Source organism: Chrysemys picta, unplaced genomic scaffold, assembly GCF_011386835.1.
Source record: "Chrysemys picta bellii isolate R12L10 unplaced genomic scaffold, ASM1138683v2 scaf171, whole genome shotgun sequence".
NCBI classification, from domain to species: Eukaryota; Metazoa; Chordata; order Testudines; family Emydidae; genus Chrysemys; species Chrysemys picta.
Window position 1 is genome coordinate 1 of NW_027052878.1, and position 114599 is coordinate 114599.

The 114599-nt window shown below is 50.4% G+C and overlaps 4 long non-coding RNA genes across 33 annotated transcripts; 2 read left to right on the top strand and 2 right to left on the bottom strand.

The window, feature by feature from the left end:
• Nucleotides 1–462: 462 nt before the first annotated feature.
• Nucleotides 463–82915, bottom strand: LOC135978203 (uncharacterized). Of its 30 annotated transcripts, XR_010595638.1 has the most exons (9): nt 82760–82896; nt 72247–74229; nt 68242–68391; nt 68027–68164; nt 67777–67862; nt 67104–67171; nt 60968–61136; nt 54837–54893; nt 47453–49552 (listed from the first exon to the last, which is right to left on the bottom strand). It is a non-coding gene; the product is annotated as an uncharacterized LOC135978203 (long non-coding RNA). The 30 variants fall into 30 exon arrangements; XR_010595621.1 differs by lacking the exons at nt 47453–49552; nt 54837–54893; nt 60968–61136; nt 67104–67171; nt 68027–68164 and adding exons at nt 467–481; nt 1087–1172; nt 1337–1474; nt 1552–1701; XR_010595620.1 differs by lacking the exon at nt 68027–68164.
• Nucleotides 10681–20626, top strand: LOC135978204 (uncharacterized). Its single transcript, XR_010595645.1, has 3 exons — nt 10681–10878; nt 14664–14766; nt 20509–20626. It is a non-coding gene; the product is annotated as an uncharacterized LOC135978204 (long non-coding RNA).
• Nucleotides 82916–82923: 8 nt separating the features above from the next.
• LOC135978205 (uncharacterized) lies at nt 82924–92940 on the top strand. The gene is made up of 3 exons (XR_010595646.1): nt 82924–83126; nt 86916–87018; nt 92744–92940. It is a non-coding gene; the product is annotated as an uncharacterized LOC135978205 (long non-coding RNA).
• A 7215-nt stretch (nt 92941–100155) lies between these two features.
• Nucleotides 100156–106969, bottom strand: LOC135978201 (uncharacterized). Its single transcript, XR_010595613.1, has 3 exons — nt 104691–106969; nt 101979–104269; nt 100156–101557 (listed from the first exon to the last, which is right to left on the bottom strand). It is a non-coding gene; the product is annotated as an uncharacterized LOC135978201 (long non-coding RNA).
• Nucleotides 106970–114599: the final 7630 nt, after the last annotated feature.

Genomic DNA, 114599 nt, shown 5'->3' on the forward strand with positions numbered 1-114599 from the left:
ATATAAAGTACTAGAGCGATGGCTGTTTTACTGTTGGCTAGTGTAGATACATACCCAGCAGCACTTGGCCATGGCACCAGCTGCACTATTACCTAGTGCTTCTATTTTGTGAATTACACTGGGGGGGAGGGAGGGGGAGGGGGATGTGATCCTTTATGTAGGTTTATTTTCTTGTTTGGGGAATCACGGCTTGCTATGCCAGTGAACAAATGAGTCAGGGGATCTCAGGTCTCTTTGCACGTATGGAATAGGCACATGTATGTATGTATGTATGTATACAAATGAACTGATGTCTGCATGAAGGAGTATTTAAGAAAGCATATAATTACAGGAAAATTTAAATGCCACAGTTTTTGGCAAGAGTAGTTAAATCGGGGCTAAGGAAACTGAGGCATTTAGACATACATGCATACCTGGTTGGATGGTCTCTACACTATGCTGTTTAAGACCCTTTATCAAGACTTTCCATTGGCATTTATACCTGGGAAGAGGAAGAGTTCTGATCTTAGGTTGAAATAATCCTGGGAAATGTAGTTCAGCAAGGGACTACAATCATTTGCATTCGCTGAATTGCAGCATCAAGTCTGTTCTATTATTCTGAGCTACAATGGCTCAGAACTACTCTACCACAAAAGACCCCACATTCCTTCTGCCTTTGAAGAACATAATTAGGGCACTGACAAACATTTAGCATCAGATTTTCAAAAGGTAGAATGGTGGGAGCTGGCAGGTATGGAGCACTTTTGAAAGTCTGGCCGCTTCACTAAAGCGCCCAAATGGGAACCGAGCTCTTGAAAATGTGGCAACAAGGGATCAATTCTGCTACAGCACATACGTCCGCTGTCTTAGTAGTAAAGTTTCTCACTGGATTCAGGGGATGACTCATGGAATGAAAGTAAAGGAGAGAGGAAGCCAGCCCTTAATGCACAGAATGGGCCTTTTCTAGTGTGGAGTTTATTTATTGTTCCAAGGCAGCACAATTTATGTAGAATTAAAACAAACAAAGACAACCTACAACCAAATTTGGGCTAGGCCAGGAGCTAAGTAAATTCAAAGGTTAGCAGCACAATTATTTATATGACTTACCAGCAATACTTATCCCATCCAAAAAAGAAGAAGTTCCAAGTAGGCAATCTTTGAGTTCATTTTGTATGACATTTCTTCCAAAGGACCTACGGAATAGGGAAGTAAACATTTCAAAAGCACGTGCAACCTGGAGTTGTTCCCCCACCCCCTGAACCGTGTATCCAATATGGACAAAGTAAATCACTTCATGTTAACTTGCTGTTGAAAGAATCCCTTCTGCAGAGAGGGGTCTAGCAGCACATGTACTCACGCAATATAGAAGTGGCCAAGGTCAGTCAGTCAGTCATTTACTGTTCACCAAAGGTGCTGTCATCAGCTGGATGTAGACTAGGGCTGAGATACAGTGCTTGCCGTGAGGGGTAGGAAAAGAGAGAGCAGACAAGGAAAACTACAAAAGTGTAGTTGTTTCAGACACGCTGCAATTAAAGGAATTTAAGAAAAAGCATTGTAACAGGGTTTACTCACCACCCTGCACTGCCTCATGGCCAGGCATGGCATCACGGTATCCTTGTGGGGTAGCAGCCCTTGTCAACAGTCACTCTGGGGCTGTGGTGGTTTCTTTTAGATAACTCACCCCTCCAGCCAGGGCACAGTCTTTAGTGTGGATGGCTGACCCTGGAAGGAACAGACTAAAGTTCTAAACTCTCTTCATAGAAATCAAAAGCTTCCAGCCTCTCCACAGCTCTTCTTCAGCAAGGTCACATTCAGACTGCAGCCCCCTTACTGGGCTCAGCTACCCTTGTACACCACTTGCTGAGGGCTGGTAGGGGAATCCAGTCCCAATCTCAGTCTCAATTCTGGGTTACAGCCCAGGGCCCTGGACTGCACAACCAAGTCAAATCCTCTACCCATAGTGCAGTTTTCCATGCACCATTTCCTTCCTCACCTCTTTCCTTCCCTTCTCGGTCTCCCAATCTGTCCCCTGGGTGCTCACTCAAGCCCCTGCAGGCACCTTTTGACTCTCTGCATTCTCTTTCCTCCAGCCCTTCCTCAGCTGGGCCCACTCAGTAGTTAAACCTGGGATCACCTAATTTCTCTCAGGTGGGGCCCATTCTGTAATCAGGGCTGGCTTAGTCAGAGGCTCTCTATTATTATCTCAGAGCTCTGGATGAGCTCTGAGAGTTGATCTCTCTCTTTCCATATATATATATAAAAAAATTATTGTCAGGCTTTGGCTCTGATCCTCTTACACCAATCACTGTAACTGACTTCTACTCTGGGTTATCTGTTTTCTTTTCATGCTATTGGGCCAGCCAATGGTGCCATGCTGCATTCCATGAGCTGAGGATCTGCCCATTGGTCTCATGTTGGGCCAGATTCTCTCCCCCTTATGTTGACTAGTACAATACCCCACAAGCAAGCCCCATTGAAATCAGTAGTTAGTAGAGTGAGGTATTACTCAGTGTGAGTAGGGGTGACAGAATCTTGCCTATTATGTCTAACTAGTCTTTCTACACGTAGCAATATCAATTAAAGGCTGTTTTCTAAAGATTACACTTTTAAAAGTAGATTTTTCTCCCTGCCTAATGCAGCTGCCATCTTGTCCTTAAGATGCAGCATGTTACAGTCACTCTGTTTTCTCGGTCATGGAAAATTTCTCTTTGTTCAGTCTTTGGGCCCAATTCTGAGAAGTGCTCAGCACCCACTAGTTCAGTGGGAGTTCAGGGTGATCAGGACCTTGCAGGAAGTGGTTAGTGTCTCTTAGGGTTAAGCCCTTTCTTTGATGTTTTTCCTTGACCTGAAATGAAAACAAATCTAGACCGAAGAGTATGTTTTACTCTGTGAGTATGAGCATGAAAAACATCCTTCCTGAGACGTGGAATCACCTTTCCCATAGCTTGGCGGTTCTTCACCTTGTGTAAGATTTTGTGTTTAGGTAACAACTATAGCACCTCGGTCTTGTCTATTTATGTCCTTCTGCTTGTACGTCAGTCTGTGTTGTGATTAGGGTGACCAGCTGTCCCGATTTTATAGGGACAGTCCCGAATTTGGGGTCTTTTTCTTATATAGGTTCCTATTACCCCCCCACTCCCTGTCCCGATTTTTCACATTTGCCGTCTGGTCACCCTAGTTGTGATCCTGTGTGTCATATCAGTGCACTTGCATTTCCTCATACATTATACAAAGAAGTATCAGACAGATGTTCAAGGAGCAGATTTATACCACACAGATTTATACCTGGGGAGAACTGATGCATTCTGACTTGCATATTTAGTCTATGTTTTTGAAAGTCAGAAAATGTCAACATAAAAGCTAGTTGAACATTTGATTATTTTCCAAATGTCAGTTGCATTGATGCTGCAATTATCTGCGCATTTGACCATCACCAGCGTGAACCCACAGTCAAGTAACCGAAAACAATCACCCCACTAAATATGAAATTGGTCTTTTGTGAAAGGAGTTGTGCGGAAGGGTTGCCACGTTGTCAGAAGTTCAGACGAATATAGGCCGAGATGAGCTTTTCTTTTAGCCAAAAAGTTCCCCGAGGTTGGAAAGCCCCTCAAGAGAAATTAGGATTAAAGGGGTTTAGTTGATGGCCCTTACTGGTTATCTAACACAGTTTTGGTCTAACAGGGAGATGAAGCTATCCATAAAAGGAAAAGTACAGGCAAGCTTGACAGAGACCGAGAGAGAGAGGAAAAGGAGGAGAAATGATGTGGGAAATAGGCCATGACATTTGTTACGGTGCCATAATTGTTAGATGAACAGTAGGAGTAAGGGAAATATAGAAGATAATTATTTAGACCTAGTGGGAAGATCTGTTATTTTCTAAAAGGTATTTCTAGACTGGACAGCCCAACAGCGTTTGGCATTTTATAAAACCTCTAGCTTGGTGAAACAGTTTTTATATTGGTGTCAGGACAATAAAGAGAACAGTGTCTAGTAGAATGGAGAAAACATCCTCCCCAAAACAGAAATGGTGGAACAGTAAACTGGGTGCCTTGTATAAATATACAGGGATGAACGCGAAGAAAAAAGACACTAAAAATTGTGAAAAGAAACCACCACAGGAAAAATCCGTCTCTCGCTTAGCAAGAAAATGAGGCGAGAAACACAGAACACATGGGACCAAATGGGGCCACCTCTCATCAAAGCTCAACAATCTGGCTTTGGGTGGACTGTTTTGCCCCTCAGCCTGCTGGGTTGCCAAGGAATAGCTGCAGTGGTGCTCTAGTGGTAGAGACAAATGGGGTTCCTATACACCTCATCCATTGGTTGTCACCTACTACAGCACAGAGCCGTCTAGTGGCTACACCCGCAGCCCTCCATTCTGTTGCAAAGAAAGGCACGACAAGAGTTCAAGGGCATAGAGACTTCCCAGCACACACCCTGCTCTCAGCACAGTACCGCTATTCTGCTTGTATTCTGGTCTGGTATATAAACAGAGGATAGGGCAGCATGTGTGACTTAATATAGTGGTTGACTAGTTTCTAAAATGTTTGGCAAAAAAATGTTTGGGAGGTTTCCTACTCTAGGAGGTGCCGGCTTTCATTCTTTTCCACAGCAAAACTGAGCAAAACGGAAGGATGGGTAATCTGATTTCATGAGGTCTTGCCCAAGAAAAGCAAGTATGTCTTAGACCACTTCACCTTTTTACATTGTAGAGACAGTCTCCCTTTGTACAGCTTATAGCCGGTCTACAGTATCTTCTATCCTGAGATGCAGGACTGAAGGAGATAGGCCTGGGAAATACTTGAGTAACCGCAACACATTTTCAGTGTGTATATTTTCCTCTCATAATGCGCTTGAACTGTTTTAAGCATTTTGCTCAATTTTACATAAGGTGGTTACATCTTTACAAAAGGAAATATGATTGTATGTATAATGTACACGTACAATGTAGCATGTGCAATATAAAGTGATGCTCCCTGGCCAATGCAATGTTATAACAAATATATACATGTGGGACTCAGTTATGGCTCTAAGAGTGGGACGGGGGAGCTGCACTGCCTGAGTGGTGGAGGTACAGAACATCACACCATGAAAATGTTACATTTCTTCTGGGAGGATTAGACCCTCAATAGCTGAACACATCTTTATGAAACTTGCGGCCACCGTCGATACCGCCTCTGGCCTTGCAGCCAAGCAAGTCGGTTTGTACAGCTTTCCTCTGGGTGTCTTCTTAGGGAAACGACCCAGACTATCTACACCTACATGCTGAAATGGAACCTCAATTATGGGGAGTGGCTGGAGAGGGGCCTTGACCTGGTCCTATTGCACCTGGGAGCCATACAAACTCTTCCTCAAAGTCTAACGTCTTCATTACGCCTATAGTGCAGAGGAGAACCTCCTGACAATCATTCCATCACACTGTTTTTAAGCTGTGCTATGTGGAAGAATCTTTTCATCTACTTAAGAGCCATTTGAGGTTATCCATCATCTATGACTTTAGGTCTTCCTGTGGGAAAGCCAGCCACAGGTAGATAAAAGGGGAGGAAAACACCACCAATACATCCCCACTTAAGCTCACCTTTATCATCCCACTAGCAGGCTTTCATCATAGAAATAGATGACCCGATGACTTCTGCACGGAACACAAAATCTTTCCACACAAAGCGCCTGAGTGTCCGCATCACTTCTAGGGCTTTGTGAGACCTGCCTTCTGGTCCCGATCAGCGTGGTTCCATTACAGCCACCCTGCCAGGGCTGCCCCAGGCTGGAACAATGGGTGCTGGGGGTGTGAAGCTTTAAGTAATAAGAGCCACCGAAACATGGTCTCATCGTATACTGGGTTTGCAGTTTTGTTCATTTGCTTTCAGTACCCCGCAACATCTTCCCCTGGGATTTCACCCTGGTGTGGAATACAGATGCCCAACACCGCTGGAAAATCATGGGAGAATGGGGAGCATAGCCCAGGACAGTCTGGGGGCTCTGCTAAGTCTGTTTTCTCTGCTTTGCAGTGTGTCTTTCAAAAATTTGAAGCAAAAATCTCAAATTTCTTATAAAAGTGCAGGAAAACTTGGGAGACTCTAACCAAATTAATGTGCAGAAAAATGTTTTCATGGTTTCTTCGTGTGATTTTTCTTTTCTTGTTGAATTAAAACACATTTCTCTGCAATGATGGAAACTCCAGCACAACAGTCTGCGCTAGGGCTTGAGATCCAGAAAATGAAACGTGACCACAGGAAGGGAAGAGAATTAAACAAACCAGAAGAATTCCCCTGCCCAAGCAAAGGGGAAGGCAAATGTTAAAAGAGAAGGAACCAGCAAAAGTGGTGAACACTGAATTTCAATTTTTAAAAAAATATTTGAATTCTTTCATCCCAGGGACACACTTGGTAAAAAAATACCTAATGTGACTTCTCTGCATAACCTCCTTCTGACCACATTGGAAATCATAGTCATCCATGTGGGTACCTCTCTAGCATGTTTTATTATCCTAATTGCTCATCCTGTTTTATGATTTATTCTCAATTTTTCACTACTGTCAGCTACTTGGAGTGATCAACAGGACATGATATTCACACCTTTCAACTACATCTATTCCTCAGCTCCGGTAGGAATATTAAGATCGGGAAATAACAATTAGTTAAGGTTTCATTTTCTCAGAGCACACTCTCTCCTATAGTTTCACAGAAGGAAGAGACCGACGGTTTGTGCTGTCTACATTTTAAATGTGCCGTCTAAATTGGAGGAAATGGTTAAAGTTGAGATTTGCCAATATTTTTGAGGGGCCTAAACCTTTCCTCCAGAGACCCCCCTGTCCCTAATCACCCCTAGGACTCCCACGGCCTATCCAACGCCCCCATTCCCCATCCCCCGACTGCCCCGCCCCCCAGAGCCTCTGAACCATCCAAACCCCCCACTCCCTGTCCCCTGACCCTCTGCCCCTTATCCAACCCCTCGGCCCCGGCCCAGCACCTTTAACACACCGCTCAGAGCAGCGTGTCGAAGCCAGACACGCTGATGCGCCGATCCGCCGGAGCGCGCAGCCCCGCCCCCCAGAGCGCTGCTTTACCGTGTTATATCCGAATTCCTGTTATAACGGGTCGCCTTATATCGGGGTAGAGGTGTACTTCCCCTCCACCCCTAAAGTACTCTGACTTCTACATATGTAGTGTGTTTCTATTATGATCAGGGTTGCTATTCATTCATCTGTCCTCATGAGAACTATTTCTAGTATTTCAAGGTTTGAGAAGCTTCCTAGAGACTTTAAAAAAAAAAAATGAACATACTAAATGACTTGCGAGCTTATGTGTGGAAGAGATATTTTCATTTAATTTATTGAGATCAATTCAATGAAAATTATATTTTTTCCCTTTGTATTTCAACCATTCCCTATTTCATTTCAGCTCCGGCTGCTGCAACTACTGAGGTTAAAACAGAAGGATGCAGTGGAATCCCTCCTCTCTGCTGATTCTTCCCACGGTGACTTCTAACACTCCAGAACGCTTGACGTGTTATGCGATACATTCACTCTGTCCTCATCATATAGCGGAGCTTGAGAAGTTTCCTAGAGACATTTATAAAATATGTGAACTGAGCATAAGACTTGTAAGATGATGAGGTGTAGAAAGATATTTTCATTTCATGTATTGCCGTTAATAAAGGGAAACATTTATTTTTCCCTTTGTGTTTCAACCAACTCTCATTTCATTCCAGCTGAGGATGCAGTGACTACAGAGCTTAAAACAGTTGGAGGAAATTGTATCGTGCAGTGGATTCCCTCCTCTCTACTGATTTTTCCCACAGTGATTTCTAAGGCTCCAAAATGCTTGACCTTGTATTATGCAATACACTCACTCCACAATGGCAGGTTTCAGAGTAGCAGCCGTGTTAGTCTGTATCTGCAAAAAGAACAGGAGTACTTGTGGCACCTTAGAGACTAACAAATTTATTAGAGCATTCTTAGTCTCTAAGGTGCCACAAGTACTCCTGTTCTTTTCACTCCATAATGAAATTCCAACTGTCCATATTACAATTTATGTGATAATACTCTGTTGATTTACTCAAAGTTTAAATTGCAAAATGAAGGATATTGATGCAAAAAAGTTACAAGAAAATTAAGAAAGGGTTAAACCTTAAACATTGTTGACATAATGTGTTTGCTATATATTTCTGTGGTTCAACTCTTCTCTGATCAAAATCTCATGTCTGAATTGTAACAGGCAGCTTAAGCACAGTATAACAGCATAACAAATATGAACTGGAAAAAACTTTGCAAGAAAAAAGATGTGCATAATTTTCCTCTAATGTCAGAACGAAGGGAGAGATTTCAGGTGGCCCCAAGGGGTTTTCAAGCCTCGAGTGTCTCTGAAGGGGAACGGCAAGGTGGCAATCTGGGAAATCTTCCTGCTGCTTTTGCAAAAATCTCTCTGAAACGACCTGAGGTGAGAGTTCCATTCAGATATTCCAACACAGACTCATCAGCAAGTTGGGCATGCGGAGACATGTTTGGTTGCAGTGATGGAAAATGGGACTCTCTGACCAGGAGGTAAGGACCATAGGCGTGCGCAGCACATTGCATTAGGGTGTGCACCCAGGGAATTTTTTTTTTTTTTGAAAGGCGAACATCATAAACGGCTGGGTGTGGGAGGGGGTGCTGTGTGCGGGAAGGGGCTCAGGGCAAGGGATTGGGGGGCAGAGGAGGGGGTGTGGGATGTATGAGGGGGCTCAGGGAAGGGGGTTGAGGTGCAAGAGGGGGCGGAGTGCGGCAGGGGGCTCAGGGCAGGGGTTCAGGAGGGGTGCAGTGTGCAGGAAGGGGCTCAGGGCAAGGGATTGGGACAGAGGAGGGTGTGGGATGTATGAGGGGGCTCAGGGAAGGGGGTTGAGGTGCAAGAGGGGGCGGAGTGCGGCAGGGGGCTCAGGGCAGGGGTTCAGGAGGGGTGCAGTGTGCAGGAAGGGGCTCAGGGCAAGGGATTGGGACAGAGGAGGGTGTGGGATGTATGAGGGGGCTCAGGGAAGGGGCTTGGGGTACAGGAGGGGTGCGGAGTGCAGGAGGGGGCTCAGGGCAAGGGATTGGGGGCCAGGGTGTGGCAGGGGGTTTAGGACAGGGAGTTGGGATGCAGGAGAGGTGCGGCAGGGGGCTCAGGACAGGGAGTTGGGGTGCAGGAGGGGTACAGGGTGCAGGCAGGGGGCTCACGGCAGGGGGTTGGGGGCAGGAGGGGGCTCAGGGCAGGGGGTTGGGGGGCAAGGTGCAGGCAGGGGGCTCAGGGCAGGGAGTTGTGGGGCAGGGGTTGGGGGGCAAGGTGCAGGAAGGGGGCTCTGGACAGGGGGTTGGGAGCTCAGGGCAGGGGGTTGGGGTGAGAGGTGCAGTCAGGGGACTCAGGGCAGGGAGTTGGGATGCAGGAGGGGTACAGGGTGCAGGCAGGGGGTTCAGGGCAGCGGGTTGGGGGCAGGAGGGGGCTCAGGGCAGGGGGTTGCGGGGCAAGGTGCAGGCCGGGGGCTCAGGGCAGGGAGTTGTGGGGCAGGGGTTGGGGGGCAAGGTGCAGGAAGGGGGCTCAGGACAGGGGGTTGGGGAGAGAGATGCAGGCAGGGGGCTCAGGGCAGGGAGTTGGGATGCAGGAGGGGTACAGGGTGCAGGCAGGGGGTTCAGGGCAGGGGGTTGGGGTGAGAGGTGCAGGCAGGGGGCTCAGGGCAGGGGGTTGGGAGCTCAGGGCAGGGGGTTGGGGTGAGAGGTGCAGGCAGGGGGCTCAGGACAAGGGGTTGGGAGCTCAGGGCAGGGGGGTTGGGTGAGAGGTGCAGGCAGGGGGCTCAGGACAGGGAGTTGGGATGCAGGAGGGGTACAGGGTGCAGGCAGGGGGTTCAGGGCAGGGAGTTGGGGTGAGAGGTGCAGGCAGGGGGCTCAGGAGAGGGAGTTGGGGTGCAGGAGGGTAGGCTGTTTGCAGGCAGGCCCGGGGCTGGGGATCTGGGCTCCCCCGCCCTGGCAGGCAGGCTCGAGGGCCGGGCAGAGGGGGCCGGGCTGGGCGCTTGGGGCCAGGCCGGGCAGAGGCAGCCAGGGTGGATCGCAGGGCGCCGGGCTGCTCCCAGGGCTGGACTCAAGCCCGAGGGTGCCGGGCCGGAGTCCCCGAACAGCGCCGGGGAGCGGAGCTCGCAGCCGGGCTGCGGGAGGGGGCCTGTGGGCCGGGCTCGCCCCCTGCCCCGGGCCTGCTGGCTCCCAGGCCCCACTTAAGGTGGGCTGGGCTCAGGGGCGGCCTGACCCCCCGGGTGGTGCCCGGGCCCCTGGCCAGCGCGGGGAGCCGCAGGCGGGTTTGGGACCCTGGGCGCTGGAGGGGGGCAGCTGCCTTGGGGCGGGGAGCTGGGGCAGCACCCCCGCGGGCCACCTTAAGCGGCTGTGTTGGTGCTGCCGGGTGGGAGGCTGCCAGGGAGCACATGGGGCTGTTAAAGCAGCCAGCCCAGCCCTGGGGAGGGGGAGCCCGGCTCAACGGGGTGCAGGCCGGGGGCTCAGGGCAGGGAGAGGGGGTGCAGGAGAGGTTCGGGCTTACCCGCAGCGGCGCGCTCCCTGCCTGCCAGGGCCCCATGCCGGGCCGCTCCCGGGGGAGGGGAGGGGCGGGGCAGCACAGGGCTCTGCACGCTGCCCTTGCCACGCCTCCAGGTACCTCCCCTGAAGCTCCCATTGGCCGCAGTTCCCCGTTCCCGGCCAATGGGAGCTTCGGGAGGCGGTGCCTAGAGCAACCCCTTACCCTCAGAGACATGCTGCCCTGATGGCTGCTTCGGAAAGCAGCGCGGGGCCTGCGGCACCACGGGGGGCAAATCCCGCGGGCCGGATGCAAAGCCCCGAGGGGCCAGATCCGGATCCGGCCCATGGGCATTAGGGTGTGTGCCCGGGCCCACCCCGTGCGCACGCCCATGGTAAGGACCTATAGTTTCCCAGGCTGAAAGTGAAGAGAGACCAATTTCTTTCATAAGAGACAAGCACTTCAGCCTCAGTGCTAGCAGGAGAATCCATGTGGAATGATGGGGTTTTCAAATCTAGGACAAACTCACAAAGAAGTTTAGAAATTTAAATACCAACATTTTTAGAAGTACTCATCAAAATCAAGTAATATTTTATACAGGATTTAAAATGAGATGCGGTGGAATTTTAAAAGCTGTTACTATTTATTCTATCTGTGCACTGTGACAATCGTTTCAGATCATTTTACGCCATTTGTAACAGGATCTTTAGGTCAGTCATTTATTTATTGTTCCTATTTATGTAATTACTGTAGGCATTTGTTTCTGATCAATAAATAATTATTTTATATAAAATGGCAACCTATAGCAATAATGAGTTGAATTAAATACCTATTGAACCAAAAAGAAAAAAGGAGAAGAGAAAAGCCCTGTAATTGTTCAGCCTTAAAACCCCAATTCCAGAGAGTACTTATGCACGTGACTAACTTAAAGTATGTGAGCCATCCCACTGCTGTTAGTGCTCCAATCAGGAACATGCTTAAATACATTGATGAATCAGTGTCCCAGTTCACAATAATTCCATATTAAAAATCATAGTTACTGAATGATAATTAGCCTTTCCATTCAAACAGACCCCACGCCACACCTGAACTCTGCCACCTTTTCCTATTCTACTTTTTACCAGGTTATTTTTCCCCAGAAAACCTTGGCCATTTGGATGTTTGGTGTAGTAGACGGTTGTATTGGAAGAGGCTAGATTGGTGCCCTTTCCCCCACTAAGCAAGAGTGCATGCATCCCTTAATACATATCAATTGTTAGTTTGTAATTAGCCTGTCCATACCCCATCCATCAGGTTTATGTGCATTCACATACCCTCTCCCCCCACCCAAATCAAATCAGGTTTGTATGTATCCAACACCTACGCACAATACACTTACTAGCACTGCCCCCACTATTAAGTTTGTGCTCGCATGCACTCTTATCAGCTTTGTGCCCCCACCGCCTGATCCCATTACCTTTGTGTGCACCCAGATCCAATTCATTCTTGGGCATACACCACAAACAAAATTACATGTGAATAATGAGAGCAGGAAGAGGCCATTTTGTATTAGGATTATCAAAGTTTCTCTTTGTCACCTCTAAAATGCAGCTCCCCATTTGGTGGAATACATCAATCAGTTACTACTGGAATGGGGATAGGAGAGGCGGAGCAGGGGTGGAGTCGGGCCAGGGCTGGGGGTAGAGGGGGCTTGAGCACCCACCAGCGCCACTAGAGTCTGCGCCTATGGGGGCTACCCCTTTTGCCCTCCCCCTACCGGCCTAAAATCAAGCTTGTGTGCTCATGGACTGCATGTTCCACCAACAGCCAGTTTTATGAGCACAGTGCGTCAAAATTGCAGTTGTAATGTGAATAATGACTAAAAGTTACCCTAAACCCAATAATTTAAAACGATTTGAAAAACAAAACAAAACTAGCCCTTAGACCAGACCTAGTGAGGATCTACCTCTCTACCAAATCTGGGTACGTAGACAGTATTCTGAAGAGTTGCTAGCACTGCCTAGGACAAATTTAAGCCAGACACTAAAACTGGAGATTTCTTATTTAAAAGTTTTTAAAAGAAGTCAAACAGCCACTACGTTAAATGTTCCAATAGTATAAAAACAAATTGGGTGTGAGTTCTCACAATGATTGTCAATCTCCCTTTAGAGAAAAAACAGGAACATATTCCCCACTGGCAATCCCTTTCATAATGCAACCGAAAATACGGAGTTGCTAATAGGAGCCTCTGTACATTCAAAGTCAACAGATGGCGCCACTGCAGAAGCCTTTGCTTGTCTTTCCTCTGGGGTTCTAAAACAGTTCTGATGTGGGCCTAATCTTACAAAAATTGTTCTATGGACCATTTCCTCACCTCTTCGAGATCAGGTAACACCTTCGTGGCAGGTACAGCAAATGCTTCCAAAGAAAAGTAGTACTAGGAACATATTGACAGTAATTTCAGTACTAGGAACGTGAGATCTGCCTGCTCACTGAAGACCACCATCAGGTCCTCCATGTGCCACCACCGATACATAAACCTCAACTTGGGACCTGCTGGTTTAGAGGCACGTACAAGGAGTTAACTCTTACAACAAATGCCTATCCTTTCTTATGGTGCAGGTTTTTTTCACTAGCTGTGCCTATCGGTAGTAGGAGTTCTTTCCTGCTCAAGTCTCTCTGCCTTCTTTCATTCCTTGGTGGAGTGGAAACCTACAGGTTATATTGACAAAACACAATTACATTAAAATGAGAGCAAAAAACAACAACCAAAAACAATAGACTGTATAAACAAGTCAAGGATTATAAACAGATTGGTTCACAACCTCCAAGATGTATCCCCCTCTCTGGTGGTACATGGCAGTAACAGAGCATGTGGGAGCCATACACGTTCTTCTTCAAAGTCTAACTAAATCATTACCCCTATGGTGCAGAGGGGAACCTCCCGCCAATCATTCCATCACACTGTTTTTAAGCTGGGCTACATATAACAAATGAATTCATTTCCTTAAGAAGCCATTGGGCGATTTCTATCATCTAGGATTTTAGGCCTTCCTGTGGGAAAGCCAACCTTAGGGGAATAAAAAGGGAGGAATACGCTACTACTAGATCCCCACTTAAGCTTGCCTTTATCCTACCATTGGTAGGCAGGAGGAAATAGTGACAGGTTTGTCTCCAGCTTTCATCCTAGAAAGAGATGAGGCTCTGGTTTCTGTACAGAACACAAGGTGTTTCCACACAACGTAATTTTTGTGCCACTGATATTGCAAGCTACGCCCACTAGAGCTGTACTAGCACTGTCCCAGCCCAATGTGTGCATGCTCGCTAAAGGCCCCCCACGTGGATCATAACTGTACGAAGAACAACCCAAGAGAAGTATGTGCAAAAGCATCTTACTCCAGGCACCTCATCTCACTTCCATGTGGCACAAGTAAGAGTCCCGTGCAGATGGCTCTATCCCTGCACGAATCCTCTGCAGCAGGCTCTGAGCAATTTGTAACTAACTTTCCTCAAGCAAGAGACTAGCCGTTTTCATATATGCTGCAGGGGAGCTGGAACTAGGGGCACTGGGGTGCCCAGCATGAAGTGATATTAGCAAGCGAATGCACGGTTTCCATCATACATGGGGTTTACAGTGTTGTTCAATGGCTTTCAGCATCCCCACTATAAAAATTGTTCCAGACCCCTGAATTGCTGTTACCATAGGTGCCAACCCCTTGGGGGCTCCAGGGCTGGAGCGCCAACTGAAAAAAATTAGTGGGTGCTTAGCACCCACCGGCAGCCAGCTCCCTCCCTCCCTCCCAGTGCCTCCCACCCGCCACAATCAGCTGTTCCACGGCGTGCAGGAGGCGCTGGGAGGCAGAAAGAGGAGCAGGGATGAGGCACACTTGGAGGAGGGGACAGAAGGGGGTCAGACGAGGTGAGGAGGGGGTGGGGTGGGAAAAGGCAGGGCGGGGGTTGGGGAAGGGGTGAGGGCAGGACCTGGGGAGCAGCGGGGGCGGCAAGAGGCGGGGCGGGGGTGGGAGCTTAGGGGATGGGGGCGGGTGGGGCCGTGGGCAGAGTGGGGGGGGGTTGAGTAGCTGTTACTGTACAGGTTTCCTGAAAAAGGTGATTTGGCTCCCCTCCCATTACCCTGTGTTTATTTTGTCACCTTAGCCTGTCCTAGTATTCACACTACTTATTTCCCTCTCTCCTCAACAGCTTCCCCTGAACTTCACCCTGGTGGGGAATACACATCTCCAACACCCACAGAAAGTAACCGGAGAATGGGAAACATTGCAGCCATGGCTATCTGGGGGGTCTGGTAAGTCGGCCAGAGTGGTGGAGGTACAGAACGTCACAGCATGAAAATGTTATGTTTCTTCGGGCAGAATTAGACCCTCACTAGCTGAGCACCATCTTTCGGAAACCGGCCATCGGCGGGCACCCCCCTCTGGCCTGGCGGCCATCGGCGGGCGCCCCCCTCTGGCCTGGCGGAAAGCCGCCCAAAGCGATATGGCTGCAGCTTTTTAAGGCCCAGCCGCCCTGGCCAGGCATTCCTTTTCTATGGCTGGAGAGTTCTGCTTCTGGGGCAGCAGCTTTCTGCTCACATACCCGATGGGATGTCTCTCCCCCTTTCCGTCAATCTGCATTGGCACCACCCCCAGCCCTCTTCTGAAGCGTCAGTGAACACCAGAAAGAGCTTGTCAAAGTCCTGCTTTACCAGCACCGAGCCCTTGACCAGAGCCTCTTTCAGAGCACAGAGACCCCTCTGCCACTGCTTGGTCCAGACCACCTTATCTGGATTACCCTTCTTACATACATATCTCATCGCGGCGCTCCAGCCTCTGCTTTGCCCCTCCTGCCAACTCACAACCGGCCACCCGCTCCTCTTTCTCAGGCAGTGCCTGTCGCTGCTTCCCATCCGCCCTCCTCACGGTGCCTGCACCGCTTTTAGCCTCAGCCGCAGTCCCTCTCATGCCGCCATGTGGAAGCCTGGACCGAGCCCCCCGCCTCTGAGGTGCTTGCTTCATCTGGTCCCAACCATTCTGATGTTCCCGGGGTAGCGGGGTTCTACTGGCTGTGGGCAGCTCCTAGTGCCGCTTCTCCCCATTGAGCCCCCCTTTCCCTGAGGGCCTGGAGTAGTGTCAGAATTTCAAAGACCAGGGCCCCCGCCTGGGCATGTGGCCCTCTGCTCCTAAGCCCCGCCCCCGGATCATGCCACCTCAGAGGTTCTCTCGGGCCCACCTCACAGTCGGCGCTCGCCGTCCTCTAACCTGAAGTCTCGCCTCAGTCTTGAGCTGACTCAGCCTCTCTCTCACACCGAACGCCCTCCCTCTTGAACCAATTACCGCCCAGTCTGAGCCCCACCCCCTGGTGGAGCCCCCTGTGGGCTCCGTCCAGCCCTTGTGTCTGCGACTAAGTTTTGGAGTCCTGGTGCCATGGCGGCAGGGCAGCGATGCACAGAGCTGCCTCCAGAGGTGCGAGGGGCGGATCTCACCTGTCAGGCTTCCCATGGCAGCCCCCGCACTGAGCCTGCCCTGGCCTCTTCCTACGGGGCAGGGGGAACCAAACCATCCCCTGCTGTCCCTCAGCAGTGCACAGAGCCTGCCTGCCCCTGCTTCCCCACTGTGCCAAGCTTGGCCCCATCCCTGCTGCTCAGGCTTTAGCACCAAGCCCACCATGGCTTCCCTCGTCCCCAGCAGCGCGGAGCCATCCCAGACTCTTTGGCAGAGCCCACCACCAGCCCAGGGAGGAGTTGGGCCACTCCCAGCCTTAGGCAGTGACTTCCCATTTGCACAGCCCGACTCCATTGACAGGAAAGAGAAACCAGGAGATAGCGACCCACATCCTCAAAGATGTTTGGGCCCTTCACTCCCATAATGGCTATGTACCTTGGAGGAGCTGGGCCAATATAGCCAAAAGATACAGCAAAAGCTTCTAGTGTAAAGAGACATCCCCTGCACAGGCATCAGAAAGGAAATGACCCGCACACTGAAATGTGCTGAGGTGCTATCTACACATCAGTATATTGAGTCCTGGAGGTTCTTCTTTTTATTCATAGAGGTTTAAATTAATCTTCTAGGCAAAGCACTTTCAACCTTGATTTAATTATAGGGATGTGTTTTATAGTACACAAAAATAAAGAGCTTGTAATTTTACAATTCTATCTACAAGAGACCAAAGGTCATAACCCAGTACCTTAAACTTTAAAGCATTCTAGAGTTACATGGAAATTCTGTTCTTTATTCCCCCTGAAGAAACAGAATATATAGGGTTTGTATGTGTGTTTGAATCTTTAGCGATAATAATCCCAGTAGACAGGCACCTCTGACCAAGAAAAGGGCCGCTCAGGAATGCAGCAGGGAAAGATCCTTTTACCCCTGGGGCAACTGTTCCAAACCCCCCAGAGTGAACACACACACACACACACACACACACACACACACACCCCGGAAGAATATAGGAAAGGGAAATATTTCTTTCCACGGAGATGAAAGGAGAAAGATAACAGGGGGAAAGATGGGGGAAGCGGTAAAACAGGGTTGCATTCATTACAAGGCCCCACTAGTACCACGGTCGGAAAGAGCTGGGGGGAGAACGGTAATTCTATTTTATAGAGGATTTTGCTATTTCAAAATCAGATTTCATTCTGATTTGGAATCATATTCAAAAATTTTGAAATTCTGTGTGAAATGGCATTGCTGATCTCCACTGAGCTCTAAAGCAGCCTTGTAGGCTGCCCCAAAGCTGGAGATCCTTGGAGCCTTACAAGACCTAGCTCCACGGTAGCACACCTGGTGGGCTGTCCTGGAGCCATGGACCCTAAGAGCCCTACCTGGCGAGGAGTCACGAGCCTGGCAGCTGGGGCTCCCGCAACTTTCAGGCTCCCAGCTTCCCATCAGCCCACCAGGCAGGCAGCTGAGGAGCTGGGAGCCTGGAAACCCAGGTTCCCCAGCAGCGTGCCACATGGTCTATCAAGGAGCCCGGCAGCTGAGCTGTCAGGAAGCCAAGCAAGTTTCTGATGAAATTCTGCCTGGCCAGCAAAGTTCCATTGGAAACATGCTTGGTTTCTGGTGGATTCTGTCAGAATTGACACAGTCCTGCAGTGTGTTTCAATTTCAACAAAAGAGCAAACTCTGGCAATTGTTTTTTTCTAACAAGCTCCGCTAATTAGCAATGGAGAGCAACACGACACAATAGTTTTAAACAATAAGACCATCATAGAAAAATCAAACAGCAGGGAAGATAATTTTTAAATAGGCAGAAGGTATGGTAATTATTCAGTGGAAATGCAACCTGCACCAACGCAGTCTTTGAGAGGTTTAGCCAACTTTACACCAGGTTAACTAGCAGCAATCTATTCTATTGAATAGTCAGTCCTGACAGATCTTTTGTTTAGCTGTGGAAGCCCTTTCTTTTTCCAGGTACGCATGATGACTCTGGCTGAGGTATGCTAGAATGGTACTTTGCTGAATTAAAGCCCTCATCATCATACCATCGGGTTTCAGGTCTCTCATAGCGTGCCATTCATCCTCTAAGAAGGAAGAAGCCACTGCACCTGCGACTCATCAGCTGCCTCTGAATTGGGTTTAAGTGAAGGGGGAAAGGGGCATGTCAGAGTACCTGTAAACAGAGAAAAGACGACTATTGAATCTATTGAAGTCATGGAGTTCCCCTAGTGTAACTGCAGCTGCTGCACACTTCTTCACGGGCTTTTTCTACAGCAGGCGAACAATCACCTAATATTGAGTATTTGCTTTCCAAGTTGCCCACTTTTGAATAATAAATCATAGGGCAAGGGTAATAAATAAAAAGCACATCCCCATGCATATTTCAATGGAACAAAAAGCACCTGGTATAGGAGAAATGAATTAACACATGCAAAGAGAGAGAGGCTCTTTCAATTCATTATGCACAAGAGAGTTTTCTTCACAGCATTAGCAAAATTAATGCCTCCATAGTGAATTATATCTTCATGCACCCTACCAAAGTTAATCTCTAGTTCTTTCCCACCCCTATAGAATCTCATTTTTAGTAAAAATTCTGTTTAGTGCTTGTAGATCTCAAAACACTTTACAAATGAGGTCAGTACAATCATCTCCCCTCCCCCACTTTTTTTTTTAAATGGAGGGGGACACTGGCACAGGGAGGCAAAGTGACCACCAAGTGACCCAGCAGCAGAGGCAGGAATAGAAACCAGGTCGCCTGAATCCCTGGCCAGTGCTCTAAACCACTAGACCACACTATCTCACATGTATTAGCATATTGAAAATTTAGTGCACCGTAAAAGTCAATTTCTGAGAAACTTGAGATTGAATTGAATATAAAAATATTACATTAATCTACTTTTTAAAAAATGTCTGAATGGGAAAGGTGCAGAAACCAGGGGACCTTGCTAGTTTTAGTCCAATCTTATCATAGCCACAATCATATATTGTGCTCAGGAAGTGAGCTTTAGGGCCTGCAGATCTCAAGCAATCTATAAGCCTGGGAACAGTGAAGGAACCAAACAAAGGCCTATTCTTGTGCACCTTAGAAGCTTTAGGAGGGCAACCTTATGCACCTAAGTGGCAGTGCGATCTCCATCCTCAAGATCACACTGCAGTCTGCCCAAAACGTGTGATCCAAGAGAAAAATCAAACTTGCACCACTAAAGGGTAGTTACTTCCAACGGCCGCATTTAAAGGGTAAAAAGATGTTAATTAAATTAAACGTAACAATACCAAAATTCTTCACAAGTTTATCAGATTCCTTTTTGTTTAGCCAAAGAAAGAACTGAGACTATACTTGAATGTATACATTTTATTAATTGAATTACATAAATAGTAACAAATACATTCATAAATAAGGAGTTACAGCAAAGCAATGTGATATGACAATCAAAGTTCAATCCATGCATTTAACATGGGGTCGTTATCACACTTTTATCAAATAGGTATAATCAGAGCTAGATAATTCATTTCACACATCAGAAAGCGGCGATTTTAGCAAAATCATCTTAATACAGAACAGAATTAACTACCCAGTGTAAGTCCTTTAATACAGGTCATTGTTCAACACGGAATTGGCAGAAGTAGAAGTTTCCCACAATTATTACACTTTGAAAAGCTCAATAAGGTTTAAGGGATCCCCTAAAGCTGCAGAAATGCTACCCTCTTGAAAGTCTCTGGAGATATCTTTATTCTGCCTGGTCATCTTCATCCAAGATTTTGGAATTAGGAATGACAGTAAGAACTGAGGTAGCCAGGTGGGTCCTGCATCCTTGTTGAGCTAAAAATTCAAACCTCAGTGCTTTCAAACACCTACCCGAAATTAACTTTCACACCAATTAAATTGCACCAAACAGGCAACCTCAGCTTTGCCCTCTAAATACATCTACTAATGTACGGATACAAAAACATCTAGAATTGCCAACAATTCACACTAAACCAATACCAGAAAAACAGTCATAATCACAAAATACTGCACCTCTACCCAAATACCAAGACTTAACAGAAAAATACCTACCTAAAACATCCACATCATCATCCTTTGAATTCAATAAGCGTAAAGGACTACTAAAACACCACTACTGCCACTTCCACCAATGGACACAACTACTAAAAACACTCTCACTTCTGACACAATAGGTGCAAAGTTAATTTTGAATGTGTGGTACACTTTGGTTGGTGTGACCGTTTAAGTAGAGCAGGTGTTTGAAAGTTGTGAAGTGCGGAGAGTAACTGCCAGTTGCCAAAACATTTAGTTGTGTTTGCTTCCTTTTAGAAATGTGTGAGAAATACACAAGTTAGGCGTTACCTGGAGTAAATGTTAATTTTCTGAACCTTAACTTTATTGGAAGAGTTTTGGGGGGAGAATTGGAGGGGAGTGGAGGATTCAAATGTATACCTTCCCTTAAGTCACATCTTTGCACTTCCAGTAGGAAATGATGATTTCTTAATAATAGGAAGTTATAATTCTATACAACTTGAGTGTTTAAGGTCCATGCATTTCAGATTCACAGTTATGCCATGGTACTGACACATCCTTCTTTTCCACTTCTGCTTCATGATGCCTGAATCAGAGAGAGGGAGCAAAAGGCGTGTGTAAATGAGAACCGCTTTCGACAACGGTCCAAAACCGCCCCGGACACTCCCTTTCGGATCTTACCACCAGTAGCATGTCAGATCTCCAAGAGTCCAATAAGTGAGTAGAAAGCAGGAGACTTGGTTGCAGAATTCCAGGCAAGTTGGAAGCGCTGTTTGAAGAGCCGGAACTCTGGACACAGTGTCATGGGGGTGCCATAAATAGTAGCAGATGAGACCTGTACCCTGTTTACAGGGCGCTCATTCAGGGCAGTGGCTGCATTTGGCCAAGTGCCAAGAGACTAGAGGGCAAAGACCAGATCCCTGATTACAGGGCGGTCGTTGGCAGCAGGCTGTGAAGACAGCACGAGGCCAAGAGACCCAGAGGGCCTCGGAGACGCACACCCTAGTTACAGGGAGGTCAAGCTGCCCATGTTATGGACATGATTCTAATCCCCCAGATTTCAAAAGCGAGATGCAACCTGTACCCTGATTACAGGGTGGTCGCTGGCATTAGCCAAATAGGGGAGACCATAACCTGATTTACAGGAAGGTCAAGCTGTCAAAGTACCAAAGAGCTCGATATGTCCCATCCTAGAGAGGCTTGTGACATAGACCCTAATTACAGGGTTGTCACGCTGACTAATGGGGCAGAGCACGGCGTAAAGCCAAATGAGCAAGATGGCAGAGACCCGGACCCCAGATACAGGGCGGTCACATTGCTCAGTTTAACAAAGAGCTCAATGCCCCTCCAAAGACAGAGGGAGGTGACTTGCACCCTGATTACAGGGCAGTCACCCTCAATAGCCAGATAACGGAGCAGAATGTCAAAACGACACAATAGCACAGACCGGGACCCAGCTTACAGGGCGGTCACGCTGCTCAAGGTATTAAGAGGCTCGAGATTCCCCTACAGTCTAATTACATGACCTGAGGCCTGATTTGAGGTTGGTTACTGTGCCCAGAGTTCCTTTCCTTTTCCTCCATCTTCTTTTCTCCTCTGTGTGTGGCATTCCTGACACTTCCTTCTTCTCCACTTTTGCTTCATGAGGTCTGAAACAGAGAGAGAGAGCACAAGGCGTGTGTAAGTGAGAACCGACAATGCCATGTCCTGCACGCAAACTCAGTGTAATCTACTGATACACTGTTCCTTTTCGCATCTGCAGACAGTCTGGATATTTAGGTCCAAGACAGTTCTTTGTGGTCCTCAGACATTTCCAGAAGCATTTCCCGCTCCTCCCAAGCTGCACTGGGTGAGAAAACTACTGGGCCCATTCCCCTCTAAAGCCACAATCTCCAGATTTCCCCTTGACAATTATTTCACCAGGCAGCCTCCATACAAAATCAGGAGGAATAAAATGATGAAGGAGGGTAAGGAATTAGTTGACAAGTATTCCTAAATCAATGTGACAAGGTATACTGCCTGGAATGACTTAGTCCAAAACAGCCCCAGACACTCCCTTTCGGATCTTACCACCAGTAGCATGTCAGATCTCCAAGAGTCCAAAAAGTGAGTAGAAAGCAGGAGACTTGGTTGCAGAATTCCAGGCAAGTTGGAAGCGCTGTTTGAAGAGCCGGAACTCTGGACACAGTGTCATGGGGGTGCCATAAATAGTAGCAGATGAGACCTGTACCCTGTTTACAGGGTGCTCATTCAGGGCAGTGGCTGCATTTGGCCAAATGCCAAGAGACTAGAGGGCAAAGACCAGATCCCTGATTACAGGGCGGTCGTTGGCAGCAGGCTGTGAAGACAGCACGAGGCCAAGAGACCCAGAGGGCCTCGGAGACGCACACCCTAGTTACAGGGAGGTCAAGCTGCCCATGTTATGGACATGATTCTAATCCCCCAGATTTCAAAAGCGAGATGCAACCTGTACCCTGATTACAGGGTGGTCGCTGGCATTAGCCAAATAGGGGAGACCATAACCTGAATTACAGGAAGGTCAAGCTGTCAAAGTACCAAAGAGCTCGATATGTCCCATCCTAGAGAGGCTTGTGACATGGACCCTAATTACAGGTTTGTCACGCTGACTAATGGGGCAGAGCACGGCGTAAAGCCAAATGAGCAAGAGGGCAGAGACCCAGACCCCAGTTACAGGGCGGTCACATTGCTCAGTTGAACAAAGAGCTCAATGCCCCTCCAAAGACAGGGGGAGGTGACTTGCACCCTGATTACAGGGCAGTCACATTCACCAACCTGTTAACGGAGACCCAAAGGGCCTCGGAGACGCAAACCCTAGTTACAGGGAGGTCAAGCTGCCCATGTTATGGTCTAGATTCTAATCCCCCAGATTTCAAAAGCGAGATGCAACCTGTACCCTGATTACAGGGTGGTCGCTGGCATTAGCCAAATAGGGGAGACCATAACCTGATTTACAGGAAGGTCAAGCTGTCAAAGTACCAAAGAGCTCGATATGTCCCATCCTAGAGAGGCTTGTGACATAGACCCTAATTACAGGGTTGTCACGCTGACTAATGGGGCAGAGCACGGCGTAAAGCCAAATGAGCAAGATGGCAGAGACCCGGACCCCAGATACAGGGCGGTCACATTGCTCAGTTTAACAAAGAGCTCAATGCCCCTCCAAAGACAGAGGGAGGTGACTTGCACCCTGATTACAGGGCAGTCACCCTCAATAGCCAGATAACGGAGCAGAATGTCAAAACGACACAATAGCACAGACCGGGACCCAGCTTACAGGGCGGTCACGCTGCTCAAGGTATTAAGAGGCTCGAGATTCCCCTACAGTCTAATTACATGACCTGAGGCCTGATTTGAGGTTGGTTACTGTGCCCAGAGTTCCTTTCCTTTTCCTCCATCTTCTTTTCTCCTCTGTGTGTGGCATTCCTGACACTTCCTTCTTCTCCACTTTTGCTTCATGAGGTCTGAAACAGAGAGAGAGAGCACAAGGCGTGTGTAAGTGAGAACCGACAATGCCATGTCCTGCACGCAAACTCAGTGTAATCTACTGATACACTGTTCCTTTTCGCATCTGCAGACAGTCTGGATATTTAGGTCCAAGACAGTTCTTTGTGGTCCTCAGACATTTCCAGAAGCATTTCCCGCTCCTCCCAAGCTGCACTGGGTGAGAAAACTACTGGGCCCATTCCCCTCTAAAGCCACAATCTCCAGATTTCCCCTTGACAATTATTTCACCAGGCAACCTCCATACAAAATCAGGAGGAATAAAATGATGAAGGGGGGTAAGGAATTAATTGACAAGTATTCCTAAATCAATGTGACAAGGTATACTGCCTGGAATGACTTAGTCCAAAACAGCCCCAGACACTCCCTTTCGGATCTTACCACCAGTAGCATGTCAGATCTCCAAGAGTCCAAAAAGTGAGTAGAAAGCAGAAGACTTGGCTGCAGAATTCCAGGCAAGTTGGAAGCGCTGTTTGAAGGGCCGGAACTCTGGACACAGTGTCATGGGCGTGCCATAAATAGTAGCAGATGAGACCTGTACCCTGTTTACAGGGTGCTCATTCAGGGCAGTGGCTGCATTTGGCCAAATGCCAAGAGACTAGAGGGCAAAGACCAGATCCCTGATTACAGGGCGGTCGTTGGCAGCAGGCTGTGAAGACAGCACGAGGCCAAGAGACCCAGAGGGCCTCGGAGACGCAAACCCTAGTTACAGGGAGGTCAAGCTGCCCATGTTATGGTCATGATTCTAATCCCCCAGATTTCAAAAGCGAGATGCAACCTGTACCCTGATTACAAGGTGGTCGCTGGCATTAGCCAAATAGGGGAGACCATAACCTGAATTACAGGAAGGTCAAGCTGTCAAAGTACCAAAGAGCTCGATATGTCCCATCCTAGAGAGGCTTGTGACATGGACCCTAATTACAGGGATGTCACGCTGACTAATGGGGCAGAGCACGGCGTAAAGCCAAATGAGCAAGAGGGCAGAGACCCAGACCCCAGTTACAGGGCGGTCACATTGCTCAGTTGAACAAAGAGCTCAATGCCCCTCCAAAGACAGGGGGAGGTGACTTGCACCCTGATTACAGGGCAGTCACATTCACCAACCTGTTAACGGAGACCCAAAGGGCCTCGGAGACGCAAACCCTAGTTACAGGGAGGTCAAGCTGCCCATGTTATGGTCATGATTCTAATCCCCCAGATTTCAAAAGCGAGATGCAACCTGTACCCTGATTACAGGGTGGTCGCTGGCATTAGCCAAAGAGGAGAGACCATAACCTGAATTACAGGAAGGTCAAGCTGTCAAAGTACCAAAGAGCTCGATATGTCCCATCCTAGAGAGGCTTGTGATATGGACCCTAATTACAGGGATGTCACGCTGACTAATGGGGCAGAGCACGGCGTAAAGCGAAATGAGCAAGAGGGCAGAGACCCAGACCCCAGTTACAGGGCGGTCACATTGCTCAGTTGAACAAAGAGCTCAATGCCCCTCCAAAGACACGGGGAGGTGACTTGCACCCTGATTACAGGGCAGTCACATTCACCAACCTGTTAACGGAGACCCAAAGGGCCTCGGAGACGCAAACCCTAGTTACAGGGAGGTCAAGCTGCCCATGTTATGGTCTAGATTCTAATCCCCCAGATTTCAAAAGCGAGATGCAACCTGTACCCTGATTACAGGGTGGTCGCTGGCATTAGCCAAATAGGGGAGACCATAACCTGATTTACAGGAAGGTCAAGCTGTCAAAGTACCAAAGAGCTCGATATGTCCCATCCTAGAGAGGCTTGTGACATAGACCCTAATTACAGGGTTGTCACGCTGACTAATGGGGCAGAGCACGGCGTAAAGCCAAATGAGCAAGAGAGCAGAGACTCAGACCCCAGTTACAGGGCGGTCACATTGCTCAGTTGAACAAAGAGCTCAATGCCCCTCCAAAGACAGGGGGAGGTGACTTGCACCCGGATTACAGGGCAGTCACCCTCAATAGCCAGATAACGGAGCAGAATGTCAAAACGACACAATAGCACAGACCGGGACCCAGCTTACAGGGCGGTCACGCTGCTCAAGGTATTAAGAGGCTCGAGATTCCCCTACAGTCTAATTACATGACCTGAGGCCTGATTTGAGGTTGGTTACTGTGCCCAGAGTTCCTTTCCTTTTCCTCCATCTTCTTTTCTCCTCTGTGTGTGGCATTCCTGACACTTCCTTCTTCTCCACTTTTGCTTCATGATGTCTGAAACAGAGAGAGAGAGCACAAGGCGTGTGTAAGTGAGAACCGACAATGCCATGTCCTGCACGCAAACTCAGTGTAATCTACTGATACACTGTTCCTTTTCGCATCTGCAGACAGTCTGGATATTTAGGTCCAAGACAGTTCTTTGTGGTCCTCAGACATTTCCAGAAGCATTTCCCGCTCCTCCCAAGCTGCACTGGGTGAGAAAACTACTGGGCCCATTCCCCTCTAAAGCCACAATCTCCAGATTTCCCCTTGACAATTATTTCACCAGGCAGCCTCCATACAAAATCAGGAGGAATAAAATGATGAAGGAGGGTAAGGAATTAGTTGACAAGTATTCCTAAATCAATGTGACAAGGTATACTGCCTGGAATGACTTAGTCCAAAACAGCCCCAGACACTCCCTTTCGGATCTTACCACCAGTAGCATGTCAGATCTCCAAGAGTCCAAAAAGTGAGTAGAAAGCAGGAGACTTGGTTGCAGAATTCCAGGCAAGTTGGAAGCGCTGTTTGAAGAGCCGGAACTCTGGACACAGTGTCATGGGGGTGCCATAAATAGTAGCAGATGAGACCTGTACCCTGTTTACAGGGTGCTCATTCAGGGCAGTGGCTGCATTTGGCCAAATGCCAAGAGACTAGAGGGCAAAGACCAGATCCCTGATTACAGGGCGGTCGTTGGCAGCAGGCTGTGAAGACAGCACGAGGCCAAGAGACCCAGAGGGCCTCGGAGACGCACACCCTAGTTACAGGGAGGTCAAGCTGCCCATGTTATGGACATGATTCTAATCCCCCAGATTTCAAAAGCGAGATGCAACCTGTACCCTGATTACAGGGTGGTCGCTGGCATTAGCCAAATAGGGGAGACCATAACCTGAATTACAGGAAGGTCAAGCTGTCAAAGTACCAAAGAGCTCGATATGTCCCATCCTAGAGAGGCTTGTGACATGGACCCTAATTACAGGGATGTCACGCTGACTAATGGGGCAGAGCACGGCGTAAAGCCAAATGAGCAAGAGGGCAGAGACCCAGACCCCAGTTACAGGGCGGTCACATTGCTCAGTTGAACAAAGAGCTCAATGCCCCTCCAAAGACAGGGGGAGGTGACTTGCACCCTGATTACAGGGCAGTCACATTCACCAACCTGTTAACGGAGACCCAAAGGGCCTCGGAGACGCAAACCCTAGTTACAGGGAGGTCAAGCTGCCCATGTTATGGTCTAGATTCTAATCCCCCAGATTTCAAAAGCGAGATGCAAGCTGTACCCTGATTACAGGGTGGTCGCTGGCATTAGCCAAATAGGGGAGACCATAACCTGATTTACAGGAAGGTCAAGCTGTCAAAGTACCAAAGAGCTTGATATGTCCCATCCTAGAGATGCTTGTGACATAGACCCTAATTACAGGGTTGTCACGCTGACTAATGGGGCAGAGCACGGCGTAAAGCCAAATGAGCAAGATGGCAGAGACCCGGACCCCAGATACAGGGCGGTCACATTGCTCAGTTTAACAAAGAGCTCAATGCCCCTCCAAAGACAGAGGGAGGTGACTTGCACCCTGATTACAGGGCAGTCACCCTCAATAGCCAGATAACGGAGCAGAATGTCAAAACGACACAATAGCACAGACCGGGACCCAGCTTACAGGGCGGTCACGCTGCTCAAGGTATTAAGAGGCTCGAGATTCCCCTACAGTCTAATTACATGACCTGAGGCCTGATTTGAGGTTGGTTACTGTGCCCAGAGTTCCTTTCCTTTTCCTCCATCTTCTTTTCTCCTCTGTGTGTGGCATTCCTGACACTTCCTTCTTCTCCACTTTTGCTTCATGAGGTCTGAAACAGAGAGAGAGAGCACAAGGCGTGTGTAAGTGAGAACCGACAATGCCATGTCCTGCACGCAAACTCAGTGTAATCTACTGATACACTGTTCCTTTTCGCATCTGCAGACAGTCTGGATATTTAGGTCCAAGACAGTTCTTTGTGGTCCTCAGACATTTCCAGAAGCATTTCCCGCTCCTCCCAAGCTGCACTGGGTGAGAAAACTACTGGGCCCATTCCCCTCTAAAGCCACAATCTCCAGATTTCCCCTTGACAATTATTTCACCAGGCAACCTCCATACAAAATCAGGAGGAATAAAATGATGAAGGGGGGTAAGGAATTAATTGACAAGTATTCCTAAATCAATGTGACAAGGTATACTGCCTGGAATGACTTAGTCCAAAACAGCCCCAGACACTCCCTTTCGGATCTTACCACCAGTAGCATGTCAGATCTCCAAGAGTCCAAAAAGTGAGTAGAAAGCAGAAGACTTGGCTGCAGAATTCCAGGCAAGTTGGAAGCGCTGTTTGAAGGGCCGGAACTCTGGACACAGTGTCATGGGCGTGCCATAAATAGTAGCAGATGAGACCTGTACCCTGTTTACAGGGTGCTCATTCAGGGCAGTGGCTGCATTTGGCCAAATGCCAAGAGACTAGAGGGCAAAGACCAGATCCCTGATTACAGGGCGGTCGTTGGCAGCAGGCTGTGAAGACAGCACGAGGCCAAGAGACCCAGAGGGCCTCGGAGACGCAAACCCTAGTTACAGGGAGGTCAAGCTGCCCATGTTATGGTCATGATTCTAATCCCCCAGATTTCAAAAGCGAGATGCAACCTGTACCCTGATTACAAGGTGGTCGCTGGCATTAGCCAAATAGGGGAGACCATAACCTGAATTACAGGAAGGTCAAGCTGTCAAAGTACCAAAGAGCTCGATATGTCCCATCCTAGAGAGGCTTGTGACATGGACCCTAATTACAGGGATGTCACGCTGACTAATGGGGCAGAGCACGGCGTAAAGCCAAATGAGCAAGAGGGCAGAGACCCAGACCCCAGTTACAGGGCGGTCACATTGCTCAGTTGAACAAAGAGCTCAATGCCCCTCCAAAGACAGGGGGAGGTGACTTGCACCCTGATTACAGGGCAGTCACATTCACCAACCTGTTAACGGAGACCCAAAGGGCCTCGGAGACGCAAACCCTAGTTACAGGGAGGTCAAGCTGCCCATGTTATGGTCATGATTCTAATCCCCCAGATTTCAAAAGCGAGATGCAACCTGTACCCTGATTACAGGGTGGTCGCTGGCATTAGCCAAAGAGGAGAGACCATAACCTGAATTACAGGAAGGTCAAGCTGTCAAAGTACCAAAGAGCTCGATATGTCCCATCCTAGAGAGGCTTGTGATATGGACCCTAATTACAGGGATGTCACGCTGACTAATGGGGCAGAGCACGGCGTAAAGCGAAATGAGCAAGAGGGCAGAGACCCAGACCCCAGTTACAGGGCGGTCACATTGCTCAGTTGAACAAAGAGCTCAATGCCCCTCCAAAGACACGGGGAGGTGACTTGCACCCTGATTACAGGGCAGTCACATTCACCAACCTGTTAACGGAGACCCAAAGGGCCTCGGAGACGCAAACCCTAGTTACAGGGAGGTCAAGCTGCCCATGTTATGGTCTAGATTCTAATCCCCCAGATTTCAAAAGCGAGATGCAACCTGTACCCTGATTACAGGGTGGTCGCTGGCATTAGCCAAATAGGGGAGACCATAACCTGATTTACAGGAAGGTCAAGCTGTCAAAGTACCAAAGAGCTCGATATGTCCCATCCTAGAGAGGCTTGTGACATAGACCCTAATTACAGGGTTGTCACGCTGACTAATGGGGCAGAGCACGGCGTAAAGCCAAATGAGCAAGATGGCAGAGACCCGGACCCCAGATACAGGGCGGTCACATTGCTCAGTTTAACAAAGAGCTCAATGCCCCTCCAAAGACAGAGGGAGGTGACTTGCACCCTGATTACAGGGCAGTCACCCTCAATAGCCAGATAACGGAGCAGAATGTCAAAACGACACAATAGCACAGACCGGGACCCAGCTTACAGGGCGGTCACGCTGCTCAAGGTATTAAGAGGCTCGAGATTCCCCTACAGTCTAATTACATGACCTGAGGCCTGATTTGAGGTTGGTTACTGTGCCCAGAGTTCCTTTCCTTTTCCTCCATCTTCTTTTCTCCTCTGTGTGTGGCATTCCTGACACTTCCTTCTTCTCCACTTTTGCTTCATGAGGTCTGAAACAGAGAGAGAGAGCACAAGGCGTGTGTAAGTGAGAACCGACAATGCCATGTCCTGCACGCAAACTCAGTGTAATCTACTGATACACTGTTCCTTTTCGCATCTGCAGACAGTCTGGATATTTAGGTCCAAGACAGTTCTTTGTGGTCCTCAGACATTTCCAGAAGCATTTCCCGCTCCTCCCAAGCTGCACTGGGTGAGAAAACTACTGGGCCCATTCCCCTCTAAAGCCACAATCTCCAGATTTCCCCTTGACAATTATTTCACCAGGCAACCTCCATACAAAATCAGGAGGAATAAAATGATGAAGGGGGGTAAGGAATTAATTGACAAGTATTCCTAAATCAATGTGACAAGGTATACTGCCTGGAATGACTTAGTCCAAAACAGCCCCAGACACTCCCTTTCGGATCTTACCACCAGTAGCATGTCAGATCTCCAAGAGTCCAAAAAGTGAGTAGAAAGCAGAAGACTTGGCTGCAGAATTCCAGGCAAGTTGGAAGCGCTGTTTGAAGGGCCGGAACTCTGGACACAGTGTCATGGGCGTGCCATAAATAGTAGCAGATGAGACCTGTACCCTGTTTACAGGGTGCTCATTCAGGGCAGTGGCTGCATTTGGCCAAATGCCAAGAGACTAGAGGGCAAAGACCAGATCCCTGATTACAGGGCGGTCGTTGGCAGCAGGCTGTGAAGACAGCACGAGGCCAAGAGACCCAGAGGGCCTCGGAGACGCAAACCCTAGTTACAGGGAGGTCAAGCTGCCCATGTTATGGTCATGATTCTAATCCCCCAGATTTCAAAAGCGAGATGCAACCTGTACCCTGATTACAAGGTGGTCGCTGGCATTAGCCAAATAGGGGAGACCATAACCTGAATTACAGGAAGGTCAAGCTGTCAAAGTACCAAAGAGCTCGATATGTCCCATCCTAGAGAGGCTTGTGACATGGACCCTAATTACAGGGATGTCACGCTGACTAATGGGGCAGAGCACGGCGTAAAGCCAAATGAGCAAGAGGGCAGAGACCCAGACCCCAGTTACAGGGCGGTCACATTGCTCAGTTGAACAAAGAGCTCAATGCCCCTCCAAAGACAGGGGGAGGTGACTTGCACCCTGATTACAGGGCAGTCACATTCACCAACCTGTTAACGGAGACCCAAAGGGCCTCGGAGACGCAAACCCTAGTTACAGGGAGGTCAAGCTGCCCATGTTATGGTCATGATTCTAATCCCCCAGATTTCAAAAGCGAGATGCAACCTGTACCCTGATTACAGGGTGGTCGCTGGCATTAGCCAAAGAGGAGAGACCATAACCTGAATTACAGGAAGGTCAAGCTGTCAAAGTACCAAAGAGCTCGATATGTCCCATCCTAGAGAGGCTTGTGATATGGACCCTAATTACAGGGATGTCACGCTGACTAATGGGGCAGAGCACGGCGTAAAGCGAAATGAGCAAGAGGGCAGAGACCCAGACCCCAGTTACAGGGCGGTCACATTGCTCAGTTGAACAAAGAGCTCAATGCCCCTCCAAAGACACGGGGAGGTGACTTGCACCCTGATTACAGGGCAGTCACATTCACCAACCTGTTAACGGAGACCCAAAGGGCCTCGGAGACGCAAACCCTAGTTACAGGGAGGTCAAGCTGCCCATGTTATGGTCTAGATTCTAATCCCCCAGATTTCAAAAGCGAGATGCAACCTGTACCCTGATTACAGGGTGGTCGCTGGCATTAGCCAAATAGGGGAGACCATAACCTGATTTACAGGAAGGTCAAGCTGTCAAAGTACCAAAGAGCTCGATATGTCCCATCCTAGAGAGGCTTGTGACATAGACCCTAATTACAGGGTTGTCACGCTGACTAATGGGGCAGAGCACGGCGTAAAGCCAAATGAGCAAGAGAGCAGAGACTCAGACCCCAGTTACAGGGCGGTCACATTGCTCAGTTGAACAAAGAGCTCAATGCCCCTCCAAAGACAGGGGGAGGTGACTTGCACCCGGATTACAGGGCAGTCACCCTCAATAGCCAGATAACGGAGCAGAATGTCAAAACGACACAATAGCACAGACCGGGACCCAGCTTACAGGGCGGTCACGCTGCTCAAGGTATTAAGAGGCTCGAGATTCCCCTACAGTCTAATTACATGACCTGAGGCCTGATTTGAGGTTGGTTACTGTGCCCAGAGTTCCTTTCCTTTTCCTCCATCTTCTTTTCTCCTCTGTGTGTGGCATTCCTGACACTTCCTTCTTCTCCACTTTTGCTTCATGATGTCTGAAACAGAGAGAGAGAGCACAAGGCGTGTGTAAGTGAGAACCGACAATGCCATGTCCTGCACGCAAACTCAGTGTAATCTACTGATACACTGTTCCTTTTCGCATCTGCAGACAGTCTGGATATTTAGGTCCAAGACAGTTCTTTGTGGTCCTCAGACATTTCCAGAAGCATTTCCCGCTCCTCCCAAGCTGCACTGGGTGAGAAAACTACTGGGCCCATTCCCCTCTAAAGCCACAATCTCCAGATTTCCCCTTGACAATTATTTCACCAGGCAGCCTCCATACAAAATCAGGAGGAATAAAATGATGAAGGAGGGTAAGGAATTAGTTGACAAGTATTCCTAAATCAATGTGACAAGGTATACTGCCTGGAATGACTTAGTCCAAAACAGCCCCAGACACTCCCTTTCGGATCTTACCACCAGTAGCATGTCAGATCTCCAAGAGTCCAAAAAGTGAGTAGAAAGCAGGAGACTTGGTTGCAGAATTCCAGGCAAGTTGGAAGCGCTGTTTGAAGAGCCGGAACTCTGGACACAGTGTCATGGGGGTGCCATAAATAGTAGCAGATGAGACCTGTACCCTGTTTACAGGGTGCTCATTCAGGGCAGTGGCTGCATTTGGCCAAATGCCAAGAGACTAGAGGGCAAAGACCAGATCCCTGATTACAGGGCGGTCGTTGGCAGCAGGCTGTGAAGACAGCACGAGGCCAAGAGACCCAGAGGGCCTCGGAGACGCACACCCTAGTTACAGGGAGGTCAAGCTGCCCATGTTATGGACATGATTCTAATCCCCCAGATTTCAAAAGCGAGATGCAACCTGTACCCTGATTACAGGGTGGTCGCTGGCATTAGCCAAATAGGGGAGACCATAACCTGAATTACAGGAAGGTCAAGCTGTCAAAGTACCAAAGAGCTCGATATGTCCCATCCTAGAGAGGCTTGTGACATGGACCCTAATTACAGGGATGTCACGCTGACTAATGGGGCAGAGCACGGCGTAAAGCCAAATGAGCAAGAGGGCAGAGACCCAGACCCCAGTTACAGGGCGGTCACATTGCTCAGTTGAACAAAGAGCTCAATGCCCCTCCAAAGACAGGGGGAGGTGACTTGCACCCTGATTACAGGGCAGTCACATTCACCAACCTGTTAACGGAGACCCAAAGGGCCTCGGAGACGCAAACCCTAGTTACAGGGAGGTCAAGCTGCCCATGTTATGGTCTAGATTCTAATCCCCCAGATTTCAAAAGCGAGATGCAAGCTGTACCCTGATTACAGGGTGGTCGCTGGCATTAGCCAAATAGGGGAGACCATAACCTGATTTACAGGAAGGTCAAGCTGTCAAAGTACCAAAGAGCTCGATATGTCCCATCCTAGAGAGGCTTGTGACATAGACCCTAATTACAGGGTTGTCACGCTGACTAATGGGGCAGAGCACGGCGTAAAGCCAAATGAGCAAGATGGCAGAGACCCGGACCCCAGATACAGGGCGGTCACATTGCTCAGTTTAACAAAGAGCTCAATGCCCCTCCAAAGACAGAGGGAGGTGACTTGCACCCTGATTACAGGGCAGTCACCCTCAATAGCCAGATAACGGAGCAGAATGTCAAAACGACACAATAGCACAGACCGGGACCCAGCTTACAGGGCGGTCACGCTGCTCAAGGTATTAAGAGGCTCGAGATTCCCCTACAGTCTAATTACATGACCTGAGGCCTGATTTGAGGTTGGTTACTGTGCCCAGAGTTCCTTTCCTTTTCCTCCATCTTCTTTTCTCCTCTGTGTGTGGCATTCCTGACACTTCCTTCTTCTCCACTTTTGCTTCATGAGGTCTGAAACAGAGAGAGAGAGCACAAGGCGTGTGTAAGTGAGAACCGACAATGCCATGTCCTGCACGCAAACTCAGTGTAATCTACTGATACACTGTTCCTTTTCGCATCTGCAGACAGTCTGGATATTTAGGTCCAAGACAGTTCTTTGTGGTCCTCAGACATTTCCAGAAGCATTTCCCGCTCCTCCCAAGCTGCACTGGGTGAGAAAACTACTGGGCCCATTCCCCTCTAAAGCCACAATCTCCAGATTTCCCCTTGACAATTATTTCACCAGGCAACCTCCATACAAAATCAGGAGGAATAAAATGATGAAGGGGGGTAAGGAATTAATTGACAAGTATTCCTAAATCAATGTGACAAGGTATACTGCCTGGAATGACTTAGTCCAAAACAGCCCCAGACACTCCCTTTCGGATCTTACCACCAGTAGCATGTCAGATCTCCAAGAGTCCAAAAAGTGAGTAGAAAGCAGAAGACTTGGCTGCAGAATTCCAGGCAAGTTGGAAGCGCTGTTTGAAGGGCCGGAACTCTGGACACAGTGTCATGGGCGTGCCATAAATAGTAGCAGATGAGACCTGTACCCTGTTTACAGGGTGCTCATTCAGGGCAGTGGCTGCATTTGGCCAAATGCCAAGAGACTAGAGGGCAAAGACCAGATCCCTGATTACAGGGCGGTCGTTGGCAGCAGGCTGTGAAGACAGCACGAGGCCAAGAGACCCAGAGGGCCTCGGAGACGCAAACCCTAGTTACAGGGAGGTCAAGCTGCCCATGTTATGGTCATGATTCTAATCCCCCAGATTTCAAAAGCGAGATGCAACCTGTACCCTGATTACAAGGTGGTCGCTGGCATTAGCCAAATAGGGGAGACCATAACCTGAATTACAGGAAGGTCAAGCTGTCAAAGTACCAAAGAGCTCGATATGTCCCATCCTAGAGAGGCTTGTGACATGGACCCTAATTACAGGGATGTCACGCTGACTAATGGGGCAGAGCACGGCGTAAAGCCAAATGAGCAAGAGGGCAGAGACCCAGACCCCAGTTACAGGGCGGTCACATTGCTCAGTTGAACAAAGAGCTCAATGCCCCTCCAAAGACAGGGGGAGGTGACTTGCACCCTGATTACAGGGCAGTCACATTCACCAACCTGTTAACGGAGACCCAAAGGGCCTCGGAGACGCAAACCCTAGTTACAGGGAGGTCAAGCTGCCCATGTTATGGTCATGATTCTAATCCCCCAGATTTCAAAAGCGAGATGCAACCTGTACCCTGATTACAGGGTGGTCGCTGGCATTAGCCAAAGAGGAGAGACCATAACCTGAATTACAGGAAGGTCAAGCTGTCAAAGTACCAAAGAGCTCGATATGTCCCATCCTAGAGAGGCTTGTGATATGGACCCTAATTACAGGGATGTCACGCTGACTAATGGGGCAGAGCACGGCGTAAAGCGAAATGAGCAAGAGGGCAGAGACCCAGACCCCAGTTACAGGGCGGTCACATTGCTCAGTTGAACAAAGAGCTCAATGCCCCTCCAAAGACACGGGGAGGTGACTTGCACCCTGATTACAGGGCAGTCACATTCACCAACCTGTTAACGGAGACCCAAAGGGCCTCGGAGACGCAAACCCTAGTTACAGGGAGGTCAAGCTGCCCATGTTATGGTCTAGATTCTAATCCCCCAGATTTCAAAAGCGAGATGCAACCTGTACCCTGATTACAGGGTGGTCGCTGGCATTAGCCAAATAGGGGAGACCATAACCTGATTTACAGGAAGGTCAAGCTGTCAAAGTACCAAAGAGCTCGATATGTCCCATCCTAGAGAGGCTTGTGACATAGACCCTAATTACAGGGTTGTCACGCTGACTAATGGGGCAGAGCACGGCGTAAAGCCAAATGAGCAAGAGAGCAGAGACTCAGACCCCAGTTACAGGGCGGTCACATTGCTCAGTTGAACAAAGAGCTCAATGCCCCTCCAAAGACAGGGGGAGGTGACTTGCACCCGGATTACAGGGCAGTCACCCTCAATAGCCAGATAACGGAGCAGAATGTCAAAACGACACAATAGCACAGACCGGGACCCAGCTTACAGGGCGGTCACGCTGCTCAAGGTATTAAGAGGCTCGAGATTCCCCTACAGTCTAATTACATGACCTGAGGCCTGATTTGAGGTTGGTTACTGTGCCCAGAGTTCCTTTCCTTTTCCTCCATCTTCTTTTCTCCTCTGTGTGTGGCATTCCTGACACTTCCTTCTTCTCCACTTTTGCTTCATGATGTCTGAAACAGAGAGAGAGAGCACAAGGCGTGTGTAAGTGAGAACCGACAATGCCATGTCCTGCACGCAAACTCAGTGTAATCTACTGATACACTGTTCCTTTTCGCATCTGCAGACAGTCTGGATATTTAGGTCCAAGACAGTTCTTTGTGGTCCTCAGACATTTCCAGAAGCATTTCCCGCTCCTCCCAAGCTGCACTGGGTGAGAAAACTACTGGGCCCATTCCCCTCTAAAGCCACAATCTCCAGATTTCCCCTTGACAATTATTTCACCAGGCAACCTCCATACAAAATCAGGAGGAATAAAATGATGAAGGGGGGTAAGGAATTAATTGACAAGTATTCCTAAATCAATGTGACAAGGTATACTGCCTGGAATGACTTAGTCCAAAACAGCCCCAGACACTCCCTTTCGGATCTTACCACCAGTAGCATGTCAGATCTCCAAGAGTCCAAAAAGTGAGTAGAAAGCAGAAGACTTGGCTGCAGAATTCCAGGCAAGTTGGAAGCGCTGTTTGAAGGGCCGGAACTCTGGACACAGTGTCATGGGCGTGCCATAAATAGTAGCAGATGAGACCTGTACCCTGTTTACAGGGTGCTCATTCAGGGCAGTGGCTGCATTTGGCCAAATGCCAAGAGACTAGAGGGCAAAGACCAGATCCCTGATTACAGGGCGGTCGTTGGCAGCAGGCTGTGAAGACAGCACGAGGCCAAGAGACCCAGAGGGCCTCGGAGACGCACACCCTAGTTACAGGGAGGTCAAGCTGCCCATGTTATGGACATGATTCTAATCCCCCAGATTTCAAAAGCGAGATGCAACCTGTACCCTGATTACAGGGTGGTCGCTGGCATTAGCCAAATAGGGGAGACCATAACCTGAATTACAGGAAGGTCAAGCTGTCAAAGTACCAAAGAGCTCGATATGTCCCATCCTAGAGAGGCTTGTGACATGGACCCTAATTACAGGGATGTCACGCTGACTAATGGGGCAGAGCACGGCGTAAAGCCAAATCAGCAAGAGGGCAGAGACCCAGACCCCAGTTACAGGGCGGTCACATTGCTCAGTTTAACAAAGAGCTCAATGCCCCTCCAAAGACAGGGGGAGGTGACTTGCACCCTGATTACAGGGCAGTCACATTCACCAACCTGTTAACGGAGACCCAAAGGGCCTCGGAGACGCAAACCCTAGTTACAGGGAGGTCAAGGTGCCCATGTTATGGTCCAGATTCTAATCCCCCAGATTTCAAAAGCGAGATGCAACCTGTACCCTGATTACAGGGAGGTCGCTGGCATTAGCCAAAGAGGAGAGACCGGAACCTGAATTACAGAAAGATCAAGCTGCCAAAGTACCAAAGAGCTCGATATGTCCCATCCTAGAGAGGCTTGTGACATGGACCCTAATTACAGGGATGTCACGCTGACTAATGGGGCAGAGCACGGCGTAAAGCCAGATGAGCAAGAGGGCAGAGACCCGGACCCCAGTTACAGGGCGGTCACATTGCTCAGTTGAACAAAGAGCTCAATGCCCCTCCAAAGACAGGGGGAGGTGACTTGCACCCTGATTACAGGGCAGTCACATTCACCAACCTGTTAACGGAGACCCTAAGGGCCTCTGAGACGCAAACCCTAGTTACAGGGAGGTCAAGCTGCCCATGTTATGGTCATGATTCTAATCCCCCAGATTTCAAAAGCGAGATGCAAGCTGTACCCTGATTACAGGGTGGTCGCTGGCATTAGCCAAAGAGGAGAGACCATCACCTGAATTACAGGAAGGTCAAGCTGTCAAAGTACCAAAGAGCTCGATATGTCCCATCCTAGAGAGGCTTGTGATATGGACCCTAATTACAGGGATGTCACGCTGACTAATGGGGCAGAGCACGGCGTAAAGCCAAATGAGCAAGAGGGCAGAGACCCAGACCCCAGTTACAGGGCGGTCACATTGCTCAGTTGAACAAAGAGCTCAATGCCCCTCCAAAGACAGAGGGAGGTGACTTGCACCCGGATTACAGGGCAGTCACCCTCAATAGCCAGATAACGGAGCAGAATGTCAAAACGACACAATAGCACAGACCGGGACCCAGCTTACAGGGCGGTCACGCTGCTCAAGGTATTAAGAGGCTCGAGATTCCCCTACAGTCTAATTACATGACCTGAGGCCTGATTTGAGGTTGGTTACTGTGCCCAGAGTTCCTTTCCTTTTCCTCCATCTTCTTTTCTCCTCTGTGTGTGGCATTCCTGACACTTCCTTCTTCTCCACTTTTGCTTCATGAGGTCTGAAACAGAGAGAGAGAGCACAAGGCGTGTGTAAGTGAGAACCGACAATGCCATGTCCCGCACGCAAACTCAGTGTAATCTACTGAAATACTGTTCCTTTCCGCATCTGCAGACAGTCTGGATATTTAGGTCCAAGACAGTTCTTTGTGGTCCTCAGACATTTCCACAAGCATTTCCCGCTCCTCCCAAGCTGCACTGGGTGAGAAAACTACTGGGCCCATTCCCCTCCAAGCCACAATCTCCAGATTTCCCCTTGACAATTATTTCACCAGGCAGCCTCCATACAAAATCAGGAGGAATAAAATGATGAAGGGGGGTAAGGAATTAATTGACAAGTATTCCTAAATCAATGTGACAAGGTATACTGCCTGGAATGACTTAGTCCAAAACAGCCCCAGACACTCCCTTTCGGATCTTACCACCAGTAGCATGTCAGATCTCCAAGAGTCCAAAAAGTGAGTAGAAAGCAGGAGACTTGGCTGCAGAATTCCAGGCAAGTTGGAAGCGCTGTTTGAAGGGCCGGAACTCTGGACACAGTGTCATGGGCGTGCCATAAATAGTAGCAGATGAGACCTGTACCCTGTTTACAGGGTGCTCATTCAGGGCAGTGGCTGCATTTGGCCAAATGCCAAGAGACTAGAGGGCAAAGACCAGATCCCTGATTACAGGGCGGTCGTTGGCAGCAGGCTGTGAAGACAGCACGAGGCCAAGAGACCCAGAGGGCCTCGGAGACGCACACCCTAGTTACAGGGAGGTCAAGCTGCCCACGTAACGGAAATGATTCTAATTACCCAGATTTCAAAAGCAACGTCCAACCTGTACCCTGATTACAGGGTGGTCGCTGGCATTAGCCAAAGAGGAGAGACCATAACCTGAATTACAGGAAGGTCAAGCTGTCAAAGTACCAAAGAGCTGGATATGTCCCATCCTAGAGAGGCTTGTGACATGGACCCTAATTACAGGGATGTCACGCTGACTAATGGGGCAGAGCACGGCGTAAAGCCAGAAGAGCAAGAGGGCAGAGACCCGGACCCGAGTTACAGGGCGGTCACATTGCTCAGTTGAACAAAGAGCTCAATGCCCCTCCAAAGACAGGGGGAGGTGACTTGCACCCTGATTACAGGGCAGTCACATTCACCAACCTGTTAACGGAGACCCAAAGGGCCTCGGAGACGCAAACCCTAGTTACAGGGAGGTCAAGCTGCCCATGTTATGGTCTAGATTCTAATCCCCCAGATTTCAAAAGCGAGATGCAACCTGTTCCCTGATTACAGGGTGGTCACTGGCATTAGCCAAATAGGGGAGACCATAACCTGATTTACAGGAAGGTCAAGCTGTCAAAGTACCAAAGAGCTCAATATGTCCCATCCTAGAGAGGCTTGTGACATAGACCCTAATTACAGGGTTGTCACGCTGACTAATGGGGCAGAGCACGGCGTAAAGCCAAATGAGCAAGAGGGCAGAGACCCGGACCCCAGATACAGGGCGGTCACATTGCTCAGTTTAACAAAGAGCTCAATGCCCCTCCAAAGACAGAGGGAGGTGACTGGCATTCTGATTACAGGGCAGTCACTCACACTAGCCAGATAACCCAGCAGAATGTCAGAAGGACACAATGGCACATACCGGGACCCAGCTTACAGGGCGGTCAGTCTTCGTAGGTTTCCACAGAGATCGATACCCCCCAGAAGAGAGAGAGACTCAGTCTCTCCCCTAATTACAAAATGAGGCCTTCCAGCAACCTGCTGATGTGGCATGCTGTCAAAAGAATGAAGGGCAGGTACCAAAATCCTTGATACAGAGTGGTCATGTTGTCCAGGTTCTAGCACATGCTTTACTTCCTTTGACCTAAATCACGCTCATTAAAGGCCATTCATTGCCATCAACCCACTAATAGGAATTCAACCTAAAGAAAGCAGAAGTGGAGAGAGATTCTCCTATGCACTAAAAGATGATATCTGAGCTTTTACTGTTCCCTTTTGTGTGGAGGAGGAGGATAAATATATTAATACACATTCAGCTCTTTTTCCAATTCTGAGGAGAGTAAAGAAAAAGCACTGCAGTGATTTAACTGAAAGAACTCAAAATAAATAAATAAATGCAGATGTTCACACCCATTTGTATCACATGCACTCACATACACATACATACAAAAGAAAGGGGGACTTCCCAGAACAGAAAGAGAGCTCACTGCAGTAGGTCACTTGACCCACAGTGTTAAACTTGACCAATCTTCCTCCCCTCCAAAAAAAAAGGGAAAAGGCATAAGACCTGGATCCTGCTTATTTACAGGGGGGTCATACTATTCAAGGGATTAAAAGGCTTGAGATCCCCATACAGTGTAATAAGATGACTGGAGGCCTGATTACAGGCAGTTTACTGTGCCCAGAGTCCCTTTCCTTTGCCTCCAGCTTCAGTGACTTCTCTTCTTTCTTCCCCTTGGCTTGACATTCCTCAACCTTTCTTCTTGTCCACTTGTGTTTGAAGATGCCTGAAACAGAGAGAGGGAGCACAGAAGCATGTGTTAGTCAGACACCCTTACAACAACTCCACAACTCTCAGATAAGATTTTCCCCTCCTGAGTCAGAAAAGTACCAAATCTTTCGCGCTGAGCTCCTCCTCCTGCATCACCTCAGCCATTCCGGCCCACCCCTTCAGAGACACCTCAGCCTTTCCTGCCCAGGCTCTGACACCCCCCGCAATTCAGAGTCTCCACAGCATTTCCCGCCCAGGCTCCGAACCCTCCCCCCATTAGGGTCACCTCAGTGTTTCCCGCCCAGGCTCTGACCCACCCCATTCAGAGTCACCACAGACTTTCGCGCCCAGGCTCTGACTCCCCTTCCCCAACCACTTCAGATTCACCTCAGTGTTTCCCATCCAGGCTCTCACCCCGCCCCCACCCGCATTTCAGAGTCACCTCAGTGTTTTCTTGCCCAGGCTCTGACACCTCCCACTCTTCAGAATCACCACAACATTTCCCGCCCAGGCTCCAACCTCCCCACCCCCTTAGGGTCACCTCAGCTTTTCCCACCCAAGTGCCGGACTCCTCCTCCCCAGCCACCTCAGACTTTCCTGCCCAGACTCCAGGTTCCTTCTCTGGTGTTACCCAGGCTCCGAACCCACCCCCGTTAAGAGTCACCACAGATTTTCCCATCCAGGCTCTGCAACCCCCCGCAATTCAGAGTCACCACAGCCTTTCCCACCCTGGCTCTGACCCACCCACTTCAGAGTCACCTGAGCCTTTCCCGCCCAGGCTCTGACCCAGCCCGTTCAGAGTCACCTCAGCCTTTCCAGCCCACGCTCTGACACCTCCCCCTCTTCAGAATCACCACAGCATTTCTCGCCCAGACTCCAACCTCTCCACCCTCTTAGGGTCACCTCAGCTTTTCCCACCCAGGCTCTGACCCAGCCCCTTCAGAGTCACCTCAGCCTTTCCAGCCCACGCTCTGACACCTCCCCCTCTTCAGAATCACCACAGCATTTCCCGCCCAGGCTCCCACCTCCCCACCCCCTTAGGGTCACCTCAGCGTTTCCCACCCAAGTGCTGGACTCCTCCTCCTGTGCCACCTCAGACTTTCCTGCCCAGGCTCCGACCCCCGACTCTTTCGGAGTTACCTCAGCCTTTCCCGCCAATGCTCTGACCTCACCCCCTCTTCAGAGTCACCACAGCATTTCCCTCCCAGGCTCCGACCCTCCCCCTCTTAGAGTCACCTCAGCGTTTCCGACCCAGGCTCTGACCCTCACCATTCAGAGTCACCACAGCCTTTCCTGCCCGGCTCCAACCCACCCTTTCAGAGTCACCTGAGCCTTTTCCACCCTGGCTCTGATCCCACCCACTTCAGAGTCACCTCAGCCTTTCCAGCCCATGCTCTGACACCTCTCCCTCTTCAGAATCACCACAGCATTTCCCACCCAGGCTCCCACCTCCCCACCCCATTAGGGTCACCTCAGCTTTTCCCACCCAAGTGCTGGACTCCTACTCCTCTGCCACCTCAGACTTTCCTGCCCAGGCTCCGACCCCAACTCTTTCAGAGTCACCTCAGCTTTTCCCACCCAGGCTCTGACCCAGCCCCTTCAGAGTCACCTCAGCCTTTCCCGCCAATGCTCTGACACAGCCCCTTCAGAGTCACCTCAGCCTTTCCCGCCCAGGCTCTGACCCAGCCCCTTCAGAGTCACCTCAGTGTTTTCTTGCCCAGGCTCTGACACCTCCCACTCTTCAGAATCACCACAGCATTTCCCGCCCAGGCTCCAACCTCTCCACCCTCTTAGGGTCACCTCAGCTTTTCCCACCCAGGCTCTGACCCAGCCCCTTCAGAGTCACCTCAGCCTTTCCAGCCCACGCTCTGACACCTCCCCCTCTTCAGAATCACCACAGCATTTCCCGCCCAGGCTCCCACCTCCCCTCAGCGTTTCCCGCCCAAATGCTGGACTCCTCCTCCTCTGCCACCTCAGACTTTCCTGCCCAGGCTCCGACCTCCGACTCTTTCCGAGTTACCTCAGCCTTTCCCGCCAATGCTCTGACCTCACCCCGCTTCAGAGTCACCACAGACTTTCCCGCCCAGGCTGTGACCCCCACTCCCCAACCACTTCAAATTCACCATAGTGTGCCGGTCTCCTCCTCCTCAGCCACCTCAGACTTTCCTGCCCAGACTCCAGGTTCCTCCTCTGGTGTTACCCAGGCTCTGGCCTCCTCCCTTCAGAGAAACCTCAGACTTTCCCGCCCAGGCTCCGACCCAGCCCCTTCAGAGTCACCTCAGCCTTTCCCGCCCAGGCTCTGACCCAGCCCCTTCAGAGTTACCTCAGCCTTTCCCGCCAATGCTCTGACCTCACCCCCTCTTCAGAGTCACCACAGCATTTCCCTCCCAGGCTCCGACCCTCCCCCTCTTAGAGTCACCTCAGCGTTTCCGACCCAGGCTCTGACCCTCACCATTCAGAGTCACCACAGCCTTTCCTGCCCGGCTCCAACCCACCCTTTCAGAGTCACCTGAGCCTTTTCCACCCTGGCTCTGATCCCACCCACTTCAGAGTCACCTCAGCCTTTCCAGCCCATGCTCTGACACCTCTCCCTCTTCAGAATCACCACAGCATTTCCCACCCAGGCTCCCACCTCCCCACCCCATTAGGGTCACCTCAGCTTTTCCCACCCAAGTGCTGGACTCCTACTCCTCTGCCACCTCAGACTTTCCTGCCCAGGCTCCGACCCCAACTCTTTCAGAGTCACCTCAGCTTTTCCCACCCAGGCTCTGACACAGCCCCTTCAGAGTCACCTCAGCCTTTCCCGCCCAGGCTCTGACCCAGCCCCTTCAGAGTCACCTCAGTGTTTTCTTGCCCAGGCACTGACACCTCCCACTCTTCAGAATCACCACAGCATTTCCCGCCCAGGCTCCAACCTCTCCACCCTCTTAGGGTCACCTCAGCTTTTCCCACCCAGGCTCTGACCCAGCCCCTTCAGAGTCACCTCAGCCTTTCCAGCCCACGCTCTGACACCTCCCCCTCTTCAGAATCACCACAGCATTTCCCGCCCAGGCTCCCACCTCCCCTCAGCGTTTCCCGCCCAAATGCTGGACTCCTCCTCCTCCTCTGCCACCTCAGACTTTCCTGCCCAGGCTCCGACCTCCGACTCTTTCCGAGTTACCTCAGCCTTTCCCGCCAATGCTCTGACCTCACCCCCCTTCAGAGTCACCACAGACTTTCCCGCCCAGGCTGTGACCCCCACTCCCCAACCACTTCAAATTCACCATAGTGTGCCGGTCTCCTCCTCCTCAGCCACCTCAGACTTTCCTGCCCAGACTCCAGGTTCCTCCTCTGGTGTTACCCAGGCTCTGGCCTCCTCCCTTCAGAGACACCTCAGACTTTCCCGCCCAGGCTCCGACCCAACCCCTTCAGAGTCACCTCAGCCTTTCCCGCCCAGGCTCTGACCCAGCCCCTTCAGAGTCACCTCAGCCTTTCCAGCCCACGCTCTGACACCTCCCCCTCTTCAGATTGACCACAGCATTTCCCGCCCAGGCTCCCACCTCCCCATCCCCTTAGGGTCACCTCAGCATTTCCCGCCCAAGTGCTGGACTTCTCCACCTCTGCCACCTCAGACTTTCCTGCCCAGGCTCCGACCCCAACTCTTTCAGAGTCACCTCAGCTTTTCCCACCCAGGCTCTGACCCACCCACTTCAGAGTCACCTCAGCCTTTCCAGCCCACGCTCTGACACCTCCCCCTCTTCAGAATCACCACAGCATTTCCTGCCCAGGCTCTCACCTCCCCACCCCCTTAGGGTCACCTCAGCGTTTCCCACCCAAGTGCTGGACTCCTCCTCCTGTGCCACCTCAGACTTTCCTGCCCAGGCTCCGACCCCCGACTCTTTCGGAGTTACCTCAGCCTTTACTGCCAATGCTCCGACCTTACCCCCCTTCAGAGTCACCACAGACTTTCCTGCCCAGGCTGTGACCCCCGCTCCCCAACCACTTCAGATTCACCTCAGTGTTTCCCATCCAGCTCTCACCTCCCCATCCCCAGTTCAGAGTCACCTCAGTGTTTCCCGCCCAGGCTCTGACCCACCCCCTTCAGAGTCACCACAGCCTTTATGTTTATGTTTATGTATCTTTAGCATCCTCATAGCCAAGATGGAGTCTGCTCTGCAGGCAGCTCTGACCAAGAAAAGGGCCACGCGGGAACGCAGCAGGGAAAGATCCTTCTACCCCAGGGGCATCTGTTCCAACCCCGCCAGAGTGAACACACACACACACACCGGAAGAATATAGGAAAGGGAAATATTTGTTTCCACAGGGATGAAAGGAGAAAAATAACAGGGGGAAAGATGTGGGAAGCAGTAAGACAGGATTTCATTCATTACAAGGCCCCACTAGTATCACAGTCGGAAAGAACTGGGGGGAGAACGGTAATTCTATTTTGTAGAGGAGTTTGCTATTTCAAAATCAGATTTCATTCTGATTTGGAATCATATTCAAAAATTTTGAAATTCTGTGTGAAATGGAATTGCTGATCTCCACTGAGCTCTAAAGCAGCCTTGTAGGCTGCCCCAGAGCTGGAGACCCTTGGAGCCTTACAAGACCTAGCTCCACGGTAGCACACCTGGTGGGCTGTCCTGGAGCCATGGACCCTAAGAGCCCTACCTGGCGAGGAGTCACGAGCCTGGCAGCTGGGGCTCCCGCAACTTTCAGGCTCCCAGCTTCCCATCAGCCCACCAGGCAGGCAGCTGAGGAGCTGGGAGCCTGGAAACCCAGGTTCCCCAGCAGCGTGCCACATGGTCTATCAAGGAGCCCGGCAGCTGAGCTGTCAGGAAGCCAAGCAAGTTTCTGATGGAATTTTGCCTGGCCGGCAAAGTTCCATTGGAAACATGCTTGGTTTCTGGTGGATTCTGTCAGAATTGACACAGTCCTGCAGTGTGTTTCAATTTCAACAAAAGAGCAAACTCTGGCAATTGTTTTTTTCTAACAAGCTCCGCTAATTAGCAGTGGAGAGCAACACGACACAATAGTTTTAACAATAAGGCCATTATAGACAAATCAAACAGCAGGGAAGATAATTTTTAAATAGGCAGAAGGTATGGTAATTATTCAGTGGAAATGCAACCTGCACCAATGCAGTCTTTGAGAGGTTTAACCAACTTTACACCAGGTTAACTAGCAGCAACCTATTCTATTGAATAGTCAGTCCTGACAGATCTTTTGTTTAGCTGTGGAAGCCCTTTCTTTTTCTAGGTACGCATGATGACTCTGGCTGAGGTATGCTAGAATGGTACTTTGCTGAATTAGAGCCCTCATCATCATACCATCGGGTTTCAGGTCTCTCATAGCGTGCCATTCATCCTCTAAGAAGGAAGAAGCCAGTGCACCTGCGACTCATCAGCTGCCTCTGAATTGGGTTTAAGTGAAGGGGGAAAGGGGCATGTCAGAGTACCTGTAAACAGAGAAAAGACGACTATTGAATCTATTGAAGTCATGGAGTTCCCCTAGTGTAACTGCAGCTGCTGCACACTTCTTCACGGGCTTTTTCTACAGCAGGCGAACAATCACCTAATATTGAGTATTTGCTTTCCAAGTTGCCCACTTTTGAATAATAAATCATAGGGCAAGGGTAATAAATAAAAAGCACATCCCCATGCATATTTCAATGGAACAAAAAGCACCTGGTATAGGAGAAATGAATTAACAAATGCAAAGAGAGAGAGGCTGTTTCAATTCATTATGCACAAGAGAGTTTTCTTCACAGCATTAGCAAAATTAATGCCTCCATAGTGAATTATATCTTCATGCACCCAGTAAAAATTCTGTTTAGTGCTTGTAGATCTCAAAACACTTTACAAATGAGGTCAGTACAATCATCTCCCCTCCCCCACTTTTTTTTTTAAATGGAGGGGGACACTGGCACAGGGAGGCAAAGTGACCACCAAGTGACCCAAGGACAGCCAGTGACCCAGCAGCAGAGGCAGGAATAGAAACCAGGTCGCCTGAATCCCAGGCCAGTGCTCTAAACCACTAGACCACACTACCTCACATGTATTAGCATATTGAAAATTGAGTGCACCGTAAAAGTCAATTTCTGAGAAACTTGGGATTGAATTAAATATAAAAATATTACATTAATCTACTTTTTAAAAAATGTCTGAACGGGAAAGGTGCAGAAACCACGGGACCTTGCTAGTTTTAGTCCAATCTTATCATAGCCACAATCATATATTGTGCTCAGGAAGTGAGCTCTAGGGCCTGCAGCTCTCAAGCAATCTATAAGCCTGGGAACAGTGAAGGAACCAAACAAAGGCCTATTCTTGTGCACCTTAGAAGCTTTAGGAGGGCAACCTTATGCACCTAAGTGGCAGTGCGATCTCCATTCTCAAGATCACACTGCAGTCTGCCCAAAACGTGTGATCCAAGAGAAAAATCAAACTTGCACCACTACAGGGTAGTTACTTCCAACGACCGCCTGAAAAGGGTAAAAAGATGTTAATTAAATTAAACGTAACAATACCAAAATTCTTCACAAGTTTATCAGATTCCTTTTTGTTTAGCCAAAGAAAGAACTGAGACTATACTTGAATGTATACATTTTATTAATTGAATTACATAAATAGTAACAAATACATTCATAAATAAGGAGTTACAGAAAGCAAAGCAATGTGATATGACAATCAAAGTTCAATCCATGCATTTAACATGGGGTCGTTATCACACTTTTATCAAATAGGTATAATCAGACCTAGATAATTCATTTCACACATCAGAAAGTGGCGATTTTAGCAAAATCATCTTAATACAGAACAGAATTAACTACCAGTGTAAGTCCTTTAATACAGGTCATTGTTCAACTTCGAATTGGCAGAAGTGGAAGTTTTCCACAATTATTACACTTTGAAACGCTCAATAAGGTTTAAAGGATCCCCTAAAGCTGCAGAAATGCTACCCTCTTGAAAGTCTCTGGAGATATCTTTATTCTGCCTGGTCATCTTCATCCAAGATTTTGGAATTAGGAATGACAGTAAGAACTGAGGTAGCCAGGTGGGTCCTGCATCCCTGTTGAGCTAAAAATTCAAACCTCAGTGCTTTCAAACACCTACCCGAAATTAACTTTCACACCAATCAAATTGCACCAAACAGGCAACCTCAGCTTTCCCCTCTAAAGACATCTACTAATGTACGGATACAAAAACATCTAAAATTGCCAACAATTCACACTAAACCAATACCAGAAAAACAGTCATAATCACAAAATACTGCACCTCTACCCAAATACCAAGACTTAACAGAAAAATACCTACCTAAAACATCCACATCATCATCCTTTGAATTCAATAAGCGTAAAAGACTACTAAAACACCACGACTGCCACTTCCACCAATGGACACAACTACTAAAAACACTCTCACTTCTGACACAATAGGTACAAAGTTAATATTGAATGTGTGGTACACTTTGGTTGGTGTGACCGTTTAAGTAGAGTAGGTGTTTGAAAGTTGTGAAGTGCGGAGAGTAACTGCCAGTTGCCAGAACATTTAGTTTTGTTTGCTTCCTTTTAGAAATGTGTGAGAAATACACAAGTTAGGCCTTCTTCTCCACTTCTGCTTCATGATGGCTGAATCAGAGAGAGGGAGCACAAGGCGTGTGTAAATGAGAACCGCTTTCGACAACGGTCCAAAACCGCCGCGGACACTCACTTTCGGATCGTACCACCAATAGCATGTCAGGTCTCCAAGAGTCCAAGAAGTGAGCAGAAAGCAGGAGACTTGGCTGCAGAATTCCAGGCATGTTGGAAGCGCTGTTGGATGGGCCGGAACTCTGGACACAGTCTCATGGGGGCGCCAGAAATAGTAGTAGATGAGACCTGTACCCTGTTTACAGGGTGCTCATTCAGGGCAGTGGCTGCATTTGGCCAAGTGCCAAAAGACTAGAGGGCACAGACCCGATCCCTGATTACAGGGCGGTCGTTCGCAACAGGTTGTGAAGACAGCACGAGGCCAAGAGACCCAGAGGGCCTCGGAGACGCACACCCTAGTTACAGGGAGGTCAAGCTGCCCACATAACGGAAAAGATTCTAATTACCCAGATTTCAAAAGCGAGATGCAACCTGTACCCTGATTACAGCGTGGTCGCTGGCATTAGCCAAAGAGGAGAGACCATAACCTGAATTACAGGAAGGTCAAGCTGTCAAAGTACCAAAGAGCTCAATATGTCCTATCCTAGAGAGGCTTGTGACATAGACCCTAATTACAGGGTTGTCACGCTGACTAATGGGGCAGAGCACGGCGTAAAGCCAAATGAGCAAGAGGGCAGAGACCCAGACACCAGATACACGGCGGTCACATTGCTCAGTTTAACAAAGAGCTCAATGCCCCTCCAAAGACAGGGGGAGGTGACTTGCACCCTGATGACAGGGCAGTCACCGTCAATAGCCAGATAACGGAGCAGAATGTCAAAACGACACAATAGCACAAACCGGGACCCAGCTTACAGGGCGGTCACGCTGCTCAAGGTATTAAGAGGCTCGAGATTCCCCTACAGCCTAATTACATGGCCTGAGGCCTGATTTGAGGTTGGTTACTGTGCCCAGAGTTCCTTTCCTTGTCCTCCATCTTCTTTTCTCCTCCGTGTATGGCATTCCTGACACTTCCTTCTTCTCCACTTGTGCTTCATGATGTCTGAAACAGAGAGATAGAGCACAAGGCGTGTGTAAGTGAGAACCGACAATGCCACGTCCCGCACGCAAACTCAGTGTAAGCTACTGATACACGGTTCTTTTCCGCATCTGCAGACAGTCTGGATATTTAGGTCCAATACAGTTCTCTGTGGTTTCTTCGGGCAGAATTAGATCCTCACTAGCTGAGCACCATCTTTCGGAAACCGGCCATCGGCGGGCGCCCCCCTCTGGCCTGGCGGGGCGCCCGCCGATGGCCGCCAGGCCAGAGGGGGGGCGCCCGCCGATGACCTTCACCCTGGTGGGGAATACACATCTCCAACACCCACAGAAAGTAACCGGAGAATGGGAAACATTGCAGCCATGGCTATCTGGGGGGTCTGGTAAGTCGGCCAGAGTGGTGGAGGTACAGAACGTCACAGCATGAAAACGTTATGTTTCTTCGGGCAGAATTAGACCCTCACTAGCTGAGCACCATCTTTCGGAAACCGGCCATCGGCGGGCGCCCCCCTCTGGCCTGGCGGCCATCGGCGGGCGCCCCCCTGGTGGGGAATACACATCTCCAACACCCACAGAAAGTAACCGGAGAATGGGAAACATTGCAGCCATGGCTATCTGGGGGGTCTGGTAAGTCGGCCAGAGTGGTGGAGGTACAGAACGTCACAGCATGAAAACGTTATGTTTCTTCGGGCAGAATTAGACCCTCACTAGCTGAGCACCATCTTTCGGAAACCGGCCATCGGCGGGCGCCCCCCTCTGGCCTGGCGGCCATCGGCGGGCGCCCCCCTCTGGCCTGGCGGCCATCGGCGGGCGCCCCCCTCTGGCCTGGCGGCCATCGGCGGGCGCCCCCCTCTGGCCTGGCGGCCATCGGCGGGCGCCCCCCTCTGGCCTGGCGGCCATCGGCGGGCGCCCCCCTCTGGCCTGGCGGCCATCGGCGGGCGCCCCCCTCTGGCCTGGCGGCCATCGGCGGGCGCCCCCCTCTGGCCTGGCGGCCATCGGCGGGCGCCCCCCTCTGGCCTGGCGGCCATCGGCGGGCGCCCCCCTCTGGCCTGGCGGCCATCGGCGGGCGCCCCCCTCTGGCCTGGCGGCCATCGGCGGGCGCCCCCCTCTGGCCTGGCGGCCATCGGCGGGCGCCCCCCTCTGGCCTGGCGGCCATCGGCGGGCGCCCCCCTCTGGCCTGGCGGCCATCGGCGGGCGCCCCCCTCTGGCCTGGCGGCCATCGGCGGGCGCCCCCCTCTGGCCTGGCGGCCATCGGCGGGCGCCCCCCTCTGGCCTGGCGGCCATCGGCGGGCGCCCCCCTCTGGCCTGGCGGCCATCGGCGGGCGCCCCCCTCTGGCCTGGCGGCCATCGGCGGGCGCCCCCCTCTGGCCTGGCGGCCATCGGCGGGCGCCCCCCTCTGGCCTGGCGGCCATCGGCGGGCGCCCCCCTCTGGCCTGGCGGCCATCGGCGGGCGCCCCCCTCTGGCCTGGCGGCCATCGGCGGGCGCCCCCCTCTGGCCTGGCGGCCATCGGCGGGCGCCCCCCTCTGGCCTGGCGGCCATCGGCGGGCGCCCCCCTCTGGCCTGGCGGCCATCGGCGGGCGCCCCCCTCTGGCCTGGCGGCCATCGGCGGGCGCCCCCCTCTGGCCTGGCGGCCATCGGCGGGCGCCCCCCTCTGGCCTGGCGGCCATCGGCGGGCGCCCCCCTCTGGCCTGGCGGCCATCGGCGGGCGCCCCCCTCTGGCCTGGCGGCCATCGGCGGGCGCCCCCCTCTGGCCTGGCGGCCATCGGCGGGCGCCCCCCTCTGGCCTGGCGGCCATCGGCGGGCGCCCCCCTCTGGCCTGGCGGCCATCGGCGGGCGCCCCCCTCTGGCCTGGCGGCCATCGGCGGGCGCCCCCCTCTGGCCTGGCGGCCATCGGCGGGCGCCCCCCTCTGGCCTGGCGGCCATCGGCGGGCGCCCCCCTCTGGCCTGGCGGCCATCGGCGGGCGCCCCCCTCTGGCCTGGCGGCCATCGGCGGGCGCCCCCCTCTGGCCTGGCGGCCATCGGCGGGCGCCCCCCTCTGGCCTGGCGGCCATCGGCGGGCGCCCCCCTCTGGCCTGGCGGCCATCGGCGGGCGCCCCCCTCTGGCCTGGCGGCCATCGGCGGGCGCCCCCCTCTGGCCTGGCGGCCATCGGCGGGCGCCCCCCTCTGGCCTGGCGGCCATCGGCGGGCGCCCCCCTCTGGCCTGGCGGCCATCGGCGGGCGCCCCCCTCTGGCCTGGCGGCCATCGGCGGGCGCCCCCCTCTGGCCTGGCGGCCATCGGCGGGCGCCCCCCTCTGGCCTGGCGGCCATCGGCGGGCGCCCCCCTCTGGCCTGGCGGCCATCGGCGGGCGCCCCCCTCTGGCCTGGCGGCCATCGGCGGGCGCCCCCCTCTGGCCTGGCGGCCATCGGCGGGCGCCCCCCTCTGGCCTGGCGGCCATCGGCGGGCGCCCCCCTCTGGCCTGGCGGCCATCGGCGGGCGCCCCCCTCTGGCCTGGCGGCCATCGGCGGGCGCCCCCCTCTGGCCTGGCGGCCATCGGCGGGCGCCCCCCTCTGGCCTGGCGGCCATCGGCGGGCGCCCCCCTCTGGCCTGGCGGCCATCGGCGGGCGCCCCCCTCTGGCCTGGCGGCCATCGGCGGGCGCCCCCCTCTGGCCTGGCGGCCATCGGCGGGCGCCCCCCTCTGGCCTGGCGGCCATCGGCGGGCGCCCCCCTCTGGCCTGGCGGCCATCGGCGGGCGCCCCCCTCTGGCCTGGCGGCCATCGGCGGGCGCCCCCCTCTGGCCTGGCGGCCATCGGCGGGCGCCCCCCTCTGGCCTGGCGGCCATCGGCGGGCGCCCCCCTCTGGCCTGGCGGCCATCGGCGGGCGCCCCCCTCTGGCCTGGCGGCCATCGGCGGGCGCCCCCCTCTGGCCTGGCGGCCATCGGCGGGCGCCCCCCTCTGGCCTGGCGGCCATCGGCGGGCGCCCCCCTCTGGCCTGGCGGCCATCGGCGGGCGCCCCCCTCTGGCCTGGCGGCCATCGGCGGGCGCCCCCCTCTGGCCTGGCGGCCATCGGCGGGCGCCCCCCTCTGGCCTGGCGGCCATCGGCGGGCGCCCCCCTCTGGCCTGGCGGCCATCGGCGGGCGCCCCCCTCTGGCCTGGCGGCCATCGGCGGGCGCCCCCCTCTGGCCTGGCGGCCATCGGCGGGCGCCCCCCTCTGGCCTGGCGGCCATCGGCGGGCGCCCCCCTCTGGCCTGGCGGCCATCGGCGGGCGCCCCCCTCTGGCCTGGCGGCCATCGGCGGGCGCCCCCCTCTGGCCTGGCGGCCATCGGCGGGCGCCCCCCTCTGGCCTGGCGGCCATCGGCGGGCGCCCCCCTCTGGCCTGGCGGCCATCGGCGGGCGCCCCCCTCTGGCCTGGCGGCCATCGGCGGGCGCCCCCCTCTGGCCTGGCGGCCATCGGCGGGCGCCCCCCTCTGGCCTGGCGGCCATCGGCGGGCGCCCCCCTCTGGCCTGGCGGCCATCGGCGGGCGCCCCCCTCTGGCCTGGCGGCCATCGGCGGGCGCCCCCCTCTGGCCTGGCGGCCATCGGCGGGCGCCCCCCTCTGGCCTGGCGGCCATCGGCGGGCGCCCCCCTCTGGCCTGGCGGCCATCGGCGGGCGCCCCCCTCTGGCCTGGCGGCCATCGGCGGGCGCCCCCCTCTGGCCTGGCGGCCATCGGCGGGCGCCCCCCTCTGGCCTGGCGGCCATCGGCGGGCGCCCCCCTCTGGCCTGGCGGCCATCGGCGGGCGCCCCCCTCTGGCCTGGCGGCCATCGGCGGGCGCCCCCCTCTGGCCTGGCGGCCATCGGCGGGCGCCCCCCTCTGGCCTGGCGGCCATCGGCGGGCGCCCCCCTCTGGCCTGGCGGAAAGCCGACCAGAAGCGATATGGCTGCAGCTTTTTAAGGCCCAGTCGCCCTGGCCAGGCGTTCCTTTTCTATGGCTGGAGAGTTCTGCTTCTGGCACAGCAGCTTTCTGCTCACATACCCGATGGGATGTCTCTCCCCCTTTCCGTCAATCTGCATTGGCGCCACACCCAGCCCTCTTCTGAAGCGTCAGTGAACACCAGAAAGAGCTTGTCAAAGTCCTGCTTTACCAGCACCGAGCCCTTGACCAGAGCCTCTTTCAGAGCACAGAGACCCCTCTGCCACTGCGTGGTCCAGACCACCTTATCTGGATTTCCCTTCTTACATACCTTAGTGATTCGGGTGGCTATGAAGCTAAAGTGGGGAACGAATCTCCGGTAGTAGCCCGCCATCCCAATGAAAGCCTGGACTTGCTTTTTCATCTGGGGAACGGGCCCATCTCTGATCACCTCCACCTGAGCCGGCTCTGGCTTTAGGCAGCCGCCCCCCATTTTGTGGCCCAGGTCTGACATCTCTCACAACTCCCGCCCCCGCCCACCTTTGCACTTCCCAGCTTTTATAGTCAGACCTGTGTTCTGGAGCCAGTTCAGCCCTTGTTTAACCTGGGCCACATGGTCCTCCCAGGTCTGGCTAAAAATGCAGATATCATCACTATATGCCAAGGCAAAATTCTCCCTCTGAATGAGTAACTGGTCCACCAGACGCTGGAAGGTGGCAGGTGCCCCATTTAGGCCCAAAAGGTAGGACCAGGAACTCTTATAACCCCAGAAGGGTGATAAAAGCAGATTTCTGCCCAGCATCCAGATCCAAAAGGTACTTGCCTGTAGCCCTTGGTGAGATCCATAGTAGTGAGATAACGACCCCCACCTCCCCGTCCCGTCTAGAAGATCATCAGGCCTAGGCATGGGGTAGGCATCGAACTTGGTGATGGCATTAAGCCTCCGGTAATCCGCACAAAACCAGATTGACCCGTCCTTCTTGGGGACCAACACTATGGGAGAGGCCCAAGGGCTGGAAGACAGCTGGACCACCCCTATAGCCAGCATGTCCTTGACCTCTCTCTCCAGGTTGGGCTTTTTTCCCAGTGACCTGGAACGGGGAGCATCTTACCGCGGGGTGGGCTCCTGTCGCCACCTGGTGGACAGCCAGGTTACTGAGCCCAGGCTCGTTGGAGAGCAGCGCCTCTCGGATCTCAGCCTACTGGGCAGGGGTTAGCTGATCTGAGAGGGGAATTGATTCCGGCGAAGGGCCGGCCCAGTCTCAGGGAATAGATCCACGAGTGGGTCATCTTCCTGCTCCTCCCGCTGGCCACAGATGGCCAGTACCAAATTCTCCCTGTCAAAGTATGGCTTCAATCACGTTGACATGGTACACCCAGTGGCTGTGAGCCCAGTTAGACAGTTTCACTACATAGTTTACCTCATTCAGCTGTTTGATGACCTTGAAGGACCCATCCCAGGCAGGCTGTAGTTTGTTCTGTGGATATGACGAAGTGGGGTTTTATTTATCTTGTTATGTTGCGTGCGAGTCTTACTGTCCTGTACTAATATTGTGTGTACCTTAGTTTCCCAGTGTAATGCACCAATACTTAGCTGGTGGGAATTGGGAGTGTGATTTTGCGGAGGCCTTCAGGGCAGGTGAGACTGCCCTGCTATTTGCATCTATGTAACCTGAGACCCAGGAGGGGGGTGCGGCCAGGTGACACCTTTGGCCTGCGAAGTGAGACCAAGAAGGAGGAGGGGCATCAAGGGGAGTGTCCCAGGTCAGGTGGCTGGAGGCTGGCAGTCTGCCTCGGGAGACTGGAAAAGGGGAATCCAGGGCGTCTGGCCCAGGATTCCCAAGATGGACTTGGCTGAAAGGCACACATGTTTGTAATAGTTACGTCTGTTCTACGCCGTGTTCCTGTCAACGAATAAACCTTCTGTTGTACGCTGGCTAAGAGTCACCTCTGACTGCAGAGTTGGGGTGCAGGGCCCTCTGGCTTCCTCAGCAGCCTCGCCTGGGCAGACTTGCTGCGGGAAGCGCCTGGTGAGGAAGGGGCTGCTGAATGCTCCAAGGTAAGACCCAGGAAGGTCGAAGCTCTGTAAGCTTCTTGCCCTGGAGACAGTATGCTCAAAGAGAGGAGGCATGCTAGACCAGAGTCCTGCCTGGCTTCGTAGGGAGCAGTTCCAGAGCATCGCCCGGTGACTCCGGGACAGCTGGTGCAGAGGTGGGATCAAACTGCACCCCGTGGACAGAGCATCCTGCAGTAAGTGACTGGGGAGCAATAAAACAAAGGGGGATTAGCGAGAGATGGGCATGCTGGAGGCTCTGAGAGGTGCAATTCCAGGAGGCGGAGGAGCCTCCGGCTTAACCCCCAAGAAAGAGTGGACCCCTGAGAGTGGCTGTCACACTGAAGGGGTTCCTCCCAGGGATTGTGGGGAGCTGAGAGAGTACAGGCCTGTGAGTCCATGACCCCTTGGGAACAGCATGGAGATGGCCTATACCCATGTCCTTAAGAAGGACATTGTAGAGCTGTGCAGAGAGAGAGAGAGGGCCGCGCCTTGGAAAATTCACCAAGACACAGCTGATTGCCCAGTTGGAAGAGAATGATCACTCTAAGGAGCCAGTTCCTGAGAGAGAGGCTGGGAGCAGCCAGGCAGCCCATCTCTCCGACCAGCAGGGGATCTTCCCGACCGAGTTCCCCGTTGGTGGAGCTGAGACAGTTGGAGTTGGAAAAGGGACAGAAACTGAAAGAGCTGGAGGACCATGAGAAGGAATGGGAGGACCGTCAGAGACAGAGGCAGCATGAACTGGCGATGGCAGAGCTGAGAAGCAGAGAGACCCCTACCGTGGTGAGTGCGGACGGGCCCAGGCTAGCTAAGCCCATAGGGAACTCAGATATAAGAGTGCTGCCACAGTTTAAGGAAGGGGATGATAGAGGTGCCTTCTTCACTGCCCTTGAGAAGGTCTGCAATGTGCACCAGGTTGACCCTGCAGACATCTTTGGCATCTCACCCCCTTACTGGGTCCCAAACCCACAGAGATGTTCAGCCAGATGGATGAGGTGGAAGCAAGGGACTATGAACTGTTCAAACAAGTCCTGCTGCGCAAGTTTGAGCTGACCCCCCGAGGCGTACAGGAAAAGGTTCCTGAGTGTGCAGAAGACCCAGGGGGTGACCTATCTGGAACTGGTCACGCTGATTGGGAAATACACCCGCAAGTGGGTGAATGGGGCGGGGCCCAGACCAAGGAGGACGTGATTGAATTATGGAGCTGGAGCAACTGTATGAACTCTGCCCCCCTGACCTGAGGATGTAGTTTGCAGACAAGAGGCCGAAGGACCTGTGCCACGCAGGGCTGCTGGCGGATGAGTTTGTAGTTAGCAGGTCGGGCACTGGAAGGGAATCCCAGGGGGACAGGCCCACGTCAGTGCAGAAGGTGGGGAGGGGGGGGGGTCACCCAGGGGCTTCCCTGAAGGAAGTCTTGGAGAAATCCCTCCTGAGAGGCACAGCCAATACCAGAGCTGACCCACCAGCCCCTGGAGACCAACGGGACCTGAGGTGTAATTACTGTGGGCAGGGGGGCCACAGATGGGCCCGGAGCCAAAAGCTCAGGGACAGAATGAGCAAACCGAGCCCTCAAAGGGGCTGGATCCCCAGGCAGGTGGGACTGGCAGTTTAGCAATGGCCCAAGAGGGAGAAGTCTTCCAGGCCAGCTCCTCGGGGAGGCTTGATGCTCAGTGTACAGGGTGGGTGTGGGGCGGCCCCTGAGGAGCGAGTGCCTCATTCCCCTGGAGGTGGATAGGAAGCAGGTCACTGGGACTTGAGGTGACACTGGCCCGGCCCGAGGTGGTGGCCCCAAACCGGCTGGTGTCCAACACCTACCTAACCCTGACGGGTGTCTGCGAGCCCCCATTTAAGGTACCCATGACCAGGGTACATCTGAAATAGGGGGCCAAGGAGGGCCCCAAAGATGTGGGGGTGCATTATCAGTTGCCTACCGAGGTGCTGATGGGGGGGGGGTGACCTGGCAGATTGGCCGGGCAGCTCCCAGAGTGCCCTAGTCATCACCTGTAGCCAGAGCCAGCGAAGGGCATTCTGCCCTGACATGGGGGGCGGTGGCCTGCCGGGGGTGCAGGTTCCTACCCCAGCGGGAAAAGAGTCATTGGGGACAGGACTTGGCGGGGCTGCGGCCTGGGACCCAGCCACTGAGAGGGAGCAGGTCCTCATCCCTTCCCCAGCCGCTGAATTCCAGGCCGAGCTGCGGAAAGATCCCTCTTTAGAGAAACTAAGGGAACTTGCTGGCCACAGCCCGGCAAAACCCCTGGGGGTAGGCTGCCTGGAAAGATTCCTGTGGGAGAAGGGATTCCTGTCTTGGGAATGGGCTCCCCAAGGGGAAGTGGAACTGGGGGAGGGGGGGGGGGGAAGGGAGGAGATCAGGAGACAGCCAGTGGTCCCCCAGAAGTACTACCGCAGGCTACTGTACCTGGCCCATGCTGTCCCTCTCTCGGGATACCAGGAAATCCAGCGCACCAGGCAGAAGCTGCTACAGAACTTACACTGGCCTGGGATCTTTGATGCCATCCAGCAGTACTGCAGGTCCTGCAATCCCTGCCAGAGGGTGGGGAAGGCCCAGGACAAGGAGAAAGCAGCTTTGAGGCCCCCGCTCATCATAGAGGAGCCTTTCCAGAAGGTGGCCGTGGACATAGTGGGACCCCTCAGCAAGGCAATTCGGACAGGGGAAAAAAATACATTCTGGGGGTGGTAGATTTCGCTACTCCCTATCTTGAGGAGGTGGCCTTGTCTGTTTTCAGCAGAGTGGGGGGTTCCCCAAGGAGCTCCTTACAGACCAGGGCTCCAATTTCACGTCAACTCTGCTCCGGTGCTTGTGGGAGAAGTGTGGGGTCCGACGCACCTGGGCCTCAGCGTATCACCTTCAGTCCAACGGGCTGGTGAAGAGGTTCAATGGGACCCTAAAGATGCTGCTGAAAACCTTCATGAACCAGCACTCACAGGACTGGGACAAGTTGTGATGTTATTGATATAATCTGGGACCATATAGGTCATTGTTGCAACCAAGGTCCTGTAGTGACACCAAAGCTGGTATAAAGGAGGTCAAATAAGGTCTCTAAGACAAGGTTCTGGTTTGCTGGTTATGTTTATGCTATCTGGATGCATAGATCATTGTTGTATTTAAAGTTAGAAGTATTGGCTCTATACTGTCTGTATTTCATAATTATGCTGTGCTTCTGGGTGACACCCCAGACAGGTTAGTGTCAGCTCTGCCTAGCCTGCTTGATGGCCCCTTAAGGACCACCGGCTATACAACTGACCCATTGAGAGAAGGCAAATATGCCTTGCAACTCAGCAATGTAGGGAGGGACTTGCCCATGTGACTCCAGACTCCATTTTGCTGTAATTTTCCATAGTAAGGACAAAGAGGTGTTCTTACACCTGGAAAAGACTATAAAAGGCTGATGCCTCATCTCCATCTCGTCTTCAATCCTGCTTCTTACCTCTGGAGGGACTTTGTGTAGAGCTGCCGTTTGTAGCAAAGGACTGATGACCCATCCCAGCTGGGGATGTACTCCAGAGACTTGATTTGAACCTGCAGCTTAGTCTATCACGGCTACAAGCCTGAACCAAGAACTTTGCCATTACTGTATGTCATTGATTCCATTTAACCAATTCCCTCTCTCATCTATATCTTTTTTCCTTTTATGAATAAACCTTTAGATTTTAGATTCTGGCAACAGCGTGATTTGTGGGTACGATCTCATTTGTATATTGACATGAGTCTGGGGCTTGGTCCTTTGGGATCCAGAGAACCTTTTTTTCTTTTACTGGGGTATTGGTTTTCATAACGAGTGGCACTGTTGGTGATACTGGGAAACTGGAGTGTTTAAAGGGAACTGCTTGTGTGACTTGTGGTTAGCCAGTGGGGTGAGACCAAAGTCCTCTTTGTGGGGCAGGTTTGGTTTGCCTTAGAGGCGGAAAAACCCCAGCCTTGGGCTGTAACTGCCCTGTTTTAAGCAATTTGTCCTAAATTGGCACTCTCAGTTGGGTCCTGCCAGAACCAGCATCGTTACAGTGGCGTAGTCGTGCTAGGATCCACAGAACCAGGTCAATTAAGCTCTGGGTCAGAACCCCACGCGATCCAAATTTGAATTTTGGGATTGAGAGTTTGGTTGGTTAAAGAGCAGTTGCAACGGGTAAGCAAAGAGCATATGAGGGCCTTGGCAAAGAAGCCCTGGAAGATTTGTGTTCAGAAAAGGGGATAAGCTTTAGAAAGAAAGCTACAAATCAAGAACTGAGAGAGCTGTTAATGGCCAGTGATCCGGGGGCAAGAGCGCAGCCCTTACCGGCGGCTACAGAAGATGCAGAAAAAATGAGAGTACAGAAGGTAACAAATAAACTGTAACTTGAGCATGAAAGGAATCTAGCAGATCTTTGATTGCTGGAAAAAACCAAAAAACAGCTGAATTAGAAAGAGAAGCTGATAAGAGAGAAGAAAGAGCTCGTAAGGGGCGTCTGGAGCTGCTGGCTGCGGAGGAGAAAGCTCCACAGATGGAACAGGAGACGGCCAAACTTCAGCTCCAAGTAATGGAAGAGTGGAGCACCTGGTGCTCCACTTCCCCACCGCCACAAGCAAAACTGGGAAAGGACGTGTCCCATTGACAATGATACTGAGGATAGAGAGGAGTTTTTGTCTACCTTTGAATGCCTCTGCAATCTGTACCAGATCCCTGATGATCAGCGAATGCCTGTCCTGCTGGCCAGACTGACTGGAAAAGCCAGGGAGGTATTTAATGGACTGGGGGAACAAGAAGCCTTGGATTATGAGCGGTTTAAAGATTCTGTGTTAAGGCCGTTCAAGGTTACTCCTGAATCTTACAGAGTTAAGTTTAGAAAGTTTAAAGTGTCTAATGATTGCACTTCTGTAGAATGTGCTCATAAGCCCATGGGCTTTGTTAAAAAGTGGGTTGTGGGAAGCAAAGGCGCATGGGAGTTTTGAAAAACTGCTGGATTTAATAATTTTGGAACAACAGTTCTTGGACATTGTGCCTGACCACGTGAGAGCAGCTGTGTGTGATAGGAACCCTGAGTCAGTCCTACGGGCTGCAGAGATTGCGGGTGCCCATACCCAAAACAGGGCTCGAGGAGGGTATAAACCCCCAGGGAAAACTAATCACCATTCTGCCCAGTTCAAGGGGGTGGGGGGAGGGGAGGAAAAGGATTTAAAAGTAAACCTGGCGCTGACTAGTCTAAAGGAGCTCATGGGGGCCCAGAGGATAGGAACTCTCACCACAAGAATAAACAGGTTAAATGCCATCACTGTGGTGTGCTTGGCCACATGAGACCAGATTGCCCGACCCTGAAGGGCAGCCCAAAACCAGCAACCCCAAATGCCACGGTAAATGCTAATCCTGTTATAAACTCACAGGCAAGCCACACACAGCCCACCGTTGGTGCCCTGTGTGCAAATGCTGTTTCTGTGGTCTCTGAAGAATTTGACCTTAAAACTCATATTAAAGCTAAATATGGGGAAAATAATGCAGAGTTTATTACCAGTGCAGAAGTGAATGGAGTAAGGTGTATGGCATGGAAGGACACCGCAGCCGATATTACTTTGGTTAAAGCAAGTCTTGTCAGGGAGGAAGATTATTGGCCAGATGAAAGTGTAACTGTTGTAGCCTCAGCTGAGTATTTTGTCAGGGCGTCTTTGGCTCAAATCCACCTGAAATGGAAGGGATTTGAGGGCACCATGGTTGCGGGAGTAAAAAACACAATCCCTAAGGATCTTATGATTGGAAATGATATTAGAGCTATGTTCAGTCAAGTTAGCACAAACCAGGCACAGGAGAGGTTGTGTCTAAAGTTGTGTCTTTGGAAGGTTTTTCCAAAGGTTTGTCTTTGGAAAGTAGTAGTTTGGCTGTGAACGAAGTTTCTGAATGTCTGCCTGCCTGCCTAATGTTTCAGAAGTGAATCTGGAATTAGATCAAGCACAGAAAGATCTCATTGGTCAGGAAAATGTTTCTCAGGAGCAGCTTAAAGTGGATGGACAGATGGAAGCCCCAGCTGAGGGAGGAAAGGGTAGATTTTTAAGGGGTAATGAATTGGTGGCTAGTACAGCTTATACAAGTGAACCTGAAAAGGGTAACTCTCATTTGCAGACAGTAGCTCAGGGTAGTGAATAGAGCAGCAGTTTATCTGTTGGGAGTGGAAACGTGTCTGGTAAAGAAAGTTTGGATGAGCCTAGACAGCCTTGTGAGCTGATGGCTTTATCTAGTCAGCAGTTTGGGAAGGCAAGGATAGCGGAAAATGAGGGCCCCTACACCTTACTTGTTTCCTGTGGGGAGAATTGTGACAGTGAAGGAAATGTGCCTGTGTCCGTCAGGGGTATTTTAACTTGCCTACGGAGGAATCTACCTCGGTCTCCAAGCAATTGTCTGTGAACAGCCCTGCGTGCCGGGACAAGGGAAATGAGATCCCAAGCTGCGTGTTTGGAAAAGGAGAATGCGGCTCCGGCTCTTCTTTGTGAAGCAGACAGAAGGTGCCTTTCAGCCTGTGATGGTTGAGGATAGTGCAGTGGTCTCAGAGTTGGTTCTGGATTCAACTAAAGCCCAGGAAGGGAATGGTCCTAAGTTTGTGTCTGCTAGGGAGAATGGCACTGTAACTAGGTTGCATCCAGTTAGCGTCTTAGCAAAATCCCAGAGACCGGACAATTCTGGTGCTTGTATTTTACCTGTTGCTAATGGGTGGTTGGAAAAGGATGTAGCAATTCTGTCTGATCAGGGTGATATCCTAGCCAGGACACCAGGAGAGCAGAAAGGTGATTTGATCATGTTACCTACTGATGGTGTGGAAACTTGTGGCAAGAAGGAAAAACTTCCTGAACTTGTGTGTGGCTAGCTTGTTGGAAAGACACTAGTGTTGGGACAGGAATGTCTCCATGCTAATTCCTTAAATGAGCAGTCTGTGCTTCAGGGTGTGACAGATTTGGTTACTGGTGTTTCAGAGCAGAACAGTTTTATGGCTGAATGCTTGAGGCCGGCCACAGGGGAGAGCAAGCAAACTCTCACCCTCAGCCTCTTGGGATTTGTGTGGTCTCTCTTTAGGACAGAAGTCCAGTCTTAAAATTGGTAGCAGCTAAGAATTTAAAAGCTAGTGTTTGCGTTGATGCAAATTACCTGACTGACTGGGAGAAGACAGACTTGCTAATAGCTGTTAGCACAGACAGCGCACCCAATCAGCCAGGGAATTCTGTTAAGCAAGAGAAATCAGGATTTAAACCTTCAGGACATGGAGGAAAGAGAGTACTTACTTTTGCAAAGGGAAGCCCCACGTTAACCCTAAAATGCCCAAACCCCAATGGTATGGAGCCAAAGGTGTGGCATAACAAACAGGATTGTAAATGGACACTTGCAATGAATTTGTTCTTATTGCTAACGGTAATTTTTGTAACTGATGTGTTGCTATTACCAAGAACTGTAAAAATGTGCAATGTGCCTAATCTGGCGGGGGCGAGAAAAAACAAACAAAACACACCACCTTGAACATGTTAAAAGAATTACATGAGAACATACTTTATGTTAAGGGCCTTGTTAAACTGATAATTCACAGTTGATGCCTGTGAACAGTATTGGAATTTTCAACGGGGGAAAAGACATTCCAAACCTAATGTGCTGTATGAAAAGGGAAACTGAGGCATACTACCACACTGCTGTCACGGCTAAATGCCAGGATTCCTATACTATAGACAACATTAATCTCTACATAGACTTGATGTTAACTGGGTTCCAAACATTGGCCAGAGCTTGTATGGATAAAGTAGCTATGTTCTTTAGCATTTGGCAAAAGAAAATGAAACATACAGAAACCATGCTGCAAGAGCAGATCCAATCCATTATTGTTCTAACCAAGTTTTACCTTGAGTTTGTAAAGAGATTAAATCAGGTTATTGAACGGGACTTGGATAAACCATTTCTGTTTTACACGAATACGGCTTCTAACCCAATACTAGCTGTAGTGAGACGGAACCCAAGGATGGGGGGCTCTTGGGATGTAGTCAGTGATGTTGGTGTCATCCCTTCCTGCATCAGTTTTGCATTGGGGGTGTGACATTATTGATATAATCTGGGACCATACAGATCATTGTTGCAACCACGGTCCTGTAGTGGCACCAAAGCCGGTAGAAAGGAGGTCAAATAAGGGCTCTAAGACAAGGTTTTGGTTATGATTATGCTAGCTGGATGCATATATCATTGTTGTATTTAAAGTATTGGCTCTATACTGTCTGTATTTCAAAATCATGCTGTGCTTCTAGGTGACACCCCAGACAAGTCAGTGTCAGCTCTGCCTAGCCTGCTTGACGGCCCATTAAGGACCATCGGCTATACAACTGACCCATTGAGAGAATGCAAATACGCCTTGTAACTCAGCAAAGTAGGCAGGGACTTGCCCATGTGACTCCAGCCTCCATTTTGCTGTAGTTTTCCATAGTAAGGACAAAGAGGTGTTCTTACACCTGGAAAAGACTATAAAAGGCTGATGCCTCATCTCCATCTTGTCTTCAATCCTGCTTCTTACCTCTGGAGGGACTTTGTGTAGAGCTGCCATTTGTAGCAAAGGACTGATGACCCATCCCAGCTGGGGATGTACTCCAGAGACTTGATTTGAACCTGCAGTTTAGTCTATCACTGCTGAAAGCCTGAACCAATAACCTTGCCCTTACTCCAGTATCAGAGGGGTAGCCGTGGTTGTTGCTTTTTACAGAGTCAGACCGAGGCTCCTGGGGCACCTTTAAGACTAACAGAAGGATTGGGAGCATAAGCTCTCGTGGGTAAGAACCTCACTTCTTCAGATGCAAGATGACTTGCATCTGAAGAAGTGAGGTTCTTACCCACGAAAGCTTACGCTCCCAATCCTTCTGTTAGTCTTAAAGGTGCCCCAGGAGCCTCTGTTGCCATTACTGTATGTCATGGATCCCATTTAACCAATTCTCTCTCATCTATATCTTTTTTCCTTTTATGAAGAAACCTTTAGATTCTAAAGGATTGGCAACAGTGTGATTTGTGGGTAAGATCTGATTTGTATATTGACCTGGGGCTTGGTCCTGTGGGATCAAGAGAACCTTTTTTCTTTTGCTGAGGTATTGGTTTTCATAACCATTTGCCCCCATACCAAGTGGCACGGTTGGTGATACTGGGAAACTGGAGTGTCTAAGGGAACCGCTTGTGTGACTTGTGGTTAAGCCCGTGGGGTAGGACCAAAGTCTTCTTTGTCTGGCCAGTTTGGTTTGGTTTGCGCAGAGGTAGAAAAACCCAGCCTTGGTCTAACTGCCCTGTTTTAAGCCATTTGTCCTGAATTGGCACTCTCACTTGGGTCCCACCCGAACCAGTATTTACCCCAGCTGTTGTTCCCCTACTGGGAAGGGGCCCAGAAATCAACCGTGTTCTCTCCTTTCGAGTGGCTGTATGGGAGGAGAGTAAGGGGACCTGTGGACTTGTTGAGGGACGAAGGAGAGGGGAAGGCCTCCCCTGATGGAAAATCAGAAGTGGAGTATGTACTGACTTTCTGGGAAAAGCTTGCTGAGCTCATGGACTTGGCCGGGGAGAATTTAGCCAGGGCCCAACGTAAGCAAAAGGTCTGGTACAACCGCCCAGCGCGTTCCCGCTCCTATGCTACCGGGGACCAGGTGACAGCTCTCATTCCCATCAGAACGAACAAACTACAGGCTGCCCGGGACAGGCCCTTTAAGGTCCTCAAGCAGCTGAATGAGATCAACTATGTAGGGAAACCCTTGCGGCCAGAGTCAGGCGCCAGCACAGTGAGAGTCCATGAAAAGGTTACATTTCTTCTGGGATGATTAGATCCTCAACAGCTGAGCACGTCTTTATGAAACTTATTCAACATAAGAATGGCCATACTGGGTCAGACCAAAGGTCCAGCTAGCCCAGTACCCGGTCTTCCACCAGTGGCCAATGCCAGGTGCCTCACAGGAAATGAAAACAACAAGTCATCATGCGATCCACCCCATCGCCCATGCCCAGTTTTGGGCAAACAGAGGCTAGGGACACCATCCCTCTTTCCAACAGATTTTGCAATTTAAAGCAGATTCACCCAGTCCCTTAACTGCCATCATAAAGACACACGTACATATGCTGGACGTGGACGTTAGAGAAGCAAACTTTTACATTCCTACCTTTCTTGTATGACTCTCCGGGCCAAATGTTTAACAGACCTCCTTAAAGGCTTCAACATTTGTAGGCAGATTTCTTTGCATGGCAAATTGATCAGTTACATGTAGTTTCTGGATTTGCCTAAGGCTTTGTGCAAATGCCAAGGTTTGGCCCTAAAAGATCTGTTAGCTAGCAGTCAACAGGAAACTAAAACCTACTTCTAAAGCAGATAACTAAGTTACCTTTGGACTTTGAAATATTGGCCCCACCTCCTCAGTATCTACTGCCTGTCCATTAGTCCTTCCCAGAAGGTCAGTAACAAGAGTAGCCACTTTTATAAAGAAAATATGGGCATGCCAAGAAAAGACACCATCAAGGTGAGTTGTCCTAACCCCCTACAACAAGGTATCATGTGTATGTTAAATTGAGGGGAAGACAGTCCCTAAAGTAACAGATGTTTGTTTGAGACTTCCAGCTATGCACAACAGAAGCAGGAAACAACCCCCCTGCCCATCCCAGATGAAGCCCTGGCTGCAGCAATACATGCCTTTACCTTCCACTCTACTGCCTCCATCAGCCCAATCGAGATGAAGCTTCAATTGGTCCAGCATGCTGGCCAAACTCCTGACAGCATCACCTTGGCAACAGCTTATTAGGCCACGGTCAACGCTCTGGAGTGTCTCCCCAGTGCTGGATTTGCTTTGCGGTCCTAGGCCTAATCTATAAAGCCCCAATAATGTGAGCTAGATCAGGGGCTCTGTGCAACCCTTCAAGAATACACCAAGCCACACAGGAAATATGACTGACAGAGCTTGGGGGGGGCGGAAAAAACAAAACAACAACAAGCCCAGCACTCACTGCACAAGTTACACTTCCCTCTGGAGCCGAGAGCCCTCGTCTGTGGAGCATCCCTCTGCTGGAGATCAGGAAGAGCCCATATATTTTACAAAATAAAATGTTGGAACATCCTTGAAGGCCTGCCCCAATAGAGGACAATGGGGCAACCGTCTATTTCTCGAATGGGACACATTTTGAAAATAGATCCCAGAGGGCTCCTTTCTATACCGCAATGAACAATTCTTGTTTTAAATAGAATGGTGTTAGCCACCTATATAAAGTACTAGAGCGATGGCTGTTTTACTGTTGGCTAGTGTAGATACATACCCAGCAGCACTTGGCCATGGCACCAGCTGCACTATTACCTAGTGCTTCTATTTTGTGAATTACACTGGGGGGGAGGGAGGGGGAGGGGGATGTGATCCTTTATGTAGGTTTATTTTCTTGTTTGGGGAATCACGGCTTGCTATGCCAGTGAACAAATGAGTCAGGGGATCTCAGGTCTCTTTGCACGTATGGAATAGGCACATGTATGTATGTATGTATGTATACAAATGAACTGATGTCTGCATGAAGGAGTATTTAAGAAAGCATATAATTACAGGAAAATTTAAATGCCACAGTTTTTGGCAAGAGTAGTTAAATCGGGGCTAAGGAAACTGAGGCATTTAGACATACATGCATACCTGGTTGGATGGTCTCTACACTATGCTGTTTAAGACCCTTTATCAAGACTTTCCATTGGCATTTATACCTGGGAAGAGGAAGAGTTCTGATCTTAGGTTGAAATAATCCTGGGAAATGTAGTTCAGCAAGGGACTACAATCATTTGCATTCGCTGAATTGCAGCATCAAGTCTGTTCTATTATTCTGAGCTACAATGGCTCAGAACTACTCTACCACAAAAGACCCCACATTCCTTCTGCCTTTGAAGAACATAATTAGGGCACTGACAAACATTTAGCATCAGATTTTCAAAAGGTAGAATGGTGGGAGCTGGCAGGTATGGAGCACTTTTGAAAGTCTGGCCGCTTCACTAAAGCGCCCAAATGGGAACCGAGCTCTTGAAAATGTGGCAACAAGGGATCAATTCTGCTACAGCACATACGTCCGCTGTCTTAGTAGTAAAGTTTCTCACTGGATTCAGGGGATGACTCATGGAATGAAAGTAAAGGAGAGAGGAAGCCAGCCCTTAATGCACAGAATGGGCCTTTTCTAGTGTGGAGTTTATTTATTGTTCCAAGGCAGCACAATTTATGTAGAATTAAAACAAACAAAGACAACCTACAACCAAATTTGGGCTAGGCCAGGAGCTAAGTAAATTCAAAGGTTAGCAGCACAATTATTTATATGACTTACCAGCAATACTTATCCCATCCAAAAAAGAAGAAGTTCCAAGTAGGCAATCTTTGAGTTCATTTTGTATGACATTTCTTCCAAAGGACCTACGGAATAGGGAAGTAAACATTTCAAAAGCACGTGCAACCTGGAGTTGTTCCCCCACCCCCTGAACCGTGTATCCAATATGGACAAAGTAAATCACTTCATGTTAACTTGCTGTTGAAAGAATCCCTTCTGCAGAGAGGGGTCTAGCAGCACATGTACTCACGCAATATAGAAGTGGCCAAGGTCAGTCAGTCAGTCATTTACTGTTCACCAAAGGTGCTGTCATCAGCTGGATGTAGACTAGGGCTGAGATACAGTGCTTGCCGTGAGGGGTAGGAAAAGAGAGAGCAGACAAGGAAAACTACAAAAGTGTAGTTGTTTCAGACACGCTGCAATTAAAGGAATTTAAGAAAAAGCATTGTAACAGGGTTTACTCACCACCCTGCACTGCCTCATGGCCAGGCATGGCATCACGGTATCCTTGTGGGGTAGCAGCCCTTGTCAACAGTCACTCTGGGGCTGTGGTGGTTTCTTTTAGATAACTCACCCCTCCAGCCAGGGCACAGTCTTTAGTGTGGATGGCTGACCCTGGAAGGAACAGACTAAAGTTCTAAACTCTCTTCATAGAAATCAAAAGCTTCCAGCCTCTCCACAGCTCTTCTTCAGCAAGGTCACATTCAGACTGCAGCCCCCTTACTGGGCTCAGCTACCCTTGTACACCACTTGCTGAGGGCTGGTAGGGGAATCCAGTCCCAATCTCAGTCTCAATTCTGGGTTACAGCCCAGGGCCCTGGACTGCACAACCAAGTCAAATCCTCTACCCATAGTGCAGTTTTCCATGCACCATTTCCTTCCTCACCTCTTTCCTTCCCTTCTCGGTCTCCCAATCTGTCCCCTGGGTGCTCACTCAAGCCCCTGCAGGCACCTTTTGACTCTCTGCATTCTCTTTCCTCCAGCCCTTCCTCAGCTGGGCCCACTCAGTAGTTAAACCTGGGATCACCTAATTTCTCTCAGGTGGGGCCCATTCTGTAATCAGGGCTGGCTTAGTCAGAGGCTCTCTATTATTATCTCAGAGCTCTGGATGAGCTCTGAGAGTTGATCTCTCTCTTTCCATATATATATATAAAAAATTATTGTCAGGCTTTGGCTCTGATCCTCTTACACCAATCACTGTAACTGACTTCTACTCTGGGTTATCTGTTTTCTTTTCATGCTATTGGGCCAGCCAATGGTGCCATGCTGCATTCCATGAGCTGAGGATCTGCCCATTGGTCTCATGTTGGGCCAGATTCTCTCCCCCTTATGTTGACTAGTACAATACCCCACAAGCAAGCCCCATTGAAATCAGTAGTTAGTAGAGTGAGGTATTACTCAGTGTGAGTAGGGGTGACAGAATCTTGCCTATTATGTCTAACTAGTCTTTCTACACGTAGCAATATCAATTAAAGGCTGTTTTCTAAAGATTACACTTTTAAAAGTAGATTTTTCTCCCTGCCTAATGCAGCTGCCATCTTGTCCTTAAGATGCAGCATGTTACAGTCACTCTGTTTTCTCGGTCATGGAAAATTTCTCTTTGTTCAGTCTTTGGGCCCAATTCTGAGAAGTGCTCAGCACCCACTAGTTCAGTGGGAGTTCAGGGTGATCAGGACCTTGCAGGAAGTGGTTAGTGTCTCTTAGGGTTAAGCCCTTTCTTTGATGTTTTTCCTTGACCTGAAATGAAAACAAATCTAGACCGAAGAGTATGTTTTACTCTGTGAGTATGAGCATGAAAAACATCCTTCCTGAGACGTGGAATCACCTTTCCCATAGCTTGGCGGTTCTTCACCTTGTGTAAGATTTTGTGTTTAGGTAACAACTATAGCACCTCGGTCTTGTCTATTTATGTCCTTCTGCTTGTACGTCAGTCTGTGTTGTGATTAGGGTGACCAGCTGTCCCGATTTTATAGGGACAGTCCCGAATTTGGGGTCTTTTTCTTATATAGGTTCCTATTACCCCCCCACTCCCTGTCCCGATTTTTCACATTTGCCGTCTGGTCACCCTAGTTGTGATCCTGTGTGTCATATCAGTGCACTTGCATTTCCTCATACATTATACAAAGAAGTATCAGACAGATGTTCAAGGAGCAGATTTATACCACACAGATTTATACCTGGGGAGAACTGATGCATTCTGACTTGCATATTTAGTCTATGTTTTTGAAAGTCAGAAAATGTCAACATAAAAGCTAGTTTAACATTTGATTATTTTCCAAATGTCAGTTGCATTGATGCTGCAATTATCTGCGCATTTGACCATCACCAGCGTGAACCCACAGTCAAGTAACCGAAAACAATCACCCCACTAAATATGAAATTGGTCTTTTGTGAAAGGAGTTGTGCGGAAGGGTTGCCACGTTGTCAGAAGTTCAGACGAATATAGGCCGAGATGAGCTTTTCTTTTAGCCAAAAAGTTCCCCGAGGTTGGAAAGCCCCTCAAGAGAAATTAGGATTAAAGGGGTTTAGTTGATGGCCCTTACTGGTTATCTAACACAGTTTTGGTCTAACAGGGAGATGAAGCTATCCATAAAAGGAAAAGTACAGGCAAGCTTGACAGAGACCGAGAGAGAGAGGAAAAGGAGGAGAAATGATGTGGGAAATAGGCCATGACATTTGTTACGGTGCCATAATTGTTAGATGAACAGTAGGAGTAAGGGAAATATAGAAGATAATTATTTAGACCTAGTGGGAAGATCTGTTATTTTCTAAAAGGTATTTCTAGACTGGACAGCCCAACAGCGTTTGGCATTTTATAAAACCTCTAGCTTGGTGAAACAGTTTTTATATTGGTGTCAGGACAATAAAGAGAACAGTGTCTAGTAGAATGGAGAAAACATCCTCCCCAAAACAGAAATGGTGGAACAGTAAACTGGGTGCCTTGTATAAATATACAGGGATGAACGCGAAGAAAAAAGACACTAAAAATTGTGAAAAGAAACCACCACAGGAAAAATCCGTCTCTCGCTTAGCAAGAAAATGAGGCGAGAAACACAGAACACATGGGACCAAATGGGGCCACCTCTCATCAAAGCTCAACAATCTGGCTTTGGGTGGACTGTTTTGCCCCTCAGCCTGCTGGGTTGCCAAGGAATAGCTGCAGTGGTGCTCTAGTGGTAGAGACAAATGGGGTTCCTATACACCTCATCCATTGGTTGTCACCTACTACAGCACAGAGCCGTCTAGTGGCTACACCCGCAGCCCTCCATTCTGTTGCAAAGAAAGGCACGACAAGAGTTCAAGGGCATAGAGACTTCCCAGCACACACCCTGCTCTCAGCACAGTACCGCTATTCTGCTTGTATTCTGGTCTGGTATATAAACAGAGGATAGGGCAGCATGTGTGACTTAATATAGTGGTTGACTAGTTTCTAAAATGTTTGGCAAAAAAATGTTTGGGAGGTTTCCTACTCTAGGAGGTGCCGGCTTTCATTCTTTTCCACAGCAAAACTGAGCAAAACGGAAGGATGGGTAATCTGATTTCATGAGGTCTTGCCCAAGAAAAGCAAGTATGTCTTAGACCACTTCACCTTTTTACATTGTAGAGACAGTCTCCCTTTGTACAGCTTATAGCCGGTCTACAGTATCTTCTATCCTGAGATGCAGGACTGAAGGAGATAGGCCTGGGAAATACTTGAGTAACCGCAACACATTTTCAGTGTGTATATTTTCCTCTCATAATGCGCTTGAACTGTTTTAAGCATTTTGCTCAATTTTACATAAGGTGGTTACATCTTTACAAAAGGAAATATGATTGTATGTATAATGTACACGTACAATGTAGCATGTGCAATATAAAGTGATGCTCCCTGGCCAATGCAATGTTATAACAAATATATACATGTGGGACTCAGTTATGGCTCTAAGAGTGGGACGGGGGAGCTGCACTGCCTGAGTGGTGGAGGTACAGAACATCACACCATGAAAATGTTACATTTCTTCTGGGAGGATTAGACCCTCAATAGCTGAACACATCTTTATGAAACTTGCGGCCACCGTCGATACCGCCTCTGGCCTTGCAGCCAAGCAAGTCGGTTTGTACAGCTTTCCTCTGGGTGTCTTCTTAGGGAAACGACCCAGACTATCTACACCTACATGCTGAAATGGAACCTCAATTATGGGGAGTGGCTGGAGAGGGGCCTTGACCTGGTCCTATTGCACCTGGGAGCCATACAAACTCTTCCTCAAAGTCTAACGTCTTCATTACGCCTATAGTGCAGAGGAGAACCTCCTGACAATCATTCCATCACACTGTTTTTAAGCTGTGCTATGTGGAAGAATCTTTTCATCTACTTAAGAGCCATTTGAGGTTATCCATCATCTATGACTTTAGGTCTTCCTGTGGGAAAGCCAGCCACAGGTAGATAAAAGGGGAGGAAAACACCACCAATACATCCCCACTTAAGCTCACCTTTATCATCCCACTAGCAGGCTTTCATCATAGAAATAGATGACCCGATGACTTCTGCACGGAACACAAAATCTTTCCACACAAAGCGCCTGAGTGTCCGCATCACTTCTAGGGCTTTGTGAGACCTGCCTTCTGGTCCCGATCAGCGTGGTTCCATTACAGCCACCCTGCCAGGGCTGCCCCAGGCTGGAACAATGGGTGCTGGGGGTGTGAAGCTTTAAGTAATAAGAGCCACCGAAACATGGTCTCATCGTATACTGGGTTTGCAGTTTTGTTCATTTGCTTTCAGTACCCCGCAACATCTTCCCCTGGGATTTCACCCTGGTGTGGAATACAGATGCCCAACACCGCTGGAAAATCATGGGAGAATGGGGAGCATAGCCCAGGACAGTCTGGGGGCTCTGCTAAGTCTGTTTTCTCTGCTTTGCAGTGTGTCTTTCAAAAATTTGAAGCAAAAATCTCAAATTTCTTATAAAAGTGCAGGAAAACTTGGGAGACTCTAACCAAATTAATGTGCAGAAAAATGTTTTCATGGTTTCTTCGTGTGATTTTTCTTTTCTTGTTGAATTAAAACACATTTCTCTGCAATGATGGAAACTCCAGCACAACAGTCTGCGCTAGGGCTTGAGATCCAGAAAATGAAACGTGACCACAGGAAGGGAAGAGAATTAAACAAACCAGAAGAATTCCCCTGCCCAAGCAAAGGGGAAGGCAAATGTTAAAAGAGAAGGAACCAGCAAAAGTGGTGAACACTGAATTTCAATTTTTAAAAAAATATTTGAATTCTTTCATCCCAGGGACACACTTGGTAAAAAAATACCTAATGTGACTTCTCTGCATAACCTCCTTCTGACCACATTGGAAATCATAGTCATCCATGTGGGTACCTCTCTAGCATGTTTTATTATCCTAATTGCTCATCCTGTTTTATGATTTATTCTCAATTTTTCACTACTGTCAGCTACTTGGAGTGATCAACAGGACATGATATTCACACCTTTCAACTACATCTATTCCTCAGCTCCGGTAGGAATATTAAGATCGGGAAATAACAATTAGTTAAGGTTTCATTTTCTCAGAGCACACTCTCTCCTATAGTTTCACAGAAGGAAGAGACCGACGGTTTGTGCTGTCTACATTTTAAATGTGCCGTCTAAATTGGAGGAAATGGTTAAAGTTGAGATTTGCCAATATTTTTGAGGGGCCTAAACCTTTCCTCCAGAGACCCCCCTGTCCCTAATCACCCCTAGGACTCCCACGGCCTATCCAACGCCCCCATTCCCCATCCCCCGACTGCCCCGCCCCCCAGAGCCTCTGAACCATCCAAACCCCCCACTCCCTGTCCCCTGACCCTCTGCCCCTTATCCAACCCCTCGGCCCCGGCCCAGCACCTTTAACACACCGCTCAGAGCAGCGTGTCGAAGCCAGACACGCTGATGCGCCGATCCGCCGGAGCGCGCAGCCCCGCCCCCCAGAGCGCTGCTTTACCGTGTTATATCCGAATTCCTGTTATAACGGGTCGCCTTATATCGGGGTAGAGGTGTACTTCCCCTCCACCCCTAAAGTACTCTGACTTCTACATATGTAGTGTGTTTCTGTTATGATCAGGGTTGCTATTCATTCATCTGTCCTCATGAGAACTATTTCTAGTATTTCAAGGTTTGAGAAGCTTCCTAGAGACTTTAAAAAAAAAATATGAACATACTAAATGACTTGCGAGCTTATGTGTGGAAGAGATATTTTCATTTAATTTATTGAGATCAATTCAATGAAAATTATATTTTTTCCCTTTGTATTTCAACCATTCCCTATTTCATTTCAGCTCCGGCTGCTGCAACTACTGAGGTTAAAACAGAAGGATGCAGTGGAATCCCTCCTCTCTGCTGATTCTTCCCACGGTGACTTCTAACACTCCAGAACGCTTGACGTGTTATGCGATACATTCACTCTGTCCTCATCATATAGCGGAGCTTGAGAAGTTTCCTAGAGACATTTATAAAATATGTGAACTGAGCATAAGACTTGTAAGATGATGAGGTGTAGAAAGATATTTTCATTTCATGTATTGCCGTTAATAAAGGGAAACATTTATTTTTCCCTTTGTGTTTCAACCAACTCTCATTTCATTCCAGCTGAGGATGCAGTGACTACAGAGCTTAAAACAGTTGGAGGAAATTGTATCGTGCAGTGGATTCCCTCCTCTCTACTGATTTTTCCCACAGTGATTTCTAAGGCTCCAAAATGCTTGACCTTGTATTATGCAATACACTCACTCCACAATGGCAGGTTTCAGAGTAGCAGCCGTGTTAGTCTGTATCTGCAAAAAGAACAGGAGTACTTGTGGCACCTTAGGCCTGGTCTACACTACGGGTTTAGGTCGACTTTAGCGGCGTTAAACCGAATTAAGCCTGGACACGTCCACACAACGAAGCCCTTTCTTTCGACTTAAAGGGTCCTTTAAACCGGTTTCTTTACACCACCTCTGACGAGGGGATTAGCGATAAAACCGGTCTTTGCGGGTCGGAATTGGGGTAGTGTGGACGGAATTCGACGTTATTGGCCTCCGGGAGCTATCCCACAGTGCTTCATTGTGACCGCTCTGGACAGCACTCTCAACTCAGATGCACTGACCAGGTAGACAGGAAAAGACCCGCGAAGGTTTGAATTTCATTTCCTGTTTGCCCAGCGTGGAGAGCACAGGTGACCCCGCAGAGCTCATCAGCACAGGTAACCGTGATGGAGTCCTCCCAGGATCGCAAAAGAGCTCCAGCATGGACCGAACGGGAGGTACGAGATCTGCTCGCCATATGGGGAGATGAAGCAGTGATAGCTGAACTCCGTAGCAGTAAAAGAAATGGAAAAGTATTAGAAAAGATCTCCAAGGCCATGAAGGACCGAGGCCATAACAGGGACACACAGCAGTGCCGCGTGAAAATTAAGGAGCTACGGCAAGCTTACCACAAAGCCAGAGAAGCAAACGGAAGGTCCGGGGCAGAGCCGCAAACTTGCCGCTACTACGCGGAGCTGCATGCGATCCTAGGGGGTGCAGCCACCACTACCCCAACCGTGTGCTATGACTCTCTCACTGGAGAAACACACAGGGAAGACGGTTCGGGGAACGAGGAGGATGATGACGATGGAGGTACTGTAGGTAGCTCACAGCAGCAAGGAAGCGGAGAAACCGGTTTCCCCAACAGCCAGGATATGTTTGTGACCCTGGACCTGGAACCAGTAACCCCCGAACTCACCCAAGACCCTCAGGGCACACAGGAGACCTCTGGTGAGTGTAACTTTGTAACTATTTGTAAACATTACAAAAAAAAAGCAAGCGTGTTTAATGATTACTTTGCCCTGGCAATCGCGGCCAGTACATCTACTGGAAAAGTCTGTTAACGTGTATGGGGATGGAGCGGAAATCCTCCAGGGACATCTCCAGAAAGCTCTCCTGGTTGAAATGGGGTGATTTTATTAAGGGGACATTCAGAGGCGCCCGTTCCTGCTCTTCTGACCAGAAATGTTCCCCGCTGTTAACCACGCGGTGGGGGGAGGGGTGAAGTGATCATCCCAGAGAATCGTGTGTGTGTGTGGGGCGGGGGGGTTTACTTGTGTTTGTGCCGCATGTTAACCGGGAAACCGCAGCCACTCCTTTTACATTGAAACCCCATTTTAAATGGACAACCCAATTCATCCTTGATATGGGAAATGCGCTGCTGTTTGCAACCTTTCCCGCATGTTAAGAAGGTTAAAAAAGCCAAAACACTGTGGCCTACGATGGCTGCCTGCAAGCCGAAATATGCGACCTTGTAATGAAAGAGTGTACCCATTGTTCTCTAAAATGTGTCTTTTTTAACCACCTCTCCCTTCTCCTCCGCCAGCTGCAAATGTTTCTCCTTCGCAGAGGCTCGTGAACATTAGAAAGAGAAAACGTAGGACGAGGGACGAGATGTTCACGGAGCTGCAGATGTCCGCCCAGGCTGATAGAGCACAGCAGAATGCGTGGAGGCAGTCAATGACGGAGATGAGAAAAGCCCAATATGAACGAGAGGAGAGGTGGCGGGCTGAATCGCGGGAAGAACAGAGCAAGTGGCGGGCTGAAGACGATAGGTGGCGTCAGCTTGCAGACAGACGGCAAGAGGCAATGCTCCGTCTGCTGGAGCATCAAACTGATATGCTCGAGCGTATGGTTGAGTTGCAGGAAAGGCAGCAGGAGCAGAGACCGCCGCTACAGCCCCTGTGTAACCAACAGCCCTCCTCCCCAAGTTCCATAGCCTCCTCACCCAGACGCCCAAGAACACGGTGGGGGGGCCTCCGTCCACCCAGTCACTCCACCCCAGATGATCGCCCAAGCATCAGAAGGCTGGCCTTCAATAAGAGTTAAAGTTTTAAAATGCAGTGTGTCCTTTTCCATCCCTCCTCCCCCACCCATCCCAGGCTACCTTGGCAATTATCCCCCTACCTCTGTAAGGAACTAATAAAGAATGCATGAATGTTAAAAAAAAATGACTTTATTGCCTCTGCAAGCGGGAGGGGAGGGTGGGGTGGGGTGGTTGGTTTACAGGGAAGTAGAGTGAACCGGGTCGGTGGGGGGGGTTTGGAGGGTTCATCAAGGAGAAACAAACAGAAGTTTCACACAGTAGCCTGGCCAGTCACAAAACTCGTTTTCAAAGCTTCTCTGATGCGCACCGCGCCCTGCTGTGCTCCTCTAACCGCCCTGGTGTCTGGCTGCGCGTAATCAGCGGCCAGGCGAGTTGCCTCAACCTCCCACCCCGCCATAAAGGTCTCCCCCTTACTCTCACAGATATTGTGGAGCGCACAGCAAGTAGCAATAACAATGGGGATATTCTTTTCGCTGAGGTCTGAGCGAGTCAGTAAGCTGCGCCAGCGCGCTTTTAAACGTCCAAATGCACATTCCACCACCATTCGGCACTTGCTCAGCCTGTAGTTGAACAGGTCCTGACTCCTGTCCAGGCTGCCTGTGTACGGCTTCATGAGCCATGGCATTAAGGGGTAGGCTGGGTCCCCAAGGATCACGATAGGCATTTCAACATCCCCAATGGTCACTTTCTGGTCCGGGAAGAAAGTCCCTTCCTCCAGCTTTCGAAACAGAGCAGAGTTCCTGAAGACGCGAGCATCATGTACCTTTCCCGGCCATCCCACGTTGATGTTGGTGAAACGTCCCTTGTGATCCACCAGGGCTTGCAGCAGCATTGAAAAGTACCCCTTGCGGTTTATGTAGTCAGTGGCTTGGTGCTCCGGTGACAAGATAGGGATATGGGTTCCGTCTATGGCCCCGCCACAGTTTGGGAATCCCATTTCAGCAAAACCATCCACTATTGACTGCACGTTGCCCAGAGTCACTACCCTTGCTATCACCAGGTCTTTCATTGCCCTGGCAAATTGGATCACAGCAGCCCCCACTGTAGATTTGCCCACTCCAAATTGATTCCCGACTGACCGGTAGCTGTCTGGCGTTGCAAGCTTCCACAGGGCTATCGCCACTCGCTTCTCAACTGTGAGGGCTGCTCTCATCTTGGTATCCTGGCGTTTCAGGGCAGGGGACAGCAAGTCACAAAGTTCCATGAAAGTGCCCTTACGCATGCGAAAGTTTCGCAGCCACTGGGAATCGTCCCATACCTGCAGCACGATGCGGTCCCACCAGTCTGTGCTTGTTTCCCGGGCCCAGAATCGGCGTTCCACGGCATCAACCTGCCCCAGTGACACCATGATTTCCACATTGCTGGTGCCTGTGCCTTGTGAGAGGTCTATGTCCATGTCAATTTCCTCATCACTCTCGTCGCCGCGCTGCAATCGCCTCCTCGCCTGGTCCGGGTTTCGCCTTGGCATGTCCTGGCTCTGCATATACTCCAGGACAATGCGCGTGGTGTTCATAGTGCTCATAATTGCCGCGGTGATCTGAGCGGGCTCCATGATCCCAGTGCTAGCTATGGCGCCTGGTCAGAAAAAAGGCGCGAAAGTAGTATCTGATGGACCAGGAGAAGGAGGGAGGGCGGGAGGGAGGGAGGGCCGAGTGACGACATGGCGTACAGGTACAGGAACAGGGAGAAACACAAACAACTGTCACACAGAATGGTCCCCCCAAAGATTAAAATGAAAACCCTGGGCTTAGCAGGCCATTGATTTCACGGAGGAAGGGGAAGCATATGAATACAGAACAAATCTATTTTTTACATCTTAAGGTGGCAGCCGACGGTGCAGCATGAGTGACAGCCATACCAGTACGACGATGACGGATACCAATCATAAAATACCATCATCTGCCAAAAGGCAAGGGGCTGCTGCTGTGTAGCAATGCAGCCCCACGTCTGCCAGCCCCACGTCCGCCAGCACCCAGCATCGCCCTCGGCCTCTTCTGGGTGCTTAGCAGACAATACTGGGCAATTGGCAGAAAATAGTATATTACGACTGGTAGCCATCATCATCGAAACAGTAGCATGTCTGCCCAGGTGGCCATGATTGACAGCCACACCAATACGATGACGACGGATACCAGTCATAATATACCATCGCCTGGCAAGGGGCTGGTGCAATGCAGCCCTACGGCTGCCAGCCCCATGGCTATCACTCATGCTACACCGTCTACCGCCAAAAGGCAGTTAGCAGCTGCTGCTGTGTAGCAATGCAGTCCCACGTCTGCCAGCACCCAGAGGACATATGGTGACGGTGAGCTCAGCTGAGCTGAGCGGGCTCCATGCTTGCCGTGATATGTTGTCTGCACAGGTAACCCAGGTAAAAAGGCGCGAATCTATTGTCTGCGTTGCTGTGACGAGGGGGGAGGGGCCTGACGACATGTACCCAGAACCGCCCGCGACACTGTTTTGCATCATCCGGGCATTGGGATCTCAACCCAGAATTCAAAGAAAAGGCGCGAACCGCTTCTCGGCTCTCTGAGCTGTGGCGCAAACGTAGTATCTGACGGACTAGGGGAAGGAGGGAGGGGGGCCGAGTGACGACATGGCGTACAGGCACAGGGAATTAAAATCAAGAACGGTGGCTGTGCATCAGGGAGAAACACAAACAACTGTCACACAGAATGTTCCCCCCAAAGATTAAACTGAAAACCCTGGGCTTAGCAGGCCGTTGATTTGACGGAGGGAGGGGGAAGCAAATGAATACAGAGCAAATCTATTTTTTACATCTTAAGACGACGGTGCAGCGTGACTGATAGCCCTCGGCATCTTTCTGGGTGCTTGGCAGCAAATACGGGGCGGCGTATGACGATGGTCTTCAGGCCTATTGCACAATCGGCTGCTCGGGGAAGACTCTGCTAATGTGCGATGACCCGACTTGTAATAGGACGGCTAATAGTCGTAATACACCATTTACTGCCAAAAGGCAAGCCCCACGGCTGCCAGCACCCAGATCGCCGATGAAGGCTACCAGTCTACTGCACCGTCTACCGCCAAAAGGCAGTTAGCAGCTGCTGCTGTGCAGCAATGCAGTCCCACGTCTGCCGACACCCAGAGGACATATGGTGACGGTGAGCTCAGCTGAGCGGGCTCCATGTTGTCTGCACAGGTAACTCAGGTAACCCAGGTAAAGAGGCGCGAATCTATTGTCTGCCGTTGCTGTGACGGGGGAGGGAGGGGCCTGACGACATGTACCCAGAACCGCCCGCGACACTGTTTTGCATCATCCGGGCATTGGGATCTCAACCCAGAATTCAAAGGGGCGGCGGAGACTGCGGGAACTGTGGGATAGCTGTGGGATAGCTACCCATAGTGCAATGCTCTGGAAGTCGACGCTAGCCTTGTACTGTGGACGCGGTCCGCCGACTAGAGCACCTAGAGCATTTTATTGTGTGGACACACACAATCGGCTGTATACAACCGATTTCAATAAAACCGGCTTCTATAAATTCGAACTAATTTCGTAGTGTAGACGTACCCTTAGAGACTAACAAATTTATTAGAGCATTCTTAGTCTCTAAGGTGCCACAAGTACTCCTGTTCTTTTCACTCCATAATGAAATTCCAACTGTCCATATTACAATTTATGTGATAATACTCTGTTGATTTACTCAAAGTTTAAATTGCAAAATGAAGGATATCGATGCAAAAAAGTTACAAGAAAATTAAGAAAGGGTTAAACCTTAAACATTGTTGACATAATGTGTTTGCTATATATTTCTGTGGTTCAACTCTTCTCTGATCAAAATCTCATGTCTGAATTGTAACAGGCAGCTTAAGCACAGTATAACAGCATAACAAATATGAACTGGAAAAAACTTTGCAAGAAAAAAGATGTGCATAATTTTCCTCTAATGTCAGAACGAAGGGAGAGATTTCAGGTGGCCCCAAGGGGTTTTCAAGCCTCGAGTGTCTCTGAAGGGGAACGGCAAGGTGGCAATCTGGGAAATCTTCCTGCTGCTTTTGCAAAAATCTCTCTGAAACGACCTGAGGTGAGAGTTCCATTCAGATATTCCAACACAGACTCATCAGCAAGTTGGGCATGCGGAGACATGTTTGGTTGCAGTGATGGAAAATGGGACTCTCTGACCAGGAGGTAAGGACCATAGGCGTGCGCAGCACATTGCATTAGGGTGTGCACCCAGGGAATTTTTTTTTTTTTTGAAAGGCGAACATCATAAACGGCTGGGTGTGGGAGGGGGTGCTGTGTGCGGGAAGGGGCTCAGGGCAAGGGATTGGGGGGCAGAGGAGGGGGTGTGGGATGTATGAGGGGGCTCAGGGAAGGGGGTTGAGGTGCAAGAGGGGGCGGAGTGCGGCAGGGGGCTCAGGGCAGGGGTTCAGGAGGGGTGCAGTGTGCAGGAAGGGGCTCAGGGCAAGGGATTGGGACAGAGGAGGGTGTGGGATGTATGAGGGGGCTCAGGGAAGGGGGTTGAGGTGCAAGAGGGGGCGGAGTGCGGCAGGGGGCTCAGGGCAGGGGTTCAGGAGGGGTGCAGTGTGCAGGAAGGGGCTCAGGGCAAGGGATTGGGACAGAGGAGGGTGTGGGATGTATGAGGGGGCTCAGGGAAGGGGCTTGGGGTACAGGAGGGGTGCGGAGTGCAGGAGGGGGCTCAGGGCAAGGGATTGGGGGCCAGGGTGTGGCAGGGGGCTTAGGACAGGGAGTTGGGATGCAGGAGAGGTGCGGCAGGGGGCTCAGGACAGGGAGTTGGGGTGCAGGAGGGGTACAGGGTGCAGGCAGGGGGCTCACGGCAGGGGGTTGGGGGCAGGAGGGGGCTCAGGGCAGGGGGTTGCGGGGCAAGGTGCAGGCAGGGGGCTCAGGGCAGGGAGTTGTGGGGCAGGGGTTGGGGGGCAAGGTGCAGGAAGGGGGCTCTGGACAGGGGGTTGGGAGCTCAGGGCAGGGGGTTGGGGTGAGAGGTGCAGTCAGGGGACTCAGGGCAGGGAGTTGGGATGCAGGAGGGGTACAGGGTGCAGGCAGGGGGTTCAGGGCAGCGGGTTGGGGGCAGGAGGGGGCTCAGGGCAGGGGGTTGCGGGGCAAGGTGCAGGCCGGGGGCTCAGGGCAGGGAGTTGTGGGGCAGGGGTTGGGGGGCAAGGTGCAGGAAGGGGGCTCAGGACAGGGGGTTGGGGAGAGAGATGCAGGCAGGGGGCTCAGGGCAGGGAGTTGGGATGCAGGAGGGGTACAGGGTGCAGGCAGGGGGTTCAGGGCAGGGGGTTGGGGTGAGAGGTGCAGGCAGGGGGCTCAGGGCAGGGGGTTGGGAGCTCAGGGCAGGAGGTTGGGGTGAGAGGTGCAGGCAGGGGGCTCAGGACAAGGGGTTGGGAGCTCAGGGCAGGGGGGTTGGGTGAGAGGTGCAGGCAGGGGGCTCAGGGCAGGGAGTTGGGATGCAGGAGGGGTACAGGGTGCAGGCAGGGGGTTCAGGGCAGGGAGTTGGGGTGAGAGGTGCAGGCAGGGGGCTCAGGAGAGGGAGTTGGGGTGCAGGAGGGTAGGCTGTTTGCAGGCAGGCCCGGGGCTGGGGATCTGGGCTCCCCCGCCCTGGCAGGCAGGCTCGAGGGCCGGGCAGAGGGGGCCGGGCTGGGCGCTTGGGGCCAGGCCGGGCAGAGGCAGCCAGGGTGGATCGCAGGGCGCCGGGCTGCTCCCAGGGCTGGACTCAAGCCCGAGGGTGCCGGGCCGGAGTCCCCGAACAGCGCCGGGGAGCGGAGCTCGCAGCCGGGCTGCGGGAGGGGGCCTGTGGGCCGGGCTCGCCCCCTGCCCCGGGCCTGCTGGCTCCCAGGCCCCACTTAAGGTGGGCTGGGCTCAGGGGCGGCCTGACCCCCCGGGTGGTGCCCGGGCCCCTGGCCAGCGCGGGGAGCCGCAGGCGGGTTTGGGACCCTGGGCGCTGGAGGGGGGCAGCTGCCTTGGGGCGGGGAGCTGGGGCAGCACCCCCGCGGGCCACCTTAAGCGGCTGTGTTGGTGCTGCCGGGTGGGAGGCTGCCAGGGAGCACATGGGGCTGTTAAAGCAGCCAGCCCAGCCCTGGGGAGGGGGAGCCCGGCTCAACGGGGTGCAGGCCGGGGGCTCAGGGCAGGGAGAGGGGGTGCAGGAGAGGTTCGGGCTTACCCGCAGCGGCGCGCTCCCTGCCTGCCAGGGCCCCATGCCGGGCCGCTCCCGGGGGAGGGGAGGGGCGGGGCAGCACAGGGCTCTGCACGCTGCCCTTGCCACGCCTCCAGGTACCTCCCCTGAAGCTCCCATTGGCCGCAGTTCCCCGTTCCCGGCCAATGGGAGCTTCGGGAGGCGGTGCCTAGAGCAACCCCTTACCCTCAGAGACATGCTGCCCTGATGGCTGCTTCGGAAAGCAGCGCGGGGCCTGCGGCACCACGGGGGGCAAATCCCGCGGGCCGGATGCAAAGCCCCGAGGGGCCAGATCCGGATCCGGCCCATGGGCATTAGGGTGTGTGCCCGGGCCCACCCCGTGCGCACGCCCATGGTAAGGACCTATAGTTTCCCAGGCTGAAAGTGAAGAGAGACCAATTTCTTTCATAAGAGACAAGCACTTCAGCCTCAGTGCTAGCAGGAGAATCCATGTGGAATGATGGGGTTTTCAAATCTAGGACAAACTCACAAAGAAGTTTAGAAATTTAAATACCAACATTTTTAGAAGTACTCATCAAAATCAAGTAATATTTTATACAGGATTTAAAATGAGATGCGGTGGAATTTTAAAAGCTGTTACTATTTATTCTATCTGTGCACTGTGACAATCGTTTCAGATCATTTTACGCCATTTGTAACAGGATCTTTAGGTCAGTCATTTATTTATTGTTCCTATTTATGTAATTACTGTAGGCATTTGTTTCTGATCAATAAATAATTATTTTATATAAAATGGCAACCTATAGCAATAATGAGTTGAATTAAATACCTATTGAACCAAAAAGAAAAAAGGAGAAGAGAAAAGCCCTGTAATTGTTCAGCCTTAAAACCCCAATTCCAGAGAGTACTTATGCACGTGACTAACTTAAAGTATGTGAGCCATCCCACTGCTGTTAGTGCTCCAATCAGGAACATGCTTAAATACATTGATGAATCAGTGTCCCAGTTCACAATAATTCCATATTAAAAATCATAGTTACTGAATGATAATTAGCCTTTCCATTCAAACAGACCCCACGCCACACCTGAACTCTGCCACCTTTTCCTATTCTACTTTTTACCAGGTTATTTTTCCCCAGAAAACCTTGGCCATTTGGATGTTTGGTGTAGTAGACGGTTGTATTGGAAGAGGCTAGATTGGTGCCCTTTCCCCCACTAAGCAAGAGTGCATGCATCCCTTAATACATATCAATTGTTAGTTTGTAATTAGCCTGTCCATACCCCATCCATCAGGTTTATGTGCATTCACATACCCTCTCCCCCCACCCAAATCAAATCAGGTTTGTATGTATCCAACACCTACGCACAATACACTTACTAGCACTGCCCCCACTATTAAGTTTGTGCTCGCATGCACTCTTATCAGCTTTGTGCCCCCACCGCCTGATCCCATTACCTTTGTGTGCACCCAGATCCAATTCATTCTTGGGCATACACCACAAACAAAATTACATGTGAATAATGAGAGCAGGAAGAGGCCATTTTGTATTAGGATTATCAAAGTTTCTCTTTGTCACCTCTAAAATGCAGCTCCCCATTTGGTGGAATACATCAATCAGTTACTACTGGAATGGGGATAGGAGAGGCGGAGCAGGGGTGGAGTCGGGCCAGGGCTGGGGGTAGAGGGGGCTTGAGCACCCACCAGCGCCACTAGAGTCTGCGCCTATGGGGGCTACCCCTTTTGCCCTCCCCCTACCGGCCTAAAATCAAGCTTGTGTGCTCATGGACTGCATGTTCCACCAACAGCCAGTTTTATGAGCACAGTGCGTCAAAATTGCAGTTGTAATGTGAATAATGACTAAAAGTTACCCTAAACCCAATAATTTAAAACGATTTGAAAAACAAAACAAAACTAGCCCTTAGACCAGACCTAGTGAGGATCTACCTCTCTACCAAATCTGGGTACGTAGACAGTATTCTGAAGAGTTGCTAGCACTGCCTAGGACAAATTTAAGCCAGACACTAAAACTGGAGATTTCTTATTTAAAAGTTTTTAAAAGAAGTCAAACAGCCACTACGTTAAATGTTCCAATAGTATAAAAACAAATTGGGTGTGAGTTCTCACAATGATTGTCAATCTCCCTTTAGAGAAAAAACAGGAACATATTCCCCACTGGCAATCCCTTTCATAATGCAACCGAAAATACGGAGTTGCTAATAGGAGCCTCTGTACATTCAAAGTCAACAGATGGCGCCACTGCAGAAGCCTTTGCTTGTCTTTCCTCTGGGGTTCTAAAACAGTTCTGATGTGGGCCTAATCTTACAAAAATTGTTCTATGGACCATTTCCTCACCTCTTCGAGATCAGGTAACACCTTCGTGGCAGGTACAGCAAATGCTTCCAAAGAAAAGTAGTACTAGGAACATATTGACAGTAATTTCAGTACTAGGAACGTGAGATCTGCCTGCTCACTGAAGACCACCATCAGGTCCTCCATGTGCCACCACCGATACATAAACCTCAACTTGGGACCTGCTGGTTTAGAGGCACGTACAAGGAGTTAACTCTTACAACAAATGCCTATCCTTTCTTATGGTGCAGGGTTTTTTCAGTAGCTGTGCCTATCGGTAGTAGGAGTTCTTTCCTGCTCAAGTCTCTCTGCCTTCTTTCATTCCTTGGTGGAGTGGAAACCTACAGGTTATATTGACAAAACACAATTACATTAAAATGAGAGCAAAAAACAACAACCAAAAACAATAGACTGTATAAACAAGTCAAGGATTATAAACAGATTGGTTCACAACCTCCAAGATGTATCCCCCTCTCTGGTGGTACATGGCAGTAACAGAGCATGTGGGAGCCATACACGTTCTTCTTCAAAGTCTAACTAAATCATTACCCCTATGGTGCAGAGGGGAACCTCCCGCCAATCATTCCATCACACTGTTTTTAAGCTGGGCTACATATAACAAATGAATTCATTTCCTTAAGAAGCCATTGGGCGATTTCTATCATCTAGGATTTTAGGCCTTCCTGTGGGAAAGCCAACCTTAGGGGGATAAAAAGGGAGGAATACGCTACTACTAGATCCCCACTTAAGCTTGCCTTTATCCTACCATTGGTAGGCAGGAGGAAATAGTGACAGGTTTGTCTCCAGCTTTCATCCTAGAAAGAGATGAGGCTCTGGTTTCTGTACAGAACACAAGGTGTTTCCACACAACGTAATTTTTGTGCCACTGATATTGCAAGCTACGCCCACTAGAGCTGTACTAGCACTGTCCCAGCCCAATGTGTGCATGCTCGCTAAAGGCCCCCCACGTGGATCATAACTGTACGAAGAACAACCCAAGAGAAGTATGTGCAAAAGCATCTTACTCCAGGCACCTCATCTCACTTCCATGTGGCACAAGTAAGAGTCCCGTGCAGATGGCTCTATCCCTGCACGAATCCTCTGCAGCAGGCTCTGAGCAATTTGTAACTAACTTTCCTCAAGCAAGAGACTAGCCGTTTTCATATATGCTGCAGGGGAGCTGGAACTAGGGGCACTGGGGTGCCCAGCATGAAGTGATATTAGCAAGCGAATGCACGGTTTCCATCATACATGGGGTTTACAGTGTTGTTCAATGGCTTTCAGCATCCCCACTATAAAAATTGTTCCAGACCCCTGAATTGCTGTTACCATAGGTGCCAACCCCTTGGGGGCTCCAGGGCTGGAGCGCCAACTGAAAAAAATTAGTGGGTGCTTAGCACCCCACCGGCAGCCAGCTCCCTCCCTCCCTCCCAGTGCCTCCCCACCCGCCACAATCAGCTGTTCCACGGCGTGCAGGAGGCGCTGGGAGGCAGAAAGAGGAGCAGGGATGAGGCACACTTGGAGGAGGGGACAGAAGGGGGTCAGACGAGGTGAGGAGGGGGTGGGGTGGGAAAAGGCAGGGCGGGGGTTGGGGAAGGGGTGAGGGCAGGACCTGGGGGAGCAGCGGGGGCGGCAAGAGGCGGGGCGGGGGTGGGAGCTTAGGGGATGGGGGCGGGTGGGGCCGTGGGCAGAGTGGGGGGGGGGTTGAGTAGCTGTTACTGTACAGGTTTCCTGAAAAAGGTGATTTGGCTCCCCTCCCATTACCCTGTGTTTATTTTGTCACCTTAGCCTGTCCTAGTATTCACACTACTTATTTCCCTCTCTCCTCAACAGCTTCCCCTGAACTTCACCCTGGTGGGGAATACACATCTCCAACACCCACAGAAAGTAACCGGAGAATGGGAAACATTGCAGCCATGGCTATCTGGGGGGTCTGGTAAGTCGGCCAGAGTGGTGGAGGTACAGAACGTCACAGCATGAAAATGTTATGTTTCTTCGGGCAGAATTAGACCCTCACTAGCTGAGCACCATCTTTCGGAAACCGGCCATCGGCGGGCACCCCCCTCTGGCCTGGCGGCCATCGGCGGGCGCCCCCCTCTGGCCTGGCGGAAAGCCGCCCAAAAGCGATATGGCTGCAGCTTTTTAAGGCCCAGCCGCCCTGGCCAGGCATTCCTTTCTATGGCTGGAGAGTTCTGCTTCTGGGGCAGCAGCTTTCTGCTCACATACCCGATGGGATGTCTCTCCCCCTTTCCGTCAATCTGCATTGGCACCACCCCCAGCCCTCTTCTGAAGCGTCAGTGAACACAGAAAGAGCTTGTCAAAGTCCTGCTTTACCAGCACCGAGCCCTTGACCAGAGCCTCTTTCAGAGCACAGAGACCCCTCTGCCACTGCTTGGTCCAGACCACTTATCTGGATTACCCTTCTTACATACATATCTCATCGCGGCGCTCCAGCCTCTGCTTTGCCCCTCCTGCCAACTCACAACCGGCCACCCGCTCCTCTTTCTCAGGCAGTGCCTGTCGCTGCTTCCCATCCGCCCTCCTCACGGTGCCTGCACCGCTTTTAGCCTCAGCCGCAGTCCCTCTCATGCCGCCATGTGGAAGCCTGGACCGAGCCCCCCGCCTCTGAGGTGCTTGCTTCATCTGGTCCCAACCATTCTGATGTTCCCGGGTAGCGGGGTTCTACTGGCTGTGGGCAGCTCCTAGTGCCGCTTCTCCCCATTGAGCCCCCCTTTCCCTGAGGGCCTGGAGTAGTGTCAGAATTTCAAAGACCAGGGCCCCCGCCTGGGCATGTGGCCCTCTGCTCCTAAGCCCCGCCCCCGGATCATGCCACCTCAGAGGTTCTCTCGGGCCCACCTCACAGTCGGCGCTCGCCGTCCTCTAACCTGAAGTCTCGCTCAGTCTTGAGCTGACTCAGCCTCTCTCTCACACCGAACGCCCTCCTCTTGAACCAATTACCGCCCAGTCTGAGCCCCACCCCCTGGTGGAGCCCCCTGTGGGCTCCGTCCAGCCCTTGTGTCTGCGACTAAGTTTTGGAGTCCTGGTGCCATGGCGGCAGGGCAGCGATGCACAGAGCTGCCTCCAGAGGTGCGAGGGGCGGATCTCACCTGTCAGGCTTCCCATGGCAGCCCCCGCACTGAGCCTGCCCTGGCCTCTTCCTACGGGGCAGGGGGAACCAAACCATCCCCTGCTGTCCCTCAGCAGTGCACAGAGCCTGCCTGCCCCTGCTTCCCCACTGTGCCAAGCTTGGCCCCATCCCTGCTGCTCAGGCTTTAGCACCAAGCCCACCATGGCTTCCCTCGTCCCCAGCAGCGCGGAGCCATCCCAGACTCTTTGGCAGAGCCCACCACCAGCCCAGGGAGGAGTTGGGCCACTCCCAGCCTTAGGCAGTGACTTCCCATTTGCACAGCCCGACTCCATTGACAGGAAAGAGAAACCAGGAGATAGCGACCCACATCCTCAAAGATGTTTGGGCCCTTCACTCCCATAATGGCTATGTACCTTGGAGGAGCTGGGCCAATATAGCCAAAAGATACAGCAAAAGCTTCTAGTGTAAAGAGACATCCCCTGCACAGGCATCAGAAAGGAAATGACCCGCACACTGAAATGTGCTGAGGTGCTATCTACACATCAGTATATTGAGTCCTGGAGGTTCTTCTTTTTATCCATAGAGGTTTAAATTAATCTTCTAGGCAAAGCACTTTCAACCTTGATTTAATTATAGGGATGTGTTTTATAGTACACAAAAATAAAGAGCTTGTAATTTTACAATTCTATCTACAAGAGACCAAAGGTCATAACCCAGTACCTTAAACTTTAAAGCATTCTAGAGTTACATGGAAATTCTGTTCTTTATTCCCCCTGAAGAAACAGAATATATAGGGTTTGTATGTGTGTTTGAATCTTTAGCGATAATAATCCCAGTAGACAGGCACCTCTGACCAAGAAAAGGGCCGCTCAGGAATGCAGCAGGGAAAGATCCTTTTACCCCTGGGGCAACTGTTCCAAACCCCCCAGAGTGAACACACACACACACACACACACACACACCCCGGAAGAATATAGGAAAGGGAAATATTTCTTTCCACGGAGATGAAAGGAGAAAGATAACAGGGGGAAAGATGGGGGAAGCGGTAAAACAGGGTTGCATTCATTACAAGGCCCCACTAGTACCACGGTCGGAAAGAGCTGGGGGGAGAACGGTAATTCTATTTTATAGAGGATTTTGCTATTTCAAAATCAGATTTCATTCTGATTTGGAATCATATTCAAAAATTTTGAAATTCTGTGTGAAATGGCATTGCTGATCTCCACTGAGCTCTAAAGCAGCCTTGTAGGCTGCCCCAAAGCTGGAGATCCTTGGAGCCTTACAAGACCTAGCTCCACGGTAGCACACCTGGTGGGCTGTCCTGGAGCCTTGACCCTAAGAGCCCTACCCGAGGAGTCACGAGCCTGGCAGCTGGGGCTCCCGCAACTTTCAGGCTCCCAGCTTCCCATCAGCCCACCAGGCAGGCAGCTGAGGAGCTGGGAGCCTGGAAACCCAGGTTCCCCAGCAGCGTGCCACATGGTCTATCAAGGAGCCCGGCAGCTGAGCTGTCAGGAAGCCAAGCAAGTTTCTGATGAAATTCTGCCTGGCCAGCAAAGTTCCATTGGAAACATGCTTGGTTTCTGGTGGATTCTGTCAGAATTGACACAGTCCTGCAGTGTGTTTCAATTTCAACAAAAGAGCAAACTCTGGCAATTGTTTTTTTCTAACAAGCTCCGCTAATTAGCAATGGAGAGCAACACGACACAATAGTTTTAAACAATAAGACCATCATAGAAAAATCAAACAGCAGGGAAGATAATTTTTAAATAGGCAGAAGGTATGGTAATTATTCAGTGGAAATGCAACCTGCACCAACGCAGTCTTTGAGAGGTTTAGCCAACTTTACACCAGGTTAACTAGCAGCAATCTATTCTATTGAATAGTCAGTCCTGACAGATCTTTTGTTTAGCTGTGGAAGCCCTTTCTTTTTCCAGGTACGCATGATGACTCTGGCTGAGGTATGCTAGAATGGTACTTTGCTGAATTAAAGCCCTCATCATCATACCATCGGGTTTCAGGTCTCTCATAGCGTGCCATTCATCCTCTAAGAAGGAAGAAGCCACTGCACCTGCGACTCATCAGCTGCCTCTGAATTGGGTTTAAGTGAAGGGGGAAAGGGGCAAGTCAGAGTACCTGTAAACAGAGAAAAGACGACTATTGAATCTATTGAAGTCATGGAGTTCCCCTAGTGTAACTGCAGCTGCTGCACACTTCTTCACGGGCTTTTTCTACAGCAGGCGAACAATCACCTAATATTGAGTATTTGCTTTCCAAGTTGCCCACTTTTGAATAATAAATCATAGGGCAAGGGTAATAAATAAAAAGCACATCCCCATGCATATTTCAATGGAACAAAAAGCACCTGGTATAGGAGAAATGAATTAACACATGCAAAGAGAGAGAGGCTGTTTCAATTCATTATGCACAAGAGAGTTTTCTTCACAGCATTAGCAAAATTAATGCCTCCATAGTGAATTATATCTTCATGCACCCTACCAAAGTTAATCTCTAGTTCTTTCCCACCCCTATAGAATCTCATTTTTAGTAAAAATTCTGTTTAGTGCTTGTAGATCTCAAAACACTTTACAAATGAGGTCAGTACAATCATCTCTCCTCCCCCACTTTTTTTTTTAAATGGAGGGGGACACTGGCACAGGGAGGCAAAGTGACCACCAAGTGACCCAGCAGCAGAGGCAGGAATAGAAACCAGGTCGCCTGAATCCCTGGCCAGTGCTCTAAACCACTAGACCACACTATCTCACATGTATTAGCATATTGAAAATTTAGTGCACCGTAAAAGTCAATTTCTGAGAAACTTGAGATTGAATTGAATATAAAAATATTACATTAATCTACTTTTTAAAAAATGTCTGAATGGGAAAGGTGCAGAAACCAGGGGACCTTGCTAGTTTTAGTCCAATCTTATCATAGCCACAATCATATATTGTGCTCAGGAAGTGAGCTTTAGGGCCTGCAGATCTCAAGCAATCTATAAGCCTGGGAACAGTGAAGGAACCAAACAAAGGCCTATTCTTGTGCACCTTAGAAGCTTTAGGAGGGCAACCTTATGCACCTAAGTGGCAGTGCGATCTCCATCCTCAAGATCACACTGCAGTCTGCCCAAAACGTGTGATCCAAGAGAAAAATCAAACTTGCACCACTAAAGGGTAGTTACTTCCAACGGCCGCATTTAAAGGGTAAAAAGATGTTAATTAAATTAAACGTAACAATACCAAAATTCTTCACAAGTTTATCAGATTCCTTTTTGTTTAGCCAAAGAAAGAACTGAGACTATACTTGAATGTATACATTTTATTAATTGAATTACATAAATAGTAACAAATACATTCATAAATAAGGAGTTACAGCAAAGCAATGTGATATGACAATCAAAGTTCAATCCATGCATTTAACATGGGGTCGTTATCACACTTTTATCAAATAGGTATAATCAGAGCTAGATAATTCATTTCACACATCAGAAAGCGGCGATTTTAGCAAAATCATCTTAATACAGAACAGAATTAACTACCCAGTGTAAGTCCTTTAATACAGGTCATTGTTCAACACGGAATTGGCAGAAGTAGAAGTTTCCCACAATTATTACACTTTGAAAAGCTCAATAAGGTTTAAGGGATCCCCTAAAGCTGCAGAAATGCTACCCTCTTGAAAGTCTCTGGAGATATCTTTATTCTGCCTGGTCATCTTCATCCAAGATTTTGGAATTAGGAATGACAGTAAGAACTGAGGTAGCCAGGTGGGTCCTGCATCCTTGTTGAGCTAAAAATTCAAACCTCAGTGCTTTCAAACACCTACCCGAAATTAACTTTCACACCAATTAAATTGCACCAAACAGGCAACCTCAGCTTTGCCCTCTAAATACATCTACTAATGTACGGATACAAAAACATCTAGAATTGCCAACAATTCACACTAAACCAATACCAGAAAAACAGTCATAATCACAAAATACTGCACCTCTACCCAAATACCAAGACTTAACAGAAAAATACCTACCTAAAACATCCACATCATCATCCTTTGAATTCAATAAGCGTAAAGGACTACTAAAACACCACTACTGCCACTTCCACCAATGGACACAACTACTAAAAACACTCTCACTTCTGACACAATAGGTGCAAAGTTAATTTTGAATGTGTGGTACACTTTGGTTGGTGTGACCGTTTAAGTAGAGCAGGTGTTTGAAAGTTGTGAAGTGCGGAGAGTAACTGCCAGTTGCCAAAACATTTAGTTGTGTTTGCTTCCTTTTAGAAATGTGTGAGAAATACACAAGTTAGGCGTTACCTGGAGTAAATGTTAATTTTCTGAACCTTAACTTTATTGGAAGAGTTTTGGGGGGAGAATTGGAGGGGAGTGGAGGATTCAAATGTATACCTTCCCTTAAGTCACATCTTTGCACTTCCAGTAGGAAATGATGATTTCTTAATAATAGGAAGTTATAATTCTATACAACTTGAGTGTTTAAGGTCCATGCATTTCAGATTCACAGTTATGCCATGGTACTGACACTTCCTTCTTTTCCACTTCTGCTTCATGATGCCTGAATCAGAGAGAGGGAGCAAAAGGCGTGTGTAAATGAGAACCGCTTTCGACAACGGTCCAAAACCGCCCCGGACACTCCCTTTCGGATCTTACCACCAGTAGCATGTCAGATCTCCAAGAGTCCAAAAAGTGAGTAGAAAGCAGGAGACTTGGTTGCAGAATTCCAGGCAAGTTGGAAGCGCTGTTTGAAGAGCCGGAACTCTGGACACAGTGTCATGGGGGTGCCATAAATAGTAGCAGATGAGACCTGTACCCTGTTTACAGGGCGCTCATTCAGGGCAGTGGCTGCATTTGGCCAAGTGCCAAGAGACTAGAGGGCAAAGACCAGATCCCTGATTACAGGGCGGTCGTTGGCAGCAGGCTGTGAAGACAGCACGAGGCCAAGAGACCCAGAGGGCCTCGGAGACGCACACCCTAGTTACAGGGAGGTCAAGCTGCCCATGTTATGGACATGATTCTAATCCCCCAGATTTCAAAAGCGAGATGCAACCTGTACCCTGATTACAGGGTGGTCGCTGGCATTAGCCAAATAGGGGAGACCATAACCTGAATTACAGGAAGGTCAAGCTGTCAAAGTACCAAAGAGCTTGATATGTCCCATCCTAGAGAGGCTTGTGACATGGACCCTAATTACAGGTTTGTCACGCTGACTAATGGGGCAGAGCACGGCGTAAAGCCAAATGAGCAAGAGGGCAGAGACCCAGACCCCAGTTACAGGGCGGTCACATTGCTCAGTTGAACAAAGAGCTCAATGCCCCTCCAAAGACACGGGGAGGTGACTTGCTCCCTGATTACAGGGCAGTCACATTCACCAACCTGTTAACGGAGACCCAAAGGGCCTCGGAGACGCAAACCCTAGTTACAGGGAGGTCAAGCTGCCCATGTTATGGTCATGATTCTAATCCCCCAGATTTCAAAAGCGAGATGCAACCTGTACCCTGATTACAGTGTGGTCGCTGGCATTAGCCAAATAGGGGAGACCGGAACCTGAATTACAGAAAGATCAAGCTGTCAAAGTACCAAAGAGCTCAATATGTCCCATCCTAGAGAGGCTTGTGACATAGACCCTAATTACAGGGTTGTCACGCTGACTAATGGGGCAGAGCACGGCGTAAAGCCAAATGAGCAAGAGGGCAGAGACCCGGACCCCAGATACAGGGCGGTCACATTGCTCAGTTTAACAAAGAGCTCAATGCCCCTCCAAAGACAGGGGGAGGTGACTTGCACCCTGATTACAGGGCAGTCACCCTCAATAGCCAGATAACGGAGCAGAATGTCAAAACGACACAATAGCACAGACCGGGACCCAGCTTACAGGGCGGTCACGCTGCTCAAGGTATTAAGAGGCTCGAGATTCCCCTACAGTCTAATTACATGACCTGAGGCCTGATTTGAGGTTGGTTACTGTGCCCAGAGTTCCTTTCCTTTTCCTCCATCTTCTTTTCTCCTCTGTGTGTGGCATTCCTGACACTTCCTTCTTCTCCACTTTTGCTTCATGAGGTCTGAAACAGAGAGAGAGAGCACAAGGCGTGTGTAAGTGAGAACCGACAATGCCATGTCCCGCACGCAAACTCAGTGTAATCTACTGATACACTGTTCCTTTCCGCATCTGCAGACAGTCTGGATATTTAGGTCCAAGACAGTTCTTTGTGGTCCTCAGACACTTCCACAAGCATTTCCTGCTCCTCCCAAGCTGCACTGGGTGAGAAAACTACTGGGCCCATTCCCCTCTAAAGCCACAATCTCCAGATTTCCCCTTGACAATTATTTCACCAGGCAGCCTCCATACAAAATCAGGAGGAATAAAATGATGAAGGAGGTAAGGAATTAGTTGACAAGTATTCCTAAATCAATGTGACAAGGTATACTGCCTGGAATGACTTAGTCCAAAACAGCCCCAGACACTCCCTTTCGGATCTTACCACCAGTAGCATGTCAGATCTCCAAGAGTCCAAAAAGTGAGTAGAAAGCAGGAGACTTGGTTGCAGAATTCCAGGCAAGTTGGAAGCGCTGTTTGAAGAGCCGGAACTCTGGACACAGTGTCATGGGGGTGCCATAAATAGTAGCAGATGAGACCTGTACCCTGTTTACAGGGCGCTCATTCAGGGCAGTGGCTGCATTTGGCCAAGTGCCAAGAGACTAGAGGGCAAAGACCAGATCCCTGATTACAGGGCGGTCGTTGGCAGCAGGCTGTGAAGACAGCACGAGGCCAAGAGACCCAGAGGGCCTCGGAGACGCACACCCTAGTTACAGGGAGGTCAAGCTGCCCATGTTATGGACATGATTCTAATCCCCCAGATTTCAAAAGCGAGATGCAACCTGTACCCTGATTACAGGGTGGTCGCTGGCATTAGCCAAATAGGGGAGACCATAACCTGAATTACAGGAAGGTCAAGCTGTCAAAGTACCAAAGAGCTCGATATGTCCCATCCTAGAGAGGCTTGTGACATGGACCCTAATTACAGGTTTGTCACGCTGACTAATGGGGCAGAGCACGGCGTAAAGCCAAATGAGCAAGAGGGCAGAGACCCAGACCCCAGTTACAGGGCGGTCACATTCCTCAGTTTAACAAAGAGCTCAATGCCCCTCCAAAGACACGGGGAGGTGACTTGCACCCTGATTACAGGGCAGTCACATTCACCAACCTGTTAACGGAGACCCAAAGGGCCTCGGAGACGCAAACCCTAGTTACAGGGAGGTCAAGCTGCCCATGTTATGGTCTAGATTCTAATCCCCCAGATTTCAAAAGCGAGATGCAACCTGTACCCTGATTACAGGGTGGTCGCTGGCATTAGCCAAATAGGGGAGACCATAACCTGATTTACAGGAAGGTCAAGCTGTCAAAGTACCAAAGAGCTCGATATGTCCCATCCTAGAGAGGCTTGTGACATAGACCCTAATTACAGGGTTGTCACGCTGACTAATGGGGCAGAGCACGGCGTAAAGCCAAATGAGCAAGATGGCAGAGACCCGGACCCCAGATACAGGGCGGTCACATTGCTCAGTTTAACAAAGAGCTCAATGCCCCTCCAAAGACAGAGGGAGGTGACTTGCACCCTGATTACAGGGCAGTCACCCTCAATAGCCAGATAACGGAGCAGAATGTCAAAACGACACAATAGCACAGACCGGGACCCAGCTTACAGGGCGGTCACGCTGCTCAAGGTATTAAGAGGCTCGAGATTCCCCTACAGTCTAATTACATGACCTGAGGCCTGATTTGAGGTTGGTTACTGTGCCCAGAGTTCCTTTCCTTTTCCTCCATCTTCTTTTCTCCTCTGTGTGTGGCATTCCTGACACTTCCTTCTTCTCCACTTTTGCTTCATGAGGTCTGAAACAGAGAGAGAGAGCACAAGGCGTGTGTAAGTGAGAACCGACAATGCCATGTCCTGCACGCAAACTCAGTGTAATCTACTGATACACTGTTCCTTTTCGCATCTGCAGACAGTCTGGATATTTAGGTCCAAGACAGTTCTTTGTGGTCCTCAGACATTTCCAGAAGCATTTCCCGCTCCTCCCAGGCTGCACTGGGTGAGAAAACTACTGGGCCCATTCCCCTCTAAAGCCACAATCTCCAGATTTCCCCTTGACAATTATTTCACCAGGCAACCTCCATACAAAATCAGGAGGAATAAAATGATGAAGGGGGGTAAGGAATTAATTGACAAGTATTCCTAAATCAATGTGACAAGGTATACTGCCTGGAATGACTTAGTCCAAAACAGCCCCAGACACTCCCTTTCGGATCTTACCACCAGTAGCATGTCAGATCTCCAAGAGTCCAAAAAGTGAGTAGAAAGCAGAAGACTTGGCTGCAGAATTCCAGGCAAGTTGGAAGCGCTGTTTGAAGGGCCGGAACTCTGGACAGAGTGTCATGGGCATGCCATAAATAGTAGCAGATGAGACCTGTACCCTGTTTACAGGGTGCTCATTCAGGGCAGTGGCTGCATTTGGCCAAATGCCAAGAGACTAGAGGGCAAAGACCAGATCCCTGATTACAGGGCGGTCGTTGGCAGCAGGCTGTGAAGACAGCACGAGGCCAAGAGACCCAGAGGGCCTCGGAGACGCACACCCTAGTTACAGGGAGGTCAAGCTGCCCATGTTATGGACATGATTCTAATCCCCCAGATTTCAAAAGCGAGAGGCAACCTGTACCCTGATTACAGGGTGGTCGCTGGCATTAGCCAAATAGGGGAGACCATAACCTGAATTACAGGAAGGTCAAGCTGTCAAAGTACCAAAGAGCTCGATATGTCCCATCCTAGAGAGGCTTGTGACATGGACCCTAATTACAGGTTTGTCACGCTGACTAATGGGGCAGAGCACGGCGTAAAGCCAAATGAGCAAGAGGGCAGAGACCCAGACCCCAGTTACAGGGCGGTCACATTCCTCAGTTTAACAAAGAGCTCAATGCCCCTCCAAAGACACGGGGAGGTGACTTGCACCCTGATTACAGGGCAGTCACATTCACCAACCTGTTAACGGAGACCCAAAGGGCCTCGGAGACGCAAACCCTAGTTACAGGGAGGTCAAGCTGCCCATGTTATGGTCTAGATTCTAATCCCCCAGATTTCAAAAGCGAGATGCAAGCTGTACCCTGATTACAGGGTGGTCGCTGGCATTAGCCAAATAGGGGAGACCATAACCTGATTTACAGGAAGGTCAAGCTGTCAAAGTACCAAAGAGCTCGATATGTCCCATCCTAGAGAGGCTTGTGACATAGACCCTAATTACAGGGTTGTCACGCTGACTAATGGGGCAGAGCACGGCGTAAAGCCAAATGAGCAAGAGGGCAGAGACCCGGACCCCAGATACAGGGCGGTCACATTGCTCAGTTTAACAAAGAGCTCAATGCCCCTCCAAAGACAGGGGGAGGTGACTTGCACCCTGATTACAGGGCAGTCACCCTCAATAGCCAGATAACGGAGCAGAATGTCAAAACGACACAATAGCACAGACCGGGACCCAGCTTACAGGGCGGTCACGCTGCTCAAGGTATTAAGAGGCTCGAGATTCCCCTACAGTCTAATTACATGACCTGAGGCCTGATTTGAGGTTGGTTACTGTGCCCAGAGTTCCTTTCCTTTTCCTCCATCTTCTTTTCTCCTCTGTGTGTGGCATTCCTGACACTTCCTTCTTCTCCACTTTTGCTTCATGAGGTCTGAAACAGAGAGAGAGAGCACAAGGCGTGTGTAAGTGAGAACCGACAATGCCATGTCCTGCACGCAAACTCAGTGTAATCTACTGATACACTGTTCCTTTCCGCATCTGCAGACAGTCTGGATATTTAGGTCCAAGACAGTTCTTTGTGGTCCTCAGACATTTCCAGAAGCATTTCCCGCTCCTCCCAGGCTGCACTGGGTGAGAAAACTACTGGGCCCATTCCCCTCTAAAGCCACAATCTCCAGATTTCCCCTTGACAATTATTTCACCAGGCAACCTCCATACAAAATCAGGAGGAATAAAATGATGAAGGGGGGTAAGGAATTAATTGACAAGTATTCCTAAATCAATGTGACAAGGTATACTGCCTGGAATGACTTAGTCCAAAACAGCCCCAGACACTCCCTTTCGGATCTTACCACCAGTAGCATGTCAGATCTCCAAGAGTCCAAAAAGTGAGTAGAAAGCAGAAGACTTGGCTGCAGAATTCCAGGCAAGTTGGAAGCGCTGTTTGAAGGGCCGGAACTCTGGACACAGTGTCATGGGCATGCCATAAATAGTAGCAGATGAGACCTGTACCCTGTTTACAGGGTGCTCATTCAGGGCAGTGGCTGCATTTGGCCAAATGCCAAGAGACTAGAGGGCAAAGACCAGATCCCTGATTACAGGGCGGTCGTTGGCAGCAGGCTGTGAAGACAGCACGAGGCCAAGAGACCCAGAGGGCCTCGGAGACGCACACCCTAGTTACAGGGAGGTCAAGCTGCCCATGTTATGGACATGATTCTAATCCCCCAGATTTCAAAAGCGAGAGGCAACCTGTACCCTGATTACAGGGTGGTCGCTGGCATTAGCCAAATAGGGGAGACCATAACCTGAATTACAGGAAGGTCAAGCTGTCAAAGTACCAAAGAGCTCGATATGTCCCATCCTAGAGAGGCTTGTGACATGGACCCTAATTACAGGTTTGTCACGCTGACTAATGGGGCAGAGCACGGCGTAAAGCCAAATCAGCAAGAGGGCAGAGACCCAGACCCCAGTTACAGGGCGGTCACATTCCTCAGTTTAACAAAGAGCTCAATGCCCCTCCAAAGACACGGGGAGGTGACTTGCACCCTGATTACAGGGCAGTCACATTCACCAACCTGTTAACGGAGACCCAAAGGGCCTCGGAGACGCAAACCCTAGTTACAGGGAGGTCAAGCTGCCCATGTTATGGTCTAGATTCTAATCCCCCAGATTTCAAAAGCGAGATGCAAGCTGTACCCTGATTACAGGGTGGTCGCTGGCATTAGCCAAATAGGGGAGACCATAACCTGATTTACAGGAAGGTCAAGCTGTCAAAGTACCAAAGAGCTCGATATGTCCCATCCTAGAGAGGCTTGTGACATAGACCCTAATTACAGGGTTGTCACGCTGACTAATGGGGCAGAGCACGGCGTAAAGCCAAATGAGCAAGATGGCAGAGACCCGGACCCCAGATACAGGGCGGTCACATTGCTCAGTTTAACAAAGAGCTCAATGCCCCTCCAAAGACAGAGGGAGGTGACTTGCACCCTGATTACAGGGCAGTCACCCTCAATAGCCAGATAACGGAGCAGAATGTCAAAACGACACAATAGCACAGACCGGGACCCAGCTTACAGGGCGGTCACGCTGCTCAAGGTATTAAGAGGCTCGAGATTCCCCTACAGTCTAATTACATGACCTGAGGCCTGATTTGAGGTTGGTTACTGTGCCCAGAGTTCCTTTCCTTTTCCTCCATCTTCTTTTCTCCTCTGTGTGTGGCATTCCTGACACTTCCTTCTTCTCCACTTTTGCTTCATGAGGTCTGAAACAGAGAGAGAGAGCACAAGGCGTGTGTAAGTGAGAACCGACAATGCCATGTCCTGCACGCAAACTCAGTGTAATCTACTGATACACTGTTCCTTTTCGCATCTGCAGACAGTCTGGATATTTAGGTCCAAGACAGTTCTTTGTGGTCCTCAGACATTTCCAGAAGCATTTCCCGCTCCTCCCAAGCTGCACTGGGTGAGAAAACTACTGGGCCCATTCCCCTCTAAAGCCACAATCTCCAGATTTCCCCTTGACAATTATTTCACCAGGCAACCTCCATACAAAATCAGGAGGAATAAAATGATGAAGGGGGGTAAGGAATTAATTGACAAGTATTCCTAAATCAATGTGACAAGGTATACTGCCTGGAATGACTTAGTCCAAAACAGCCCCAGACACTCCCTTTCGGATCTTACCACCAGTAGCATGTCAGATCTCCAAGAGTCCAAAAAGTGAGTAGAAAGCAGAAGACTTGGCTGCAGAATTCCAGGCAAGTTGGAAGCGCTGTTTGAAGGGCCGGAACTCTGGACACAGTGTCATGGGCATGCCATAAATAGTAGCAGATGAGACCTGTACCCTGTTTACAGGGTGCTCATTCAGGGCAGTGGCTGCATTTGGCCAAATGCCAAGAGACTAGAGGGCAAAGACCAGATCCCTGATTACAGGGCGGTCGTTGGCAGCAGGCTGTGAAGACAGCACGAGGCCAAGAGACCCAGAGGGCCTCGGAGACGCACACCCTAGTTACAGGGAGGTCAAGCTGCCCATGTTATGGACATGATTCTAATCCCGCAGATTTCAAAAGCGAGACGCAACCTGTACCCTGATTACAGGGTGGTCGCTGGCATTAGCCAAATAGGGGAGACCATAACCTGAATTACAGGAAGGTCAAGCTGTCAAAGTACCAAAGAGCTCGATATGTCCCATCCTAGAGAGGCTTGTGACATGGACCCTAATTACAGGGATGTCACGCTGACTAATGGGGCAGAGCACGGCGTAAAGCCAAATGAGCAAGAGGGCAGAGACCCAGACCCCAGTTACAGGGCGGTCACATTGCTCAGTTTAACAAAGATCTCAATGCCCCTCCAAAGACAGGGGGAGGTGACTTGCACCCTGATTACAGGGCAGTCACATTCACCAACCTGTTAACGGAGACCCAAAGGGCCTCGGAGACGCAAACCCTAGTTACAGGGAGGTCAAGGTGCCCATGTTATGGTCCAGATTCTAATCCCCCAGATTTCAAAAGCGAGATGCAACCTGTACCCTGATTACAGGGAGGTCGCTGGCATTAGCCAAAGAGGAGAGACCGGAACCTGAATTACAGAAAGATCAAGGTGCCAAAGTACCAAAGAGCTCGATATGTCCCATCCTAGAGAGGCTTGTGACATGGACCCTAATTACAGGGTTGTCACGCTGACTAATGGGGCAGAGCACGGCGTAAAGCCAAATGAGCAAGATGGCAGAGACCCGGACCCCAGATACAGGGCGGTCACATTGCTCAGTTTAACAAAGAGCTCAATGCCCCTCCAAAGACAGAGGGAGGTGACTTGCACCCTGATTACAGGGCAGTCACCCTCAATAGCCAGATAACGGAGCAGAATGTCAAAACGACACAATAGCACAGACCGGGACCCAGCTTACAGGGCGGTCACGCTGCTCAAGGTATTAAGAGGCTCGAGATTCCCCTACAGTCTAATTACATGACCTGAGGCCTGATTTGAGGTTGGTTACTGTGCCCAGAGTTCCTTTCCTTTTCCTCCATCTTCTTTTCTCCTCTGTGTGTGGCATTCCTGACACTTCCTTCTTCTCCACTTTTGCTTCATGAGGTCTGAAACAGAGAGAGAGAGCACAAGGCGTGTGTAAGTGAGAACCGACAATGCCATGTCCTGCACGCAAACTCAGTGTAATCTACTGATACACTGTTCCTTTTCGCATCTGCAGACAGTCTGGATATTTAGGTCCAAGACAGTTCTTTGTGGTCCTCAGACATTTCCAGAAGCATTTCCCGCTCCTCCCAAGCTGCACTGGGTGAGAAAACTACTGGGCCCATTCCCCTCTAAAGCCACAATCTCCAGATTTCCCCTTGACAATTATTTCACCAGGCAACCTCCATACAAAATCAGGAGGAATAAAATGATGAAGGGGGGTAAGGAATTAATTGACAAGTATTCCTAAATCAATGTGACAAGGTATACTGCCTGGAATGACTTAGTCCAAAACAGCCCCAGACACTCCCTTTCGGATCTTACCACCAGTAGCATGTCAGATCTCCAAGAGTCCAAAAAGTGAGTAGAAAGCAGAAGACTTGGCTGCAGAATTCCAGGCAAGTTGGAAGCGCTGTTTGAAGGGCCGGAACTCTGGACAGAGTGTCATGGGCATGCCATAAATAGTAGCAGATGAGACCTGTACCCTGTTTACAGGGTGCTCATTCAGGGCAGTGGCTGCATTTGGCCAAATGCCAAGAGACTAGAGGGCAAAGACCAGATCCCTGATTACAGGGCGGTCGTTGGCAGCAGGCTGTGAAGACAGCACGAGGCCAAGAGACCCAGAGGGCCTCGGAGACGCACACCCTAGTTACAGGGAGGTCAAGCTGCCCATGTTATGGACATGATTCTAATCCCCCAGATTTCAAAAGCGAGATGCAACCTGTACCCTGATTACAGGGTGGTCGCTGGCATTAGCCAAATAGGGGAGACCATAACCTGAATTACAGGAAGGTCAAGCTGTCAAAGTACCAAAGAGCTCGATATGTCCCATCCTAGAGAGGCTTGTGACATGGACCCTAATTACAGGTTTGTCACGCTGACTAATGGGGCAGAGCACGGCGTAAAGCCAAATCAGCAAGAGGGCAGAGACCCAGACCCCAGTTACAGGGCGGTCACATTCCTCAGTTTAACAAAGAGCTCAATGCCCCTCCAAAGACACGGGGAGGTGACTTGCACCCTGATTACAGGGCAGTCACATTCACCAACCTGTTAACGGAGACCCAAAGGGCCTCTGAGACGCAAACCCTAGTTACAGGGAGGTCAAGCTGCCCATGTTATGGTCATGATTCTAATCCCCCAGATTTCAAAAGCGAGATGCAACCTGTACCCTGATTACAGGGTGGTCGCTGGCATTAGCCAAATAGGGGAGACCATAACCTGAATTACAGGAAGGTCAAGCTGTCAAAGTACCAAAGAGCTCGATATGTCCCATCCTAGAGAGGCTTGTGACATAGACCCTAATTACAGGGATGTCACGCTGACTAATGGGGCAGAGCACGGCGTAAAGCCAAATGAGCAAGAGGGCAGAGACCCAGACCCCAGTTACAGGGCGGTCACATTGCTCAGTTTAACAAAGATCTCAATGCCCCTCCAAAGACAGGGGGAGGTGACTTGCACCCTGATTACAGGGCAGTCACATTCACCAACCTGTTAACGGAGACCCAAAGGGCCTCGGAGACGCAAACCCTAGTTACAGGGAGGTCAAGGTGCCCATGTTATGGTCCAGATTCTAATCCCCCAGATTTCAAAAGCGAGATGCAACCTGTACCCTGATTACAGGGAGGTCGCTGGCATTAGCCAAAGAGGAGAGACCGGAACCTGAATTACAGAAAGATCAAGGTGCCAAAGTACCAAAGAGCTCGATATGTCCCATCCTAGAGAGGCTTGTGACATAGACCCTAATTACAGGGATGTCACGCTGACTAATGGGGCAGAGCACGGCGTAAAGCCAAATGAGCAAGAGGGCAGAGACCCAGACCCCAGTTACAGGGCGGTCACATTGCTCAGTTGAACAAAGAGCTCAATGCCCCTCCAAAGACAGGGGGAGGTGACTTGCACCCTGATTACAGGGCAGTCACATTCACCAACCTGTTAACGGAGACCCAAAGGGCCTCGGAGACGCAAACCCTAGTTACAGGGAGGTCAAGCTGCCCATGTTATGGTCTAGATTCTAATCCCCCAGATTTCAAAAGCGAGATGCAAGCTGTACCCTGATTACAGGGTGGTCGCTGGCATTAGCCAAATAGGGGAGACCATAACCTGATTTACAGGAAGGTCAAGCTGTCAAAGTACCAAAGAGCTCGATATGTCCCATCCTAGAGAGGCTTGTGACATAGACCCTAATTACAGGGTTGTCACGCTGACTAATGGGGCAGAGCACAGCGTAAAGCCAAATGAGCAAGATGGCAGAGACCCGGACCCCAGATACAGGGCGGTCACATTGCTCAGTTTAACAAAGAGCTCAATGCCCCTCCAAAGACAGAGGGAGGTGACTTGCACCCTGATTACAGGGCAGTCACCCTCAATAGCCAGATAACGGAGCAGAATGTCAAAACGACACAATAGCACAGACCGGGACCCAGCTTACAGGGCGGTCACGCTGCTCAAGGTATTAAGAGGCTCGAGATTCCCCTACAGTCTAATTACATGACCTGAGGCCTGATTTGAGGTTGGTTACTGTGCCCAGAGTTCCTTTCCTTTTCCTCCATCTTCTTTTCTCCTCTGTGTGTGGCATTCCTGACACTTCCTTCTTCTCCACTTTTGCTTCATGAGGTCTGAAACAGAGAGAGAGAGCACAAGGCATGTGTAAGTGAGAACCGACAATGCCATGTCCTGCACGCAAACTCAGTGTAATCTACTGATACACTGTTCCTTTTCGCATCTGCAGACAGTCTGGATATTTAGGTCCAAGACAGTTCTTTGTGGTCCTCAGACATTTCCAGAAGCATTTCCCGCTCCTCCCAAGCTGCACTGGGTGAGAAAACTACTGGGCCCATTCCCCTCTAAAGCCACAATCTCCAGATTTCCCCTTGACAATTATTTCACCAGGCAACCTCCATACAAAATCAGGAGGAATAAAATGATGAAGGGGGGTAAGGAATTAATTGACAAGTATTCCTAAATCAATGTGACAAGGTATACTGCCTGGAATGACTTAGTCCAAAACAGCCCCAGACACTCCCTTTCGGATCTTACCACCAGTAGCATGTCAGATCTTCAAGAGTCCAAAAAGTGAGTAGAAAGCAGAAGACTTGGCTGCAGAATTCCAGGCAAGTTGGAAGCGCTGTTTGAAGGGCCGGAACTCTGGACACAGTGTCATGGGCGTGCCATAAATAGTAGCAGATGAGACCTGTACCCTGTTTACAGGGTGCTCATTCAGGGCAGTGGCTGCATTTGGCCAAATGCCAAGAGACTAGAGGGCAAAGACCAGATCCCTGATTACAGGGGGGTCGTTGGCAGCAGGCTGTGAAGACAGCACGAGGCCAAGAGACCCAGAGGGCCTCGGAGACGCAAACCCTAGTTACAGGGAGGTCAAGCTGCCCATGTTATGGTCATGATTCTAATCCCCCAAAAGCGAGATGCAACCTGTACCCTGATTACAGGGTGGTCGCTGGCATTAGCCAAATAGGGGAGACCATAACCTGAATTACAGGAAGGTCAAGCTGTCAAAGTACCAAAGAGCTCGATATGTCCCATCCTAGAGAGGCTTGTGACATGGACCCTAATTACAGGGATGTCACGCTGACTAATGGGGCAGAGCACGGCGTAAAGCCAAATGAGCAAGAGGGCAGAGACCCAGACCCCAGTTACAGGGCGGTCACATTGCTCAGTTGAACAAAGAGCTCAATGCCCCTCCAAAGACAGGGGGAGGTGACTTGCACCCTGATTACAGGGCAGTCACATTCACCAACCTGTTAACGGAGACCCAAAGGGCCTCGGAGACGCAAACCCTAGTTACAGGGAGGTCAAGCTGCCCATGTTATGGTCTAGATTCTAATCCCCCAGATTTCAAAAGCGAGATGCAACCTGTACCCTGATTACAGGGTGGTCGCTGGCATTAGCCAAATAGGGGAGACCATAACCTGATTTACAGGAAGGTCAAGCTGTCAAAGTACCAAAGAGCTCGATATGTCCCATCCTAGAGAGGCTTGTGACATAGACCCTAATTACAGGGTTGTCACGCTGACTAATGGGGCAGAGCACGGCGTAAAGCCAAATGAGCAAGAGGGCAGAGACCCAGACCCCAGTTACAGGGCGGTCACATTGCTCAGTTTAACAAAGATCTCAATGCCCCTCCAAAGACAGGGGGAGGTGACTTGCACCCTGATTACAGGGCAGTCACATTCACCAACCTGTTAACGGAGACCCAAAGGGCCTCGGAGACGCAAACCCTAGTTACAGGGAGGTCAAGGTGCCCATGTTATGGTCCAGATTCTAATCCCCCAGATTTCAAAAGCGAGATGCAACCTGTACCCTGATTACAGGGAGGTCGCTGGCATTAGCCAAAGAGGAGAGACCGGAACCTGAATTACAGAAAGATCAAGGTGCCAAAGTACCAAAGAGCTCGATATGTCCCATCCTAGAGAGGCTTGTGACATAGACCCTAATTACAGGGATGTCACGCTGACTAATGGGGCAGAGCACGGCGTAAAGCCAAATGAGCAAGAGGGCAGAGACCCAGACCCCAGTTACAGGGCGGTCACATTGCTCAGTTGAACAAAGAGCTCAATGCCCCTCCAAAGACAGGGGGAGGTGACTTGCACCCTGATTACAGGGCAGTCACATTCACCAACCTGTTAACGGAGACCCAAAGGGCCTCGGAGACGCAAACCCTAGTTACAGGGAGGTCAAGCTGCCCATGTTATGGTCTAGATTCTAATCCCCCAGATTTCAAAAGCGAGATGCAAGCTGTACCCTGATTACAGGGTGGTCGCTGGCATTAGCCAAATAGGGGAGACCATAACCTGATTTACAGGAAGGTCAAGCTGTCAAAGTACCAAAGAGCTCGATATGTCCCATCCTAGAGAGGCTTGTGACATAGACCCTAATTACAGGGTTGTCACGCTGACTAATGGGGCAGAGCACGGCGTAAAGCCAAATGAGCAAGATGGCAGAGACCCGGACCCCAGATACAGGGCGGTCACATTGCTCAGTTTAACAAAGAGCTCAATGCCCCTCCAAAGACAGAGGGAGGTGACTTGCACCCTGATTACAGGGCAGTCACCCTCAATAGCCAGATAACGGAGCAGAATGTCAAAACGACACAATAGCACAGACCGGGACCCAGCTTACAGGGCGGTCACGCTGCTCAAGGTATTAAGAGGCTCGAGATTCCCCTACAGTCTAATTACATGACCTGAGGCCTGATTTGAGGTTGGTTACTGTGCCCAGAGTTCCTTTCCTTTTCCTCCATCTTCTTTTCTCCTCTGTGTGTGGCATTCCTGACACTTCCTTCTTCTCCACTTTTGCTTCATGAGGTCTGAAACAGAGAGAGAGAGCACAAGGCGTGTGTAAGTGAGAACCGACAATGCCATGTCCTGCACGCAAACTCAGTGTAATCTACTGATACACTGTTCCTTTTCGCATCTGCAGACAGTCTGGATATTTAGGTCCAAGACAGTTCTTTGTGGTCCTCAGACATTTCCAGAAGCATTTCCCGCTCCTCCCAAGCTGCACTGGGTGAGAAAACTACTGGGCCCATTCCCCTCTAAAGCCACAATCTCCAGATTTCCCCTTGACAATTATTTCACCAGGCAACCTCCATACAAAATCAGGAGGAATAAAATGATGAAGGGGGGTAAGGAATTAATTGACAAGTATTCCTAAATCAATGTGACAAGGTATACTGCCTGGAATGACTTAGTCCAAAACAGCCCCAGACACTCCCTTTCGGATCTTACCACCAGTAGCATGTCAGATCTCCAAGAGTCCAAAAAGTGAGTAGAAAGCAGAAGACTTGGCTGCAGAATTCCAGGCAAGTTGGAAGCGCTGTTTGAAGGGCCGGAACTCTGGACACAGTGTCATGGGCGTGCCATAAATAGTAGCAGATGAGACCTGTACCCTGTTTACAGGGTGCTCATTCAGGGCAGTGGCTGCATTTGGCCAAATGCCAAGAGACTAGAGGGCAAAGACCAGATCCCTGATTACAGGGGGGTCGTTGGCAGCAGGCTGTGAAGACAGCACGAGGCCAAGAGACCCAGAGGGCCTCGGAGACGCAAACCCTAGTTACAGGGAGGTCAAGCTGCCCATGTTATGGTCATGATTCTAATCCCCCAGATTTCAAAAGCGAGATGCAACCTGTACCCTGATTACAGGGTGGTCGCTGGCATTAGCCAAATAGGGGAGACCATAACCTGAATTACAGGAAGGTCAAGCTGTCAAAGTACCAAAGAGCTCGATATGTCCCATCCTAGAGAGGCTTGTGACATGGACCCTAATTACAGGGATGTCACGCTGACTAATGGGGCAGAGCACGGCGTAAAGCCAAATGAGCAAGAGGGCAGAGACCCAGACCCCAGTTACAGGGCGGTCACATTGCTCAGTTGAACAAAGAGCTCAATGCCCCTCCAAAGACAGGGGGAGGTGACTTGCACCCTGATTACAGGGCAGTCACATTCACCAACCTGTTAACGGAGACCCAAAGGGCCTCGGAGACGCAAACCCTAGTTACAGGGAGGTCAAGCTGCCCATGTTATGGTCCAGATTCTAATCCCCCAGATTTCAAAAGCGAGATGCAACCTGTACCCTGATTACAGGGAGGTCGCTGGCATTAGCCAAAGAGGAGAGACCGGAACCTGAATTACAGAAAGATCAAGGTGCCAAAGTACCAAAGAGCTCGATATGTCCCATCCTAGAGAGGCTTGTGACATAGACCCTAATTACAGGGATGTCACGCTGACTAATGGGGCAGAGCACGGCGTAAAGCCAAATGAGCAAGAGGGCAGAGACCCAGACCCCAGTTACAGGGCGGTCACATTGCTCAGTTGAACAAAGAGCTCAATGCCCCTCCAAAGACAGGGGGAGGTGACTTGCACCCTGATTACAGGGCAGTCACATTCACCAACCTGTTAACGGAGACCCAAAGGGCCTCGGAGACGCAAACCCTAGTTACAGGGAGGTCAAGCTGCCCATGTTATGGTCTAGATTCTAATCCCCCAGATTTCAAAAGCGAGATGCAAGCTGTACCCTGATTACAGGGTGGTCGCTGGCATTAGCCAAATAGGGGAGACCATAACCTGATTTACAGGAAGGTCAAGCTGTCAAAGTACCAAAGAGCTCGATATGTCCCATCCTAGAGAGGCTTGTGACATAGACCCTAATTACAGGGTTGTCACGCTGACTAATGGGGCAGAGCACGGCGTAAAGCCAAATGAGCAAGATGGCAGAGACCCGGACCCCAGATACAGGGCGGTCACATTGCTCAGTTTAACAAAGAGCTCAATGCCCCTCCAAAGACAGAGGGAGGTGACTTGCACCCTGATTACAGGGCAGTCACCCTCAATAGCCAGATAACGGAGCAGAATGTCAAAACGACACAATAGCACAGACCGGGACCCAGCTTACAGGGCGGTCACGCTGCTCAAGGTATTAAGAGGCTCGAGATTCCCCTACAGTCTAATTACATGACCTGAGGCCTGATTTGAGGTTGGTTACTGTGCCCAGAGTTCCTTTCCTTTTCCTCCATCTTCTTTTCTCCTCTGTGTGTGGCATTCCTGACACTTCCTTCTTCTCCACTTTTGCTTCATGAGGTCTGAAACAGAGAGAGAGAGCACAAGGCGTGTGTAAGTGAGAACCGACAATGCCATGTCCTGCACGCAAACTCAGTGTAATCTACTGATACACTGTTCCTTTTCGCATCTGCAGACAGTCTGGATATTTAGGTCCAAGACAGTTCTTTGTGGTCCTCAGACATTTCCAGAAGCATTTCCCGCTCCTCCCAAGCTGCACTGGGTGAGAAAACTACTGGGCCCATTCCCCTCTAAAGCCACAATCTCCAGATTTCCCCTTGACAATTATTTCACCAGGCAACCTCCATACAAAATCAGGAGGAATAAAATGATGAAGGGGGGTAAGGAATTAATTGACAAGTATTCCTAAATCAATGTGACAAGGTATACTGCCTGGAATGACTTAGTCCAAAACAGCCCCAGACACTCCCTTTCGGATCTTACCACCAGTAGCATGTCAGATCTCCAAGAGTCCAAAAAGTGAGTAGAAAGCAGAAGACTTGGCTGCAGAATTCCAGGCAAGTTGGAAGCGCTGTTTGAAGGGCCGGAACTCTGGACACAGTGTCATGGGCGTGCCATAAATAGTAGCAGATGAGACCTGTACCCTGTTTACAGGGTGCTCATTCAGGGCAGTGGCTGCATTTGGCCAAATGCCAAGAGACTAGAGGGCAAAGACCAGATCCCTGATTACAGGGGGGTCGTTGGCAGCAGGCTGTGAAGACAGCACGAGGCCAAGAGACCCAGAGGGCCTCGGAGACGCAAACCCTAGTTACAGGGAGGTCAAGCTGCCCATGTTATGGTCATGATTCTAATCCCCCAGATTTCAAAAGCGAGATGCAACCTGTACCCTGATTACAGGGTGGTCGCTGGCATTAGCCAAATAGGGGAGACCATAACCTGAATTACAGGAAGGTCAAGCTGTCAAAGTACCAAAGAGCTCGATATGTCCCATCCTAGAGAGGCTTGTGACATGGACCCTAATTACAGGGATGTCACGCTGACTAATGGGGCAGAGCACGGCGTAAAGCCAAATGAGCAAGAGGGCAGAGACCCAGACCCCAGTTACAGGGCGGTCACATTGCTCAGTTGAACAAAGAGCTCAATGCCCCTCCAAAGACAGGGGGAGGTGACTTGCACCCTGATTACAGGGCAGTCACATTCACCAACCTGTTAACGGAGACCCAAAGGGCCTCGGAGACGCAAACCCTAGTTACAGGGAGGTCAAGCTGCCCATGTTATGGTCTAGATTCTAATCCCCCAGATTTCAAAAGCGAGATGCAACCTGTACCCTGATTACAGGGTGGTCGCTGGCATTAGCCAAATAGGGGAGACCATAACCTGATTTACAGGAAGGTCAAGCTGTCAAAGTACCAAAGAGCTCGATATGTCCCATCCTAGAGAGGCTTGTGACATAGACCCTAATTACAGGGTTGTCACGCTGACTAATGGGGCAGAGCACGGCGTAAAGCCAAATGAGCAAGAGGGCAGAGACCCAGACCCCAGTTACAGGGCGGTCACATTGCTCAGTTTAACAAAGATCTCAATGCCCCTCCAAAGACAGGGGGAGGTGACTTGCACCCTGATTACAGGGCAGTCACATTCACCAACCTGTTAACGGAGACCCAAAGGGCCTCGGAGACGCAAACCCTAGTTACAGGGAGGTCAAGGTGCCCATGTTATGGTCCAGATTCTAATCCCCCAGATTTCAAAAGCGAGATGCAACCTGTACCCTGATTACAGGGAGGTCGCTGGCATTAGCCAAAGAGGAGAGACCGGAACCTGAATTACAGAAAGATCAAGGTGCCAAAGTACCAAAGAGCTCGATATGTCCCATCCTAGAGAGGCTTGTGACATAGACCCTAATTACAGGGATGTCACGCTGACTAATGGGGCAGAGCACGGCGTAAAGCCAAATGAGCAAGAGGGCAGAGACCCAGACCCCAGTTACAGGGTGGTCACATTGCTCAGTTGAACAAAGAGCTCAATGCCCCTCCAAAGACAGGGGGAGGTGACTTGCACCCTGATTACAGGGCAGTCACATTCACCAACCTGTTAACGGAGACCCAAAGGGCCTCGGAGACGCAAACCCTAGTTACAGGGAGGTCAAGCTGCCCATGTTATGGTCTAGATTCTAATCCCCCAGATTTCAAAAGCGAGATGCAAGCTGTACCCTGATTACAGGGTGGTCGCTGGCATTAGCCAAATAGGGGAGACCATAACCTGATTTACAGGAAGGTCAAGCTGTCAAAGTACCAAAGAGCTCGATATGTCCCATCCTAGAGAGGCTTGTGACATAGACCCTAATTACAGGGTTGTCACGCTGACTAATGGGGCAGAGCACGGCGTAAAGCCAAATGAGCAAGATGGCAGAGACCCGGACCCCAGATACAGGGCGGTCACATTGCTCAGTTTAACAAAGAGCTCAATGCCCCTCCAAAGACAGAGGGAGGTGACTTGCACCCTGATTACAGGGCAGTCACCCTCAATAGCCAGATAACGGAGCAGAATGTCAAAACGACACAATAGCACAGACCGGGACCCAGCTTACAGGGCGGTCACGCTGCTCAAGGTATTAAGAGGCTCGAGATTCCCCTACAGTCTAATTACATGACCTGAGGCCTGATTTGAGGTTGGTTACTGTGCCCAGATTTCCTTTCCTTTTCCTCCATCTTCTTTTCTCCTCTGTGTGTGGCATTCCTGACACTTCCTTCTTCTCCACTTTTGCTTCATGAGGTCTGAAACAGAGAGAGAGAGCACAAGGCGTGTGTAAGTGAGAACCGACAATGCCATGTCCTGCACGCAAACTCAGTGTAATCTACTGATACACTGTTCCTTTTCGCATCTGCAGACAGTCTGGATATTTAGGTCCAAGACAGTTCTTTGTGGTCCTCAGACATTTCCAGAAGCATTTCCCGCTCCTCCCAAGCTGCACTGGGTGAGAAAACTACTGGGCCCATTCCCCTCTAAAGCCACAATCTCCAGATTTCCCCTTGACAATTATTTCACCAGGCAACCTCCATACAAAATCAGGAGGAATAAAATGATGAAGGGGGGTAAGGAATTAATTGACAAGTATTCCTAAATCAATGTGACAAGGTATACTGCCTGGAATGACTTAGTCCAAAACAGCCCCAGACACTCCCTTTCGGATCTTACCACCAGTAGCATGTCAGATCTTCAAGAGTCCAAAAAGTGAGTAGAAAGCAGAAGACTTGGCTGCAGAATTCCAGGCAAGTTGGAAGCGCTGTTTGAAGGGCCGGAACTCTGGACACAGTGTCATGGGCGTGCCATAAATAGTAGCAGATGAGACCTGTACCCTGTTTACAGGGTGCTCATTCAGGGCAGTGGCTGCATTTGGCCAAATGCCAAGAGACTAGAGGGCAAAGACCAGATCCCTGATTACAGGGCGGTCGTTGGCAGCAGGCTGTGAAGACAGCACGAGGCCAAGAGACCCAGAGGGCCTCGGAGACGCAAACCCTAGTTACAGGGAGGTCAAGCTGCCCATGTTATGGTCATGATTCTAATCCCCCAGATTTCAAAAGCGAGATGCAACCTGTACCCTGATTACAGGGTGGTCGCTGGCATTAGCCAAATAGGGGAGACCATAACCTGAATTACAGGAAGGTCAAGCTGTCAAAGTACCAAAGAGCTCGATATGTCCCATCCTAGAGAGGCTTGTGACATGGACCCTAATTACAGGGATGTCACGCTGACTAATGGGGCAGAGCACGGCGTAAAGCCAAATGAGCAAGAGGGCAGAGACCCAGACCCCAGTTACAGGGCGGTCACATTGCTCAGTTGAACAAAGAGCTCAATGCCCCTCCAAAGACAGGGGGAGGTGACTTGCACCCTGATTACAGGGCAGTCACATTCACCAACCTGTTAACGGAGACCCAAAGGGCCTCGGAGACGCAAACCCTAGTTACAGGGAGGTCAAGCTGCCCATGTTATGGTCTAGATTCTAATCCCCCAGATTTCAAAAGCGAGATGCAACCTGTACCCTGATTACAGGGTGGTCGCTGGCATTAGCCAAATAGGGGAGACCATAACCTGATTTACAGGAAGGTCAAGCTGTCAAAGTACCAAAGAGCTCGATATGTCCCATCCTAGAGAGGCTTGTGACATAGACCCTAATTACAGGGTTGTCACGCTGACTAATGGGGCAGAGCACGGCGTAAAGCCAAATGAGCAAGAGGGCAGAGACCCAGACCCCAGTTACAGGGCGGTCACATTGCTCAGTTGAACAAAGAGCTCAATGCCCCTCCAAAGACAGGGGGAGGTGACTTGCACCCTGATTACAGGGCAGTCACATTCACCAACCTGTTAACGGAGACCCAAAGGGCCTCGGAGACGCAAACCCTAGTTACAGGGAGGTCAAGCTGCCCATGTTATGGTCTAGATTCTAATCCCCCAGATTTCAAAAGCGAGATGCAAGCTGTACCCTGATTACAGGGTGGTCGCTGGCATTAGCCAAATAGGGGAGACCATAACCTGATTTACAGGAAGGTCAAGCTGTCAAAGTACCAAAGAGCTCGATATGTCCCATCCTAGAGAGGCTTGTGACATAGACCCTAATTACAGGGTTGTCACGCTGACTAATGGGGCAGAGCACGGCGTAAAGCCAAATGAGCAAGATGGCAGAGACCCGGACCCCAGATACAGGGCGGTCACATTGCTCAGTTTAACAAAGAGCTCAATGCCCCTCCAAAGACAGAGGGAGGTGACTTGCACCCTGATTACAGGGCAGTCACTCACACTAGCCAGATAACCCAGCAGAATGTCAGAAGGACACAATGGCACATACTGGGACCCAGCTTACAGGGCGGTCAGTCTTCGTAGGTTTCCACAGAGATCGATACCCCCCAGAAGAGAGAGAGACTCAGTCTCTCCCCTAATTACAAAATGAGGCCTTCCAGCAACCTGCTGATGTGGCATGCTGTCAAAAGAATGAAGGGCAGGTACCAAAATCCTTGATACAGAGTGGTCATGTTGTCCAGGTTCTAGCACATGCTTTACTTCCTTTGACCTAAATCACGCTCATTAAAGGCCATTCATTGCCATCAACCCACTAATAGGAATTCAACCTAAAGAAAGCAGAAGTGGAGAGAGATTCTCCTATGCACTAAAAGATGATATCTGAGCTTTTACTGTTCCCTTTTGTGTGGAGGAGGAGGATAAATATATTAATACACATTCAGCTCTTTTTCCAATTCTGAGGAGAGTAAAGAAAAAGCACTGCAGTGATTTAACTGAAAGAACTCAAAATAAATAAATAAATGCAGATGTTCACACCCATTTGTATCACATGCACTCACATACACATACATACAAAAGAAAGGGGGACTTCCCAGAACAGAAAGAGAGCTCACTGCAGTAG